General features: G+C 46.9%; 5 protein-coding genes, 2 long non-coding RNA genes and 2 other non-coding genes across 9 annotated transcripts in view; 5 read left to right on the top strand and 4 right to left on the bottom strand.

Moving 5' to 3' along the window:
• Positions 1-11,648: 11,648 nt before the first annotated feature.
• On the top strand, positions 11,649-12,641 carry LOC135392655 (uncharacterized). Its single transcript, XM_064623374.1, has 5 exons — positions 11,649-11,738; positions 11,860-12,023; positions 12,094-12,223; positions 12,427-12,561; positions 12,636-12,641. The coding sequence occupies exons 1-5, from the start codon at positions 11,649-11,651 to the stop codon at positions 12,639-12,641; spliced, it is 525 nt and encodes a 174-aa protein (XP_064479444.1).
• On the top strand, positions 12,641-13,601 carry LOC135392644 (uncharacterized). The gene is made up of 2 exons (XM_064623363.1): positions 12,641-12,927; positions 13,214-13,601. The coding sequence occupies exons 1-2, from the start codon at positions 12,641-12,643 to the stop codon at positions 13,599-13,601; spliced, it is 675 nt and encodes a 224-aa protein (XP_064479433.1).
• Positions 13,602-13,619: 18 nt separating this feature from the next.
• On the bottom strand, positions 13,620-15,317 carry LOC135392634 (uncharacterized). Its single transcript, XM_064623351.1, has 3 exons — positions 15,152-15,317; positions 14,347-14,524; positions 13,620-14,112 (listed from the first exon to the last, which is right to left on the bottom strand). The coding sequence occupies exons 1-3, from the start codon at positions 15,315-15,317 to the stop codon at positions 13,620-13,622; spliced, it is 837 nt and encodes a 278-aa protein (XP_064479421.1).
• Positions 15,318-20,359: 5,042 nt separating this feature from the next.
• On the bottom strand, positions 20,360-42,960 carry LOC135374463 (sodium-dependent glucose transporter 1A-like). The gene is made up of 4 exons (XM_064607422.1): positions 42,885-42,960; positions 33,350-33,476; positions 31,314-31,472; positions 20,360-22,510 (listed from the first exon to the last, which is right to left on the bottom strand). The coding sequence occupies exons 1-4, from the start codon at positions 42,954-42,956 to the stop codon at positions 21,489-21,491; spliced, it is 1,380 nt and encodes a 459-aa protein (XP_064463492.1). The 5' UTR covers positions 42,957-42,960; the 3' UTR covers positions 20,360-21,488.
• Positions 42,961-62,880: 19,920 nt separating this feature from the next.
• LOC135374456 (uncharacterized) lies at positions 62,881-63,251 on the bottom strand. The gene is made up of 2 exons (XR_010416907.1): positions 63,065-63,251; positions 62,881-63,004 (listed from the first exon to the last, which is right to left on the bottom strand). It is a non-coding gene; the product is annotated as an uncharacterized LOC135374456 (long non-coding RNA).
• A 21,818-nt stretch (positions 63,252-85,069) lies between these two features.
• On the bottom strand, positions 85,070-85,142 carry Trnat-ggu (transfer RNA threonine (anticodon GGU)). Its single transcript has one exon. It is a non-coding gene; the product is annotated as a tRNA-Thr (tRNA).
• Positions 85,143-85,357: 215 nt separating this feature from the next.
• Positions 85,358-85,430, top strand: Trnat-ggu (transfer RNA threonine (anticodon GGU)). The gene has a single exon. It is a non-coding gene; the product is annotated as a tRNA-Thr (tRNA).
• Positions 85,431-99,616: 14,186 nt separating this feature from the next.
• On the top strand, positions 99,617-103,531 carry LOC135378893 (uncharacterized). The gene is made up of 3 exons (XR_010418609.1): positions 99,617-99,748; positions 103,020-103,125; positions 103,383-103,531. It is a non-coding gene; the product is annotated as an uncharacterized LOC135378893 (long non-coding RNA).
• Positions 103,532-120,739: 17,208 nt separating this feature from the next.
• The window catches only part of LOC135378892 (techylectin-5A-like), a 5,246-nt gene continuing 4,089 nt past the window's right edge, over positions 120,740-121,896 (top strand). The window contains exons 1-2 of the mRNA XM_064612054.1: positions 120,740-120,918; positions 121,145-121,281. Of these exons, the coding sequence (XP_064468124.1) occupies positions 120,801-120,918; positions 121,145-121,281 (255 nt within the window). The 5' untranslated portion in view covers positions 120,740-120,800. The remainder of the gene's footprint in view (positions 120,919-121,144; positions 121,282-121,896) is intronic.

The raw sequence follows: 121,896 nt of genomic DNA, 5'->3' as shown, positions 1-121,896 counted from the left end.
CAAAGCCATCTTGAGCCTTACGTTGATATTCATCGCGTTGCCCGAATGCACGATAAACGCAATGGTCAAGAGAGGAAACGTCTTGGCCTTACTGCTTTCGGTGCAATACTATGACTCACTCACGAATTCTGAAGACGGGGGTGTGCTTTGTACGACATTGTCCACATATGCGTCGCACGGGGCCACTGATATTCTTGGTGGATCACAAAAGCCGCAGGGTCAACAGTCCGTGGTCACAACTGGGACAGAACATCGGGGTTTTTCGCCGTTCGTTCTCGAAACTTTGTTCATGGTCGACGAGGTCAACAGTCGGCGGTCATAATAACGAGGGCAGAATACACGTGTTCTCATTGGTCCGTCCTCAAAATTTCGGTCACAGTCGGATTAACGAGTTGTCATAGTAACGAGGGTGAGTTACATGGTGTTTCTATGGGGAAAAAACTGTTCCCTAGAAAACCGGTCACAAAGTGAGGATGTCGTATTAACGAGTGTCATAATAACGAGTTTAGACTGCATTTAAATACTGCTTATCAATACTTTATGATGAAAGTAATTAAGTACAAAATATAAATGTATTAAGACAGTATTTAAATACTGTAACTACTTCCGTAGATACTTTGAGCCGTCCAGGCACATTATTCTTTTAAATTATATAATAAATGGAGCCAGCTGTGGATGCATCTCTGCTGCACACAATGCCCACATATTTCTTTATTTTTTCGTGATGCAGTGTGATGATTTCAGCATCTTGCGTGGACCGACTTTCCATTGAACGGAAACATCTCCTTGAGTATCAGGAGCAGCGAGGGGGGTATTAGACAGGACGGTAACGGGACAAGAATCGGCGACGACTCAAAACCAGCTAATGAACTCGTTATTGCTTCTTCCACTTTCTCTATGTTGAATAAAGTGTTCATTTGCTGGTTTTGAACCATCGTTGTCGGTTCTTGTCCCCTGTCCAGTCGTCCCGTTGCTCCTCGGACTCAAGGAGATGTTTCCGTTCAATCGTATACACCAGCTTGCTTGCCTCCTTCGACTTTCCATTTTCAGCGACAACATGGAACACTCCCCGTCAAAAATTGTCTGGTGTGCTGCAGCCATTGTCTTGAGGTCCCAGTGAATGACTGAGTAGAACTGCAGCTAACAGTTGCACTTTAAGGGTTCCGTTTAGACACCAGGCTTTGTCAAGTGAGGCAAGAGGGTTACGAATCACATCTTTCCCAAATTGGTGTCCTGATTCCTCTCTCCGCTTCCAAGACTGAAGGAATGGGGGTGGCGATGCCCTCATTCGCACATTGTGGTCTTTTCTAGAAGGACGGAAAACCCCAAACACACGAGAAGAGTGACCTGTAGCCTCTAACCAAGATACCCTTCATCGCTGGTGGCTAACAATGTGGAACTCGAGAGAAGCCCACAAATACGGGAGGATGAGATATGTGTATTTAAGTGTATTCTAAATATAAATATGCCTAAAACGGTATTTAAATATAAATATAAATACATTTTTCTTGCCTGTATTTAAATACGTATTTTAAATACATGTATTTATATTTTAAATACTATTTTAAATACAATGTATTTAAATACTGCCCACCCCTACAGCACATGTGTGAGGCAAGACACGTGATAGAACAGCTGGTCGTGTGTATGACTCGCGTCGGGGAAGGAGCCTCAGACATGGCAGGAATTCCGGAGGTTTCCGTGCGCGCTACAAGAGGGCGTTGGGTTTTGCATACCGTTAAAGGAGCAGTCTAGAGGCCCACAACTTTGTTTCTGTTTTTGGTCAGTATGGAATGTTAGGCGGCCGAGAACAGTTTTCCCACAATTAGTGCAACCGTAACGAAATTGGAACGCCTGCAATAGCTCCCCGAACCTCCCGTGCGCGAAACACCCTCCTTCGCCATCACGATAGGCACGTGATGAGCGCCACCACGCGTGTCACTATGTGACGCAAGTGGTGAGGACGCTCCTCATTGGACCTGGGATCACATGATCGAGGTGAGCAACATCGCGCAGGCCGGAGCGTCTGCTACCGCTTTGGAGACGCCTTGCGTTCTCCGGCTACGTGATGTCCGAAACGGAGGGTTTGAAGGCTGTCCACGACACAACCACGATTTTTTGGGACCGCAGACACCACGGGAAGAATGAGTGGTGCAGCCCGAAATTAACTGCGCTTGTACAGCGAAAACCCCGTGCTTCTCGACAGTGTGCAGCCTGTCCGACCGTTTTCACCGCGCAGTTGGTTCAGTGGCTAACAGGTGGCGCCACACTACCGCCGCCATCGCTTGCTTTCTGCTACTGTGAATTCTGAGACTGCACAGAAGCCACGGATATATTATTCTTGTGATCGTAATCTTATTTTCTCAGGCTGCATATATGCTTTGTTTTCTTTAGAAAACGTGATATAAATCATGTAAGGTGCCAACGACGAAGACGAGAGGGTGGGATCACAAACAAGAAAGAAGATGTCAGAGTTTTGGAGCATTGGATTCCTTCGTGAAGAAACATTACAAATCATATAAAAAATAGAAGACAACAAGAAACAGCTCGCAATGTTCGTAGCAGACGGTTTTTCCTACGAACGAATGAGGGGCTCTCTACCACCAACGTAACAGTAGAGTGGGTGTGGTCTGCAGTTGGAGCGCTCCGGCCTGTCACCGCGGCAGCGATTTTCCAAATTAATTGCACCGTGGTGAAACAGCTTTGGACAGAAATATTTTGTGGGAATGCTTTTCACATACTGCTTTACAAGATGACAGCAGTTTTTGGCCATGTTAAATACCACTTTAATGCTCGTTTAAAGCCTCTATACTTCGTAGAGGTAGCGCATACCTTTGAGGATTGCCGCTTTCCTCCTCGCTCACGAGGTGTACTGCGTCTCGCCTCTTTCATTGGGCTTTCGCTATCACGCGGTGCGGAGCCTCTCTGCGGGCCGCCACTCCTGCTGTAAAAAGCAGAAAGGCGTAGGGCGTACCAATGGCAACTATGCGACTGCGCTTGTTTCGGAGTCTCCCTGCCAGTGTTCTATGCAAAAATTAGTTGCTGTGCCTTCGGGTGCCATACCCGATATGGCGATGGCGAGAACTTTTTGTGTTGCCTTTCATTGCAAGAGTATTTATAAGGGAACGCCACCATCTCAGCTGTGCGAGGGAAAGGCTTTGCAGTCATTTCAGTTTTGTCAAGCACTTATTGCTTTTATCTTAGCTTACCCTTGCTGTCGCCGTGCAAAGCTTTCATCGTCACCGCGTAGCCACGTACGGAAGAGCGTACGAAGAGTGCGGAGTACTTGACCGTACAGTATACCGTTCTCCTGTTTCTAAATCAACGTACCTCGCAGAACAGCGTCGTTTGTTGAAATTTCTGTTGACGTTGATGCCATTTTGACAGTTACATTTTTGTCCCGAACCACTTCGCTTTATTGAACCAAGTTAAACTCGTTTGAGCCAAGCAAGTGTGCTGTGTGGATCGAGCGGCCTTTCAATACGCTAAAAATATGGCAGGCCGTACAAAATTTCGAGATAGTTCAAATTAACCCAAAGTATGGCTTATCCGAGCTTTAATCAAGCACAACCTAATTTACTTAAGCAATGTCCAATGACAGCTACTCCTACATCTATTCTTATGCCATCGATAGGTCCCTACTATGGGAAAGAGACGTTTTATGTTTCAGAGTATATGCTTTCTGAAACCACAAACTCAGAGGTAAAATAAAACATGCAAAGGGGAAAAGAGTGTCCAATCGATCATATTTTTCAATGAGAAGTTTGTTGTCTCGCGACGTAAACCCCCAGTTAGTATTACTACAATGAGAAGTTTGTAAAAATTGATAACTAATCCTCCAACGGTCATCACCTAGAACACGAGTGATGCCTCACTACTATGTATCTGTTCATTGCCACAGACAAGTGACAGCTTAATCTCATGCTTTTGTTAATTATTTTTCTCTTGACACTTTGGTTTTCATAGCGGGAGTAAATTTCACGAGGTCATTCGATGAAGACATATCCAGAACGAGGAAACAAAGCAAACAGTAATGTTCTGCTTGCCTGAACATTCCTATAACACGGTTGTCGTCTGCTACGGTCGCAGTTTTACAAATTTGCCCACGATTGCATGATATAGTTCTTTGTGTTGGTCACAAGATTATTGTCCACGTTATTATGAATAAAAGTCTACACAGTCTTGAAAGGTGAGTGCATCGCATAAATGCGTTTTGAAGCAGAAATCGGCCTGGATGCCTCTTTAGTCTTTACATTGTACGAAGAAATGTGTTACGCTGCCCGAAATATACCGAAGGTTCATTGCACCACGTACGTGCTCACGAAGCGCAGTGAGCTTGTTGTGACTTCACGGAGATTCTGCACATGATCCAGCGTTGCATTATTGGCATAACCTCGTCGACTTCAAGGCACTTTTCACAACAAACCCGCCGATATGTGAGAGGATATCGCACTCGGCACCAGTTACCTTTTCGATATATACCTCCTCCAGGTCGCTGTCTTCATCACTTTCGTCGGAGATTTGTTCCACTTGATTGCTCAGTAGATCTGCGAGGTAATCGCTGTCGTCGATGTTGTAGTTGCCAGTCCGCGGGGTGTGCAGGAACTGGCAGACAGAAATCAGTTTCAAGGCATTCTTGACGTCGTATGCGGTTGGTACAGGTTTTTTGAGCCTGACTACTGAAAAGAGGTTCTCCAGGCAGTCTTGGCTCAAACGTCCGATTAAAATGAATTCGTAGCCATGCACCTTCAGGGCCTCTTTGTGCAACTTCAGTACAACATCTGTCGACATAATAACACCGGCCTGAGCTGGCTCCCAGTGGAGTATCGCACCCATCTTCATGTCGCGAATGGTGTTACTGGTCAGCTTGAGGACATCGAGTGCCATTGCATACTTGTCAGGATTCGCGTAGCTCAAAGCCAGATCTCGGTACCTCGACGCCATAAACTTAAATCACTTTGCAAGTAGTTCCATGAACCACGCCGTTGTCTCAGCTGCCACAGGAAGGACATCTTTTTCAATCAAGTATCGGATGGCTGGCGGTGCCTCACGAGAGAGCCTCACGGCTATTCCGACCTTCATATTCGTGAAGTGGCCTTCACTGATGTGAACATCAGAAAGTGCAGGGGCAATCTTCAACTCATTGTTTCGGTCGTAGTCTAGGACAGCTTGGACGTGTTCCATGCACAGTCACAATGTTACTGGACAGGTTGTTTGTTTCTGTTGTTTCTTCTCCAAGTGTGAAATTGCGATGTGTCAGAAACTGGGCCTTGATATTTTTCAGCACATGAGACGGGTCCTGCATGAACAATAACTCCCGGTTGGCAAAATAAGGGTGAGGGACAGAATCGACAGTGTTTGAGTGTCGGTGGCTGGAAAATCCCAGATACCTCCACATGGATCTGTTTTCGCTGCCCATGTTACTAATCACCACAAGCACCTTGAAACCAATCTCTGAGCACAATCGAATAATTTCAAAAGTCTGATCTCTCAGCACCTGTCCATCACCCAAACGGAACAAAACTTCACGTTGTGTTCCTGGGGATATCCTTCCCCGGAAATACGGATCGCCCTGGGAGGCAGACATTTTTCCGGCGGACGTCCCCCACATCTCCGAGTGGCCACGGTTTGGACTTCCTACAAATATCCGTCGTTTGTCCTCACAGGATGTTATACGGAGATGCCCGGACGTTGCACGGACGTTTGCGTGCCTGCTCAGGGCCCTGCATTTTATCGTTATTATTGATACTGTTTTATTGAGTTGCTGCGTAAGTGGACATATTCGTACTAGGCCTGTAAGCGTTTGTTTTCGCCATTTTGTTTCAGGGTCGGCTATTGCATCTTTCTTTCTCTGTTGCTCGTTTTTGTTTTGTTCTGGTATTTCCGTTACGGACAACGAGCACAAATAAAAAAAATAAATAAAGACGTACATATACAAGCTCTTAGAACCGTGAAGATCACTTAGAAAGGTAATGGCATACCTTTCAAAGCGATAACTATATGTTGCTTGTCTCGCGAGCTTCCGCGAATTCGAGAATCAAGTCTGCCTGTGAGTCAAACAAGATGGTGAGGTGCTTAAGTTTAATGCGATTGCGTGTACTAGTAACAGTGGACTGAAGAACTGCTTGGCGTATTAACTCACTATGACGAAATATCTGTGTTTCTTACTGCTTTTGGCGTGAGCCATTCACTTGGTTCATCAAAAGTCGAACTCACGCCGCGACACACGTTGCCATGTTTCTCTCTCTCCTGCGATAATGGTCCATTTAACATCACATCAAGGACTTTATTCGACACAATTGTTCAAGCGGCCGTTACGACACATCCTGCGGATGTACTGTTAGGGACGTCCATCCATGTCGCTCCTAGGGATGTCCACTTCACATCCATTTCAGGACGTGGACGGTGGGATCTATTTTGGACGTCCGCAGGAGATAGTGTTCTGTGTGGGCAATTGACGCTCCGGTGAAGTGGTACGCTATAACTTGTTTCCATCTGCTATTCAGGCCTCCAAGCATGAATACCAACGCGTTCTCGGCAAGTTTCTCAGGCGGATGTGGCATGGTTACTGCTCCGAGCAAGACATCCTGGGAACGGTCGTGATTGATGCCCTCGGTTATCTTCATCGCGTCAAGAACAGGGACACAGTTTCTTTCAATATCGCTCATGCTCTTCACGTTACTTTCGAGAATCTTGACAACTTCGAGCGAAATTCCAGGCAAGAATGCGATATTCTGCAGTCGTCTGCGGTTCGATGGTAGAGGGTACCGAAGCGAGAGCAGCACTTCGTAACCTGCAGTTCCGCAGCCGAATTTGATTTGCAGAACCTGCTTAATTGTTCCCACTGACCATATGTTGCCCTTGTTATGTGGTCGAAGAGCCGCCTTCTTCTGATCTTCATTAAAGGGACTGTCGCATCCGGAACTGTGCTTACGAATCCGATACCAATGTGTTCGGTACACTACCACGAGCTATTTGCCAAATTTTCTCCTTCCAAAACTGTCGGGGTGATGAGGAATCGAATATAAAAGATCCGAAAGCGCCAGCGCCAACAACATCGCGTGGCGCAAGGTGGAATCTGGCTAATCCGCTGTGGAGGACGCTGTCGTCTGCCGCCAAGTCTGAGGCTGCTTTGTTTTTTCCTGCACGTCACCCGTATTCACATGTGACACTTTCTAGTGACGCGGATACTCTTTGCGAATCGGGAGAATCTCTACGCTTGCATCCTTCGCGTGAGATGTCGTTTGGAAACCGACGCAGCGTTCCTGACTCCAGGAAAACTTCCTTCGAAAACGTCGATGTTTGATTTCGCACGCCTAGGGTACAGCTACAGCCAGACCCCAGACGAAGCGAAAGTTGGAAGCAGCTACATCACTAGCGGGTATCCAGATGAAGCAAGGAGTGTTCATGCTGTCCGTGTATGCTCCTCGCATTTCACCGATAATGTGTACCTGTATGAGAACATCATGCAAGTGCAACTTGGATTGACACAAAAAAGGAACGAATTGAAACTTGACGCCGTTCCGACTGTGTTCCACGAACAAAACGAGCCAGCAACTTCGACAGTAAGCCACAATGTCTATGTAGTTTCCCAATCGGATCTGTCACTCTGGCGCGTGAGTAACTTAGCAGCAAAAGACGAAATCGGTACAACGTAAAGTGTCCCCTAACCTATGATTAATAACTAGATAAATAAAATACAATAAACAAGAAAAAGAACATGATGTCATTGATATGAACGTGATTGGTTTTTCTCGTTGTCGGACGCGTTATCATGAAACTTTCCCTGTTACTGAACCTGTGACTTTTGTGGAATGTGGTAGACATGATTGGTTTTCATGTGTATTACTGCTGCAGGCAGCTCGACAGGGTCAAGCGCAAGTGGTGCGTATATTACTTAAATACATATAATGTTGTTACAATTTTTGGACACAGAACAATACGCAAACTACGAACCCCGATCACTAAAAGGAAGAACTGACGCTGTTTGTGTGCTGGTGTTAGAAACAGGCACTATATACAAGCAGTACCTCTGTCCGTAACATAAGCGCCATAAACCACTTCCCAGTTTCCTTTTATCTCGCTGTTTTTGAACTGTGTGTGCTGGTAGGGCGGCGGTTTTTGCGGTTGTCGTAGCAAACTTGAGGTGCACTTTTGACGTTGTGTGTTATAGAAGGACCAGGTGCTGCTGATCCAAGTCCCATCCATCCATGTAACGGCATCAAACAATGTACGTGTGTGCACGGCAATTTTGCTGAGAGACCTGGTTTTTACACTAATGCCTTTACGACGCCTCTGACAAATTAGGATCTTCCAGAACCGTGCTTTCTTCATCCAAGTTCAAGAAGTAAAGAGAATGACTTCATGGCGTCTACTGACAAGCTACTGACAAGCTACTGACAAGCTACCTGCCAAGTCAAAATAACTTGAAAGAAGGAAATTAAAAAGAAAGGAAAAAAAGGTCATTTTCAGGTCCACCCAAATCTTTGTGCAGAGGCTCACAACAAGAACGTTATTCTGAGATGATGAATGATGCTGATGCAGCGTTGAGATTAAGCCCTTGTTTCCTTTTTTGCAATGCTGTACATTACTGCTGGTTAGATGTAAAATGATGCAACTACCTCCAGACATTAAAGGGGCTACCAGAGATGTAGTGTTAATTCAACAGAAAAGCTGCATGTTCTACGAAGCACTGTCACATAAGCATTGGCGAAATTTGCTGTCCTGTGAGCTTTGATAGAATATGCCACAGGTAGTAAGAGGCCTCTTACTGTAAAAGGGAGGTGCATTATTCGAGTAGTGGGGTCTGAGGCATGAGGGTTATTTCAGGATGTACTAACCCTTCCAAAATTTTACACTTGGTTGTGCCCAGAGATTGACCCAGATCCCCCCCTCCCCAACACCTCAAGTTTTTTTCCTGTGTACCACTGTTATAATGCAGCCGTCCAGACATGTAACGAACACAGAATTCTAGGTTTTCATTGCAATTGAAGTACTTACGAAACTGTTTTTGTGTGTGTGTGTGTGTTTTGTGATTCCCCGCTTCAGATCCCAAGGGACATTGCCAGTGTGGTGCACGCTGATAACTGTCTGTGCATAGCAAATAATAAATATCTGTGCATGAAGAGTTGGATGGGGACTTGTGCAATGGCTCTTGAATGGACAACACTCAGTAGACATAAAGATTTATTCACATATGCGTAACTTATTGCCTGTCATTATAATAATTATAATACACAGACAAGAGGTAATGCTCTGCCAAGAATCTCTGAAGTTACAGTCTTGAAAGCTGTTTTCAAAACAGTGGTGCTAAAAAAATTGGATCAATGGCAGGTATCAAAATTTGTTTTGCTGTATCAAGGCAGAACAATTTTCCGTGGGAATGACAAATTGTGGACATTCCAAGACAGATGTATCACTCTCTATGATAATGAGGTGTAACTGTACCATTAGTGAGTTATGAAACGTTACCTGAAATTATTTGACGTGTAATATCCCTCACATGCTATAATACAGCCAACGATAAGAAGCATTACACTACCATTAAAAGTATAACTGTCACTTATGGCCAGGTAGTTTATTGCTCCTGCCTATTTCTTTGCACTTCTTGGGATTACTGTGGTAACACAGGTTCTGTTTCACACTTCTCAATTGGAAACTACGCAAATCTATTATGGTGTAGGTGTGAACGGGAAATGAGGCACACTAAAGATGATAGTCCTGATAGGACCGGGATGGAAAAACGTTGGCGAATCATGCGGACAACACACCCAGGTATCTGTCGTCTGTTTCTTGGTCCAAGGAATCTCCAAACTCAGCTTGTAAACACACAATAAGCAGTGAACCTGACGTAGCTGTAAAAAGAAAGGACACTTTCCTAAACACGTAGCACAGTTAATTTCCTGACAATCATTCTAATTCTAACCCGGCCCTTGAGTCGCACAGTTGGTTAGAGCCTTCGTAACTTTCATGGGGCATTCGTCGTGTGTGCAAACAACGACGACAACTACGAAAATAAGGATTGCTCAACGTGCCTACCTATCGTGAGTACAGTAGGCGAAGACTGTGATCGTCGCTGCAGTACTGCGGTGGATACACCACCAGAAGTTCTGGCCGAAGACAGGGAGCTGGAACAAAGTGTGATGCGTGCTTACACTGTACTTCGCCCTCATTGCACAACTCTGCCACTTCATCAGCACTGCAGCATATAGGTACTCATCCGGTTCCTGGGGAGCACAGACGCCGCGTAAACACTTGGATTGTTTCCTGCGTCGTAGTGAATGTCACGGGATTAAGTATTGAGCACTCCGATCATGAACGTACCTAAAGCAGTGGTCCTGAGGCTCGTTCTGTTGCGCTAACGCAGCTGCGGCACGTACATCACCAGTTACTTGCAGAAGTAGCGGATCCGTCGAATATGGGCCGTCATCAAACATGTATATTCGTCGCGAGAGCTATTACTAAAGCCATTTGTACAGCACGATTCGCCACTTTCGCGTTCCGAGTCCGCCATCTCCGTATGTGCCTTTGCCTTCGTCTCCCTGACCTTGCTCATGCAAGCTGCAAGCCGCAGGGACTCCACTGGCTCGCCGCGTTCTTATTGGTCAGATTCTTTGTGACGTTGTTAAAGATTCTCAGCAGGGAGTTCCACTTGACGTCCGCATCTGTCGTCTGCTGTAGCGCCGCTTACACACGAATTATGCAAAAAGTGTTCCGTCGATCGGGATGGGACTTTCGGAGTCATGGTCAGTGAAGGACGGGGAACCTCATTTCACTGTGGTTTCGGAATCGATCTGTGGTCGATGCGACTGTCCCCTTAAGGAAGGGCATGTTCGGGAGTCGCTGCAACTGCTGTTCTAAAGCTGCTACCCTTCGAAGTTTCTTGACTGTGTTTTGAGAAGCCACGTGCATCGACTTCAGGTCTTCATTTTGCCTCAGGGCGTCATGGAGAAGTTTTCTTAGTTCCGCAGATTCGAAGTCGCCACCTTTGGCTGGGGCACAGGCTGGCGGTGGGACCACCTCCTGCTTTCATTGCTTGCATTATCCAGGCTCACTGTGATGTCCTGCTGCACAGGGCTTTCCTCGGCAAAATTGTTCCGGCTTGAAAGACCAATGGTAACGTCCGGAGACTGATCCATTGATGCCTGTTGGCTTCCTTTGAGGCATGTGCTGTCGCCAATTGCTGGTTTCGTTGTCTGTCTATTACGCGGTGGCTTAAGCGAGGCCCGCATGGAGCGCTTTTTGTCGTCGAAAACGCAGCGCGCGTCAAACCCCCGCACACCCGCGGCACACCCGCAAGGAGCGACTGTCTAGGCGCGGAATTCACGGCGGAGCTTTCACAGTGTTGCTTGGGGCTGGGCGCAGTCAGCACGCAGGTGGTTTCCATTGGGGCATAAATAAACATGTTGTACCTTTGGTTATCGAAGATAACAGTAGCATATGCTTTCTTTAGTCAAGAAGATCTTTCTCCTTCAGTTTTAGGTCCCCACTTTCCGCTGTCAATTCGGCAAACCGGTCTAGTGTACGAAACAGGCATGCTGAATGAGCCGCGTCTTGTTTGGCATTGTTTGGCCAGCGAGACTTTGTGGATGTTTCTTGTTGCTTGTCTGCGTAGTATTCGTATTCGTTCGTTTCCCTTGTCTATAAGTATGGAGCGGCGGCAAAAGGTGCTCTTATTAAGAGGCTTGCTTGTGCTCAAACAAGCACAGATGGTACAGATGCGAAGAAGAAAGGCCTGGGTACGTCGTGTGTGGCAAAATAGAAAAACGGAAAGCGAGTTCTACACATCGGTAGGTACCTGCTCTCTCTGCTGTAAGATGGTGAAACTGAATGTTGGAAAAAAATATCTCGTAACCGCAGATGCAGGTCATGCGGACTCAAGACCCGGACTTGTTTTTGAGATACTACCGGATGACACCTGACCTTTTTGACAAATTGCACGACATGGTCCGGGAGAAGCTGACGAAGGAGTTCGTCGTGTGCGAGCCAATAAGCTCCGGAGAGCGCTTAGCAATGACTCTCCGGTGAGATATTTGAAACTTTAATATTATTGTACGACCTTCTCAGTATCTTGGTTTTTGTGGAAATGTGCAGGTATCTCATCTCAGGAAGTTCGATCATGGATATCGCCAAAGAGTTCAGGGTTGGTCTGGAAACAGCCCGAGAAGCGGTACACCTCACATGCGAGGTTCTGTGGCAAGAGTTATCCCCACATTATATGAAGGTATGTTTGACGGCAAAGTAGAGGGTGACAACGAGGATATATACCCCACGCAAAAAATAATAGTTGAAGTGGTTGGTCTAGCCGCCCAAGCAAGCCACAATCAATTATGAGAAAAGCTATTGTTATGGCCTTAGTGGGAATAACATAAAGCACAGAACCAAGTCCCAAGAGATGTCTATTCCTGCATCTTTAGCCACCTACAGAGAAAGACTGGAAAGCCATCGCAGACGGATTTTGGAAGCGCTGGCAGTTTCAGAACTGCCTGGGGGGCAGTAGATGGAAAGCACATTCAGATAGATGCGCCACCTAAAACCGGTAGCCTCTACTACAATTACAAGGTAGGTACTGTTTGTGTGAAGTTCATGAAAAGTTTTGTCTCACATAATCTTTTTTCAGGGTACATTTTCCATAGTGCTGATGGCAGTTGCTGACAGCAGCTATTTATTTCGCCTCATCGATGTTGGTGCCCCAGGACGCATGAGTGATGGCGGTGTGTTCAAGAGGTCCCCCATTGGTCAGCGCCTACATTCTGGTCTTCTTGGATTGCCATCTTCTCAGCAGTTACCAGGCTCTGAGGCATCGTTGCCGTATGTTCTTATTGGGGACGAAGCATTCCAGCTTCGAGAGGATTTTTTGAGGCCTTACCCTGGGTCCAGGGAGAGTCCAGCTGAACGCATTTTCAATTATCGACTGAGTCGAGCAAGGTGGGTTTTAATGCAACGTGTCACTTTACAAGGGTGACGTTTCTGCAGGTGGTAGACGGGCATAGTGCAAAAAACACTACCCACGCAAAGACATGACAAAATACGAAACAAACACAGAGCACAGACCACCTGCGCTCGGTGTAGTCCTTTGTCGTGTCTTTGTCTAGACTTGTGCTAGTGCTCTTATGTCGCTTCACACTTGTCTTTGTTTAAACACAGCCTTGCCTGAAGGCTATTTTTTGTTGTGTGCACTCACTGCAACGTTTCTCGGTTCTTTGTTTCTCAGGAGATGCGTGGAAAATGCGTTAGGGATTCTGACAGCACGGTTCAGAATTTTCAGAGGACCAATCAAGCTCAAGCCGGATAATGCAGAGCGAGTAGTCAAGGCCGCCTGCGTTCTGCACAATTTCCTGTGTGTCGAGTGCCGCAACAGTTCTGCCTACTGCCCTGTTGGATATGCGGACCACGAGGACTCCTTCGGCAACATCATCGCTGGGTCGTGGCGCAGTGAGACTGCTGCGGACACATCAACTTTTGCATTGCAAGCTGCACATGCAAGAAAAAGCCAGAGTTCTGCTCAAGGAGTGCGAGATCTGTATGCGCAGTTCGTTGCAAATGAAGGACAAGTTCCATGGCAATGGAACTTGCTGGATATTACAGAGCCAGACACCTAACAACCTTGTTGTGTTCATTTATTGGTGTACCTCATATTTTGCAGCAACTTGTAATATTTCGATTTCCATCTGAGAACGTAACTCCTTGGGACAGTTCCGCACCTTTTCTGCAACCAGCGGACCGAAATGCTCAGCGGAGTCTACAGTTCTCACATCCATTTTCTCCAAAAGGTCGATCTCTTTTTGTAAAGGCAGTTCAGCTCGTTTCTTTTTGGCAGGTAAAGATGTAGTAGAGGTTCTGCATCCTGTGAGTGGTGAGCTGGACGAGCTGCTGAAATTTTGCGTGCGGCCTGGTAGAGGGCTGGGTAGAGAGCTGAGTGATGCAGCATCACTTGTGACTGAAGGCCTGATTTCTGTCAAATGCGCCACGTCAATGTCCCCTATCGAATCATCGTACATGCTGTTAAACACATTCTCTGCTGGAGGGCGTTCGCTGCATACAGCTTGCGATGATACTGGTGCATCCCCTGGCATTTCTTCAGAGTCCACAGGTGGTAGGTTGCCACTGGTCCTGAAAGAGGAAATCACATGCATGAATATGATTAACGCAGATAGTAACTTGTCCACTCGTGATGCTATTAGGCCAAACAAATGACAAACCACTCCCACTCCTCAAAATTTGGAGTTCACATTCCTTAGTGCACGTGTGGTAAATATTTGTTCAGAACGACAACCATCTTCTACTTGGCCTCTGTTTTCTATGTTAGAACTGCACAGAATAGCCCGAACAGTGAATACGACATACTCTGGGTACTCCAAGGTGTCACGGAGAAACAGCATCTGCTTGAAATGTGGCCAGCGGACTGCCACAACTTCATGTGCACCAGCTCCACTTCGTGGAATGCAGGATTCTTTCTTCTTCCGCACAAAAGTGTCTCGAAGTGACTTCCATCGCTTTGCCACCTTCGCTGCTGTAAGGCAAGCTGAAAGTTAGCACAAAATGACAACCACAAAGTATATGATTGAGAAAGCCTGAGTTTGGGCAAGGAAGGACAAAAAGTTTACAACACGAAGACTCAGAGAACCACAAATGTTAAGCGGATTCTGCTGCAGATTTGCAGATTTCATGAGCAACAGCCTTTCATGGAGGGCCCACATACAATCATGATAGAGTTATGGGTGTGCATTGCTCCATATTAATTTTCATGCCCTTCATTATTAGAAGTGAGTTAGAAACAAGCGCTGCTTGTTACATAGCACCTGGCATAGCAAGTGGCATAAATGTAGCGCTCTTTTTGCTTTTATTCGTGAAGCGCTGTGTTTCCAACAAAAAAAAGACACTCTGTATGGCATCACCAGCATAACAAGAAAACGGGGAACTGATGATGATCATGCCGAACAGAAACATGTTTAGAAATATTGATATGAAATAAAATCGTTCAATCGTTTGCGCGTTCCTAAGGCTATGGCGCGTCCCCATGTGCGAAGACAACAACGCACTTTTATTACCACGGTCGCAAGACTGAGCTACAATCGTGTCATGCAAGATAAATAATAATAAAGCGTGACGATCCATGAAAACGGCACACATTGAGAAAATATATACCAACCGTCTTCTCCGACGGCAGCCCCTACTGCTCTCCACGCCTGGTCTTTCTTGTACACATTTTTGTACTCATTTGATCGCACGTCCCACAGGATCCTGCGCTTCTCCACTTCTGAGATGAGTTTTTCGTTGAAGGCAACTCTGTCATTCATGTTGACAAAGGCAGTCATCACGTCAAAACTGTAGACAGCCAAAGCGTGAAACCCAACACACAACACAACACAATTCGAGTATGGCGGCGACGGGGAAGGAGCTTCCGTCACGTGATGACAACGCCGGCCCCGACTGGCGGAGAGCTGGCATCACCTCCGGCGCTGTCGCGACGCCGGGCGCATTTTTCTAGTCTGCCCAGAAACCTCCCAATCGCTGGAAAATGACGCGCGCGCGTCAAAATAGACGTCGCGCCGACGCCGACGCGAGCTAGTCGCGAGGAAAAACGCTGCATGCGGGCCTCGCTTTACACCGCAGCGGCATAGCTGAAATGGAACGACAGCTGTATGTGAGATCATGCCTATAACCAACAACAGTCAGTCAAAAAGCATGCAACCGGTCACACACAGATACTCACGCCGAAAGCCAACCAATGTTGGCACAGCATCCTGTCTCAGGTTCCTCCTCCCGTCTAGCCTATTCTGCTCAAAGGCGTGGGGCTCGAAATGTTTCTGAAATTTAACGTAAATAACCACTGAGCTACCGGAATACACGGTACACAATGCACGCTGCAAAGGTGCTTGCTTACCTCACAAACGTACGAGCTCCTTGTTGGTTCCCATTCTGCTGTCTTTACTTGCGCGAGCCAAACATCTTTCCGCTTTTTCGATGCTGGGAAGCGATACAAACGCGCACCTTTCCGAGAGTGATTGGCACACTTGGGCACAGCATTTTGCTGCACGACGTATCATGCGAGCAACGCGCCCTGCAGATCTCCACGCACGCTGGTCTTCGTCCACCAACCGAATGTATTTGCTCAATCAAGTAGGAACTGCTCAAACAAGAGCGAACGCTGGTTCACGACCTCTTTAGCCGACAAATCAATGACCTCATACCAACAATACGAAGATTATCTGAGCCCTAGCAGTGGTTCTCAAATAAGTAGAGAGAAGAAAGAAGGAGCACTTTCATGCGTAAAGTCCGATGCAAAAGAACTGTGACCCGAACGTGGTACACGCACAAATGGGACGGAACACTGCCATTACCCGAGGTTTGTAAAGAGTGCAATAATTTTTTTCAAGACACAATCACACATGGACTCGTGGAACGACCGGCTTCAGCAGTAATAGAGGCAAGTCGTGACTCTCTTGATGCACGCTGGATTTAAAATTCCGGAGAGATGAGTTGCGATATTTGTTCCCAGAACATACAATGACGCTAAGATACAGAAGAAATGCAATCACTTGCGTGTACACGTGACGGATGGCCGCTCGAACGCGCAAAATGCACAGCGGCCAATCGGCAACGCATAGCAAGGTGGGAGTCAAAATGCGCGCTCCGCGCGGAGGTGAGGAGGAAAGGCGGCGTTGCCCCGGTTAAAAGGTGTCTCCTCCCTGAAAAGCGGAGAAGCCGCAGTAGCCCATGGGAGCTGCCTACATACCGCCTATTGCGTATATGGGAGCTTCCGGCAGATGGCATTTTCCTGCCTTGTCGGCTAGATGGTGCGGGAGAACCTTTTCGGAGGCTGTCTTGGTAAAGGAGGAGGAGCGAGATGATCACGTGGTTCACTGACGTCGCCCACTCCTCGGAAGACAGTCACGTGACTTCGGTGCGCTAGTTTTGAACGCTTCCCACACGATCCGGAGGAGCTCTCATGCTGTAATCCCTGGAGAATAATACTCGCAGTAAAACGTAAAACAATTTGAATAGTGGAAAACCTTACATGTTTTGCGGCGCTTGCTACTTGTGGAACCCATTTCGGGAAACTGAAAAACAACAGCCTTCAGACTGCGGATTTCTGGGTTACAAAAAAGGTCTCAGTTTTCCGGATGAATGACAATATGGGGAGCTCAGCCCAACATTACGAATGCCCCATACTGCAAAAGCCCAAGTTTGCAGAGCAGGACGGGACGACAGTGACCCAAACTGCCCAAACTCAGGCTTTTATATGGACATCAGGAATTGATGTTCTGAGGCTGGAACACAAGGGACAAATACATACACAGCCTCAAAGTGCCTAAGAAATTAATGGTGAAAGATGGAAGTAACTGAAAAGGTTAGTCAGCTGTAGGACTCGAACCCACATCTTCTGGATTAGCGGTAATCCAGAAGATTTGGGTTCGAGTCCTACAGCTGGCTAACCTTTTCAGTGACTTCCATCTTTCATCATTTCATATGGAGTTTCTCCTCGAACTATAGCTTGCTTTCGTGCCATTTCATCACTTATTAGTTCTTACTAATGCCCGCACTGAACGCCCAGTAGCCGTTCCGTGTGGTGTAAGCCAGTGTAGGCATCGCTTGTAGAAGATCAGAAGATATGCCTGCTGGCGGCATGAGATAAACGAAGAGGAGACGCCTCTAAGGTGAGTAATCGAATTTGAGCACGCTTAACTGTTAGCAACAGGTCCAAACACTGCTGACCGGTATACATGATAAATTGTGGACCTCTAAATAGAATTGATCGCTTTGCCCCTAATATGCCCAATAATCGGTGTATATGCTACAGAATTCAGACGTAGTGCACAACAGATCAATACAAGCAATAAATAATAGGTTGGACAGTGCACATTCACCTGCATCCCAGGTGAAATATGCTAGCAGTTACAAGTGACTTATGAAACAATTGCTACTGGAAACCACTTTGAAGCACTTAATTTGTAGGTAAATGGTTTAAGGTGGAAATTGTTTCATAAATAATTGAAACTGCAGACATTTTTCACCTGGGATGCAAGCACAATCAAACAGAGTAAAATACAGTGCCAGACTACACCGAACACCGCCGGGGTGGGGTGTGGGGGGGATTGTCACGCACTCCATCTCGCTATAATGTATTATGGTGCGCTGCAAGGAGCGAAATAAGATGCTCATTACGAAGTAATATACTAATATACGCGTTCGTTTTGCAACTTAACTTTCGATTTTGATACAGTTTGGTAGGAAGCGCAATGCAGTGGGCTTTCTATAGGTGGGGTGCGATAGGGTGCGCCGGTTCACCAGAAAGAGGGAAAAGAAGCACGCGTATGGGCGGGGTTCGCAGGTTCACCAAACAGAGGGAAAAAGGACGGGTAAAGCTATGGTGTGACGTCACATGCACGCCACCTATAGCACTTTGAATCAATACGATCTATGAAATATATTTTAACCAAAAATTGCTTTACTTATTTCAGGCCACAAATAAGTGGGCGTTATGCAGAAAACAAGTAGTAGTCGATGGTAGCGCCAAGGCACGCCGAAATGCGATACAAGCATTTGCATTGTGCCCAGTACTGTGTGAGCTTTCTAACACTATGGGTTCTATGAGAACTATTACTGTCAGGCTCCGCCACGTCTCCCACCATTTTTTCCCGTGTCTTGGATTGGATGATCTAGATTGTTAGGGACTGTATCAAATTATTGAGACTTGAATGCTGAGCGCTGGGTACGCTGGGTCCTAATTATTATGAGAGGTTGTCTACAGTATCCTAATGTGGCTCTACGTAGCTTTGATTGCTTATTTTAGCTCAATCTTTGGCAGCGATGACGCAAACTAAAAACTAATGTCGAGAGGTGTTTACTGCGACTTGGCCAATTTTTGGAACATTTCATGTCCAGATTACATCTTCACCCGGACACCGAACTCAAGCCTTGAATTTCGAACTGTTTGGGTGAAATCCGGACAGGTAGCAACCCTAAGTGCGACGATAACGAAACGAAGACTGAGGGGAACTCCTTCGGATCGGGTCCGAAGCATTCAAAACTCGCTAGCCAAAGTCACGTGACCCTCTTCCGTGGAGCGACGTCAGCGAACCACGTGACCCTTTATCCCCTCCTCCTGTACCAAGGCAGCCTCCGAAAAGGTTCTCCCAGATGGGGCGTAACGGGAAATTCTTTTGGTATGTAATAAACTGTTGCTTGCATTGTATTCCTTGTGTTGCACCGCTTTGGCCGGGAAACCGGCTGTGGTCCTGGTGAGTGGGTCTTGCCTGCTCTTGGAGGGCAGTAGGACCGAATGTACTGAAAGTCGAGTGCAATAGGGGTGGACGGTATGTGTCTTATCAATGTTCGTTAGCTTCATGAGTGCGTTCAAGGCCTTCCACCTACCCGTCCACCCCTATTGCACTCGACTTTCAGTGCATTGTGCTGCCTGGAAAAATGAACTTCACCGCGTAGCACGCTTCAAAGCCAACCATCGTCTCGAATGATATCGTTATCTGCCCTGATTTGTTGAACTCCCTCACCATCACGTGATGTTGAATTTGTTGGAAGCCCTCAATGATAGTTGCACTGCCAACCCCCACGGTGGCGTATATGACGTCCTCGGCTATGGCGGGAAACTAGGGAAGTTGAAAAGGAAAAAGAGTACCCCAAAACACTACAGCAGATACTACTACCAAAACCAGAACGCTTAAAATGCCCGCAGCACGCGCCTAACCTAAAACCGCACGACTCTTTAGCCAACTGGCGGTTGGCCCCACGTTGGGCGCCAGTTTGTGGGAATCCTACTGCCCTCCGAGGGCAGGCGAGATCCACTCACCAGGACCACCGCCGGTTTCCGGGTCAAAAAGGCGCAACTCAAGAAATGCGAGTACAATGCAAACAACCGTTTATTACATACCAGAAGAATTCCCGGTGCCGCACCGTCTAGTCGACAAACCGGAAAAAGATCCCTTTCTCACAGCAGCGTCCCTTTTTAAGCACTTCGAGGGCGCTCGCTTCGCGCCACAAAACAAGGCCAGACAACGAGACACGCTCCTTACGGCGCCGGTGGCGAACGTACCGAGATAACGATAAGTTATCACAACGTTACCCCACAGAGTATGGAACGATTTTTTCCCGTTAGCAGTTGACAGAAGAGATGCTTCGGAACGCACGAAAGAATATAAACGTAGAAGGCAGCTCTTCTTCTGTGCGGTGGGCGTATGCTGTGGCAATAGGTGGAAGTAACTGAGTGCGGGTCACATGCACGCACCTGGGATACCTGCAAGGGTCACACACCCGCGTGTTTGAGAACCGTGCTCTGCAAGAGGACATGTTCCCAGCAAAGAGTTTATGGGCTGCTCGGAAAAATTCAAAGTCCCTTAGAGTAATAATTGAGTACCTAATACTTTACAACAGGCGTTACGAATGAAATGAGAAAAGAATGAAGGAAATGAAGCCGTCGGGACCCCAGTAAACCAAATATGTCCCAAGGATATCCTGGGGAAGAACTGAATTTGACATTTGGATATCCCAGGGATGTTCGCGAAAGTCCCGTTTACGCCTGTGCGACGTCCCTGGTAACAAACTTTCTTCTCATTTTGCAGTCCGGGGAACGTCCTATGAACGTCTCCGTTGGATATCTGTATGTGAATGGGACGTTTACCCTTTCATATCAAATTAGCTTGTTTGCTGAGCATTATAATTCAGTTTTTGCATATACTGAAATGAGAGCCGTAGGTAATAAATAATGGTGATATGATAACTGATAATATAATAATAACTGTGATGTTACACGTAAGGTTTGTCCGCGCAGTGTGGCGACATGTTGCACTTGCCGCAGGGTAGAACTGCAGATAATTGGGACCACTTGGGGTTCTTTTGACGTGCGACGGAAATCTCCGACACACGGTGCTGAAAACAATGCCTAACTCCCCCACATTGCTACCGCCCTCGGCCGGAATCGAACCCGCGATCTTGAGCTCAGCAAGACAGTACGTTCAGTAAGTGTACTGCGGCGCGAACTACGCTTGTAACGGCGAAGACGTCTTGGGAATTAATAAGTTTGTGTGCCAACAACGTCGAAGCATAACCGTTGATACTCTTGGCGTCCCTTTCTCACAAATATTGTGTTTTTAGTTCAAACTATCTTCCATGATGTGATTATTCTGCAAATTAAGGTCTAAAACTAAAATGTTTCTCGCTTTGCTTCCGTCACTCCAGTAAGCATCACGTGTCGGAGATATGTGCCCAAAATGCCACGCGCAGGGGCAATTCCTTTTACATCCTGCAGATGTCCCTGGGAGATACAATGTCCGACGATTTTCAACGTCACATTGTGGACGTCCAAATAACGCCTGGTGTACCTCCTGGACATAGGTCACGTGTGCAACTTTGCTGGGACGTCCCTGGGATATTTCTGGTTTACTGGGTACGTTTTCCACTAATCCAGATTCCAAAAGCTGGGGGTCCTCCATCCTACACGTTACAGACTGGGTACTCATCCAGGCTAGTCTTCACGATTTCATTTCAACAGCGCCATCTCCGTTTTCCGCCTCTGGACTACCCTTAAGCTTGTTCCGTTTCCTAGTGAGCAGGTGCAGCACAATGAAGATGACACTCATCGCTATCACCAACGCCAAGCACAAGTACATCAACACCATCGGGAAAAGTTCTATGAACGGTCCGACTAGTACCGGTGCGAGCATGGCGCCAAAGCCGTCCATAAATATAATAACGGACATCATCTTGTTAGTCAGCTCCATGTAGTCGGCACAGAAGGAGACCACACCACCGTAGATGGCCGCCTGTCCCAGGCCAGATAGGGCCGTTCCAACCCACAGTACCGTGCTGGACTTTGCGCCCCACACCGACAGCGCACAGAAGGCAAAGCCTAATGTCACTTTCGAAGCAAGCAGCAATCCAAAGGGAGACACTTTCATGGCAACCACTGCTGCAAGCGCTTTCGCCGCCGTGGACGTTGCGAAGAAGAATTGCGTTAGGTACACAGCAGAAGACTTCGGCATGTGCAGGTCGCTCATCATACCAAAGGTCGTCAACATGTGTCCATAGGCGCATTCCATGGCTACGCAGGCAGCTATGTAGACTCCCGCTAGGCTTATAAGAATTCTTGAGAATCGGACGTCGCTGGTAACGGATGATTGGTCAGCGTCTGTGGCCTTCATTTGAGGAACCGCTGTGTCCTCTTTCTTGCTATTATCAACGAGGTAGAGGACAGTACGAAAAACGACAATCGCCGCAAGGTAGATGGTGACGGTCAGGAAGCCATACTGAATTCTAGATTCCGGTGTAGTTGCTGGAGAACGGCTGCTGATTGGAACGTCGTCCATAGTTGACGTCGTGCTGAATAGCGAAGGGTTGGAGGTGGCATTTGATTCACTGTCATCGGCGTCGCTAGAAAGGGAAGGATGGGAGAGTGACGGAGCCAATAGAGACCCGACGCCGAAGGAGAATTGGTAGATATGCTGTGCCGGTCCAGGGTTGGCTGGCCACAATTTGATGAGGAGGACCTGGGCACCTGTAATACGAAAATGAGAACTAAGAGGTCGGGCTTTGGGAAGAAATTACAATATCGCTGTTAAGGTCAATCAGTATTCAGAGTGAGGTCCCTCTGCCATCCGATTGGCTTAGTAGGGGAAGCGTATGCCATTTTCGTGACACTTTGCTTGCCCGTAAAGTGTTGAATCAGAAAGCTTCTTCCGCCGGTTTTGAACGCTAATACCCTAGCCACGAACGACATCGTAGCGTCCCCTGATTTGTTGACGTACGCCTTTTCCATTACAATTATGTTCGGCATAATCGTCACGAAGAAGGCGTACGCCTCATGTTTTCAACAAGTCAGGGAAGAGAATGATGTCATTCGAGATTTTCAATATTTTTTTTTCAATTTTCAATTTTTTTATTAGTATTTGCCATACAGAGTACACAGTGGGGCCCCGTAGCATAGCTAGTAGCATAGCATCGTAGAAGAGCTGAGATGATGGTTGGCTAGGAGGTGCAGTTACCGCCATTCCGTTTATGTAACGCATTAATGCATTGCCGTGTGGCTACACTCTTAAAAATGAACTTCATCACATAGCACGCTTCTAGCTAACCATCAGCTCAAGTGACATCGCTCTCCCCCTTGATGTGTTGAAAACGGAAGGCGTACGCCTCTGTGTGACACTTGTACAGAAATGTTAATTGTCACAAAAAGGCGTACGCCCTGCGTTTCCACAAATCAAGAGTGACACAGGTACCATTCCGTACAGTGGTTGGCCTTCAGCGTGCTATAGTAGTGAAGCCTTATTTTAAGAGCGTAGGGTATAAGAAGACGACATTATTCAGAATTTCGTCATAGGTGCGTTACTCGGTAAAGCCGGACTGGTGCCTTATGTCCGGTGCTTACCAAGCAACAGTGGCAGGCGGTGGAGAAAGCAAATACTCCTGGAATGCTCCTGAAAAGGGACAGAGAGGAGGCGTATACGTGGGACAGGAAGAGAGAGAGAGGGAGAGATTGACACGGATAGAGAGGGGGTTGTGTCACTGGTTTCCGTGTTCGTCATGTAGGGCATAGTCTGCGCCTTTTCCATTTTCTAGACTGAGACAATGCCTCGCAGTAAAAAAAATAAGCGATAAAAGTTCTTTCGAGTAGCCAATAACCTGGTGTTTGTGTTCCCTCTGGATGCGGCAGTGGTCAAGAGAGGCCGGCTTGGGAATGCTGGTGGGATTCCTGGAAGGAAATTCATACTGGTCCCGTTTCTAAAGTGCAGTCACTCCCTCAACTGCACTGCCTAGCCTGAGGGACTACTGCAGATTAGAAAGACTGTCCCGTGTCATTGAAATTCTAGAGTCATCGTGGGACTGCCGGCGGTGGTGGTGCTGATGAAAGGGCTCGCCGTTGTTGGCCTCACAGAGGTGGGCAACGTCACGACTAACGCCCTGGGGAATGTGCGTCCTGGGCCGACTTCTAAGGGAGCTGTGCCGACATATGTCTGAAAGCATCTGAGGAAAACTGAGGAAAATCCCCAGATTGAACAGCCGGCACCGTGATTCGAACCCGGGTACCTCCAAGTCTCAACGTGATATGGCCAGCACGCTAACCACTGAGCCACTGGAGCTAGCGTAGGAATGCCGGCGCGGCTGAGCGAATACCGCATACCTTGTTCGTAGGAGCTCCAATGGCACGCTGAACACCGGGATGCCGAGACAGCGAATTCACGGCCACCATCTGTGCGATTTTCTACAGGCTATGCGTCATACTTTCCAGACCGATGGTCACAGTTCCTCCTGAAGTCGGCCAGGACCCATATCAACGCAAACACATCAAGTAAACACCCACACTCTTAAAACTGAACTTCACCACATAGCACGCTCTGCGTCAACCATTGCCACGAATGGTAGGGCTATCCCTTCTGATTCGAGAAGAGAGGGAGCCGTACACGTTTTTGTGTCAATTATCATATATCCAAACTGACACAAAAAGGCGTACGCCCCTCTCTCTCTTTCGAACGAGGAGGGATAAACCTATCATTCGTTGCAATGCTTGGTTCAGAGCGTGCTATGCGGCGTGCATCTCGTCAACATACCAATCTTGACGACGTTAATATTTCTTTGAGCTTCAAGGAAAACACAGGACGAGAAGAACCTGGGGGTAATGGGTTTAAGGAGAGGGACCGACACTTCTTGGAGAAAAACGCTTGGTTGGGTCACGCGCATCCTTCTGTTTTTGCTATCAGGGAGGATAGCAAATACATTCCGCCCTAGGAGCACGCTTTCTTTCTCCTGCGTCTCCCTTGCACACAGTGTATTAAAAGCTTCATTGCTGGTTCGTGAATTTGTTGTGTGTTTTCCCTCAAACTCAAGGCAGTGCTAACGTCGCCAAGCCAACACCGGCTGTCCTGCCTACTGCCATTGTCGTGATCGTGCACTCCAAGCCTCCCGCAGATGGACACGCTCTCTCCCCCTTTACACGTCTTCTCTTTACTTTCCTCATCATTTACATTACACTTCTTCAGTCCCTATCACATTGACGCGGACGAACTAATGTAATTGGCCACAAGTTCAGTGACGTCACAGCTGATAGCATGCATGTCCATGAAGAACCTCATGTAGTGCGTGCGTTCTTGCAGTTCGGACCCACAGCCTTCGTAGCGTGTGTATGGGTCATGTTCTTTCTCTGGGAAAATCCGATAGTAGAATCTCGGTGAAACAGGGGAAGTCCAATATGAAATGTAGCACAATACAAAAAAGCAACACTGAAGCTTCCTTAGTTTAATATGTACAAGCTTTCGCGTGGGGGACCACGCTTCATCAGGTACAAGGTGTAAAGCTCGCGTATGCAAATATATACACCCTGTTCCGAATTATTATGCAAGTCATATTTTTATCTGATTTTCCTAAATGGTCTATGCAGATGACGGTAATTATAATGTCCAAATCGTCAATATTTGTGGTATAAATCAAATTTTATTAGACAAGCCTCCCAACGCTAACAGTTTTCTTCTTGTCTTTTCAGCAGAGGAAACAATCAAATTCTTGTGTTCCAAATTATTATGCACAACAAACGTTTTGTATGTTGTAGTGAACTGAAAATGGTAATTTATTGCATTTGCAACGTTAGGAAGTCGAAAGAAGATGAATGGGATGTTTCAGTCAAAGACATCGTGGCCACAGCCCTCGAAGTGGAAGAAGAAAAACATCGTAACAGGCCAAGTTACATGTTAATATAGGACCCTTTCTTTGATATCACCTTCAGAACTCTTGCATCCATCGAACTTGTGAGTTTTTCCACTGTTTCTGCAGGAATTTCCTTGCTGGATGTCAAAATAGCCTCCCAGAGCTGCTTTTTGGACTTGAACTGCCTCCGACACTCATTTATCTTTTGCTTGAGGATGCTCCAAAGGTTCTCAATAGGGTTGAGGTCGGGCGAACATGGCGGCCCCACCATGAGTTTCTCTCCTTTTATACCCGTGGCAGCCAATGACTCGGAGGTATTCTTTGCAGAATGAGATGGTGCATTGTCATGCACGAAGATCATTTTGCTACGGAAGGCACGGTTCTTCTTTCTGTGCAATGGTAGGAAGTGTTGAGTCAGGAACTCTACATACTTTGCAGAGGTCATTTTCACTCCTTCAGGGACCCTAAAAGGACCTACCAGATCTCTTCCAATGATTCCGGCCCAAAACATGACTCCGCCACCTCCTTGCTGTCGTCGCAGCCTTGTTGAGGCGCGGTGGCCGTCCGCCAACCATCCACTACTCCATCCGTCTAGGCCATCGAGGGGTGCGCGGCATTCATCAGTAAACAAGACTACTTCAAAATTAAGTCTTCATGCATGTCTGTGCCCACTGCACACGTTTCTGCTTGTGAACACTGGAGAGAGGTGGCCGAGTAGTAGGCTTATGCAAAGCTGCAATCCTCTGGAGGATTCTGCACCTTGAAGTTCGCGGGACTCCAGAGGCACCAGCAGCTTCAAATATCTGTTTGCTGCTTTGTAAGGGTACTTTAACTGCCTCTCGCTTGATCCGATGCATTTGTCTGGCAGAAACCTTCCTGATTGTGCCTTTATCTGCGCGGACCCTTCTGTGCTCGGAGTCAGCCACAAATGTCTTCACAGTCCGATGGTCACGCTTAAGTTGTCTTGAAATATCCAATGTTTTCATACCTTGTGCCAGGCATTGTACTATTTGACTGTTTTCAGCAGCGGAGAGGTCCTTTTTCCTTCCCATCTTGCTTGAAGCTAGTTGCTTGCATAAGAATGTGGAACGCCTTTCCCCCCTAGTTTTTCTTTATCTGGGCTGACTGGGCAAACGCGTTATCACTGGCGTCTGAGATTGATATCAGTGATCCAGGACTCACCGAAACACGATACCACCTATGAGTTTAATTTAGAAAACAAAAAAATACATCGTTATGATACGTAAATCGGATTTGCATAATAACTTGGAACAGGGGTATATAGAGTTCACAATACAGACACGACAAAAAGTGTGTGTGGGTGGGTGGGCAGGATACACATTAAAAAAGAATAGGAGAAAAAGAAACACTAGGAATGCCGGAAAGCTAGCAGTTTTATCACTATTTGACTGTTGGGGGTCAACGCAGTGGGAAGGGAGAAAGGCAGAACCTCTCATAATTGACATCAAGGTCGTGGTGACACATCTTGACACATCGCTGACACATCCACGGGCTGTCTGGATGAAAGGGTAGACTACGTGTGCGTGAAAGGAACCTTTTTCACGTACGCGTTGTATCCTAGCGACGCTCCAACGAACCATGCTCGGCGCGCGTCAAAACAGATCCATGTGCATAGCACAAAGGACCAAAACCGGTCCGGAGTGGGGCCGACAGGGTCTCCCCACTGGTCCCCACCTCTGTCGTCTTCATGGTACGCCATCTAGTGAAGACGGAGATAATCCTCTCCGGCGCCTCAAGGTCATACGCATGCGCATAGGCCATTGTGAAAGAGGTCCATTGAAAGATGTTTTGAGCAGCTAAACGAAGGCGTACGTACCAGGAATTAAATCAATTGATACACGGATCCAGGGCTGAGATTTAGACCATGGGGTTGAAGGGATTTGAATTTGGATATTAGATAGGATTCCTTATATTTAGGTTTAATATCGGTGCTGAATCGAGATTCTAAAATAATAATTTTTAGGTCGTTTTCAAAGTTGCGGTAAGTAAGGTTGAAATGATGGATATTGGAGATTGGCGATTGTTACGAATATCGAATTTATGGCCGTAGAATCTCTCTCTCGTGGTTTTAGAGGTATCTCCAATATGTATTGGACATTGCATTTGTAACAGAATATTAAATAACATACATTGGATGAATTACAATGGAGGGATTGGTGTATTTTGAAAATAAAATCAGAAACTGTGCTTCGTGCAATAGCACATAGTTGAATATATTTACAAGTCTGGCAGCGCGTACCACCGCATGTATAACAACCGGGCTTGTTCTGAGTCATACAAGAAGCAGTGAGATTACCAAGGTACTAGAACGTAAGGTACTAGATAGATACGTAAGGTACTGGATCTGCGGAAAGCAACTTTTGGAGGGGATGGGGATATTTCTTTCAACTTATCGTCACCATGAAGAACATTAAGGTGTCGTTTAAGAATGGAATTCGTATTAACGAGTGCCTTATGGTATCTGGTGGCGAGAATTACTTTAGCTTTGTCATTTTTTGGGTTTAGCAGTGAATAAAGACGCCCTGTCTACTGCGGAAGATTTAATGAAAGAGGCATGAACGAGTTGAGCGGGATAATTTCTTGTTTGAAAGCCAGAGGACATTTGTTGAGCGTGTTTAATAAAATCGTCATTTTCTGAACAGATTCGCTTAAGGCGTAGAAACTGGCCATATTGTATATTTGTCTTTTGGTTGTTGGGGTGGCAGCTGTCATAGTGAAGATATTGTCGCTTATCAGTAGGTTTCTTGTAGAGGTTTGTGGTAAGCTGACCAGACTTGAAGGAAACTGTCACATCAAGAAAGTTGATTGATGTTGTAGAATAATCACATGGGAATTTGATCTTGTCATGGATAGAATTGAAATGACCAAATAATGATTGCAAAGTTTATTCACCACCAGACCAGAGAATAAAGATGTCATCAATGAATCGAAGGCAAAGGAGCGGTTTAAAGGGGAATGAATCCATCGCTAAAGATTCAAATATGCGATGTGTGCAGCCAAAGAGCTCCGGCTATTTTCCCCCTAATATATATTGCATATATATTGCAATATAAAGGGTGTCTTTTTTTTTCGATACAGATTTTTCCTAAAAAACTATAAGGGCTATAGACATCCTGTTTTCACTTCTATCATCTCTGGCACGGCGGACGTTCTTGGCCATCTGTCGCTCAACCGTCGAATAACTAATTACCTAACAATCGTTAATTAACTTGTTAATTATAAAAGCTACGAAGTAGTCCCAATGACAACATCTGTTCCCTTCGGTCACGTGATATCATTGCCGTTTTCGGAACGAAAATCCGTTCGATAGACTGTCCGCAAAAAAGTTCGTGAAGTTACCCCATTTTTTTTTTATTTTGTTCATTGCGCATTTTCGGAGACGCGTCTTTCCTTCACTCCCAATGTGAGAAGGTGAAGAAGCACAGTGCCTCCTCATGCGTCGAAGATGAGCTTTAACTTGCAGAAGCAAAAGATAAACAATTGTAACGGGTGACGCTGTGGGAACTGCCCTTATCTTGGGTTGCATCTTCTGTTTTCTTTTAATCATTTTCCAGGACGCAAGAGGCGACAGTGTGCTCTTTCACCCTCTCACATTGGGAGTGAACGAAAGACGCGTCTTCGAAGATGAGCAATGAGCAAAAAAAAAAAAAGGTGTAACTTCACAAATTTTTTGCGGACGATCTATCGAACGGATTTTTGTTCTGAAAACGGCTACGATATCAGATGACTGAAGTGAACAGATGGTTGGATGGTTGGAGTGAACAGATCTCATTGGAACAACTTCGTAGCTTTTATAATTAAAAAGTTATTTAACGATTTGTAGGTAATTAGTCATTCGACGGTTGAGCAACAGGTGTCCAAGGACGTCCGCCGGCCCAGAGATGATAGAAGTGAAAAGAGGATGTCTATAGCCCTTATGGTTTTTTCATGAAAAATCTGTATCGAAAACAAAAAAAGAAGACACCCTCTATATATTGCATTCGTACTTCATAACGACAAGCATTCGAGCGCACGGGGGTTTTATATCTGTCTATATTGACATCGTGTTCCCTCGTGGCTGCACCTTTCTTCACTTCAGCGTCCGTATGGGTCAAATTTAACAAAATTAGAGTACTTATCATTCCAGCATGTATCCATTAATACGATAAACACCGTCTAAATGCCGGAAATACCGATAGCTAATTAATAAAATACGCTGTCGGCTTACATATAACGGTGCCAGCTCCCGTGGCATAGTGGTTACGAGTACACTGTCCCCTACTCCTTCCTGCCATTCTCTGTCCGTCTGGCCATGTCCGCATGTATGCGGTTCATATAGCCACAGTTGCTTCGCGGTGCTAACACGGAATTAAAAACAATACATTGCAGTGTAAAAACGACAAAAATGACAAATAATTATGCAAGTAGAAACATTCACAGACGTTGCGTGCTATCCATGTATACTTCACTGCACAATTTCTCCTGTCGACAAACTGGTGTACACATACGATTAATTTCTGCTTCTGAGCTAAGCCAACATCACCTAGATGGAGAAAGCCTGCGTACTCGTCGGTGTGACGTAACAACTAAGGGTCAGCCAATGAGGATCGTGTTTTCAACCACCGTGGCCAGTCATGAACGTGTTTTCAGCGGTCGTAGCCATGGATACGAGCCACCGTGAGCCGCATGGGCGGTCACTGTCGTCTGCGAGTAGTGAACGTCCCCGCGTACTAAATAGGAAAACAAAATAAAGCCCATATTTATCTCAAGGCTGACTTTCTGGAAATCGCGTTGCACTTTTAGTCTACAGTCCAGGCCATGGACCTGGTCGCATCCAGCTCACCAACGCTCTGCCCTCAAGGCTCTCTTCGCCTTTTTGGACGCCACAGGACTTCGATCCTCATTGTAACCGGACCCATTCCTTCATTCTCTGCTTCACCTCCACCAATGGGGTAGAGTATCGCCCCCGGCGATGAAACTTCCCACCCATTATCCTGAAATTCACTGCTGGGGGGGGGGGGGGGGGTTGCTTGGTGAAAGTTCCACTTACAGAATTTTTCTTAGACACGGAAATAATCGTGGTACAGTGGTTACATATCTGCACAGCTTTCCGGTTTTATTTGTACATGTTATTACGTTAGAACACAGTGCATTAGAATATAGATTCATTATGAACGGCATTTCAACATTAAGATGCATAATCGCACGACCGACAAAGAAAAAAGACTAGCACCTTGTCTCACGAAGCTCAATGAATACCCAGCAACCAACGGTGAAAACCTTAGACGAAAAAAACAGAATACCTTGCTAGACTGAGTTGGGCGCAAATGGTTCATGATTATCCGCATTGAGTTTGCGTGCCCGCACGCGTTTTTGCTCCTATATGCGCGCAATATATGCATTGAACAGTCACTTTCAAATGATTTTGAACAAACGCATGGTACGATCATCTGCGTGACTGTGGTCCTACAGCCCAAGTTTGACAGTACAGGATGTAGTTCGCTGCGCCGGACTCACTACCAGAGTGTTTGGTGGCGAAAGAGGGAGAGGAGGATTTCAGCAGACCTTCTGTATCTAGGTGGCGCTGGCTAACCCCCTTGTCACGCCGCCCTCTAGAGGCGTCTTCAATGTACGCAGACATTTTGATCCCAACTGAAGCTTACCTGTGTCAAAGGCACCTAGTGCGACGCCGTTCGAGAAGCTCGCAAGATAAGCGAAGCACAGGTTCGAGCTTAACGGCAGGAACACGAAGGTGAGAGACATCAACGCCAGTGTGAAGATTATCAGCAGTTGTTTGTTGCAGGTGTCGAAGAGGTAACCTCCTGGACGGATGAGCATGTTCATCGTATTGTTTCCGTTATCTCAAAGACATTAAAAAAAAATATTTCACGCGTGATATCAGTGTGCCAAACTTTCTTAAAAGCGTTGGCATGTGTTGGCTTTCTTTGGGTTATGAGGAACACGTCAGCTGAGTTAAGCATTAATGCACTAATTCGTATTATTGAAGCAAACTCCAAGTTTTACTGAACGCCTTCATGTTTTGTGAAATATAAATGTTACAATGGTGGTTATACAATTTCAGTATACAAGCGTACGCATTTGGAGCAGCGTACGGGGAGATAGCACGTGACATGTCACGTGACCATACAAAGCCAGGAATGATATGCACGTTGGATAACTCTTGAAAGCACCCGCTTTGAGAATATAGAGTGGTCGCAGGGAAATAAAGTTAAACGGCATGGAAGGACGAATGTTCAATACCTTCATTACTACAGATCAGGATTAGTACGGAATATTTAGGCAAGATGCACGTTGTCCCATCCGTGTGTCAATGTCAAGGAGGTATCCGTGACATTCAGGGAGGAATCATGAACTAGTAGACAGTTTCAAAAGTGCGTGTATTTTACCTGCAATTGCCTATTTTGACATTGGTGTCTACATAATGGCTTGTGGTTGCTAAAATGTCCTTAGTATATGCAGGCTAGCAGGTGTCTGCTTGACGACGTTAAGATTGCCTTCAGTTTGAGTTCGTCCTGTGTTTTCCTCAAACCCAGGTGACTGTTAACGTCTTTCTTTTCGCGTCGAGACTGGGAGGTACCCGGGCTCGAATCCCGGGGCCGGCTGTGCTGTCTGGTGGATTTTCCTGGGTTTTTCTCAGACTCTTTCAGACACATGTTGACACAGTTCCCTTAGAAGTCGGCCCAGGACGCACATTCCCCAAGAGAGTTAGTCGGGACGTTGCCCACCTCTGTGAACCGACAACGGCGAGCCCTTTTTCGTGTTTACTTTCGTTTCGCCTCTTTGCATGCATCTCCCCAAGCTGCCGTCGCTTCCTAATACTGATTCAAGTACAGTTTTTTACGCGGCTAACACGACGTGGCCGTGCTGGTGTACTGAATGGCGTGAAAGGCGTTCAAGAACAGGACGCCTAAAATCACGCTGGCCCGACAATGGACCCGTAACCCGCAGTGAGCTCTGTTCACGGGCAGCTTTCAAAGACGACACGACTGCAAAGCTTTCAGCTCAGAAAAATGTGATGTGATGAGATGAAAATATGACGCCAGCGCAGGGGCGTCCTCCAATGCATTTCATCATAGACAAAAGCACGCCGGGCGCACGCAATGCATTCTGGGCAGGTCCCCGTCACACGTCATAACAAACGACAAATAAACACATGACCTTAAAGAGGGTGGCGTCCGTGATCGGCAGCGAAGCCATTTGACAACAAACGCGTTTGTTGTTTCTATGCGCCGTTTTGGACGTCTTTCCAGGGTAGTTATTTTTATCCGATGCTCCCGCAGTAAAGTGTGCAGTGTTGTTCATGACGCCTCGTACTGTTGACCACTTCCAAAGATGTGATGACGACCCCGCTAAGACGAATTGAACGGGTGCGATGCACTTAAACTAAGGAGAGATAGGTTACCATGCCGCGTTAGAAGCACCGTACAGTTTACGCTGTCAAAATACGTTCTCCTCTTGCTTTTCTTGGAAACATGTCGGCAAACGCAAAAACGACATGTGAACAAAGTTACACAACCTCGAGATGACGTTTTCTGTTAAGTATGACCTGGACAAGATGGCGGTTTCGCGAAAAAATTCCTGCTTGAAGGTAGTCATAAAAATGGTGGGTTTATGTCACCCCTGTCAGTATTGTATTCTTTTTTCGCCCTTTCTGTGAGCTTCTTATGCGGTCACTTACCAACAATAGATCCTACGAGGGTTCCGACAGACCGGCTGGTCATCAGGTGGGACACCAATCCGATGCTGGTGTCGTACAGTTCCTGCAGGTCTAGCAGGGCAACGCCCGTCAGTGACAGGATGAAACCCTAAAATGACGGCAGAGAAAAATAAAAATATACGACGGCTGAAATATACGCATAAATTGCACATAAGCAACAAAATAACACTAACAATTGCAACAAAATAACGTGTGACACGTAAAAACATTATTAACATGAAACAAATATGCAATGTAAAAATATTAATCGTGAGTGTATTTTGTAAATATTTAGGCGCACGTTCTATGACCTCGCTCTCTGGCGACGAAACACCTCGACCAAATCATGAAAATAAAGACGTTGTTGTTGATCCTCGAAGCACTGAGGGACATTCTTTGCGCGCACGACAGATGACGATATTAGGCTGAGATACCAGTGTGTGGAAGGGCCGCTAGGCTACGACAAGCGCTGCACAAAGGTCCAATTTTTGCACGGAAGGAGGAATAATCTGTGTATTGACACGGGCAATCCTCCAAAATACTCCAGCGGAAGATGTGCAAAGCCTCCTACGTGAGCGCGGTATCTTATGCCTTTTAGAGACCCTCTGATCACGAAGATGTTCCATAGCAGACGACAGGGCCGATGGTTCCGTCTGCTATATGTGCGCAGTACTAAAGTTCCGATATTAAGGCGCTGCGCGGTGCGGGAACTTCTGCTCCATGAGCAGTTCTGTTCCCTTCCAACTAGGACATTCCATAGGGATGTTGATCGTGTGAAAAGGAGGCACTCTGATCTTGTTCATGAGAAGAAAAAAAAACCGTTGGGCAGGTGACGTGTGAACAGGGAATGAGAAATGAGAAAAAGAGGGAAAGAACAGGTCAGACAAGAGGTAAGACAGAGGCTCTGCACACGACACTGCAGGCAAATGTAAAACCGGAACTGGAAAGGTATCGGTGACGTCATGTGGGTGCTCCGCAATTCCAGCTACACTCTTTGCTGCAATAACACTCCTCTTCTCATAAAACATAAATCACGATGATTATCCGAGACAAACAAAATCCTCTTCTTATGCATTGCTCCGTGATTTTTGGGGGCTATGCAACGAGCAATGCTTCGGACCGACATTTGCGCGCATAGTTTTGTAACCTATTCTCATTATATTATTAATATTATTGTGATCACGACATTTGCATAGTGACGTACATTAACTATGCCACACGCAACGACTATGACACAGACGTTGGATTACAAAACGGCCTAGCCGAGCAACGTAATAGGCATCTTCCTGTTTGTAAACAAACGACGTCATAATCTTCGACAGTGCGACCAGTTTGGCAGAGTTGAACTAGAGTCACTGTATACTGGGTGAGTACCGCGGCCCTTTTCCTTTCGCCGCTCCTATACATGGATTCGTCGAACGACGTCACGTGGCCAACGGACAGAGGTAAGGAGAGAGGTGGGATCTATCGGAAGGCACGGGGCTGCCATATTTCACCTTCCCAGTTTTGTTCGTCTCTGTTGAAACCACATGTGGAATCGGGAGTGTCTTCGTCCGCTGAGGCGTACAGGGGTACACTGAGGGGTACCGCTGAGGGGTACACAAGCACTGCGGATGTTGATAATTAGCGTAATGCCTATGTGTTGTGCGGATCAATGCACGAACAGGAATGAGAAGGGGAAAAGCGTCTTTTCAATTCCCACCGGAAAAAACGACACTGAAAGACTACAGGTTTGGCTGCATAGGATCAACAGGAAAAACTTTATTCCTACAATACGTTCTTTCCTTTGTGAGGTGAGTAGCTATATTATCATTATTTTGGGATCCATTCAAATTGGTTTCCATATCTGCGCTGCCTCAGTGTTTCGTGGAACATGTGGTGTCAGTACGTCGTCGGTTGCACCCAACAAAACGGAGATAGACGTGATAAAGAAGTCACTGAGCGGAACCGGTAAAAAGGGGTTTTTAGAAGAAAAAAAAAAAAGGTGTGTGTACATGTCTCTGTTGACAGGTCGATGTTTTTCTAATATCGTAGCAGCACTCAGCATAAGAAATTTGGAGTGAACATCAGAACTAACGAAGGACGAAAAGCTTTGTGGTCTGGGATAATCTTGGCATACATCTGGGATATTGCCTTCAAAAGCAAACCTGTGAATCATTAAGTCTCACTTAAAGTGACATAAACTAAATCTAACATGAACTATCATTATCAGGATAATTTTGAAGCTGACCAATTTGAAGACCACCGTCCTGATGGGAAAAGAACGCTGAAACCAAATGCAGTGCCAAGTATCTTCTTTCTTCGACAACCCGCAAACAAGAGGAAGGCAGCACACCCTCGGTCAGCTGAGCCTTTGAGCAAGTTGCAACGGACCAACGCCTTGCCACAGTCTAAGAACAACATTCTTCATACCGTGGAAGCCTACACTTGCAATTGCCAACAAACAGGTTAGTGCACATGTTATGGTATATGCTCATTACCACATCTGCTAGCTTCTTTTCATATCTGATATTTTGATGGAGGGCACATTCAGGAGGCATAATGGATATTTCAACAAGAGGAACAGAGAAGCCCCAGAGCACGCAACCGCCGGACTGCTCGGAAGCTGAGGATCCCGGTCTCTCGGATGACGTCCTGAATATCCCCGAGGGAGGCATGGAACCTGTTACAGCCATGAGAAGTAGCATAGCTGACACTGCGCATATTCAGCCTCCAGGTGCATCCATTGACAGCACAGCTGGCCGAGAGGAGGTTTTGGTACCTGCAGCTGAAGGTGCAGGCTGTGCAGTTGATACAGAGTGACGTTGTCTTCTGAAAATGTCACTGAGTGCAAAGCATATTGATGTCCCGAAGTCCACAACATCATCTGCCATAGCAGTACAAGGGCTCGAACCCAAACAAGACATGAACATGCATCACCTTCTTAACCAGCGGATTCTGGAATTGGAAAGACAATTGAACCTTGAACAGAAAAAGAGAAGAGCTGCGGAGAGAGAAAGGAACAATCTGAAGACTTCTTTCTCCCACTTGTTTGCGCCAGACCAAATTCGAGCCCTTGAAAAATCCACAATGTGCGAGAGCACGTGGTCACTTGCAACGATACAAAAAGGTCTCAAGCTAAGAGTGCCATGGGGGTCCAGGGGCTACAACAGCCTAAGGGATGAAGATTATCCTGTACCTGCTGAACGGGCGCTTCGAACACATATAGAAAGCATAAAGCTTCGTCCAGGTATAGTCGTATGTCTGATGTGAGTGTAACGTGCGTAGATTATACTTTCCACTGTAGGTGTCCTGAATGAGATGTTTGCTACTCTTGCACCTAGGGTGGCTACCCTTCGTAGTGCAGAGCGTCACGCAGTGTTAATGCTTGGGGAAATGGAATTTAGCCCAGGTCTGGACTATGGCAATACCACCAAACCAATAATAGGTAATCCGACTGCAAACAGTTGGAAACAATAGTGACAGTTGAACCACATGGCATGACCACTTTCATTATGCAGGCAGACCCACAATACCACCATCAAACCCTACAGCAGAAAGCGATCTGGCCACACATGCCTTAGTTTTTATGTTGGGAGGTGTCACTTCCCGTTGGAAGCAAACTGTCTCATACCACCTGTGATGTGAGCATTGTCCCTGCTTTTATACCAGTATTGCTAGTTTTATCATCCCACAGGACAGCACAGGGGTAGAGTATCGCCTGTTGCGATGAAACTCCCCACTCTCCAAGACCGAAAATAAAGTTGTTGTTGTTGTTTATCATACTAATCTGCTTATATCTCCAATTTCTGTAATTTTCAGCCGACTAAGTTGATGCTTCAGTCGTTAAAGAAGTAATCTTTCATATCGCGAAGAGGAGTCAATTGCTTGGAATATCTGTGGGTGCGGTAGTTAGCGTCATGGAGCCTGGGGAGCAAGCTCTTTGGAGGCTCTGCGGAATTACAGCAACGAAGTGCGAAAAGCCGACTGTTTCGTGACCTCATCCATGTGACAGCGACCGAAAGCTGTATTTCCTGCAGATACACCACACCTTCTAAAAAAACTGAGGGGACATCTTGTCCGTAAGCAGCTTTGCAAATGAAGCACTTGAGCCCAAACCACTATTCCAAAATGAATGTTGGACCAGCTTATGCAATATTTAGCCATGCTGCGGCTGCTGGCATAAGACACCTTGTCGAACAGAACAAAATGGGCACCAACGCTATAACGACAGCGTGGTTCATTGAGCAGGTGTTCCACTGGTTTTCCTTGATGACCCCGAGAACTCCAACTATGGCATTGAGTGACTTATCCCCAAGAAAGGCAGAAGCAGTCAAGATATTTATTCAGGAGTTCCGCGAGCTCTTCACAAGCATACTAATTCAAAATCAATGTAGTGCGACGGCATACTGGAAACCTGTCCAGTGTGGGGTGGTCATCGCAACTAACAACAATACTTGAGTTAAGGAACTACTGCATTAATTGTAGGATTGATTTCGGAGGATGTACTGGAGAGCATGTTTAGTGTTGTACGGTATAAGTCGCCTATTCCGCGTGCTAGCCCTTCGAGTAATCATTCTTGCTCAGTTTTTCTGCATCCGCGTTTCCGTAGCGCCACCTTTTGTGCCCTTCTCTCGTTAGCATTTTCTGGTAAGGGGTTTGCTGATATTCCGTAGTTCTGAAGTTCTTTGACGGCGCTACAGAAAGCGGTTACACAGCCAATAGAAAAAGAAAAAAAAAATCGTGGTGTCCAATATCGTTTCTTACTCTTTATGATTCTCGGTGTAACCGCTTTCTACAGGGCCCTCAGGTGACTTCAAGGAATTATTGTGCTAACCGTGTGGAACCGCTATTACCTACGCTGTTAAAATAGAACTTCACCACTTAGCACGCTCCTGGCCAACCACCATACCGTATGATATCATTCTGTGTCATGATTCGTTCAAATCGGGGGAGGAACCTATCTGGAAAAAGCATAATGTGTCCCAGATAGGCGCCTCCTCCATTTTCTGCAAATGACACAGAATGATATCATTCGGAATGACGGTTGGCTAGCAGCGTGCTATGTGGTGAAGTACTATTTTAACAGCGGCACAGTTCCCCTAGAAGTCGGCCCAGGACGCACATTTCCCCAGGGCATCAGTCGTGACGTTGCCCATATACGTGAGGCCGACAACGGCAAGCCCTTTCACCATCACCACCACCTGTTTTAACAGTGTAGATTACCACAACCGACGGAAAGAAGTAGCGATAAGTGTAGCTACAGACGGTCTACAGTTGATTGGGAAGTAGAATAAACAGGTATTAAAAGGGGTTGGAACTTTTTTCTGAACACTCCCTAACGGTTCAACGGTGTGATGAAAATTTCGGTTCGTGTTCGAGTTCGGTTCCGGCAAAAATAACGGTTCAGGTATAGTTTTCGGTTCGGATACGTTTCGACACCCTGGTTTCAATGGGCTAGGGTAGGAGGCTTCTTTCTGCGGATAGGATCGGGTCATACAGGATGGGACTGGGCCGGTCTTATGCTGTCTGTACAGGGCCATGCTCTTTTTTTTTGTCATTGCTGCCAGCCCATCTCTTCACGATATTTATCTCCTTGTTGACAATTTTAGACCAGCCCTGCTCTGGCACGTTCTTGTGCCAATATATCGAAGGTATCGAAACAGTAGGATCCTATAGGCTCCGTCTGCTCCGTGGACCAGTCTTCCAAGGTAGCGCATCCTTAATTGATCCTGCTTCTCGAAACGAGAAGGTGGACCAACCTGGTTCACCCTGTATGGCAAGATTGGGACTCGCGAATGATGCTTGGGGAAGCCGTCTTCCAACTTGTCGTTGCTGGACCTTGAGTTGTTCTGTACTACGAGGGTGGTTCCATAAGTTTCCGGCCCGACCAACTTTTAATAGTCATGGGCCGAAACAAGTGTATCACTTTTCGACACCCTTTAACTTCCCCTTTAGTCACCCTTTAACTTCGATGCACTTTTGACACCTTTCAACCAGCATTCTTATACCCTCGAAAAAATAGTCCGAAGTTTTGTCCACAAAATGCTGGAAAACTGCCTCTTGCACCTCACTATCGTTTTGAAATCTCCGTCCTCTCAGATCCCTCTTCAAGTTTGAGAACAGGAAGTAGTCACTCGGTGCCAAGTCTGGACTGTAGGGTGGGTGGTGGATTTCTTCCAAGCCGCACTCTTTCAGTGCAGCCTTGGCAACAGAAACCGTGTGGACAGGGGCATTGTCCTGGAGCAACCGGACATCTCGACTCAACCTGCCGCGCCTCTTTTCCTTGATGGCGTCTTGCAGTCGGTGCAGGAGTGAAGCATAATAAGTCGCATTCACTGTGGTGTTCCTCTCTTTGAAGTCGATGAGGAGGATCCCGTGACAATCCCAAAATATTGTTGCCATGATCTTCTTTGTGGATTGTGTGACCGTGGCTTTTCTTGAGGGTGCTTCTCCTGGTTTGCGCCATTCCACCGACTCCTTTTTCGAAAGGGGATCATAGTAGAGCACCATAGTCTCATCCCCTGTGACAATTGACTTCAATATTTCTTCTTCGTTCTCTTGACAGAGCTCCAAAAACTCTTTGGCACAGACGACGCGCTGTTGCTTTTGAACTGATGAGGGAAGTCGTGGCACCCATCTCGCACTGACCTTTTTCATGTGAAGGCCCTCGCCGATGATGCGAAAAACGGTTCTTTTGGAAAGCCCCAGTCTTTCTGAGAATTCCTTCACCTTCAGACGCCTGTCGTCAGCACTTCCTCCTCGACAAGAGACAAATTTTCTTGTGTCACCACTTCCACTGGACGACCATCGCGTGGATTATCTTCAATGGACTCTCGCCCCAGTCGAAACTGCTTAGTCCAGTCTTTTACCGTTGTGTACGACGGAGAGGCTTCCCTGTACACGTCCTTCCTTGTCCAGTCGCGCTTTAATTTCCTTAGGCGGAAGTTCCTCTTTTGTCAAGAATTTTATCACAGCGGGGTACTCGATTTTTTCCATTTTAACTGAAGAGTGCACCCTGGCTGTTTGAAATGCCGCTCTCCAACCGACAAAAGCATGGAGAGGGTTGAGGGTGGTGCTCCGGCCCTCCAACAGATGGCGCAACGCGTCCTTAATCGTATTTTCAAATTTGCGCGCATTTTCTACCTCGGACCGGAAACTTATGGAACCACCCTCGTATGTGTGCTGAGACACACCTCATTAGCGTATGTGCCTGGCGGGACTGCCGTGGCTTTACAGTGAGGTCTTCGTACGTGGTCGGGTTGATAAGAATGTCGAGTTAAGTGCCAAATGCTGGTTTAGCTTCTTGAGGAATCGTTCTTCATATTTTTGGAGGTAATCTTTTTTTGTTTTCAACTAGTACCCCTATGTACAGACAGGCTATCGTATAGACCACTGATGTGTTCTGTAAGATGAAAGCGGGCAGGTTTGTGTCATTGCCAAACTTGCTTCTGTTAGATTTCTCCTGGCTAAATTGCATGTGATTTGATATTCCTTGGCGGTACAGGTGTCCTAGAGTCTACACCCCGGCATCGACGCAAGGTGGTGCTGGCATGGCATGAGGTCACCCGCTCCCACGTTACTTCGCGACGCCTGTACACTTGGGGTATGTCAGCATGCGATTCTGGGTTCTAAGCAGTCTGTCATTCACACAGAGATAACTAGAAGACCAAACACCCACATAACCTTCAGCTGCCCGCACGAAAGCTGTAAAAACAGTGTTTCGTGTCTGTTGACATAAGAGACGAGCAATCAAGCGTGTATTGTCGCGGTTGCACGAGCGTACGACACAAATAGATTTTACTTCTTTTTAGCGAATATTAACAGTCGTAGCATCCTTCATTTATGCCATCTTATCATATCTGTGCACAAACGTATCATCCGTGACGGCCATTTTGTCGTGCTGATCGCCAGAGCCGTAGGAAAGCTATTTTGGCGAGCTTTCCCATCGGCGCAGGAGTTGAAAGGAACAGGGAAGGTTTCTTTCCTGGAAGTGTGAACGCCAGATGCGAAAGTGGACCACGGGGCAAAGACACCACGTGCTCTATAAGCGGACTCCCAACAAAAGACGGCATCTTCTGAATCCTCCTGTAAGACAGTCCGCAAGGCTCTGCGCCGGAAGACTGCCACCCCCATCGCCCTCCATCGACTCGCGCGCCAGCTCCCAGGATTTGACGTTCTCCTGCCGTGTGTAGCCATCCTACACGAACGCTTCTGCCCCTGTCCCTTGATCCAGGGTACCATCTTCGTCGCCAGTATACGCTTCAAGGCGCTGAGCTCTCATTAGCTGTGTGCCGAAATTCTGTGGCCTGACGCGTGTAAATTGTACCTCATTCCCCCTCTCTAAATACCTGTTATATATAGTCTAGGACATTAAACCCATATTTATTTGCACTGTTGCTGTTCGGAGTTTTCTCTTATCTCATGCTGATTTCGCTTGATTTGGTTTTGCTCGTGTACCGTCAGCCCCGTTAACCGGGCTACGTCACACATCATCGTACAGCTTTCGTAGGCGCACATCTTCACGAAAGACCCAAGAACAGCGGTGAGACTTAGTTAGCGATAAAACTGGGAAACGGATGACGTTGTATCACATCGTTATCTCCAGTGTTATCCGAAGAAGATAACGTCCGTTTGGGAGATATAATATGCGGTAGAGGACGCATAATACACTAAATGTTGCGCAGAACTTTACGGCCCATACCGCTTGTTAAACACCGTGTACACGCGTGGATTCGCGGTCGTATTGTTGCTATAGTTGCTGCGCTGCTTCAGAAACCGCACAATATCCGCGACTTAAGTATGGCAGTCGCGGAAAAAAAAACCCAAAGAGCAGGCAGGTTACCTCCCCCCAGAGCAGGTAGGAAGTGAAGCACCCATCTCTTACTAACTACTAGGAAAGTACGTTAATCCCTACCCTACATAGGGCACGGCTTACCGGCGACTTGTCAATAGGCCTCAGTTTCTTTACATTCCCTCAGGTTGTCTTTTATACAACTGCATACATACGCACACACATGCATACATTAATACCCGCACCACATACATATATATACTCGTGCACACAAAGATACCTCTCTGTGTGTATATACATGTGTATATGCAACAAAGGAGTTCCACAACATAAATCTACTCCCAATTTGAATTTCGCGTTCCATAACGTGCACTTTCGTTCTGCTGCTTTCAGTAAATACGCCATGTAGAGTTAATTGCAAAGCGACAACGATACTCCAACTGCTTTCAACGATACAATGCACCAACGATACCCCAACTGGAGTAGGATGGAACAGCTGGGATTGGACGGTTTTGAATTGTTCGTAATTCACTTAACAGACTTAACAAACCTGGAGTCTGACAATTGCTGGCACGGTTGTCTAGCAGTTCATATATCCACTGACGAGAGCCCCGGCGTCTGCTGTGCCACTGGCGTTTCTCTCTCTCTCTCTCTTTTGCATAGCAGAAGAAACACGGTAGAATAGCATAGATGGCTCTGTGTAACCACTAGTTCACCGAAAAGCATGTAAGTCAAACGACATACCAGTCCTCCGCATCCCAAGTTGAGGGCAGCCGTCTGCACTATAGCATGCACCAGTGGCTTCTTTGTAGACATGATCCTTCCCGGCCGCAGAGAGCAAGTCGCTGTGAGCGCCGCCGTTATCGTGGCTTAATAGGGTTCGCTCTTGTTACATGTACTCAGAACATACACTCGGCGAGCCTTGATCTTCATCAGGCCTCTTTATTTCTTGATTAGATTGCGTCCAGCCGGCGATAATGAGGGGAGCACATGTTACCGAGAGAACACGGACGACTGCTGTGTCACAGTAGGAGTTTTAGGCAAGGGTAATCAGCAGTGATTAAAAAAAAGCGGTAGGGGGTGTTGAAAAAAAATGCGGATATCGATAGATTGATTGATCACATAACGATAAATGTGGAGATGTGAGTGCAGACAAAGTCGCGTCAGGACACTTCATTATTGTAGTGATAACAGCTGTATATGTCATTGCCGACACGCGCCTGAAGCTCAGATAACAAAGGCCTCTCTGTAGGGGTTGCACGGGAACGAAAGGGAAGAGGGTACTGACAAATGCCTTTGGGGGGTGCAGGGAGTGCGAGGTACCGTAAATCACTGAGCGGAAGTCGGGTGAGTGGATAAAAGCATTCAACAGCATCACGTATATCAACCACATCATCACGAATGGTAGCCGCTAACTTCCGATGGAGCCTCCGGCCGGCTTGCTGTCCCCTGGCGTTGGCTACACCACATTCGCGCGGCAAAAACTATAAAACGCCAGTTGCATTTGGGAGTTAAAAGGCGAATTCACATGCAAGAGCTGGATTCCGGGTTACCCCCTCTGAAATCCGGCTTGACCTGATAGCAAAGGACAACGCAAGGAAGCTAAGGAAGCAGGGTGGTGCGTGAGCTAGCTACTCGGGGAGGAACAGATTTAGGCAGGGAGAGGAGGACATATCTGAGGTGAACAACTCTCCTCTCGCGCCGCAACCTGATAACAACATCGATAACTAGAGCGGGAACTTTCCCCGCAAGTTAAATAAGACGTGGTGCGTAACTGTGGGAACCAGCATGATACTTTCGAGATATCATGAGATTGCCGGATGAAATTGGCAGCTTGGCGCCTGTGATTGCCTTCTGGACGACAAATTGATGAAATGCGAGTTCTAATGCTGCAGCTAGGAAAAAAGCTACGTTCCGCACGATATAGGCCTGTTGCGCTGGAGTTTCTCGCAGAGCCAGCTGGCGACAGACATGCAAACTAGTGCCTAGTTCAGCGGCCTCCCATGTGTACATTTTTGCGTAACTTTCTTGCGAATGGGAAGAAGCGCGCGAGAGCGAAAACATCGCAATATTAAAATTTAGTTGTTAGTCTTGTTAGGTTGTAGACACAGGTACGGCAATTCAGAAGATAAACATGTCTCTACAGCCTTACAAACAAACCATGCGAAAGGTGTCGCAGCCACCATTGGATTAGTGCTGTTCGCCGTGTGCACACGGCGAACAGCGAGCAACATGATATCAATGTTTACAAGATTCTCAATGGAATGACTCCAGCTACCTTTATCTAGGACTCAGACAAGACGTTTCACATGTCATCTGGTACACAGCAGGTGTGATTAAGTTCTGCAACAAATATGTGAAAGAACGTGATTCTAGCTTTGGAATAACACACGACGGAAACGAGTTTCCACGTTTTACAGTGACACATACGTTGTGAATCTTTGAACAGACAAAAAGCACAGCAGCTTATTAAGATGATTTCACCAAGGGACCTCGTACTGATTGATAAAGGGCTTTCTGGAATTCAAGGCCTTAGTGAGAACAAAGATCCAATTCTGCTGATGCCTCCAATTTCATGTCTAGTGCGCAGTTTTGAGAGTAGGAGATGCAAGATAATGACTACATTGCTCACGTTCGCAACCATGCCAAACGTGCCATTCAGTGCGTAAAAGTTTACGTCTCCTGAACGGAAAAAATACCTGCAACTTTAATCTGACGTGTGAATAGGACACATAATTGCTGTCGTGTTCTAGCTAACTTACACTTCACATCAGCAAACAAATGTCTGTTGATTAACATGTGATTTATTTTGTACAGTACTGCACATCAGTAAAAATGCCAAAAAAGGTCCTACACGGAGAAACCACATAAGGCCCAGCACGGCATACCGCCGGAGAACTAGGAAGTTATTCGTGTCTGGGCGCCCGTGGCGCATGTGTCGGGAAATCGCAGCGCCGCCTGTTTAGTGCAGCAGGCCTATACAAACTACGTAATTACATGATGATACCGTCGATACCAAGTTGGTATCAAGAGTTGTTACGAGATAAAATAGAGGAAATTGACAATTTGGCGCCAGTGAGTGCCACTTGGGCGACGATATTACAAAATGTTTGAAGTATATAGATTGGGCTGGTTGGCGTAAATCCACACGCGACCAAAGGAAAAAACACGAAAAAAAAAAAAAAACACAGCGCCTTTTGTGTGGGCTTGTCTCCCGTTTGCTCTTTGGTCGCTTGAAACTGAACGATTTGACCAAACGCTACTTCGCAGGCTGTAGCAAGGGAAACAGTTATGGGCCTTCGCAATTAAATGATGACATATTCGATATCACGTTTATATCGAGAGCTATCACGAAATAAAACGGAAGATATGGAAAATTTGGCGTCTGCGAGTGCTATCTGGGCAATGATTCTATCAAACGCGACTTCGTTGGAGCAGAAATTTTGGTGCGGAACTAAATATACGTATTCAAAATCGAAGTCGTGTATATACCCAAATCCCAGCAATGGCTAGGAATACAGAAGGTCACCGACACACGAGGCGGTAAAGAAGTAGAGAACACTGAGTGAATTTTATTTTAGTGTATTTACAATACTTGAGTTTGAGTTTGATTATAGGAAAAAAAACACAGAAGACATGGAATTCGTCGCTGCCGAACTCTGCTACTCCCACAAAGGAAATGAAATGAATGAAAGGAGAAAGAAAAGATGAAAAGGTAAAAACAGAAACATCACGCCTCCACCGTGACCACCGAACTGTCCACCGAACTGTACGTGCATATGCGTAGCTACATCCCCTAGAAGTGAACTGAAGGGCAAGACACTAACAGGAACGGGAAACTCGACGACACATGCCCAGAATACTGGTAGAGCCCTGGACCGGTATTTACAATACTGTTTACCCATAGTTGGGTGTTGCGGTTTCTAACTCAAAGCTCCATATGTCAGATTTTGGCTTCCGGAGGTAGGGAAAATTTGATCAGCGAAACCAAAATATCACGATAATGATCTTTTTCGTGGGGTTTATTTTGAAGCGCGTCCGGCGGTGTGTTATCGCTATCTCTGAATGACACGACACGTCTGCCGCCCCACGCCTGGAATGGAAACATTTCCGTGATGTGATCCAGCTGGTGAAAGTATTTCCACCGGGGCGATATTCGTCCCTTACAAGTTACAACTACAAATCTAGAGTGCGTCGGATGCGTCGTATTTTTTTAAATTCCGTGTTAGCGCCGCGAAGCAACTGCGGCTATGAACGGCGTACAGATGTGGACAGATGGAGAGAGGACAACAGGAAGGAGTGGGGGACAGGGGGTTACTATGCGTCCTGGGCCGACTTCTGGGGGAACTATGCCGACATTCGTCTGGAAAGTCTTCGGAAAAACCAGGGAAAACCTCAGACAGCACAGCCGGTGACATTTCTTGATTAAGATGAAACAATGCTTAGATCATGGTAATCGGGGACTCGCAAACGTGCGTCGCATGTGCATGGCTTGCAAAGCACCCCCCCCCCTCCCACCAATAATCAAGCATTCTGCATGAAACCAGGTTTTCCGGCATTGTTTTTACCCTTGCTCGATGTATGCAGTATTCTCCTGTCGATGTTAGGAAGTACAATCACATTCGAGCAGATCTTGTGACTCATGAACCTCAACAACTAGTTATAGCGACCTGGTCTGCACGTGCATTTTGATAAGCTACACTGTAAGTGATATGATAGTTAAGCTGTAATAGTGAAGAGAAGTGAAGAGAATGGCATCATCTTAATTATTACACTAAGTTTACGGACTTGCAGCATAGCAGCAGCCCCTCCGGATGTCAACCGCGAAAAACTATACGGTGCAGGGAGGCGCAGAGAAAAGAAAAAAAAAGAAAGGAAAAAAAAGATAGAGATGGATCAGTACAAGAATCATTGTGTGGATTTTTTTAATTATTTCTCCTTTCCCCAATTTTTCTTTTCTCTTTCACGTTGAAAACGTAAGCAGAATCAACAATACAGTGTGTAAGCCGACAATTTCAGTGCTCCTGAACGTTGGGATAATCGTTTGTGAAGAACTATGTACGAAGAACTACAACAACAGAAACAACAGATCATCTTTCATCAGACTTTCATCTTTCATCGTTGATTTCTTAGGCAATTTGAGGCTTTGTTTGTATCTGTCCCTTCTATGTGTTCCAGCCTTAGAACATCAGTTTCTATCTTGTTGAACAGGTGCCGCTTGCGTCGATTTCCGTCGTATGAATGTGCATATGAGTGAGCAAAAATGTAAGAGTGAAAGGAGGGTGAGTGAGAGTGAGTGGCTGGTTTGTCGTCCCTTCAGATGACGCACCCCGAAGGTCGCTGGAGAGGCGTGTTAGGTTAGCTCAATTGGTAGAGCCTTGGACCGGTAATCCAGAAGATGTGGGTTCGATCCCTACAGCTGGCTAACCTTTTCAGTGACTTTCATCTTTCATCGTAGATTTTCAATGTCTCATTTGGAAAAGTGCTCCTTTGTTTCTGTTGGTGTGTCAGGTGAAGTTTTTTATTGATGAACTGTACATGCGAATGCGTAATAACTATACGGCTCAGCTGTTTTTATCCCATATTTTTTATGCTAAGGTACTTTGCTATAATTGCGGTGATTTCCAGGGATTTGATTACAGCCCCCCCACCCACCCCCAGAGAGGTGTACACTCCCCTGATTTTTTCCAACACCCCCGTGAAATTCCTGAGATTGCTTAATACAGCTTGGCCACCAACGCATATACCCATAGATATGTAATCATAAATATATACCCCCTATGGTTCGCTCCACTCGAAATCACGCAGTCATCTTATCACGCCCTCTCCCGTATCTTGGCTTCTATGTGCATTTGTGATAGTGCGGCGCCAGCCCCTTGTATCATTGTGCCAAAGGCACATTCGTGACGGCTTATACTATTGCCCTTCCCACTGTGATTGTGACGTAGGTGACCACAAAATCCGTAAAATACCGCAGCAGAGCCCCTTGCCACCAGCTGCGGTGGCGCAGCGGTAACGCGTGCGCTTGGAGACTGGGAGGTCCACGGTTCGAATCCGCGGGCCGGCTGTGCCGTCTGGGGTTTTTCCTGGGTTTCCCTCAGATGTGTACAGTGGCACAGTTCCCCTGAAGTCGGCCCATGGACGCAGCTATCCTCCCCCCGAGCGGATTCCGCTCGGTCTTCCACTTCACCCTTTCCTCTCTTCCTCTCCGCCACCTTTCCCTTCCCGAGAAACATACCGCCTAATCGGGCAGGCAGACCTCTCGGGATCCTCCCAACGACACTCCTCCTCGAGCCCCTTACCTCTTTAAACATGCGGGCGAAACCTCTTTAAACATGGTTCCAAACAGATATTATCAACGACTTATGATGCTCTTCTAGGGGGATTGCAACAGAAGCGACCACAAAACTCAGAAAAGGCAGCAGCAGAGTCCTTTAAAATGTGCGAATCCCCTTGTATCATGGTACCAAAGGCATATGACGGCGTGTGCTATGCCTTTCTACTGGGATTGCGAAAGAGGAGACCGCAAAATTCGGATAGGGTGGCAGCAAGGCTTTTTAAAACGGGCGACACTCCCTGCATCATGGACCGAGAGACCTGTTATCAGTGGGTTGTGGAATGCTATTCTGTTGGGGTTATAACGCAGGCGATCGCCAAATTCGGAAAACGGGGCAGCAGAACTCTCCTAAACGAGCAAAACCCCTTGTGTCATGCTGCCAAAGACAACAACTTAGACTATGCCATTCTACCGGGATCATGACACACGCGACTGCAAATATCGGAAAAGGATGCAGCATAGTCATTCAAAACGAGCGAGACCCCCTGCATCATGCTGCCAAAGACATGTCATCAATGGCTTGTGCTATGCCCTTGTACCAGGCCTTGGACAACGACGAAGATGGCCACGCCGCCTGGAGCACCGGCCTCAGTTCCACCGGCGTGGCCATGGAGATAGGCCACCGTCATCGCCTCTCCGTGGCATATACCATCATCGCCGGTCGGGACTCATGTAGGGGAACACCACCTCCTCTACATTTGGTGACCCGAACGATGAACACAAAGTTCGGAGCAATTCGGCCCTTCGCCACCCGAAATTTTTGACAAAATCGACGAGCACTACCAAGGCAAGATATCCCTGGAAGCCACCACCGTTACCCGACGCATCACTACCGACACGCCGACCGCATCCGTCCCGCTTCCGTCCACGCTACCGTTCCGACCGACCACGCAACGTCCGGACTCATCATCCCATGCGCCCACCGACCCGCTTCACGGCTTCCAGGGACCGACCTGCGCTATCCACGGCCTCCGGCACACTCACGACCCACCGCTTCATTTCATGCATCCTGCATCTCGACGCGCATTTGCTGCCGGCCGCGACACCTGAGTAACGTGCTCGCCTGCCATTTTCGGCAGTCGCGGCAGCAGACGCCACGGCACGCATCAGCCGGCGTCTCGGCAGCAGAGGTCGGCACTTTGGACCGCCGCCCACTCATGCTCACTCACCAGCAACTCGACTCATTGCCCGCTCACTCATGCTCACTCACCGGCAGCTCAGCTCACTGCCCGCTCACTCATGCTCACTCACCGGCAGCTCAGCTCATCGCCCGCTCACTCATGCTCACTCACCGGCAGATCAGCTCATCGCCCGCTCACTCATGCTCACTCACCGGCAGCTCAGCTCATCGCCCGCTCACTCATGCTCACTCACCGGCAGCTCAGCTCATCGCCCGCTCACTCATGCTCACTCACCGGCAGATCAGCTCATCGCCCGCTCACTCATGCTCACTCACCGGCAGCTCAGCTCATCGCCCGCTCACTCATGCTCACTCACTGGAAGCTCAGCTCATTGCTCGCTCACTCATGCTCAATCAACGGTAGCTCAGCTCATCGCTCGCTCACTCATGCTCACTCAACGGCAGCTGAGCTCATCCCTCGCCCACTCATGCTCACTCACTGGCAGCTGAGCTCATTGCCCACTCACTCATGCACACTCACATGTTCATCGCTCGCTCACTCATGCTCACCTTCTTCAGGATGCTCACTCATGCTCACCTGCACAGGAAAACTTGTATTACATGTACGTACGAGGGCCGTGGTCGGAACTCGGGAGATATCGCTCCTGTTGGGGCGGTGGTAATCTTGCGGGATACAGGTTATAGAGCAATGCAGGACAGAGGAGTAGCGACAAAGGGGGGGGGGGGGCTGAAGCCTTCTCTCGAAACCGCACCTTTGGTAGTACATTTCGGAGAGGTAAGAGAGAGAGAGAGAAACCCCTCCCCTCCCATATAAACCTTCCTGTTTTTTTTTCTGGCTACGCCCCTGATGCAGTACACTTATCACCAAAAATGTAATGGGCTACACGCTTATGAAAAAGAGAGTCAAAAGGTAGTAAAATGGTGCTCGGGCTCTGACACCATCGCCTACGGAGAGGGCGTTGCAGCGACTTCCATGATTGTATTTAATTAAGGGGGTTGCGTGCACTTCCGTCATGGAGGGGTGTTAGCCTCACTCCCCAATGTTTATGACGAGGTTTTCTAGACTATGCAACAGTGAAGTCCCGTACTCTTATTCATTTGTTAAAATTATCGAGAGACACCTGCAACTAATGATAGAAGAGATGAATGAAGCGATGTCATCTCAGTTCAGGCAAGTCGGTCCCCTTTGGTCCTCCGATTTCGTTGATTCTTTTTTATGCTAAAGCCACGCCTCTATGATGCACAGTGCCACTGGTCCGAAACTTGAGATCGCAGCAGTTGCCGGGAAAAAAATTGACGAGCGTGCCTGGGTGGCGTCGTGCGCTTCACAGAATCTTCCTCGGGTGGTAATTTGAGGCCGTCTTGTCCGCACCACGAACGCGCTAGAGGAGCGCGAATTTTTTTGCGCGTTCTACAGATGCCGGACTACCACATCATTTTAAAAAACGGACATTTCCTCTCACGAACTGTTCTATAGAAAATCGCGAAAACGCTCGTGAGCGCGATTTTGCGCACATTTTAAACTTTTATTACGGAAGAAGTACGCATGGTAGAATTACGAACTCTGCACCAAATGAAAAATAATTAATTGCTCTTTCCAACGACGTATTACGCATAAATGCGAGTGTTACTGTAGAATAGGTAGAATGAGACGAACCATGCTCCCTCCGTGAAAATACGCGAAGTTCGTAGGTCAATTCCTCAAAAACCCCACCTTTAATTTTGTCAAAAAAAAAAGTGCATGGAATCCTGATTATATTACCTTTCCAATGGTGTAAAACTTGTGTATTCTAAAAGTTTAGAACCGAAATGCCAGCGCGCATAAAGAGAGCATGTACAACGCGGCCATGCGGTTCCAACTACGGCCACCCTTCGGCGTTTGTACTGATCGTCGACTGAGGGAACCTGGCTTCCACGTATCTATGCTACACTCCATTTCATCACCTGTCGTGCCTATGATGGAGATTTAATGCCATATCGTATTTCGACTACGGACAGGCTGCAAAGAAGAAACTTTGGTATCAGGTTGCGTGACGCGGAGGCTATATTCTCTTTCACCCAAACTTTGTGCCCGCGTCCCATCGCCTTTGCCGGATGTACATACGGATTATAAGTAATAAACAAACCCGCACTGGGGACAGCAGACGCCAGACTTCCTAACAAAAATGACCTTGCTGCGGTGTGGACAGGTTCATTTGGTCGCCGCGTGTGGCCAATAATGCACGGACCTGCCGTCGACGATGCAGCGGATGAGTGAGGTGTCTGAATAACTTTGGGTTCGTCAGCGTTGGAAGTCATCTCCATGGCTCGGAACATTTATAGTGAGGAACGTGCGTTTTGTGCCGATTATGCACGTCGACATCGGAAAAGGATTCTTCGCCAGAGTGGATTCACAACTGTGTCAAGCCTTGACATCGGCGCGCTGAAGGCGCTTCTCGACCCTGAGCGACGTGATGAAGTCAGCGGTGAGGACCAACTATGTAAGAATTGTGCTGCGCGCTTTCGTTCAGCAATTAGTGACCTATCGCAGTCCTCGCCCGTTGCTCTATCTGTTGCACAGACTATGTTCAGAGCGAGGACATTATTCAAGAAATTAATAAGAGTATTTCGACGGCAAATATAGACGTAACTCCGCTGCGGCAGCCGGGATCTCTCAAAAGGGTCGTATGCGTCACGGAAACGGAGAGAAGTTGGCGATGCATTGGGCAGGTCAATAAGCCTAAGAATACGTGATGCATATGACGTAGACGAACCGACCACATCCGGAACAGACTGCACGAGATGTTCTATCCTTTTGCGCAACATCAGGACCGCTTATCAGAAGTGCACCTCCAATCAAGAAAGATGCCAGATTCTTACGCTTCTTCCTGAAAACATGACGAAAAAAAATAGTAGGACTGATCCCGGATGCAACGAAATATGTGATAGAAAAATCAAAAAGTCTGAGAGGGAAGCAGGGAGTGTGGGCGATGCCGGACAATTATGGGGGCATCCTGTCAGCGAGAACGACGTACAGGTTGCACTCCGGTACTATCTTGAAGACGAAAAGGACTGTTCTGTCCAAAGTCCCAACAAAAAAGAGGGAAGAAAGTCGCTGTTGCAAAGCGCTTTATGACTCGTTCAAAACGGGAAACGTTTAGCCTGCTCAAGAGCGCTCATCCGGACATCAATATAGGACTGACGAAGTTGTACACACTTCGGCCTAAGTGGGTTCGCACAGACCCACGTCCGGAACAGAGCGTGTGTTTGTACTGCGCAAACTTTGATTTGATCATCGCCGCCATAAACAGTGCGTCATCCATCCAGCTAAGCAGAGAACAACTGTATGCGATGTCTGTATGTCCCGAGCCACAAAGGACATGCTTTTTGCAAGAGTGTCGCAGTTGTCAAGGGGCCAAAAGGAACAACCTACAGAAGCTAAGGATGGACCGTGCCGACGACGTTGATATGGCTCTCTGGGAATCTGGTGACCTCTTTAGGAAGACGCTAAAGGCATCGGTATTCCTGAAGGCGGTCAGGAAATGTGCTGCTCTGTACACCAAGCATGAATATATATACAACAAAGAAGCGCCATTTGGAACGAGAAGGCCTTCGTGGATCCAAGACATGTCGTCATGCACTTCGATTTTGCAGAAAACTGGAGAGTCAACTTCTCAAGTGAGGTCCAAGGGCGCTATTGGAAGGCGGATCAAATATCCTTATTCACCTGTGTTGTAACCACCATGTCTTCGACAAAAAGTTTTGCAACAGTGAGTGACGACCTATCTCACGATACTACACATGCCCTTCTTGCCCTCCAAAACATAACCAAGGCTATACGAGACATCCTGCCCGTGTTTTTCCATGTGGTATACGTGTCCGACAGTGCAGCAGCGCACTTTAAGAACAGGTACCAGCTCTATGAAATGGGAAAAAACAACTTATTACTGCGATGGATTTTCTCTGCCAGTGGCCATGGAAAAAATGTGTGCGATGGGGTCGAGGGCTCTTTGAAACATATAGCAAGCTTGGATAACTTGCGATGTCCACCCGCTGAAGCTATTCAAACCGCTGAAGACTTTGTGTGCGCTCTCAAAAAGAAGGAACACGCCACGGAACTGCTGCACATTCCGTCGGCTCAGGTTGCAGCTTTCGAAATTCGAAAAAGGATGAATGGGAGCTGGTTCGGCCAGTGACAGGGATCCGTTCATGCCATGTGTGGTACAAAGCATCTGAAAGTCATGCAGTATCTGGAGTTCAGCTAGCAAGAACCGCCGAGGACATGTTTGAACCTCGGTCATAGCTGCGTTGTTTTCAGCACGTCGAACGATCCACACACTACGTCTGGCTGGTGATGTTTTCGAGAATGTGCATACAAATCTATGTTTTCCAACAGAATCAGTTTGTGATGCCGCTCACACATAGGTGACATTTGTTCCCGATTCCGCTTTCAGAGCTGTGTTTTGTATTTAAAATGTATGTATGGCTCTTCCATGCACCGCAACTATATTTTACTCTTGTTTTAGTGTCTTTCGTAAATTCTCTCTAAAGGTGAGCAATAGCAAAGCCAGTCACCAAATAAACCACTCTACCGGCTTGCAATGTTGTATTATTCCTGTACTTCTGTGCGTATCAATGTATTAGGCCAGCTGCCCTGCTTCAAGGTAGTTAAATACGGACCACATCTCAAGCGCCTGTCAACAGAAAACAAAAGATTAGAACGAAAGATGGAACCGTAGGGCCGCGTTGTACCTGCTCTCCTCATGCACTTAACATGACAGCAACGTTTGTTCTTTGCACCCTGTCCTTAGTCGAAATACGATATGGCACGAAATGCCTGTTGGTATTTCTGCGTGTAATGTACCGCCACCAGTGGGCGAAAGCGCAATGTTTCGTTTTCTTTGTTATGTTTGGTAGGTTTGGTATATATTGCACTGCTCGCGCCCAGCGCATTCATTAAAAAAGGGAAAGCGTTGAAGTTGGATCAGCCACGTCTCGGTTCCTCTTCCTGTCTCCGTTCCAGAACACCTAGGTTGCCCTGCGTTGCACTCCTAACAGGTTATGGGCCCAGGCCAGCGCATCGGGAATCTTTTTCTGGACCGGCATCTAAGACGCCAGTTGTGACTGCGGACGGCATCACGGGATCTGAGCTCGGTATCCTTGACATCGCTTTTGGTTTCCGCTGACGTACGCCGGAATCCGTTGAGGAGCAAGAGGCTTGGACGGGGCACGGCTGCTGCGAAAGACGAGTCAAGAAGACGACGTTAAGCAGTGAGTTCTCGAGGAACATGTCCGCGACGGATGAGTTTAAGCTTACCAAGCTGTCCTCGGACAACTACCATTCATGGTCAATACGGGTTCGGGCTGCCTTGGTCCAGAAGGGATGCTGGGAAGCCATCGATCCCGGATACGCCGAAGAAATGACCGACCAAGAGAAGAAGAATGATAGCAAAGCCCTCACATTCCTATTTCTCGTCGTTGAAGATAATTATCTAGACGACATTGGCACCAGTTCAAGAGCTAAGGAGGCTTGGGATACGCTGCATGAAATGCACTCCAAGTTTGGGCTCCTACACATCCTTCAATTAATGCGGGATTTCTTCAACGTGAAGATGAAGCGAGAAGAAGAAATGAGGGACTACTTGGGCAGACTCATGGAACTGCACAGGAAGCTGACTTCTGCTGGTCATGGTTTCACGGACACGGAGGTAGCATTGGTAATGCTCATGGGTCTCCCAGATACGTACGAGCCACTCATCCTAAACCTCGAACAGGACGAGGAAGCTTTAACTACGAAGACTGTGAAGACAAGGCTTCTCGTCGAAGAGAAAAGAAAGTCCCGTCGTCAGGATGGGCACGCTGTGGAAGAAGACGGACAGACCGCAGCTCTCATCACCCAAGCTTATGGGAGACGGGATGACAGACAAGGGAACCAAAATCTATTTTCAAGGCCTGAGGAAAAGAGGAGAGTACGCTGTTTTGCCTGTGGCAAGATAGGGCATATTGCCAAAGACTGTGACCAGTTCCCCAGAGAAGAGAAGAGTGGGCCACAGAGAAGACGAATGAGCTCTGAGAAGAGGATAGTTGGGCACAAGGCACTCTGCATTATGAATAGCGTGTCGCAGGACTCCTACGTCTGGCACCTCGATAGCGGCGCCACGGATCATATGACGTCACATAGGGCCAAGCTGACAGACTTTCAGCCCTGCGATTCAAATGTCCAGACAGCAAGTAAGGAATCCATGCGCGTCATCGGCAAAGGGCGCGTCCAAATACAGCTGGCTGAAGAGCATGGAGGGACAAACCTCACTCTCGAAGACGTACTTTACGTGCCCGACTTGAACTGCAATCTTCTTTCTGTAGGAAAAATTGAAGAGCGCGGATTGCGTGTCACCTTTGCTGAAGGCTCAGCTGAAGTTACCGAAAACACTGGTGCGATAATCCTCACTGCAACTCGTGAAGGACGGCTGTACCAAATCAGCGAATCTCAAACGGAATCGAAAGGTCCGCGGTTGAGGGATCTGTCCTTGTGGCATAGACGGCTGGGACATCTCCATCAAGAAGCGGTACGGCAGCTGTGTGGAATAAACGAAGAGGAGCGTACAGGGGACGTCTGCGGAACCTGTTGCTTGGGAAAGATGAGAAGACGAAGCTTTCCAAAAGCCGAAGCCACTCGAGCAAAGGCACCACTTGAACTGGTACACTCTGATGTAGCGGGAAGGATCACTCCGACGTCGCAGGGAGGATCGAGTTACTTTGTCACATTCATCGACGATTACTCGAGATACACAGTAGTATATCCGATCAAGACAAAGGATGAAGTCATCCAAAAGTTTGACGAGTACAGACGCATGGCAGAGAACCTGCACAACAGGACGATCAAGACACTCCGCAGCGACAATGGAGGCGAGTATACCAGCAGAGAGTTCAACGAGTACTTGATAAGGCACGGAATTCGACGGCAACTATCGATACCTGGAACGCCTGAACAGAATGGAGTTGCGGAACGAATGAATCAAACACTGCTGGACACGACCAGATGTCTACTCATTGAGTCTGGAGTGACCAAAGAGCTCTGGGCGGATGCATTAGTTACTGCATGTCACATCAGGAACAAGTGCTCATCGAAGGCAATTGGAGGACAGTCCCCAGAAGCTTTCTGGTCAGGGAGCGATGTGGTACTAAATCATCTACGGGTGTTCGGGTGCCGTGCATGGAGTGCGCGGAGCCGGAGGAAGCACAGAGGAAAGCTGGACCCGAAAGCAGAAGAGTGTGTCTTCGTCGGGTATCCACAAGGAGTAAAAGGCTATAAGCTACTGAGTCTGAAAGACGGATCCTTCTTCGTGAGTCGCGATGTTGTCTTTAATGAGGAGTTCTTTCCGTGCAAGCACGCCCACTCCAAAGACACCGACATTGAAGTGTCCGACGACGGTCACATCGCAATTACCTTTGACGCAGAAGAAGGTTATAAAGAAACTGGGAGAACAGCCGAACACTTCGACACCAGCGATCAGAGAGACCCTGGAGGAAGTGCAAGGGCAGAAGTCCACGCAGAGACTCCCCCGGTGGACATCCAAGTGGAAGTCTCCACGCTGAGGCGCTCAGAAAGGCTAGCAAACAAGAGACTGCAAGCAGGGGCCAGTCACGTGACGTGCGTTGCCAAACAAGCCGATAGCAAAGATCCGAAGACCTTTGATGAAGCGCTAGCAGCACCTGATAGAGAAGAGTGGGAATCTGCTATTAACTGCGAGTTAGACAATCTAAAAACCTTCGGAACGTGGGAAATTGTGCCTCGACCAAAGAACAGACAAGTCACAAAATGCAAGTGGGTGTTCCGCAAAAAGTACAACGCAAACGGCGAGCTGGAGCGCTATAAGGCACGCCTAGTGGCATGTGGCTATTCGCAAGTGGAGGGAGTGGATTTCAGTGAAACCTTTTCGCCCGTTGTAAAGCTGAAGAGCGTGAGGACACTGCTGGCCTTAGCCGTAGAAAGAGGGTGGAAGATTCACCAGGTGGACGTCACAGCAGCCTACCTAAACGGGACATTAAGGGAGACAATATACATGGAGCAGCCTCAGTCCTTTGAGCCACAGGACCAAGACGAAGTCTGCCTTCTACGGAAAAGTCTCTATGGGTTACGACAATCCGGGAGAGAATGGAATTACACCTTGGACAAATTCTTGAAGTCCGATGGCATGAAGAGAGCCAAGTCAGACCCTTGTGTCTACGTCTCTCCACACAAGCAGTTGATTATAGGGGTCTACGTGGACGACTTGCTCATCATATCTAAAGACGATGAAGAAATTGCAAAGTTCAAGCGACGGCTTGGCGAAAAATTTGAGATAAAGGACTTGGGAGAGGCTAGTCACATTCTCTCAATACGCTTGAAGCGAAATGCGAACGGGGATCTATCTCTCGACCAGGCAGTCTACGCTGAAGAGATCCTGGAGGCTTTCGGTATGTCGAACGTAAAAGGGACATCCTCACCCCTGGATCCCGGAAGCAAGTACCAAAGGGCGGAGAGCGGTAGCTCAAGTGGAGAGCTTGGACGAAAGTACAGACAAGCGGTTGGAGCACTACTGTACCTCTCGGGCGGAACAAGGCCGGATCTAGCGTTCGCAACTGCCTACATGAGCCAATTTAGCGACAACCCGAGCGAGGAGCACTGGAATGGAATAAAACATATCCTTCGCTACGTGAAGCAAACAATCAATCATGGGCTCGTTTACCGCCGAAGCGGAAACTGCGTACAGGCCTTTTGCGACGCGGACTGGGCTGGAGACAAGACGGACCGAAAGTCGTTCAGCGGATACGCGGTCACTTTGGCAGGTTCTGTTATCTCATGGAGCAGTAAAAAGCAGCGAACTATCGCGCTGTCAACAGTCGAAGCAGAATACATGGCAATGTGTCATGCAGCAAGGGAGGTGCTATGGCTTCAGCACTTCGCAGAAGAAATCGGGGCCCAAGAGTTCACACGGAAACCACAAGTGTTGTTTGCTGACAACCAGGCAGCAATCTCTCTTAGCAAAAACCAGATAACATCAGAACGGAGCAAGCACATTGACATCAAGTACTACTTTCTTCGAGAGAAGATCGAAGAGGAAAAATTGGACCTGCAGCACATTGAGTCTTCCAGAAATCCTGCCGACATCTTCACAAAGGCCCTGTCAGGAACGAAAACTGCAGAACACCGTAATAACCTTGGCATCAAGACATGTGTATAGATTATGGTGTCAGTACATTAGGGGGCGTGTTGGTATTTCTGCGTGTAATGTACCGCCACCAGTGGGCGAAAGCGCAATGTTTCGTTTTCTTTGTTATGTTTGGTAGGTTTGGTATATATTGCACTGCTCGCGCCCAGCGCATTCATTAAAAAAGGGAAAGCGTTGAAGTTGGATCAGCCACGTCTCGGTTCCTCTTCCTGTCTCCGTTCCAGAACACCTAGGTTGCCCTGCGTTGCACTGCTAACAATGCCCATCTCAGGCACAGGAGGTAATGAAAGCCAGGTCCCCTTCGTCGACGATCAGTACAAACGCCGGAGGGTGGCCGGAGTTGGAACCGCATGGCCGCGTTGTACATGCTATCCTTATGCGCGCTGGCATTTCGGTTCTAAACTTTTAGAATACACAAATTTTACACCATTGGAAAGGTAATATAATCAGGATTCCATGCAATTTTTTTTGCCAAAATTAAAGGTGGGGTTTTTGAGGAATTGACCTACGAACTTCGCGTATTTTCACGGAGGGAGCATGGTCCGTCTCATTCTACCTATGCTCCAGTAACAGTCACATTTATGCGTAATACGTCGTTGGAGAGAGCAATTAATTATCTTTCATTTGGTGTGGAGTTCGTAATTCTACCATGCGTACTTCTTCCGTAATAAAAGTTTAAAATGTGCGCAAAATCGCGCTCACGAGCGTTTTCGCGAGTTTTTATAGAACAGTTCGTGAGAGGAAATGCCCGTTTTTTAAAATTATGTGGTAGTACGGCATCTGTAGAACGTGCAAAAAAATTCGCGCTCCTCTAGCGCGTTCGTGGTGCGGACGAGACGGCCTCAAAGTACCACCCGAGGAAGATTCTGTGAAGCGCACGACGCCACCCAGGCACGCTCGTCAATTTTTTTCTCGGCAACTGCTGCGATCTCAAGTTTCGGACCAGTGGCACTGTTCATCATAGAGCTGTGGCTTTAGCATAAAAAAGAATCAATGAAATCGGAGGACCAAAGGGGACCGGCTTGCCGGAACTGAGATGAAATCAAGTACATAGTTGTATTCCTGAAGATCTTGCTCACTCATGCTCACTCAACTCGCTGTTTGCTCACTCATGCTCACTCAACTCGCCACTTGCTCACTCACTCACTCAACTCGCCGCTTGCTCACTCATGCTCACTCATCATCCGCTCAAATCTGTGTTTGCTCACTCATCCTCTGCTCAATTCTCTGCTTGCTCATTCATGCTCACTCATCCTCTGCTCAAATTTCCGTTCGCTCACTCATGCTCCGCTCATTTGCCAAAATGAGCATGAGTGAGCATGGGTGAGCATGCTCATGAGTGAGCTTTGCCGAGGTATGCTCGGCAGTCCTATGCTCGGCAGTCCTCATGGCTACGCAGCCTCACTTCATGGGACCCTACGAGCTCTCGCTCCCGTGCCGGTTGCGGCACCCCAACGACTCCAACGCCCGACCACGACTTCGACAACGTCAACTATAATCTCTGGCAAACCTCATCTCGGCCGCTCCCGCCCCACCCATCGACCTCCGCCTGCAACGTGTGCTGTGCCGCCCGTGGACATGTCCAGCAGTGCGCGTCATCCACGGTCACTCTTGCTCCCTCCCTCCCGGTATCGACGTAGATCACCGTTCTTCTTTTTCGCCGCTCCGCGTCTGAGGGGGGAGCACTGTAGCAGGCCGTGGACAACGATGAAGATGGCCACGCGTCCGGAGCACCGGCCTCAGTTCGACCGGCGCGGCCATGGAGATAGGCCACCGTCACCGCCTCTCCGTGGCATTCCATCATCGCCGGTCGGGACTCATGTAGGGGAACACCACCACCTCTACACCCTTCTTGTAACAGAGGCTACCGCAAAATCGGGAAAACTCGGCAGCAGAGCCCTTTAAAACGGTCGATACCCCTTTAATCATCCCTTACCCCTTAATCATGGTGGCAAGGTCATATTACATTTACATAAAAAGACGCGACGGCTTATGTCATGCACCTCTCCTGTGATTGTACCGGAGACTACCGCAAAATATGGAGAAGGCGGCAGCAGGGCCCTTTACAATGACTCAAACGACTTGTATCATGGTGCCAAAAAGATACTATGAACGGCTTATGCTATGCCCTTACACTTGGATTGTAACAGAGGCTACCGCAACGTTCGGAAGCAAATGGAGCCCTTTAAAACGTGCGAAATCCCTTTATTCGTAGTGCCAGGGCACACCGTACACACTGTACATGGAGAGGTCGAGTTCGAGGAAACTGCTTACAAAACGGCACTAGCGAAGGCAAAAAAAGAAAAACATAAAAAGAGAAGGTGAAATGCTATCAAATTTTGGGCTTAATGTGTTCTGATATTAAAATAAAATCAAAAGTGTCCTAATCTAGTTTTACGAGATGTATACGTGAAATACAGATTTCGGTGTTTAAGCCCCGTACCATTTTCCCCTTTTGCGCTCTGAGAGGTCGCTTTTGACAAAATAATTTCCAAAAGTGCACCTGTGATGCCAAATGGCCAATTTCATCAACTCCGGCGCTTACTATCATTTTATATAAATAATATATATAATAATATACTAATTTTATATAATAATAAAAATAATATTAAACATGTCCTTAACTGATTTTCTAATAGGTATATGTGAAAGTAAGTTCACGGGGCTTGAACCCCGTACCTTGTTCCCCAGTTGCACCCTGAGAGGTCGCGTTTGAAAAAATCGCTTCAAAACCGGCACTGGAAATGTCCGCACGGCCAATTTCATCAACTGCGGCGCTTAATATCAACTGATATAAAAATGCTATTAAAGATGCCCTAAGCTGATTTTGTAATATGTACAGGGTGTCTCGGAAAACGTGTCATTGAATTATAATAAAAAACTACGCCACCTAGAATAATGCGGTCAACGGCATTTGCTCTTGGTAGGTTTTTGTCACCTCCTGATGTGCATGTCATGTAACCTAAGTTTAATTATGCAAATTTTTGCGAAGTGAACTCGGAAATTCGCCAAGCAGAGGTCACTTTTTACCCCACCAACATGAAGATCGAGCGTGCCGAATTTACTCAAATTCATGATAATTTACAGTAATATTCAGGATCTATCCTATCGGGAAAAATAACCTAACATCATGGTTCTCGGGGCACTTGAGTATAACGCGCGATGACTTTCTGAGCGGAATCGCTCTCAGTCCGACGAAAGGAGGTTCAAAAGCCAGCCCACAGAGTGATAGTAGAAAAAGTAACAGTTCCTAAAATTGGGAGAGGGAAAATATTATCCCAGGGAAAGTCAAACGCGATAAGCCATGCCTGTGTTATCTCTACAAAACCTGTAGGAAATACACAGAAAAAGCGGTGCTTCTTGAAAAGAGCGAACAACTCGAGACCGTGTATTTGAAAGTGCCGCGTCGTCTGCTAAACTACCGAGTGTTGCATAATTAGGGGCGCTGACGTTGCTGCTCAGTCGCGCCACCTGGCTCAGAGAAACAGGCCCCATGCGGACAGATGAAGAGAGGACAGCAGGAAGGAATGCGGACAGGGGGATTAGTATGAGTCGTGGGCCGACTTCATGTGGAACTGTGCCTACATTCGTGCAGAAAATCTTCGAAAAACTTCGGACAGCACAGCCGGTGGTAGGATTCGAACCCGCCACCTCCGAGTCTTCAGCCAACCAATGAGCGGGAAGTCCTAACCCGCTAGGCCATACCGTTGGTGTGTCCTTCTACATGTGTCACCCTACAGTGTCTTCTACTACCCTACAGTTCCCCCCTATGCAGTGCGCCCTTAGTATAGCATGTCGATCGCAAAAAAGTAAGATGATAATACCCTACTGAAAAATCCTATATGTAGATCCTCATATGATGTTATTGGATATAGGACCTATAAGTGGTGTAGGTACCACAGGAGTTATAGGTTTTATAGGAGCAATATAGGTATTATAGGAGATGTAGGACCTGCGTCTCCTATATGATCTGTACACTGCGTGTATGGGGTCACGGTATGAAATTTGGCTGTGGCGATACATGCATACACATGCAATGAACAAAAATAATAAGAGAGGAGTACAATAAAATACTGTCTACTTCCCTTTATTTATTAATACCATTCACAATTTTTACATTCAAAGACACAGCTGTAAAGGCTTGCACTGCCGTGGAGCAGATGACGGAGTTGCATGGGTGAGGCGTATGCCTCATCTGTTTCACAGTAAACAGAAATCAGTGAAGAGCTCTGCAACGTACTTTGACGCGACTTACTTGATGTCTTTCAACATTTCCGTGACGTATCTGTTCATTTTCCCACGTCGTGTGTGTGCTGGCTCATCTGCGTTGTTCACGAAAATCGATCCGTGAAAAGCATCTGAAATTCACAAATTCGCCGTAAGTAGCAGGGCCGCTGGGGCATCACATGTGACATCTTCACCCTGATAAGCGTTGGAGGTTTACCAATAGGGACACTGAGCTAACAGATAGAGATAAGGCAATAGGAATCACAAGGGTAATATTCACACTGAGAGCATAAAGTAGGAGGAACCCACATGCTGGAAACGATACTGAACAAAAAGCACGAAACATGACACTACTGGCACGCAACTAACCTTTGCTTCACCACATCTAAGGGCTTCGGGACGTATCTTCCAACATGCACACAAGAAAGCACGTCCAGGCATCACCTGTAGAGCAGAATAACACATTCACAGCAGTTCGGTGCACCAGAGGAGCCCAGAGCCAGGGGAATGAACGTGTAGTATATTTCTATTGTCGGGAAAAACTCACGTGACCTCAGACGTCGGGCCAATCGTTGGGCCTCGGTAGAGTAGTTTTTTGCTTTGTTTTATTTTGTCTCCATGGGTGACGCGTGACGTAAAGCGACGCTGCCGAGGGGTTCTCTTTCCCTTTCCCCTCTGTTCTCTCCCCCGCTTTGGCGGTTCTGGATTTTCGTTCGCATCTGGTGAAATAAATAAAACGCGGAAGCGTTGGCTCTTTCTGTTGCACAAGGTGCTTTATTTTTCAGGATTGGTATTTCCAAATCACACATATGCAGTCTTCTGTATCTGCGCCAAACACGAACTTGACATGAACATTGTTTCTGAAGTTCGAGTAATATGCCGAAGCAACTTCACATTCACTGTTAGCTGATGTCTCTAGTGGAAGACTTCACAGTAGATCAGTAAATTCACTGCACAGGCACACACATTCACAAATCCAGCATGACAGGAAACATGTCCATATCCCTTTGCTGCTTGTATAGTGTCACATGTCAAGGCTGACCCGTCACAAAGGAACCTGTGCAGCTGCTAAGCCAAAAGATGATGTTCCAACCACTCAGAGTGGCATATCCATTCTATTGCGTCCATGACGATGCTTTTCTGAAGCAGATATGAGTTGAGCAGTACCTAGTTGATACCTGAGCAAGAAAGACCAGAACAGGATCAGAAAACGTGAAAACTAAAAATTCTACCGGCCGAAATGCTGAGTATGTATATATGCTACAGGTGCGGTACTATGCTATGCTACGCTAAGCGGCAGAATGGAATAGGAACTGACTTACCTGCCATCGAGTGGAAAAACACAGTATTGATCTTTCTTGAATCGTTGTCGCGCCAAGCAAGCGAAGCAGACCTGCGCCTTCCATTTATCTATCACTGAATTTACTTGCAGAAGTATCCAAGAGGATTAGAGTTTTGCAGAATCGGTATCGACGGGCACTAAAAGCCATCCAAAGCGGTACCGGCAAAGATGCTTTGCGTGCGTCCCTGCTGCACCATATTTCGAAACTTTACGGCGAACTGCTCCGGCACCCCAGACACGGCGGTGCCCGCTTTCCCGCGCCACGAAAAGGTTATAATTTCAAACCGACCAATGAGCGCTCGCATACCAGGGGAGCGGCCGCAGGAGCCAATGGAATGCTCTCGGTAGAGAACTCGCGCTTCGACGTAAAAATTTTGACGTTTCATGACGTTTGATGACGCGAAAGGCTCGCAGCGCCTCACTTTAGTCCGCAAAGGAACTCGCGAGTTTCATCCCCTTGCCAGAGCCACAACGAAACGCGAAAATCCGGATGCGAGAACAAACGCGTCCGACCTCAACGAACTTTGCAAGCGAAATGGACGCCAGAGCGCAAGAGCTCCGCCTGGTGGCGGCGGTGGAAGGGAAGAAAGATGCATGCTGTTCAGGCGCTCCTCGCACTATGGCAAGAGAACGGAAAGTCGCGCGAAGACGAGACTAATACTATCGGAAAGAGGGCGCTTTCCCCGTCAAAAAGAGACCTCAATCGCCTTTCTACGCCTACAAAAACCCATTATCGAGAAAAATGCCCCCGGTCCTATGTATAAGAGGGCCGCCGTTGCCACGGTGTCCTAACTCGGGAACGGAGAGGGATAGAAAGGTGCCGCAAGTTTCTACGCGTTGCCTACGTCGAGTGCGTTTATCCATTAACAGGAAATTCGCATCCGCCGCGGGCTTGGAACCTGAAAACGGGGACAAAGTCAGGAAATGGTGGTCAGTGTCAGGAATTTCGAGAATGACGCCTTAACCGCTGGAAATGGACGGGTGGTTTGAATGAGAAAGTTGTAGAGCAGAGAACAGAGCACATGCACACACAATTTTGACTGAATCGGACGTCGGGTATGCGAGTTGAGACTCGGAACAGTGGGAAGCGTTTCAGAGTTGCGCTAGCCAGACTGGTCGCCTCGTCATACTCTTAAGCCGATATCGCGAGAACGGAACGTCGCGCGTCTGCGGGATCAACGCTGTTCGAAAGAGCACATCGAGACTGTCACAACGAAGGGAAACACGACCATGTCGCAGCAAGGGGAACATTTTGGGGGGGGGGAAGCCGTCGGTCCCATGTACGGCCAGTAAACGCAGAAACCTGTAACTCGAGAACCGCTAAAGTTGGAAAAGTGTGGTAAATTTTACCACGTGCACCGCGTCGATAACATTATGCTCTCCAAAGATACATCATGTCCGACGCGAGCTTATTTCCGAAAAAGGGCCCCGAAGTTCGAAAAAACGGCGTTTCTAACGCGTCTCCTCGTACAACTTCTAAACCACTAGAGATCAGCTGCTAGTGTGATTTGAGCGATCGTAGAGCTATTCCAGACCTGCTCGGACCTAAGTTTTGGTCTCGATCCGACAAACGGGGCGAGAGGTACGGGACTTTGGAGGTGTCGGAAGTACCGGCGGGGGCCTTGAATTTCGAAATATCTCGGCTACTGTCAGGATTTCTCACAAGCCACGAGCATGCAGGCGAAGGGGGAAGAAACGGGAATTCGGGTGGGGTTCAACAACCACTGGACGGTTGAAAAACGCCAAGTACTGTAATATGCCAAATCTGTGCATGGAACTCACGCATCATTTTATGTTTGATGTTTGGTCGATCAATAATGGACTTGCATGTATGTTCCAAAAATGAATCGAACATCAGTTATTTTAAGCTGCAGCTTAAAATAACTGATGAACTCCCCCCCCATATCAGCCCTCCTAAAATCAATATAAAATTTTGACATGTAAAAATTGTATATTGATTTTAGGAGGGCTGATATGGGGGGGGGTTCCTGCACGTTCTTGCTTGTTTCAGGGTTTCAGTGACTTATAACTGGTCGACAAAGGATGACTCCTATGTGGCCGTATGTGACCCTGTATGACTCCTGCATGGCCTACACATACGACCCGTGTAACTCCTACATCCTCAATGCAGGAACTTATGGGTCCTGCGTGGTCCTACATGACTCCTGCATGGGCTCATTTAGGATCCCATAATGGCCTACACAGGAGTTATATAGGACCTTATGGCCCCTACATGACTCCTGCATGGACTCGTATAGGATCCCATAATGACCTACACAGGAGTTATATAGGTTCCTAAATAACCCATAAGTATCCTGTAGCATCCTATATAATTTTACACAGGACCTATATGAATTACTTATGGGTTTTTCAATAGGGTAATAATAAATATTTTCTTGCGCTAATGAGAGATTACCTTATATATTTGCATTTTTATTTCAAACCTCGTCCTAATCTCTCCATACCATTTGACTGTTTTCTGCCGACCACTTCAGTTACTCAACTGGCCGAGCAAAACGTCCAGCTCTCACAAAAGCGTCTCGCTTAGCATTTCATGCAGAAAAATCTACCGGGCAGACACCATTCAAGACACACTTTTTTTGTTGTACGAGTTGTTGTCACTAAGCACGGACTTTTCTTGCTTGCCACCTTGTATAAAATGTAGCGTTGAAAAGAAACTCGTGCATGTAAGAAGTTGCGGGGCAACGAGAGCCATTTTGATGGGTGAAAAATAAGAACTAGAGAAGGAAATGACTTCTGGCACTTAGCCTGGAACAAATGATTGTGGCGGATCTGATTACTCCTGAATGAATGCGTCCTGAATGCCGCAACGAATAGCTTGCGACAGAGCCTCTGGTGACATATCAGTGTGCACAGATGTTCTGAGGCCTTTACCAATGTCTCTGCGTCTTTGTCTAGAACCTTTGAGTAACTGGCGTTTAGTTTCCCTCCGTGCGAAGCTTTCCTTTCAGATTGAACTGGTGACATTCCGTCCGCCAACTGCACAGGGGGAACTCTAGGAAATTTAGAATTATTCGTAGCAGCAGGTGTTCGTTAGTGACGTACTTAAAGTAATACCTTATCAACTTGTGTCTATGTCGTGCTTTTTAGTTCTCAATAACAAATTAAAAAGACAGGCACACGAACGCGATAAAAATCACGACGCATGAATGTAGAAGAATGTGAACGTGTCAATGAGAGTCTGTCACACATTTTTCGATTAATTATAGAAATGCTCGAATGTCTGCACTGATTTTTTTCACAAACCAGCGCGCAGGGAGACCCTTATGCAATACATAGATACGTCTCATTAGGATCTTAATTTATTTGGAATCACTTTCGAGCTTGCATTGTAATGCAGAACACACAGTTTTTTCGTACCTTCATATTTTGCCGGCTTAACGGATGCCTACTTAACTTCTTGCCATCCTAAGTGTGTAGATGCTTTGATAAATGTACTCTTATTTTAGTTCTCTTGATCATAGTGTACAAAGAGATATCATATTCACTGAAGCACACGAGGGTGCTTTTATAATGGTGACCCTGGTCCCTTCAGTTCAATTGAAGAAGTTCTATGTTGAAGTGCCTCATCCAGTACAGTGTCCTTCGAGTTAATCAGAAATTGGTACTCCTGGTATAGAAACGTTACCTGTTCTAAAACTCCGTTGTTGTATCAGTAAGGGAACGTCATGTTTAGACACTGAATTGCTGAGTTTCACGTCTGTTGCTGTTGTATCCAATTTGTCATCTTGGCAATGCATTACGACTGAAGCATAAGAAGTGGAACAATGTTCTTCCGCATTGCATACGTGTTTACCAAGAACCGCACACGCGTTGCTCTAATATAGTTCTGTTGTGAAAAACAACTTGTCTGGTCAGAAATAGACCTCATGACCTCATGGGTGCCAAAGTATTTGTGCAAACAGAATTGATGCTGTAAATGGTCGTTTCGTGTTTTGTGCCAATAAAGATGCACCGAATTTGCTTTCAACGCAGGTATGCGAAGTGTGGTGATTGGAGACATAGCGTATAGCTCAAGTAGCGTATACTGGTTGAAGCGAATAAAGCGTGAAGCACATAATGCTGTGGCTTATAGTAGCCGCAGCGCATACAGCACGCGGTGTGTAACGTGGGGGCGTGTAGAAGCCGTGGCGGATAAATCCGCCACTGGGTTTAGAGTGTAGTGGTCGGCGTAAGGACATGGAGGGACTCGCTGTACTGTGGCCACTGGCTCTGCCGTAATTTTAGGCGATATCATCTGTGGGTGGCCGAGACACGCTTGTAAGAGATCCAGTCAACGCGAAGACCTGTCATTACCGTCCTCCTTTGTGCCGGTCGGCGTGCTGTGCGAAGATAATGAAGATCAGGGTCAGACCTACGGGCCGGGTTGCACATTCCTTTTGAGTTGTTCGCCAGGGATTTCTGGACACCATCGAAGAAGTTGTCTGCGGTGACTGCAATCAGTCCCTGCCTAAATATCACCAAGTTTGTGAGAGTTTTCGTTCTCCTGGCACCCTTACTCCGACGTGGCGGGGAAAGCGGAATAGAAAGGTGGTCCGAGGCCCATGTGTCCGCCTTGGCTTCCCACTTTCAGGTGATACCAGGAGTAACCAAAGTAAAAATGAACTTTACCACATAGCAGGCTCCCAGCCAACCATCGTCCCGAGTGATGGTGGTGATGGTGATGTCATAAAGAAGAAATGGGGATGTGAGTTACGACGTCCCGAGCGACAGCGTTCTTCTGAAAACGGGGGGAGTACGCAATTTTTGTGGCATTATGCAGTTCATAATTTCTCCAAAAATGGCGTACGCCCCCCGTTTTCATGAACTGAAGATAGAGAACGTTGTCATTCGGGATGATGGTTGGCTAAGAGCGTGCTATGCGATGCCTTCCCATTGGCAGTGACTGCCCCACATCTTAATTTTCGGCCGTCATCATTCCTTCATCTGCTATCACATAATCTCATCTCGCCCTGGCTATAGTCGTGACGCAGCATACATTCGTGAGGCCAACAACGGCAAGCCGGTTTTCGTCACCACCACCACCTCCCATTTTTGTGCCTCACACATTAAAATTTGAATGCTCTAACCATCTTCTTTCTGTTGTGAATTTCTATCACCGCATACTTGCACACTGCTCTTCTAAGTACTGCGAATTAAAATTGCACAGAAGTTATTTTAAACACCCAGTTTTCTTCCTATAAGATAAGTAGGTCAGTAAGATGCAGCATGCGAAGTAATTCACACCACAGAATCATGATTACCGCAGAAATTGAATTTAAAAAACGCCGCAAAAAAGTGACCGTGCGCAACAGCGGTGGAGAGCAGTACCAGCCTGTGATCTGCCTGTAACTTCGCGCTGACGCTATAAGGAGAACGCTCGCTGATTGTTCTAGAGAAATGTTGTCTGCTACTCCTCTGTCGTCTGCTGCTCGGCTGTTCGAGGTTCTGAAAAAGCCTTTCTCGTCGCTCGGTAATGATTCGGCCACTCGAGCAGGCAAAACTGGTTTACGGCGACAAAGGGACAAGGCGCTGACCTTCACTGACCGGCGAACCACAACGAGTTCTCCTTGTAACGTCAGCGGTGACGTGCATCATACCTTCTCCTCTTCGTAATACCTGAAGTGGCGAGTAAAGGGTGAAGGCGCGAACCCGTGTTTATGTGAGCTTTTTTTTCTGGGAAACAAGTTGCACACATCAAAACATTTAGCGCGATTCGGTAAAATGACACACACACTTTCATCAGACGTCTTAACCTGAAAATTTTTTTGGACGGCCCTTTGTACTCCTTTAAAGCTTGTCGGATCCTGAATGCATGGCGGTCTATTGGCGCGGTGAAAAAAAAAAAAAAAAAAAGAAAGACAACATTGACGATCACGGCCTCTACATGCGTACCAAAATGATGTCACACGCTTAAGGTTTATTTAAAGAATCTAATTAAAAAATGAAATTGGTGTGGGTCGGTTTAGTTGTTAAATCGTGTATGCTTTAAAAACAGCAGTTTTCTCGTGTGCTAGCATATTCTGCACTGTGGCGCCATCACCGTTCTCTGTGAGTAGGAGGGGCCTGTCTTTCGCCTACAATTTTTTCCGTGTTCTTTCTTTCACTTTTTCGTCACGCTGCAGTCGCTCATGTGCTTCGGACATGTGTAACTGGTAGGCTGTGGGCGAGCGATAGGGGTCACCCCTCGCTATGGTCGTTTTTTTTTTTTTTTTTTGTACCTCCCGTTCGTTGAAGGTTTCTTACTGTTGTAACATTTACATTATTTAAGAATGAATACGCGGGGAGCGCTCTGGTGCTCTCGTGTCCATGTTTTTCGCCCTGATTTTTGTAACAGCTTGAGGAAACTGGTTCAGCTTCCGAAGATAAACACAATACTTAAGCGTATAGTACAGCGTGAGTCTCCTTTGAGTTACTCTTATTTTTGTTCGTCTTCGTAGTAAGCAGGATCAGAATGGAATCAAAAGCAAACACACATGTTTGGGAGAATCGGTTGCCTCCGGTGGTAGATGACGTACATATGAAATGTTTTCGCGATCTCTGTCGGGATCTCAGTTCAAGTCACTGTTGAATTTATTTGGGGTATTTCAAAGGGAAAGTCACGGAAGCAGGTGTATCTCCGAACAGAAACCAGGCGTGTCCATGCATTCGACCTAATCGTCTAGGGCTCTCCAGAGAAATGCAGTGGAGGTGTGAGATGATACGTTAGAAGGTGAAGAGGTAATACGTTCGATGTTTGTTGCTGCTAGTTAATTTTTAGGTCAGAACGGACAAACTGAGTAATCGCAACACTAAAGCATGACCTGTACGGTGTGTGAGTCTAAAACCGGTGTCATGATAGAATTAGGATCTGCTCCTGGAATAATAATGAGCATAGACCACAAGTTAGAGGACTCAAAGTCTTTAATGCTGCTCCGTCCGGCTTCAGTCGTCGTCTGACCACAATGTTTCTTGGCCGCGTGTCTGCCGTTCCCGTCGTTGTAGTCGACCATAACACTTCCCCCCTCTAAAGAACGTCACCGCCACCAGAGGAACCGAACCCTAACAGTTCGGTACATACATTAGGCAACAGTTCAGCATGCATACAAGATATCCACTATACACGGCTGATCGGCACGCTCACCTACCGTACTTTCCTGCGGCATCATGGCCGGGACGCTGACCCCCTATAACCATTTCCCCCCACCCAGAACAAAGACTCACTCCAAAAGCCAAATCATCGCGAAATTTCCCTTGCACCCAGAACTTCCTTCCCTGAGGGTCTTGCAAGACCGTGAAAATGCCTGCCAGTCAACGCGGCAGGGCGTCAGTAACTAAACTCTCAGTCCCGCGGCGACTCCATACACAACTAATATTTTTGTAACCCAAGGACCCATCGAGTAAGGCTGGCGCTCATCAGCATCCAGCCAGAAACACCAGCGGGCCGATCATGGTCAGTTTCAACGTAATTCCCACATGTCCGGCTTCCCACAAGGCCCAAAGAGTGGCGTACGCCTGGAATTGGATCACTGCCCACTTCGCCTGTGCTGGGATGAGCCGAACACGAACCAAAAATAGCGCTCACCGATGTCCCCTCGCCGTCGGCGGTTGCAACGTTACTATCTCAAACGGTGTCCTCGGCCGATTTGACGGTGTGGTCGGTATTCTGTCCTTGACGCATGGTCATGCTAATAGCTGACACATCCTAGAGCCCTGACAGAACTTCCGGATGTCTGCTGTCATCGTGATCCAGAAAAAGGCGCTCCTAATCCGGAACTTGGTCTATTTATCCGACAGGTGCTCGCCAGCAGGCGTGTCATGCGGTAACCGAATCGCTTCCTCTCTGCGTGTAGTTGGCAAGACAAGCTCTTTAACCTGCTTTCCATTAATGTTAGTCACTTGGAACTGAATGCCATTCTCAACCAGCATCCCGTGCGACCCCTGTTATGCTGCCGCCCACGCGTCCCCTTGGCGTTGAGTCGCCTCTTTGATCCGGCCTAAAAGACTTACACTAATCAGACTCCCTCCAACATCCAGGACCATCCACAACCGCAGTACCCGCCTTCGTCGCACCAAATTCCTCTGGCTCAGTTTCCTCAAAACGGAGTGTAGATCTCAGTGAGTCAGCGAACCCAACTATACGAACGTCTACAGCGTCGACCTCTTTCTCTACAATGCAGTATTCGGGGTGCCCCTCAAAGTATTCGGGGTGCCCCAACACCATCACGCAGCTGGTCAGTAAAAGTGCATAGTAGTTAAATTAGCCGCCTCAACTCCCCACTAACACGCTGTATCGCAATAGGCGCGTTTCGTAACTCGGCTTTAACAATAGCACGAAACGCGCATGCCCAGAGCGTGGGGTCTATACGCCCTTCAGGCGTATAGACCCCACGCTCTGGGCATGTCCCGCCAATCCTAGATCACTACGCCGTACCACGATTATAATCGTCCTCGAATCAACCCGTCCACCGGAATGTCGCTCCAGTGGCCTTCTTCACTGCTACTAACTTCGCGATCAATCGTCGCCACCCGTGCCACTAATCTATTGAACCCTGGCGCGCCATGCTGTATACCCCCCACCTCCACCCCCGTCCACGTCACGGTAGCGCCCAGGCGGGCAATTCCTCTGCATATGTCCGACATGCCCGCACTCAAAACGACGGTCTCCTCGACAGGGAATCCTAGCTGTGTCTCTACCCCCTTGTCTACGATCCGCGTCACCAGGAGCCGTGCTCTAAACTCCAGTCCCTGAGGTGCGATATACGCGGTATTCCTTCCACGCGCACTGACTTTCTCGGAAGGTTTCAGCCAATTTAGCGATATCGAGAAACTTCAGCCAGCGTCCGGTCTGATTCTGTAAAACATATCCTCGGATCTCCTCTGAGATTTCGCGCTTCAGCCTGTAGGTAACCATCGATTGCTTAAGCTCCTCAAAGGTGCCCACTTGGCGACTTGCCGTATCGTACTTCGGCAACGTCTCAATCGGCGTCGGAAAGTAACTCCAGGATTCACCATCCGCTTTCCACAACATCGTGAACAACCTTTGATGCTCATTCGGGGTCCGTACAGGGCACGCGAGAATTTCTCCACGCATCCCACTAGCCACAAAGCCGTTCATTTTAAAAAGGGACCGCTCCTCGCACGCCCGACGGGACTTCAAACGACGAGAATGTATCCACGTTCTCGAACCAACCCGACATCATAGCATCAAATTCTGGTATAGGTGCCAGAATAGAAATCGACTCACCTGCGATCCCAGTAATCCAACAACGAGCCTCCCATGCCTCTGCCTCAGCGCTACCACCAGATACGCATTGTTGTACTCTTAACTGTTACAACTCAACTTGGCAATGACAACGCCTGCTCCCTCATGATTACATTACTATCTTCCCTCTCAAGTCCCTGTTTTTTATTTATGCGTATACGCTACACCGCCTTACGGCATTACAGTAGCGGGGTACAATAACCAACATCAAGAAAATAACAATATTGACATCGGTAAGCACAAACACCTGTACAGCACTATGCGAACACAGAAAACCGACCTCTCCGGTCAGCACTCAAGACGATTCTACTCTCCTATCGTTTTCGGGAAAAACGAGTAAAGAAAAGCATCCGTCCTGCACCTATGCGGCTGGATTTTCTTGTAATGATCGGATCTTGGAGAAATATACAGAGGGGGTTTCAGATATCTTTCCTTCCTTATGCCCGTCTTATCATTTACGATATTTCCTAAAAATTCCAATCTAAGTTTCCTTCTTCGGTTTGTTAAGTCTTCCCACCCTGGCCTTGACTTTAAATCACTTACACTAACAATAGATTCCATACAAGTAAACACCAGGCGAGCCGCAATATTTTGAACCCTCTCAAGCCTTTGAATTAGTAACACTTCGTGCAGGTCCCAAACCGTACACCCATATTTCAAGATTGGCCGGATCATAGTAATATATGCATCACTTTTAGCTTTTAAACCAGCCTGTCTAATGTTGCGAAAAATCGCTGCTAAAGAAAACACCAAGATATTTGTATCAGAAACTGTATCCAAATATAAAGAATGAAGCTTATAAGAAAACTTGATTACAGTAGATTTTCTGTTATTCAATGTTCCTGTTCCGTTTTCCCTGGGAAGCCTAGCATGTTCAGCGGCTGTCATATCCCCCTGTAAGCCTCGTCGCTATGTATGATCCCGTAGAAGAAAACCGGGGGCAACACGAGTAGTCACCTCTCGTCGTTGCTGTCAGTAGGCCTAATTCCACGCCGAACGAACACACTTGGCACTGGTCCCTTCGCAGTGTAGTTGCACAGATATCCTGAGGTGGCGCCGTCGTACATGTGGTCCCGTCTGTAAGGAGGACCAATGCCAAACGCCGTGGCATGTCTTCAGGAAGTCCCACGCCACTGTGAGCTAATGATTTAGCACCGCTCATCAAAACGTAGGATCCTGGGTTGCTGGATCCTGCGTTGTCAAGTCCTGCTACCCAAATGCTGCTCCGTCCGGCTCTATAGTCGACGACTGACCAGAATGTTCCTTCTTCTTCTCGGCGTGTCTTCCAGCACGGCGGATGTTCTCCTTCTTTTCTCTTTCTCCTCGTCCAGTGGCCTTGATCCGCAAAGAAAGATTGGGTAGGGCTCGTGATATACAAAAACACTAGCGTTCTAGGTTCCCAATACTCCGCGCAAAGATGTGAAGCGTGCTTCACCTGATACGCCTAGACGTTAGGTGAAGCCTACCCTTACCATCCCGTAGGCGCCATGCATGTCGAAATTTAGTGAGCCTATAACTTAGTTAGTGTCCCGTGTCCATCCTGTCTAGTCCTCCCCTTCGCTGCTCCTCAGACTCAAGGAGATGTTTTCATTCAATCGTATACACCAACTTGCATGCCTCCTCTACTTATGTTCTCCGATCAAGTGATTACAATGTTCTCTGTGAATTGGAATACGCAATAGAATTTAAAAAAAGTTCAACAAATTAGAAGGGCATACGAATAATTGCCTCGGTTCCACGGGATTACACGAGAAACGCACGTGGCCTATGGGAACATTGAGACAAATGCGCCTGCACAGGGAACCTAGAGATATGATGGTAGACATGTGTAACTTCCCAGTAATACTTCTACAAATCTCAAACCAACTATGACTTATAGCGTTTTAAACTGGCCCGCTCAGAGCAGAAATAGTGCAAACGCGCCCACGGAGGGAACCTAGAGACACCCGCATAGAAAGTTGTAACTTTTCACGGGCATGCTTCTACGTATGCGCTGAACATGCTGTTCGCTTGCTGATTCAACGAAGCAGTTTTAGAGCAGCTAACAATACTGTAGGAGGAGCACCAATTTCTGATTAATTCGAAGGACACAGTAGTGAACGAGGCAGCTGAAACATACAAGGGCTTATTCAATTGAGCATGAGGAACGACGGTCACCATGATAAAAGGAATCTGAGTTATGATGCCTGTCCATTCTCAGACCTTTCCCTCTAATAAAAGTATATCCCCCCCCCGCCCATTCTCACTTTCGTGGACTGCAGTGAATATTATATCTCTCAGTACATCATAATCAAGAGAACTAAAATAAGAGTGAAGTTATCAACCTACACACTATCTACAGTTATCTGCACACTCAGGATGCCAAGAAACTGAGCGGGCGTTCGTTAAGTCGCCAAAACATGAAGGTAAGAAAAAACTGTGTGTCCTGCATTACAATGCAAGTTCGCAGGTGACTCCACATTAATGAAGATACCAATAAGATGTATCAATGTATTGCATAAGACTCTCTCCGCACCCAGGCTTGTGAAAAAATGAGTGCAGACATTCGAGCATTTCTAGAATTATTAGAAAAATTCGTGACTCATTCACATGGTCACACTCTTGTACATTAAAGCGTCGTGATTTTTATCATGTTCGTGTGCCTCTCTTTGTAATTTTTTATTGAGAATTAAACAGTGCGGCATAGACACGAGCTGATAAGGTCATATTTTCAAGCGGTCACATAAGAATACCACCTGCTACGAATAATTCGAAACTTCCTTCCCCGAAACATTGAGATCACAGTGTTCCCCTTCTGTAGTTGGAGGACAAAGTGTTACCAGTTAAGACTGAAAGAAAGAAAAGTTTCACACGGAGGAACACTAAATGCAAGTGCAACATGACGCACAAACGCAATCACGGAAAGCTAAATTAACGGTATAGACGCGCAGAGCTTCACTTTCTTTGTCTGAGGCAACTTCCAGGGCTGGTTGTGCTACAAGCAGAGTTCGAGGTAACTCGTTACTGTAACTAAGTCCCCTTTTTTGGTAACTGGTAGCTCAACTCTGAGTTTTGCGCGCTGGTAACTTTCAGTGGAACTCGTCCCTTTTCAGGTAACTTTGCCAAAGTAACTTAAGTTACGTTCCAAGTTACTTTTAACGCGCTTTTCACTCACGATATGTCGACATCGTGACAGCCATTCCCGGGACAATTTTACCGGAAGCGGCGTTGGAGTGATCCCCCGCCGCTGTAAAGCAGGGTTCACACTATTGCGTTTCAATGCGTACGTACAACTGCGTGCGTACACGTACGTACAGACCATTCCGCTAGACTGTTCACATACATGCGGGCACAGAAAGCGTTGGCCAATGAGCGCCTTGCGTCACATCCGTTTGTGACAAGCAAAAATGGCGGAATGCTTGGGAGCCGCGTCTCAGTGCGATGCGACAGAAAGCGAGGACTCCAATGAAAGTCTATCAAACAAGGCTCTTGAATGTGTCACGGCATATTTAGAACACGCCGATGTAGTTGACTGGGCACTCGTTGCACAGTTTGCCTCGGCAGCATTGCTTTTGGAGCAGCGCGGACGAAGACGGGTCTGCGTCAGAGATCTGCTGGTGCCGCTGCATCAGTTTGGTGAATTTCACCATCTCGTGCGAGACATGCGCCGAGGTGACGGTCAAGACTTCTTTGACCACTTCCGGATGTCGAAAGAGAGGTATGGTTATTAGCTCGCACCCATTTCTTTTCGAACTTGCATTTCGTTGGATACGATACTTATATGCTGGTTTTCATTCGACGTTCGACCACTTGCTGTCACTCGTTGGTCCTCTGATCGAGAGACAGAATACATCGTTCCGGCAACCAATGTCGCCGGCTGAAAGACTCTGTTTAACACTGAGGTGAGCATGAGTTGTTCATATTATTCTACGTGCATCAGTATGTGTATTCATACGTATTTTGTCTTGTACACATTTCATTCCGCCTAATGTTTCGTTTCGTTTCGTTTCGTTTTATTACCTTAAGGGCCGTAAGGCATTACATAAGGGGGGACGGTTACACCAAAAGAGGGCAATTGCACAGTAACAAAGGTCACTAAGAGAACAAAAAACGAACATTCTTTCATACTTGCAACCTATTTCGAGAAACAACACAGCATACTTAATTATTTGTACGCACATGCGTAAATACATTAAAAGAGATACAGCTCCTCGCACATGTTAACAAATCGTGCTTGTCCGCCGCCTTGGAAAACGTCTGACGGAAGCATGTTCCAATCCCGTACACCTGACAACAGGGGCGAGTTTTTATGATACTCCGTCCGTGATAGGGGAACAAACAATGTATGGGGATGGCGTGTGCGTTCAGAATAGGACGGTGCCGCAGAAAGATAATCAGAATTTGTATCGTAAAGATTGTAAATTATTTGTAGACGATGAATCTTTCTCCTATTTGCTAGCAAGGGAATTTCTTTTTGTCGTTTAAACTCTGTTATACTGGATTCGCGATCGTATTTATTAAATATAAAGCGGACCGCCTTCGATTGCACAGATTCCAACTTTTGAACAAGATAATTTTGCCATGGGCTCCAAATCGACGAGGCATACTCTAATTTTGATCGTACAAATGAGGTATATGCCAAAAATTTGACTTCGGAAGATGCAAGATATAGTGTGGAACGGAAAAAACCAAGCGTCCTCAAGGCGGCACAACAAGTCTGTTCAATATGATATTTCCAAGAAAGATCATTACATATATGCACACCTAAGTATTTATACACAGTAACCCGATCTAGCTGTATACCGTCAACGGTATAATCACTTGCTATGATTCTTTTCGACCTTGTAAGGCTCATACATTTAGTTTTAGATACATTTATCTCCATTTGCCATCTGTTGCACCAATCGGACAAAGAAAACAAGTCATTTTGAAGAATAACAGAATCTTCTAAACAAGTGATTTGCCGATACAATACCATGTCGTCAGCATAAAGCCGCACAGTACTATGAATGTTTAAATGAATGAAGTGTGCCATTCCATTTAACACATTGTGTTCTATCAGTTAGAAAACATGAAAACCACTCTGTGATATTTTTGTCGATGCCCTGATGTCTTATCTTACTTAAAAGTCGTTTATGCGGGACTCTGTCAAACGCTTTTTTAAAATCGATAAAAACTGCGTCAACTTGTTTCCCGTTATTCATACATTCAAAGACATCAGTGACGAACTCGAACAACTGTGATTCACATGAACGATATTTTCTAAACCCGTGTTGATTTCTAAACAGAATTTCATTTATGTCTAAGAACTTTCTGACATGTGAGCATATAATATGCTCCATAACTTTGCAACAAATACACGTTAACGAAATGGGCCTATATTGAGAGATGTCAGTGGGTTTCTCAGTTTTCGGAATAGGAGTAACAATTGCATGCTTCCAGTCTGAGGGCAATTCTACATAGTCCAGTGATTGTTGAAATATTATCTGGAGTATCTTTGACGACGAGTTTTTAGTAATTTTTAATAGTTTAGAAGAAATGTGGTCACAACCAGGAGAACTAGATAGAGGCAAGAAATCTATTACTTTAGAGATGCCCTCAGCTGTAAAGACAATTGGTCCGTAGTCATTCACATGTGTAACATTTTCATCATTCAACATCAGTACACGTGGGAGAATGTCCGATTCTTGAACAAACACAGAGGAAAAATAATTATTCAAGGCAACAGAGCACTCCTCGTCGGACATAACTTCCCCATTATCGTGAAACAAGGGTCTATTTGCATTTTGCCCAGCTTGGCACCTAACTGTGTTCCAAAATCTTTTAGGGTTGTTTCGTAGCATTTCCGACAGGTCATCCCTGTAGAATTTCTTTTTTGAAAATTTTAATTTCTGTTTATACTCTGAAGCAAGAAAATGATAACGTTCCCACGCATCATGTGCGTTACTATTTCGGGCCTGCCGGTAAAGTCTTTTCTTTTTTCTTGACAAGCGTCTCAGCTCGCAACTGTACCAAGGACAATTATAACGAGCATTGATTGTGATACAAGGGACATACATGTCCGCGCAGCATAAGATCGTATTTTTAAACGACAACCAATTTGAATTTACAGATCGGTCACGCCATGAAGATGCAAACTCTGAAGCATAGTTTTGCATAAACGACTGAATGCCAGACAAGTCCGCATTTTTATAATCAAAAATACGTTTAGCTGTTTTACTCTGTGGTACATAATTAATGTCACATGGCATAATGTATAATGGCATAATATATAATGTGGCATAATGTCACATGTCATAAATAATGTCACATGGCATAATTAATGGCACATAATTAATGTTATATTGTACAATGATTGTTAAAGATACCTGGCACACGGATCGTCGCAAAGGTAATGTGCAACGAACTACCGTATCGGGAGTTCCACAGCCAGCATTGTCATCCGGGAGACCTGTGAAGCTATCATGACTGCCCTGCAACCTGTCTACCTGCCAGTATGTTACAATTACGCTACTATTATTTAAAATTGTACCCCATTTATCAGGAGCATTACACCAAGCACCTTCAATTACAGACACCATCCAAGGGCGTTCTCACCAAGATAACACAATATTTCTGGGCTTTGTGGAACTTTCCAAATTGTTTTGGCGCAATGGACGGCAAACATGTTGTAATGCAAGCCCCTGCAAAATGTGGCTCTGTGTACTATAACTACAAAGGCACACACAGCATTGTTCTTCTTGCAACTTGTGACGCAACATACAAATTCACTATGGTTGATGTGGGAGAGTGTGGGTCGAGAAGTGATGGAGGCATCTTCCGCAACAGCTATATATGTGATCTGTTGAACGACTGTAAGAAAGTGCCTGACCTTTCGGGAACATCTGTAAGCATGCCTTGTGTCCTACTAGGCGGTGATGCATTCCTGCTAATGAAGAACCTAATGCGGCCATACCCTGGGAGACACTTACCACTCACTTGCAAAGTGTTCAATTACAGACTTTCCAGAGCAAGAATGATGATTGAAAATGCTTTCGGGATTCTCTCGAGCCGCTGGAGAATTTACCGACAGCCCATCAATGCCTCCCTCGAGACAGTGAATCCTATTGTGTATGCCACTGTCTGTCTGCACAACTATCTAAGGACCTGTGACGAAACAGAAGGAAGGCATGTGTACTGCCCTCCAGGGTATTCAGACTATGAAGATGTGTCTGGCAGCGTGCACATGGGACAATGGCGACAGAGTGTGACTAGTGGGGATGCATTGAGGGACATGCAGAGAGTCGGGTCCAATATGCATTCGAGATCTGCAAAAGAGGTCCGCGACACACTTGCACAGTATTTCTGCTCTGCATCTGGTGAACTGTCATGGCAGTATAGAGTAGTGCTGAGGGGCTCACGTGTTGACTGAGACTGCAACTGGCTATGAACAAGTGAAGCAACATAAATGATTTAATTCGCTCATTCATCAAATTCAAGATTGAACAAGGCATTCTGCATTTGCATGTATGCTAGACGCTTTTTTTTCACTTCCAATGACCGTAGTCTGTTTCGAAGACTTAATAAAAATAAAGTTTCTTCGTCATCCATGTCCAAATGAGGTCTGGTGCACCGTCCCCCAAGTTGCATATTTTCCGTTGCCTGTGTCAATATCGAAGCAAGGCTTTCCTCACATGCTTTCCTTTTTCTTCGGTGCTGGTCTTGCGGCTGGGGGTGTCATCTCCAAGCTTTGCAGCTCTTGGCTGCGTAGCTGAGAAAACGTCTCAGATGGCAGAAAGGGGCCATCCATACTGTCCTGTGAGCAATAAGTGTGAAAACGTTAAATACAAAGCTACTTAGCTATGTAGTGCAGGCTTTAGTTCACCACACTTCACACTTCATTCCACCATCCCTCATTGTATTGTTGCTGCTGTAGTTAGGATCTGAGAATACAGTATTAATTTGCTGCAGTGTGGTACTACCAAAACATAGTAACGCAATACCGCTAGCCGCTACTCCACAAAAAGTAGGGCAACACTAGCGTCATTACAAACTTGAAGAAGTAACGGAATACCCCTACCAAATAAAATAAACGTAAATACTATGCCATCGCTACCATACCCCTCTCTAGGCAACACATTATGTCGTTGCGTGTCTAAAGACTGTGCAGTATTTATTCAACATACTGAAAGACAAGGCATATTATTTGACACTGAGCTTATAACTCTGTTTTGTTCAATGTATCCACGAATCCCAACTTCAGGCTTTTCCCTATGCTTATTACCGATAGATTGAGCAGTTCTCCTTGTGGTCAACTGGTACAACTGCCATCATAAGTGAACTCTCACCGAGTCACCAGTATCTAGCCACCATGTGGTAAAAATACCAAATGAAAGGCATAATGTTTGCTCATGCTTTCCACAAGTTAATTACATTTGACTGGTACGATTAAATGTACGCAAAGCCTGGCTGGTCCAGACAGCTCATTTTCTTGTTCTCTTGGTTTTGTCACTGGTTCGCCTTTCCCAATCTTTTTGTACGTTACCTGATAACCCCATGATAACCTGATAACGCAGGCCTGATACCTTTCGTCTGGTAATCAAAGGAGTAAGAGAGATTTGGGCTTTAATGGCTGAGACCATAATAACACATGTGCAGTGAGGTAAATGAAAACACTTTACACAGCATGCATTGAGCAATTCTTGTCTCCGTAATACAGCAAGCCAATAACTCAACAGAAAGGAAAGGAAAACGGTAGCTGTATAAGATCACTTTGCCCGTTTGCAGTTTTAACCACCGCACAAATATGTTGCCCACTTCTGTTTTCGAAATCTTTTCACGATGTACACGCAACGCATGTGATATACACGATACATACCGTACATATGCAACATTGCCCAGCTTAACAATATATTAATTGATTCCTTACCTGCGCGGTCTGATAAATTCTTTTAAAAATTCGAGGCTCCTAAACAGTGGCCAACTCGATTGGTAGACCTCCTCTGCGCCAATCCCGCTCCGCTTGGCTTCCGAGGCTCTCAGTTCCCGGGCGTACCGGTCACGGATCCCTCTCCATAATTTATGACAGTCGCACGCTGCAAGGAATAACAAGCGAAATTGTATTGTATAAACACACACGCACACACAAAACAAAGCAGAAGCCTACTTACCTGGCATTGACAGCGCACGACCGATGGACTCCCAAGAGTTATAGCGCTTGATTGTATCTTTATAATCACTCCGTGAGTTGTCATAGAGCCACGGGCGCTTCTCCTCCTCGATGCATATGAGCTCGTGTGTCCGAAACGTTGTGTCGCGCAAGCCATGCGTATCTTTTTTAGAAAATCTCCACTCGCTCTACACAAACATCCATGTTTACGGCAGCCATGTTGAAACAGAGAACATCAGCAGGATAGAAGTGCGCATGTCCAGAACGCGGCTTCGTGATTGGTTCTCTCCTTGCGGGTTGAAGCGTGCGTTGGAAAAAGTTGAGCTCAGACGAACTCCTTGCGTTCGACTGCGTAAGGTCTCATTCGCACCTGTTGCCACGGTAACCACCGTACGCAGCCGTACGCACGCATGAAAACGCACTAGTGTGAACCATGCTTAAGATTTTGCTCCGAAACGTTCGTGCACCGAAATGTCCGTGCACCGAAATGTCCGTGCACCGAAATGTCCTGCACCAAAATGTCATAGACCCATTAATAAGCAGTCTATATTGCGACGGAAATTTCGAACAGTGTTTTGCACCAACGCCTTGAAAATGAATTCAGATATTTGATAATACTTACTTACCAGAAATATACATACCAAAATGTCATTTTTGCATGAATAATAGAGGAATTATCAAGGTAAATTGCGTGTAAGCGAGTGCAGAAAAAAAAGGATACTGTTTCGAGCACTAGATTTTCCACACTGGCATTGTAAGCGCTGTGTGCAGGCAATGTTTATAGCCTAATTTACAGCACCTGGTGCATCCAGTTGAGAGCCTCCGAGACATCGGCATCTCAGGCAAGCTTTGATTACACATGAAGTAACGTTTCCGTGTCCATTTCCTGATTTCTTCATTGGCAATCGACTAGTGCTCAAATTCAGTGATGGCAGCATTCGTTTATAATACCATCTGTGCGTGTATTGCCCATATTACCATCCGTATTATCCGATCACACTTGTACGTCGGCATACAGTAAGTATGCACTAGTACAACGATACGAAGCGCAACTAAAATTTCACAATCAGTCAGTACGGACGCCAGTGACTTGTGAAAACCATAATTAGAGCAAAAATATATAACAATAAAATAAAAATAACAAAGTACTCATATATCAATAGGAGACAAGCAAAAAGTTGTGAATGTCTCGAATCGCACTGCGGACCTTTTGTATCGAACCCCGACAGTAGTAGCTCATAAACACCAAATGCTCATAACCTCCAAACGCTCATATGCACCACCAGCTCCGGTGGCGCAGCGGTAACGCGTGCGCTTGGAGAGTGGGAGGTCCGCGGTTCGAATCCGCGGGCCGGCTGTGCCGTCTGGGGTTTTCCTGGGTTTCCCTCAGATGTGTAATAGGCGTATGCCGGCACAGGTCCCCTGAAGTCGGCCCATGGACGCAGCTATCCTCCCCCCGAGCGGATTCCGCTCGGTCTTCCACTTCACCCTTTCCTCTCCTCCTCTCCACCACCTTTCCCTTCCCGAGAAACATGCCGCCTAATCAGGCAGCCAGACCTCTCGGGTTCCTCCCAACGACACTCCTCCTCCTCCTCATGTGCACCGAAAAAAAGTTGATGGTTTTGAGCGTTTGGTAGAAATGAGCAGGAGGGGAGAAGCACCAAACGTCCAGAACATCCGAATGCTCATATGCACCGAAAGGCCGGGTCTTCCTCTCCCGCATTTGGAACAAGGTCATAGGGTGAGAAAGGTGGAATGAATGGCGACTACCGAGGCCGCTTAATGTGTCATTTTGAAGTTTATGTAACAGCTTGGTCTTGAACATGAGTAGGGTTGCCACCTTTTGTAGTGAAAAATACCGGCTGAGGGACAGGAGGTGGAATAAAGGAAAAGGGGGAAATGTTCGCGGGAAAGGAGTATACAGAGAGAGAGAGAGAGAAAGAACGAGCGTACTGGCTCAAGACAACAATGATAATAATAATGAATAGCTAAGAAAACAACTGGTGACTACGGAATTTGGTCTGTGTTCCCGATTTATTCAAGCTGTAGTGGAATGTTGAAAGGAAAACCCCGTAGAAGCCCCCATGAATAGTGTTGAGCCACAAATACCGGCAAAAGGCTGCCGGTATCACCTTCCTACCGGCAACCGGCAGAGCGAGCAAATAACCGGCCGTGCCGGTATAATACCGGCCTGGTAGCAACCCTAAACACGAGAGAACTGATGTTATGAGGCTAAAACAACATAGAAGGGACAATCACATACAAGGCCTCATGTTGCCTAAGAAATTAACGATGAAAAATGAAAGTCACTGAAAAGGTTAGCCAGCTGCAGGACTCGAACCCACATCTTCTGGATTACCGGTCCAGGGCTCTACCAATTGAGCTAAGCTAGCACGCCTTCTCAGCGACTTCCAGGGTGCGTCATCTGAAGGGACAAACCAGTCACTCTCTCTCACTCATCCTCCTTTCACTCTTCATTTTTGTACACTCATACACACATTCATACGACAGGGTATGAATGTGTCGTATGTCGTGTGTCGTATGTCGTCCTGTCGTATGAATGTGTGTCCTGTCGTATGACGCACCCTGGAAGTCGCTGAGAAGGCGTGCTAGCTTAGCTCAATTGGTAGAGCCCTGGACCGGTAATCCAGATGATGTGGGTTCGAGTCCTACAGCTGGCTAACCTTTTCAGTGACTTTCATCGTTAGCTTGGTCTTGCTTGTATGTAGTCAGAATGAATTTTTATGGAAGTTTATTTTTATCTATCGTGAGTCAATGGGTGTTTGAACGCCGTAGTGTCCGCCCATTTGGTCGAACGCCGTTTGGTCAAATGACGTTTGACCGAAGGCGTTTGATCGAACGCCGCTTGGTCGAAAATCGTTTGATCGAAAGACGTTTGTTCGAAGGGAGTTCAAAACTGCTTGCACTGTGTCATCCGCACCTCTTTTTCTGTAACTTTTGACTCGTGCATACCGTGCTGGCAATCAGGGTAGTCTGCTTTTTTTTCATTTTTATTAATATTATTTTTTCTTTTTTTTTTGCAGGGAGACGCAGGTTACTTGCAGGTTACTTGCAGACGTTTGTAATTTACGAACCAGTCGGACACATGTTGAAGAAAGTTGCCCCAGGTTGGGAGCAGCCGATAGTCTGTGTTTCTTTTGAGCACCCTTCTCATTGCTGGTGACATATTTAAAGGGAACGGTCTGAAACGGGATAGCCATATGTACACGAAAGCCACTCGAAGTCTGTGGATGCTAAGAAGGAAATTTCGCCATGGCACAACGAAAGATATTAAATTAACAGCATATAAAACCGTAGTTCAACCTGGTTTAGTGTATGCATCTGCAATCTGGGTCACTACACATGCACGCTATCCGAAAAAAATAGAGAAAGTACAAAGATCTGCTGCCCTGCTTATCTTGTCTAGGTTTCGAAGGACTTCTTCGGTTACATGTCTGTTGCAAGAACTAAATTTAGATTCACCTGCACATAGGCGAAAAGTAAATAAACTAAAACTGTTCTTTCTCCTATACAATGGTCAGTTGATTGTCAGAAACAATAATACATTGTTAAAATTTATCCACATTCAACAGGAATAAATAATCGAAAAATGTCATTAATTTATTTTTTATTTATTTGCCAAGAATGTTTAATACTTCAAATCAATTATTATTTGACAAAGTGGGTTAGCATGAGGAATGTGTTTACGAGCAAACGGGTTACACGCAGTTAAATGTTGCTTAGTATAACGGCATCTAGAACTCCGGCGTTCAACACTCCAAGTGATCCAATAAAAAATCGATCGAACGACCGCTGCCGTTTCGATCTTCGATGAAATGTCTTTCGACCAAATCATATGTCGGCACAGTTCCTATAGAAGTCGACCAGGATGCACATTCCCCCAGGCCGTCAGTCGTGACGTTGCCCACCTCTGTGAGGCCAACAACGGCGAGACCTTTCATCGTCACCACAGTGAATTAAATTCGCCTACCTGAGGTAGAGTGTGGTTGACAAAACGTGTAAGAGAAAATGTGGCCGATGAACGGATATCAACATGGAACGCCGTCCACTCCATAGCGCCTTAAGCTACATAAACGAGTAAACGCAAGAGAAAACAAGTAGTAAAAATAAACTGAAGAAATAACATTAAACTGAATATATGTTAGAGGTTCAACGATAACTCCCAGTGAGCTTGAACTAGCGGTGCAGGAAGGAGGATTGACGCTGCACAGCGTCGCTGTCAGGCACTGGCGTCATCGAATGGTTCTGTAGCATTCGCTACAGTTCTACAGTATAAAGTCTGCGTCGTGAAGCGTACATTAGAAGTAGTTTTGGCATGTACTACAACGTGTCTGTTTGCATGTTCTTGCCTGGTTAGGTATTTTTTGGGTCTAAATATTCGGTCTATTTTCATGGTTTTGGCACGTAAATTTCCGAGTCTACTTATAAGAGGAAGTAATGTTGTTCTTGAATGCCTAAAACTGTGGGCAAACAGAAATGAGTTGAAAACCAATCATCCAAAGAACCAAGCCAGTCATCTTCCAGACCGAAGGTAGAATAACTATAGGAGCGATAATGTGTAGAGCATGTTGGATGGAGTTTCGAAAAAAAATAGTCCCGGAAAAGTTCGTCCCGGAAAAATTGGTCCCTGGTTGCGTGGCGGAAGAAATGGTGAAAGGCCTTGTATGTGATTGTCCTTTCTATGTTGCTCCAGCCTCAGAACATCAGTTCTCTCATGTTCAGGAAGAAATGGTCCCGCGCGGTTCCGTGCGCCCAAAAATACAGGAGCGTCTTTGTGGACATCTGATAAGCCGAATCATAGCCAATCAAGTGCTATCATTCGCACTCCTCATTTGTTCGAAATTGGAAGACATGCTTTTTTAAATTAACATTAATCTTAATGAACAATAAATGCTGCACGCCATCTAATGAGGAACATAAAAGCGGTTCCATTTGCTGCACCGCTTGTATTGTACAAATTGCGTCTGTTCTTTCTGTTCCTCTCTTTATTTTGCGGAGTACAGACAACGCGACAAGATCATGAAGCAGTTCTGCAATGTCTGCTACCTTCTCCTAAAAGTGAAAAAAAAAAAAGGAAGAGTCGTCTTTCTGCAGAACGAAAATTCAAATCTCAGTTCTTTCTTATTCTCACTGATCAGGCCATATCTTCTGTTTTGTCGACCAACTCGTGGAGTGGTAAAAGTTGTTTGGATTTCTGTAAAACGCTAACAACTTGGGGCAGTGTCAATGGGAACTTGAACTGGAGAATCGCAGCAAAAATTTTGAAGTAAAAATGGTAGACATCGATGCCAGCGAACTTATAATGGCATATCTTTTGTGTCATTGAGAAAAAGAGAGGACGCCAAACAAAGAGACGCCAAACAATTTTTAACGTACACATACAAGAAAGCCTCCAGGAGATATATCTGAATCCTTGCATTTGCGTCAGCATTCTATTTTCTGACCAAACCAGCTACTGTCGGTGATGCTGAAAGAAGTCTCAGCACAATGAAACTGACCGATCAAGAATATCCTGCGCTCAATTAACCAGGCTTTCTGAGTTCGTAGTCAACCGAAAACATGATTATCATATCTCTGGACTATGACGCATTGATTAACCAACTTACGAAGAACAAAACTCGAAAGAAGGGTTTTGCGCAAATGTTCACTGCAGGCCTATGTACGCATAATATAAGCCCTATATAAATATCGTATTCCAGCTTCTGCACTGTAAGTGAACCCGGACATATGTTCGGAGGGGACCACGCTCTTTGTTGCTACAGCCCTGGGAGCCCAGTGCCTTTCGAGCTAGAGTCAAGTCTTTTGTCCTAGGCTGCCTCCATGTCTATGAAAATAAAGCTCAAATTGAAATCCATAAACGAGAAGGCGCTATTCGTTCTGGCTACATACTAGCAGGACCAAGCTGTTACATAAACTTCAAACTGACACATTAAGCGGCCTTGGTAATCGCCATTCATTCCACCCTTCTCACCCTATGACCTTGTTCCAAATGCGGGAGAGGAAGACCCGGCCTTTGTGGTCGCCCGCCTTTCGGTGCATATGAGCATTCGGATGTTCTGGACGTTCGGTGCTTATGAGCAGGTTCTCCCCTCCTGCTCATTTCCACCAAACGCTCAAAACCGCCAACTTTTTTTCGGTGCATATGAGCGTTTGGAGGTTTTGAGCGTTTGGAGGTTTTGAGCGTTTGGAGGTTATGAGCATTTGGTGCATATGAGGCACAACCGCTGACGCCATTGCCGATTTCACACAAAGAACGGAACCAACGTAGCAAAACAAAATGGTACCCAAAAAATTAAAAAAATAAAAGAATAAGAATAATAAGAAGAAACGGCACATTTGTAGGTCATTTTTGTCGTTCCACCAGTAAAGCGCTTCTCGCTTGCCGTTATACGCGCAGGGAAGGGAAAGGGCTACTTTTTCTGCCCCGCATTTAAGGGCAAGAGAGGAGGCACGTTTCAAATCTACCATTTTTGAGGGCCATGGACGCACCACTTTGGCTAAACGAGAACAACTTGCATAACTAGTCTGTACTGTATTCGTTTCGGTACTGGGGCTTATCGATGCCAGTACCGGGACAACATCTAGCTCGCGAGAGCTCCTCCTTTAAGGACACTTTTTCTTGTTTTCCTTCCCTATAAGATATTTCTTCTTCTGGAGATTTCCACTTCCAGTCCCTCGTTCACGTGCTGATTTCAGCATCGATGGACGCAAGATGTTGCTAGTTTCCAGTGGCTGATTTGGTACATTGGTACATACTGATTTGGTGATTTGTACATCCGAACACAGACCAGAGTATGCTTGAACCAGCTCGTGTTCCAACTGCGGCAGGGTGGCAAGCATTCAGCACATCCTCATCGACGGCCCTCTGTACAGTTCGGATATAGTAATGCTCTAGTCTCAACTCAGCCGTATAAGCAACCAGCCGCTCAGCCTTGCCTGAATCTTGGGTCCTTGTTCTAACACTGTGCAGCTCCGGCAATGGCTGCACTAATTCTATCTGTTCTTGACGTCTACTAGCCTGCTTGAACTCCTCTCACCCCAGAGCTTTTGCCATGAACGCGGAGATGTGATCTTCGCAGCCAGAGCCGTCGCGAGGCGAATATGCGCCCGGGGCAGGGCAAATCTGAAGCGTCCCCTCCCCCTCCCCCGTTGCCACAAGAAGCTTTATAAACAAAGAAAATAAAAAAAGAAAAGAAAAAGCTTGTTTGCACTGCCGAAATCGTGAATTCGAATTCCCCTCATTCCCGGTTTATGCTGTCCAACTAACCCGCCATGGCCTGCGTTTCGGCGCCCACTCTGGCGGGGGGGGGGCACCCGGAGCGGCTGCCCCTCTCGCACCCCCGTCGCTACGGCTCCGTTCGCAGCACTACATCTCCGGTGACCGACCGGATGAACTACTATCCCCATCAGTTACGACGCACCCGCGTGTGTGATATCTCATTTGCGTGTATCCTGTGTGCGTGCGAGTGTGTATGTCTCATCTTTTTCATCGTCATCCCACTCGTATGCTAACCCACATACACTGAGGTATGGTACCGCAATTGTTTCGATGAATCACCTTGAAGGAAACAGGCGGGACAACCTTCATGTTGCGTGATATTCAAGAAGCGATTTTATTCCAGCGGAGATCGCGCCGGCAACGGCTCGGCACGAGAGGATAGCGATGCCGCTGTATGGCGATGGCGCTGGAACCGATACAGCTGCCCCCCTCCTAGTGAATGGGCGAAGTCCATGAATGGTGCGTGCAGAGTACCGGAGCCCAGAGTGCCGGCTGTGCTGTCTGGGGTTTTTCCTGGGTTTTCCTCAGACGCTTTCAGACATATGTCGGCACAGTTCCCTTAGAAGTCGGCCCAGGACGCACATTCCCCCAGGGTGTCAGTCGTGACGTTGCCCACCTACGTGAGGCCGACAACGGCAAGCCCTTTCACCACCCACCGCCACCACCACCGGCGCCCAGGACACCATGCGGCGCAGCGGGAGCTGGCGAGCGGAGGCTGTAGGGCAGGGACTTGCAGGCGCTTGGGGCTGAGAAATGGTGTAGCCTAGCTGCGGGAAGGCTTCCGTGTAAGCCGGCTTGAGCCGGTCAACAGAAACTTGGTCGTCCTTCGCGTTGATGCGCAGCGTGAAGTGCTTCGGTGTACGGCTGATGACGGGGTAGGGTCCGTTGTATTGCGGTCGAAGGTGCTTGCGTACAGCGTCGATACGCACAAAAACGTGCGTGCACGTGAGCAGGTCCCGATGAATGTAGACCTTAGCGCCAGAGGTGCGAGCGGGGGCGTCGGACGCAGATCGGCGAAAACGGCTCGCAGCCGAGAAACATAGTCTGTGGGGTCGGACGCAGGCGCGAAGAACTCGCCAGGAAGGCGAAGGGTCGTGCCGTACACCAGTTCCGCGGTAGTGCCTCCCAAATCAGACTTGAAAACCGGCCGCAGGCCGAGAAGGATAACTGGTATGGTCCAGGCTGAGGGGTTGGAGTGGGCTCGCAAGGCGGCTTTAAGGTGACGATGAAACCGCTCCACCAGGCCGTTTCATGAGGGATGGTATGGTGTTGTGCGAATGCGTGTCGTACCCAAAAGGTCTAGAAAGGCGGCCAAAAGTCTGGCCTCAAATTGAGGGCCCCGGTCAGCGGTGACACGTGAGGGCACTCCAAACCGTGCGACCCAGGTGGAGAAGAAGGCGTCTGCCACAGTGGGTGCTGTGGAATCAGGGATTGGTACGGCTTCCGGCCAGCGGGTAAAACGGTCGACGGCCGTCAAAATGTACCGGTGGCCGAAAGATGGCGGTAATGGGCCTACAAGGTCGAGGTGGACGTGATCTAAACGTGCGTCAGGAAGAGCAAAGCGGCCAAGAGGGGCGGACGTATGGTGGGAGATCTTGTAACGCTGGCAGGACGAACAGGAACCAACCCAAGCGCGAATATCAGCGTTCATCTTGGGCCATAACAAGCGGGATCCAATAAGACGTTGTGTGCCTCGTACTCCTGGATGCGAAAGTTCGTGGTGAAGGTCAAAAACCGCTCGACGGTAAGGCTGAGGGGCATAGGGCATGGAAGGAACTGTGGTTGTGTCACAGCAAAGGCGGAGGTCGGAGCCGGGAACGGGAAGGTTTTCAAGATGAAGGGAGGTTGGCGATCGGCGTAAGGCTTCAAGGTCGGGATCGCTGAGCTTAGCACGCGCTAGAGCTTCAGGAGAGAGGGGTTCGACTGCAGCAATGCGACTAAGGGCGTCGGCAGGGCAGTTCGCCGATGCGGAGACATGCTCAACGCGGGTAGTGAATTCTGCTAGGAAAGCTAAATGCCGAATCTCACGAGGGGAGTACTTGTTGTTGGCCGAGCGAAAAGCGTATGTTAAGGGCTTGTGATCGGTGAGTATGGTGAATTCTCTGCCGTCCAAAAAGTAGCGGAAATGCATGACGGAGAGGTACGCAGCTTGGAGTTCTCGGCCAAAGGTGCTATAGCGTGCTTCCGTTGGCTTGAGTGCCTTGGAAAAGAACGCCAGAGGATGCCAAGTGTCACTGGACATCTGCTGTAGCACTGCTCCGACTGCGGTGGAGGAGGCATCGACAATCAGAACTGTTGGCGCATTTGGGCTCGGGTGGTGCAACAGAGTGACTGAAGAAAGCAGCGACTTGATGGCACTGAAGGCGTCGGAAGCGGCATCCGACCAAACCAGGGAATATGCGCGACTGGCAGGACCGCAGCCGGTGACATGTTGGTTGCTGCCTCGACGTGATGTTTCAGATTGGTGCAGGAGCTCTTCGAGCGGACGTAGAGTGTGGGCACAGTGGGGTAGAAACCAACATGTCACCGGCTCCGGTCCTGCCAGTCGCGCATATTCCCTGGTTTCGTCGGATGCCGCTTCCGGCGCCTTCAGTGCCACTCTGTTGTGATTTCATCACTCAGAAGTGATTTTATTCCAGCGGAGATTGCGCCCCGGCAACGGCTCGGCACAAGAGGATGGCGATGGCGCTGTATTGTGATGGCGCTGGAACCGCTACAACCTCATCCCATCGTTATTCATGTACTACTAGTAGTTGTTGTTCCTGTACATTGTTTCAGAGGCGCAAAGGGGGTCAGAGGAGCTACGACAGATAGAGGGGTCAACAAGAACACGTAAAAATTTTACGATCAGGGATTTTATTTATTAATATGAGCATTATATAAACGAGCCGCTCCCTACTCTGTTCTTGGCCGATGTCCCAAGGACCTTTATCAAAAAGTAAGTCCTTCAATAGCTCCACCTGTTTACGAATAATTCAGCCGTCGAGGAAGCCCTGACCAACGTAACATAAATTCCGAACGACACAGTAGATGAATCTGTTCCTTTTTCCCTGGTTTCAAAGTAGCATAATCTTTCGTTCCCGAAGGAGAAATTCGTACACTTTGGTGTCCCTTTAATGACGACGTCACGTTGTTTAAGCGATCACGCTTTGTTTACTCTATAAGTGGCGCTGGCTTGGTACCATTCCTTAGCAACTAATAATTGAATGCAGAGTAGTCTATTTTTTTTTTTACCAACATTTCCGCATAATGTTTGTTACACGTTTTCCTTATCCCATACCATAATGGCGTGAACAAAAGGGTTGAACCCGACTCTTGCAATTCTGCGGAGACGCTCTTCTCACCGTGCTGTAGAAAACGCACACCACAGTGGCTTGATTTTAAAAGTGTGATCGGATTTTAGTTGTTGTATCCAATGCATGTTGGGAATGCCTGCAAGTTCGTAACACAGGGGTGACACAAACCCGCCATTGTTGTAACTACCCTCAAGCGGGTGTCCGTGGCAAGACTGACATCTTGCCCTGGTCGCACGAAATAGAAAACGTCATTTTGAGGTAATGTGACTTTGTTTATATGTCGTTCTGCCGCCTACCGACATACCTCCGTCGTCATAAAGCCAAGAGATGAACATATATTGCCAGCGTAACCTAACGCAATGCTTCTTCCGCAACATGGTAGCTCAGAAGCATGGAGCCGTCCTGCAGCAACACATAGGCGGTCATTGGCAACCGTTAGCCTTCTTCTCCAAGAAGCTCTCACCCACCGAATAGAAGTACAGCACCTTCGGTCGCGAGCTCCTCGCCGCTTTCATGGCCGTCAGGACCTTCCGTTATTTCCTCGAGGACAAGCAGTTTGTCATTTTTACTGACCACAAACCCCTGGTGCACGCATACCAATCCGGCAGCAGCCGCTACTCCTCCCGTGAAATTAGGCAACTCGCTTTCCTAGCGGAGTTCCAGGCGACATTCGAGCACGTGAAGGGGGCCGACAACGTTCCGGCTGACACCCTCAGTCGCCTCTTTTCCGTTCAGCACAGACCAATCAGCCTTGCAGATCTCTCTCTCAGCAGCAGCAGAACGACCTGGAGTTGAAATACCTTCTATCAGGGCGTTCCTCGCTAAACCTGCAAGAGGTACGTTTTCCCGGACTCTCCGGACCCGTCGTCTGCGACATTTCTACAGGCATGCAGCGGCCTTTCGTTCCCCAAGGTCTCCGTCGTCAAATCTTCCACGGACTATCCCAGCCTGGAATCAAGGCGACACCGCGACTTCTCAGTGCTCGTTATGTGTGGCCATCTATGAACACTGACATTCGCGCATGGACGACTTCCTGCGCGCCATGCCAACGAGCCAAAGTCCACAGGCACACTGTTCCTCCATTGTCAACATACCCACTGCACAGGAGTCGTTTCGACGAAGTCCACATCGACATAGTGAGCCCTTGCCCCCGTCGAACAACCATCGTTTTCTCTTGAGGTGCGTCGACCGGTACGCAAGGTGGGCAGAAGCCACCCCTATGCCGGACTCCACAGCAGAAACAGTCGCACGCACGTTCATTTCGACTTGGGTCTCCCGGTTTGGAGCCCCTTTCAAGATTATAACGGACAGAGGGAAACAGTTTGAGTCCCGCCTTTTGCTGCGCTCACCAATCTCCTTGGAACTCACCGCTGCCGCACAACAGCGTATCATCCCGCAGCTAACGGCCTCGTAGAACGATTCCATCGTCATCTCAAAGCTGCCATCATGGCATACGAAAACGCCTCTAAGTGGCACGAGTTTCTTCCGCTCATCCTCTTAGGAATTCGAGCGGCTTGGAAAGAGGATCTGGGTTGCACGCCGTCAGAGCTCGTTTATGGCACTACTCTTCGCCTCCCCGGGCACTTTTTCGACACCCCTACCCCAATCGCCACTGATCCGTCGGACTACCGGCATCGCCTCCGAGAGCACTTTTCCCGCATCCGACCAAGTGCCACCCGGGCTCCGCAGCCGGCAACGCCCTTCGTTTCCCCCCACCTGAGTACCGCATCCCAGGTTTTCTTACGAACGGATGCCTTACGCAGGTCCCTCCAGGCCCCTTACACTGGCCCCTACACTGTATTGGAACGCGCGACTAAATACTTCGTCATAGACTACAACGGCAGACCGGAAACAGTCTCCGTTGAGCGTCTCAAGCCTGCTTTCACGGAAGCCCCTGTTCCGACCCGACACTGGTCCTTCAACCGATTACCACCGTTATTATTACCGTTCTTCCCAGGCATTGTTGAAACACGTCCGCACGTTGATGCTATATGTGTGAGGCCTATGCAATCAGGAAGGCTGTTGGGCAGTTTTTGGAAGTGTTTTATTTGGTCAAACTTCATAAGGAGGGATACCCTTTTCGGGTTGTTATTTCGGAAAGAAACACATGGCAAGGGGTGGTCAGTACCTTTTTATTGAAAGGTCTCAATGAGCTGAAGTTTGAAGACCCGTATAGAATTACAAACTCCTGCGGTGTAATTGAAAAGTTAAGGTGTGTTGAAAGTAAGAAGGTTCGGTTTTTCTCTTTGGATGTTGTTGATCTGTTCTATAGTTTGCCTTTGCATATCATTTCTGCGTGTGTACAGGAAGCAATATCTGTTGGGTTAGTGTCCTTTCAAAATACTGTGGGTGTATCAGCTAGTGTTTTCATGGATATTCTAGAATTGTATTTAGATTCTAATGTTGTGCAGGTGTCGGGTGGGGTTTTCCGACAACGGGATGGTGTGTGTATAGGATCAGAAATTGCTCCGGTACTTAGTGATTTGGTTTTGGCTAAGGTAGATAGGGCTGTTTCTGAGAACTTGGGGGGTGGGAGATTTGGGGTTGAATTTATTACTAGGTATGTTGATGACTTTCTGGTATGTGTGGGTATGGAAGGAGATGAATCGGGTATACAGGGTTTGTTTGTTGGAGAGAGTTTAGGTTTAAAGTTTACTGTGGAAAGGGAAGAAAATGGTCAAATTCAGTACTTGGATCTTCGGATTTCCTCTGATGGGATTGGAGTTTGTTGGGAATATTGCCAGCGATGTAAAAAACCGTTAACGCCTTTTGACTCCAATAGCTCAAAAACTGTAAAAGCTGGAGTTGCAAAATCTTTGATAAAAAACGCTTTGGTGAGGTCGTGTGTTCATAAGGTGGGGTCGAGCTGCATGGAGCAGGTGACTAGGCTTGAGGACGCTGGATATCCAAGGAATCTAATCAGTGATGTCGTAAATAGGTTGGTAAAGGAACCTTGTGATTCTCACATGCGTTGTGAACAGAGAGATTGGAGGGGGGTTGGGGTGATCCCGTATGTTCATCAGGCCTCCCATCGCCTAAAAAAGGTAGCCTGTAGGCATGGTGGTGATGTAGTTTTCAAAAGGAGTTATTGGCTCAGGTCTCTGATGGCTAGGGTTAACCGGACAAAAACTGGGGGCTGTCATGTAAAACACGTAGATCCTTTTGTGACTTGCACTGTTGGTGTTGTTTATTCAATTCCCTTGTCTTGTCGGTGCCAATATATTGGTCAAACTAAACGTTGTGTTAACGTACGTCTGATGGAACATAGAGCTTCGAGAGGAAAGGGGTATTGTATGCTGGCGGAACACTTAAGAACATGTTCCGGGTGCGAGCCGCTGTTCAAAAACACAAAAGTGTTGTTTAAAAGTCATAAGTTAGGTGTTCTTCTTTATAAGGAAGCCTTGTTGATAAAACAGGATGGAGATAGTTGCATTGGCGTACCTTCCGTGTTGGTAACGGATACAATCCAGCAATTCATTGATAACTAACGCAAATTCTGTTCCGTGGGGGGGGGGGGGGCGTTTACTTAGTGCCTTGTTTGCGTGATAGCTTTTTGACAACTTTGTGATAATTTTGTGATTACAGCATGACGGCCTTGGCTTGCTATTAGGGGTCGGGTGTGCAGTTGGTATATTTAAGATGTGTCCCTGCCATTAAAGTTGTTTGTCAGTCAGTGCTTCGTCTGTGCTGTCTCTTTGTGTCCCCTGCACCGGGGTTTTATCGCTTTTAGATCTGGCTGACATCTCCTAATTCCTATGTAGAAGAAGAACCGAGACCCGACACAAACATTCAGCTGTCGAGTCTCATCAAGTCTGTTGACGTACATGCCGCACCATGGTATGTGTTGTCGAGTCCGAACCTGGCACGGGCACGTGCGAAAAACGTAGAGCCCGGCCCGACAAGGCCCGCGCAATGCTCTAAAGGGGAGTGCGAAACCCTATCGAAATATGCTAGCAGTCCTGTGCGAGCGCATCGGCCTTGAGTTCTACTATGAAATAATGCGAGCCGATTGAGGGAGCACTTTCACGACACCAATCGACAGCAACGAAGGTCATGGTTCAACAGCGTAAATGTCACTGGCAAGAAAAGCAGGGATGTTTTACAACGGGATGTTGCAGTGTCATATGACCGTCGACAACCCCGCGTCCTTTCTGGATACTGTTGCCTCTGACAAAAATCGCTATTCAGCTCAACTGGAGTCCCCCAATACTGTCAGGGACACGTGATCCTGTGACACCACGAAAACTGAAAAGTACGATCACCATATCACGAATTGACACCTCCACGGACAATCTCTGCGTCTCGGGTGAAAAGCTTTAGCCCGCTGCTACCGATCAGAGCAATCTTCATCCACGAGAAAGCGAGGTGGTAACGGCGGTACGCGACAGTCACACAGCATGTTCGAGAAATGCCAGTAAAACGTACACACCAAACAGCAAACGCGAGACAACCAAATCCACCGTGCAAAAGCAAATCGGGGAAAGGAGGAAATCTAAAAATAAAGGAAACACAACGCAGCTCATAGGTCTCCGCCTGTCACGTGGGCTTGTCGTGTCCTCCAATCAAAGACGCGATGGACTTCTTACAAAGTCGGAGGAGTGAGAAGGGCGCGTGTGGCGCCATCTATAGCAGAAAAAAGTTCATTTTTGAGTTGAGACCTATGTGATATGTCCTCTTAACGAGTTGGACTTTCAACCCCCTCTCTCTCCCAAAATTGCTTGGTCCCGGGCCACATCCAGCCCACCAATGCTCTGTCCTCAAAGCTCTCTTCATCTATCAGGATGCCATAGGACTTTGCTCCTGACTGTGAAGGGGCACATTACTTCATTCCCGGCAACACCACCAGCAATGGCATAGAGTATCGCCCCCTTGCGATGAAACTCACCATCCATCATCTCACAATAAAGTTGTCATTGTTGCTGTCGGCCCGTGATTCGCCAAGAGCTCTTGCGCGAGCCTACCACAGCGGCCTTGTAGCGCACGAACTTCAAATATAAGGATAACGATATATCTGTGAAAGTTGAAGATTGAGGCCGTCGAGTTTACAACGAGACCACTGACTCCAGATATTCCGCCACGCCGCATTGGCGGCTCCGTTTGAGACGCGTGCTTTCCTGTTGCTGTCAGAGTTAAGGGCGAAACGCATTGGACGTTTTCTCAGCGTCAAAACGTCGGGCGTACGCCATGGCCTTGCACACGCGGCCAAGAAACGCAAGCGAGGCGACCACCCGAAACGCATGGGACGCGTACGGAGCGAGTGACGCGGTTGCTATATTCGACGACCACAAATGTCTGCTAGAACGTGCAGATGCTGTTCTTTCCTGTGGTTCCTGCGTTCCTTCATTCCAGATACCATTAAAATGTTCACGTAAATTTAGTGTGATGGATAATGCCCCCAAAATTTATGCGAGCTGCTCATACGCCACCTTGTCTGCCGCACGACGGCCACGGTTCTGTCTACTTCTCGGAAAGCGCGCCCAGACGCGAGCGAATATCTGTAGTCGACAGATTCCGACGTACGCCCTCCGCGCGCGTTGAAAAACTGGTTTTTACGAGGTCACACGCACGCCGAGCGCGCGCGCGTCCTGAGAACGTTGGAAAAACGCTCCATGCGTTTAGCCCTTAAAAGGAAGAACGCCAATGTACACGTGATTTCAAACAACTTCCTCGTCTGACAGGCAGACACATTGTTCTCCCATGATTCGCAACGGAACCACACTCACTCTAATATCCGGGAAGCCACCCATACAGGTTACACCGCCTTTTAAAAACCTTTCTTAGCCGAGCGAACCTAGAACACGGTGTGACATCCTCGACCTTAACACTTCCTCCCAAACTAGACTCTGAAAGAATACAGGCACAGTTAAAAGCGCACTTTCACTCACTGTGGGCTACGTGTTGCTATTCCATACAGCCAAGAAAATGCTGGGCGTGACTCCCGCGCTGATACTGTTCGTCGTTGCCGGAACATCTCAATGTGCACCAGCCTTCAACGAAGCCCTGACCGACTTTGAAGAGGAACTGAAGGGGAGGCTCCAGGGTAAGGCATCGTGAAATGCAAACAGATTTCCCTGCGCGCAGTTATGAGTATAGATTGGTACGAGGCAGAGTGCATGGCATGTATGCTTGTGATCAATAGACAACAAGTTACTTCTAGCAGCCTTGTGCTCCGAGGTTTTTAAATCTGAAGGGGCAGTTGTTAATTCGTCGGTCTATTGAAGGATAGCTATATACTGCACATTGCAAAAGCTCGTATAATCCATTAGGCCGCCCGAGAGACTGCGGCGATATCTACCTGTCTGGGCAAAACCACAGCGGTGTCTACAACATTTACCCTTACGAAGATTCATCAGTAGCTGTCTCAGCATACTGCGATATGGAGTCAGACGGCGGAGGATGGACTGTGATTTGTTGAAATTGATCAAGTGCACGAGAGGGAGGGAGAGAGAGAGAGAGAAAAGGAATGCGTCGTTTCACTCTTTTTCATAACAGAAATCGTACCATCCATACAACGAAAACAATGAGACTGTCTCTCAACGTCGAAAACACCTGTTTCTGAATTTTTTTTTCGTGCGTGTCAGTGCCGTATGTGCACGTAATGTTGCAAAACAACACTGGTTCACATTGACGGGACTAATGAAAAAATAAACGTTCATGAACCACGTATCTGCGGATTGCCGATACGCACTACGTAAGGGGCAGACCCCGTATGGTTATCGATACACCTCGAGTCCCATTCGCGGTACATTCTTCTCCGTGACGGTCCGAACCTGTATATTTCAATGCAGACATCCCGCATTTTACTGTTTTGCGGTGTTAACATAGCATACATCTCCGCATGTCGGCGTATAGACCTCTACCCGAGAAACGTCATCATGACGGTAAACGGACTGAATCCGAAACAGATCGGAAGTGGAGGGTTGGGTTTCACGAATGGGCACTTGTTCGCTGCCTCGTATTGAAAGTAAAGTAGGACCGCATCCCTTTCAGGGACCATCGTAATCCCCTCAGTACCGTGGCTTTCGGGCGCGACCTTGTTCGCCCCTAGCTTTGAGCGTAGTTCAACTCTACCGAATTGGTGGCGCTGTCGAACACGATGACATCATTTGTTTACGAACAGGGAGGGGTCTATTGGTTCCCCTCCGAGTAGTGTGCGTAAGCTGTGTCGCGAAAGTGTCAATTAGTGATATGTCACAAAAAATGCGATCGTCATTGGCCGGGTTCGAACCCGTATTCCGGTCTCAGGATCACAAGGCGGGCACGTGACCAGGGCTGGTGGTTTCCCATTTTGACACCAGGCATGTGTAGGTGTCACTAACCACTGTTAATTTTTTTAGACCTGCTTAGGTGTAATTATGGAGTAAGTATAGGGCGTATTCCCTTCGATACACCCCTATTAGCAGACCGCGGAATTATACGCACTAAAAAGCCACTAAATATGCATGCAATCATGTAGAAAAAAACGGCGAAACATGCATAAACATGCAGCTAAAGTGGCAAAGCAAGCATTAAACACGCAGCAAATGCGGCAAAAAGTGCAGAAATATGCAATATGCGCAATGTTTATTTTCATGCGCGTTGAAGAGAACTTCAGGGTACAGTCTAGATTTACAACATCAACAGTGACTACAAGGCCGCATGTTACACCACGATCACCTACTTGTAGTTCTGGTGACAATAGACCACGATATACTGCTCCAACCTGGTCACACCAGTGCGACCTACGTTTCCATTTTTTTACTTTCTATTTCTATTCTATTCCATGCTATATCGTTGCAAGATTTCGTGGCTGAAACTTTGGCATCTATCTGTAAGCATAAGCTTGTATGTTGAAAAGCTCCTGTCAACAACATTGCTTTGGTGACCAAGGAGATAAATGCTGGAATTCTCTGTACCGAATCCCCTGGGGATTCACCTTGCAGTATGAAAAGGAATCGTTTTCTGACGAAGGGGTCGGGCTATTGACAAGCAAGGCGAAGCGTGGGACCAGCCTATTGTACCAGATGACCAGATGCGCGAATTCCCCCAAAAATAAAGAAAAAAGGGGGTTAAGTTCCACTGAGCTGAAAATCTGGACACGACGGGGAAGTGTGCTGGATACAGCTTGGCGAGGAAGAAAAGTATTTTGAGTACTGAGTAGCAAATACTGAAAAAAAAAAGTATTTTAAATTCTTTAAAAATACTTGTCGCAAAAAGTATTGAGTAGACTACCAAAATATCGGAATAAAGTAGTTAAAATACTGTATTTGGAGTACGTACTCACGATACCTACAAGTCTGAGTCGACTCCAATGCTGGTTTCGCATGCGTCTGTAGCGAACGCAGTCTTCCTCGCGTCTTCACGTGCCCGGCGTTCGAGAAGGTCGCTGCAGCGCGACGCGCCCAGTTGAACAACACATTGATGCACAAACATGGAGTATTCTTACAAACATGCACTTTCATGCATTTTAAAACCTTGACTAATTCATTCATATGGCCTCAAAACATGCAAACATATTGCGTTCGAAGCTTTGCATGCCATGGAAAGAAACATGCAAAACATGGAAATCCGTGGTCTGCCTATGAGGAACCCTCCCTCCCCCTAAAAAAAAGGGGGAAAAAATATCGCATGCGGGATGTTAATTGAGTGTCAAAGTAACAGAAGCCCCACACCAGTCTTTTTGGATGTTTGTATAGTAAGGATGTAAGCATCTGCCGCACTCAGCCATTTTTGATAGATATGTATTCACAAGTTTACAGCAAAGGCAGCCCATAGTGGGCTAGTAGACGTCCAGTACCTTGACGTACCTGTCCAGACGTGTACAGTATTGAGATCTTTATTACATATTAGCTACAAGATCCCGGATAAACATATTTTGTTGATGTCTGTTGCCATCTTTAATAGATATCTAAAGTTCTCAAAATCGCACCCAGAAAATGGTGGCGTTGTTATTGCCGGTGTAATGCCTATACAAGATTCTGACAGCGTATAGGTTACCTACATACACTCCAAAGGTAGTCAAGTTACAGTTCCAATTACGTAATATCAAAAGTAATCCTGTGAGTAATTAATCACCTAGAACGTAATACAGTACTTGTGCAATCGGCTCCACTGTTAGGACACCAGCATTATAGGACTCCCTTTTGGAAGGGCGTACTCTTATCTGAGAGTGTCCATAAAAAGGAGACAGTGAGAGCACTCCTGAATTATGTCCTGAAGCTGTTAAAATTTTACAGGAAACAACCTTTCGGGATGATGTCAGGGTATTGATGTACCCCTAAAGTGTAGTGTTAGGTTAGCACTGAACTACACCGAAAAAGGTATAACGCTGTTTAACATTGTGGGATAGCTGAGCTGTTCTTGGGCACGACCCTATAGGACATTGGTGGGACAGATGGACGATTTGCCATTCTGTAGGCGTTAGGACGACACATAGCGTTCTACGGTGGATTCTAAATGAAAAGCGGGCCCGACGGGAGGTTATCATTATCACACAGCGGATGTCTTCACACCGTTTCCATTATATTGATTTTTTATGCTTTCCTTCACTTCGTCTGTTATACATGATTTGAACCTCAGTATATGAACCTTGCTCAGCCTTGGGAACCTTGGAACAATGTCTTCCGAACTCAAGAGGGCTCACCCATTTTCGTGCAAAGGCTTTCACGTAAATGTTTTTTTTTTTTTTTCTTCAGGTCTTTCAGAAGCGGGGACAGTTTGGAAATCCCGTATACTACTTTCACAGAAAATGGGATGAATACGCCCGTGGTTTCGGAAACCCTGCTGAGGAGTACTGGTTAGGTAAGTGTCACGAAGTGGATATTTGAAACACGGGAGCAAGACGGGGTAGTTGGTGCTGGTTCATAATAATCGTGTTGCAGACGAGAGAAGTTAGGATAAGGGCTAGGAACGAACATAATCAGAAAAGGGCTGCGAGTATGCACTATCCTTGTTCTGATTTCCGTTTATTTCTAACCGTTGTCCGTGTGTTTCGTTTTCCATACGATTGTTATGAATGTGTGAACACTGAAAGAGTATGGGATTTAAATTTTTGGCAGGTAACAACGTCCTTCACGCCCTGACCTCAAGCAAAGCAATGAGGCTACGAATCCAACTCAAGAACCACACGGGTGAAACACTCACAGCCGACTATTCAGTTTTCAAAGTTTCTGATGAAAAAGAACACTTCAAGATTAGAGTGTGCGGATACACAGGGGAAGAAGGTAATTTTGACTTTTCAAACACCAGTCCATTCCCTTAAATGTTTGCGTTACATTATTCCCAAAAGCTATGCTTCGTTACTTTCATTGATCCTTCTTATCGTGCCAAGATTTCGAGGACTAATGCTAGTCGTCGTAACTTTCAGGGTCAGATTGTTTCGGTAGCATAGATGAGGCCAAGTTCAGCACAGAGGACCAAGACCACGACAATTACTCGGACAACTGCGCCGTTCTGTATAAAGGAGGCTGGTGGTACACTAACTGCCACCATTCAAACCTTAATGGTCTCAACCTCAACGGCGAACATGCCTCGTATGCGGACGGTATAGAATGGTCATACAGGAAACACCCCATTCTCTTCTACCACTATTCTTATCCACAAGTTGAAATGAAAATGAGAGACGTGAACTTTAACAAATGAGCAGCTGACGGTAGGATGCAGTGGAAGAAGTCTTGTATCCCACATGTGCCCCCGTAAACGTCACTCTCTTACATTATTTCGAAAAGGTGGAGGTTGTTTAGACGAAAAAAAAATGACATCCTTCTAACGTGGTAGACAAGTGAATAAGGTGTAAAAAAAAGATGTAACTCGATGTAACTCGTATGAGAAGATTGGTAAGTTGGCGTTTCTTAATGAGGCTGTCATGTGTGACACTGTGTCTTCATTTCTCTCCTACATTTCAGTTCAATGAATCACGTCTACTTTTTTTTCGGCAGTGTCGGTTATGTGTTCTTAACGTGCTGATGATATTCATTGCGCGTGGCGTGATTTGATTTTGTGCGAGTTTGTCTGATTTGTTTTTTGCTATGTACTGCCCCCCCCCCCGCACACTTCTACGGGGGTGTACCCTGTCACCCACTCTTAATAATAAAACTTTTGAAATCCACGCTAAGAAATCCACCATTCAAAATCCAACCCTTTGAAATTCACGCTGTCAAAATAAATCACAATGGGTCTTCGTAGTCCAGTGTTAAGCATGGTTTTACGTGAGAAAATCAGTGTTTTAAGAAGGTTTAAGAAGCTCACACTCCAGAATAACGAGTCTTTATGCAGTTCTGTGTCGTATTTAGCATGTATCTCTCAATTATTCATTAATTTAATTAAGTTACAGGCGTAAATAACTAAGCTTATGAATACTAGGAAAATAACGCTTCAGCGGTTCGGCTACCATTGGGGACGAGGCTATTTGAGAAAATGGAGTGTCGACGGAGCCGTATGGTGTTGCGGGATGTGCTGCATAAAAAGGATAATCACGACAAGCTATAATAAAGCATATGTTTCTTCTGCCGATTTCGTCAGGTATTTTTCAGACGTGTAACGACTTGGTGTGCTAACACGCACGTGTATCTGATGAAGGAATTCATGGATGAAGTGACATTGATGCAGTCGTAGCTGTTTTGGACAGGAAATCGGGTTGTGGCAAGGAGCTGAAAAGCGGTTTCGATTTCTGCCCTCAACTCGTGCGATCAGCGCAAAACTCTAGCTATTATGTAGTGGTTTTCCCATGTGTATGACGTCAAACGCCCGCGACGTTTATTGGTGGAAAGCCCACATTGGAAGTTCGGTTGGTTTCCGCAACTTCCGTATTGCTGGGTGCTTTTTCAATATGGACGTGGAAGCACAGCGGAGTCAACAAGTCAGCTTTTCAGCTACCTTTCAGCAGCTGAGAGGGACTTACTACGTGCAGCAGTGTTTCGAGGCCTTGCTTTTGAAATGGTGAGCCGCGAATCGACTTCAGCATGAAGAGGAAGTTCCAACGACAGACTGTTAGATCAGCATCTATCATGATGGAGCACATGAACAGTTTGTGTGAATATCGTGTTTGACGGCGCCATGTAAAGGGGCCGGAGTGTGGGACATGCATAGTAATGCCGAATGAAGTCGAGTGCTTATGCTGCAAGGAGCTGCCCTTAAAGTAGCATATTTAGAACTTCGAACCTAGCGCTCATATTCATAAGTAAGAAGCGTGTTTCATGCACAATCATGCTGGTTGGTTTCAATACAGAAAAAAATATTCTGAACTTTTCGTTATTGTTCGTCACTTATTCAGACAGAGTGCAGCTGAATTAATACTCGGCGTCCTACTAGCTTTAGCTTTGTTCAAAGCTTGCGTGTCTCATACAGGAAATAGATATACTACATACCAACAGTTTGTGAGATGGGTGTTGCACAAACTTGAAAAAACAAAACAAAAAACCACCAACAACAAGAGAATCGTTATACCAGTCTGCGCGGTGAACAGGATACGCAAAGCCTTTCACAGGCCCCTACAGAGGGTGCCCTTGCATTTTCAGCTGTAGACACATGTCGGTAATGATGTAACTATAATAATGACCCCCCTCCCCTCGAACTTTTTTCAGCACCCCTCCATGCTTGGGATTCTGGATAAACCACTGTGCTCATCCCTGGCACAAAGCACCATCTCATCAGCCTGCTCCGCCTGGTAAGAATTACATTGGGCTCTCAATTCCACCGCCGACACAAATCCAATCCTGTTCTGACGCAACCTTTTGTCCACCCATTTAGTCAGTATGTCGTAAGTGTTGTTCGAATTCTGTCTGATAGCACCCAAATAGTATTGTTTAAGTATCTCAAGTATTTTAATGTAGACGGGTAGAAATACCACAAGACACACCACACCTCCTCAGAATAATCAGATATAAACAACACGCGTACGCTTGGTAGGGACACAATACTCGCCACGCTAGATGTGACATCACTGTATACTAATATCCTACACAACCACGGAATCACGGCCCTCTGCCAATACCCTTTCTACAACAAACACCAAAAAAGATACGGAAACCATCCTCACTCTAATGGACTTGGTCTTTAAACTAAAGTACTTCGAGTTCAATAGGGAATACTACCTGCAAGTACACGGTACAATTATGGACACACCAGTTGCACCCACGTACGCAAATATCTTCATGGGGTTCCTAGAGAACAAACTTCTTAGTGCCCACTATTAAAACCCACTATGTACCTTCGATACATGGATGATATACTTATAATATGGGAACACGGGGAACATGAATTTGAAAAATTTGTAGATCTACTGAGCACCGCGCATAGCACTATATCCCAACACTCAACTCACCTGTGGAGGCCGCAGTGCAAGCTAGCAAGTACATATACAAAGGGTAAATAGCCGAAGCTCTGTAGCTGCGCTTTGAGCGTATGTTTACAATTTGATCGTGTACTTCCAGCCAAGTACAGCTGTTTCGTCCTACTTGGGACTCGTCAGCCTGGCGTAGGGAAGTGACACGATCTTGGGTCGGCGCCAGCAGTGCGTCTCGGCGAGACGTCAATGTTCCACGGTGATGGCGCCACCTGTGGAGGCCGCAGTGCAAGCCAGCAAGTACATATACAAAGGGTAAATAGCCCAAGCTATGTAGCTGCACGTTGAGCGTATGTTTACAATTTGATCGTGCACTCCCAACCAAGTACAGCTGTTTCGTCCTACTTGGGACTCCTCAGCCTGGCGTAGGGAAGTGACACGATCTTGGCTCGGCGCCAGCAGTGCGTCTCGGCGAGACGTCAATGTTCCACGGTGAGGGCGCCAACTGTGGAGGCCGCAGTGCAAGCTAGCAAGTACATATACAAAGGGTAAATAGCCGAAGCTCTGTAGCTGCGCGTTGAGCATATGTTTACAATTTGATCGTGCACTTCCAGCCAAGTACAGCTGTTTCGTCCTACTTGGGACTCGTCAGCCTGGCGTAGGGAAGTGACACGATCTTAAGTCGGCCCTAACAGTGCGTCTCGGCGAGACGTCAATGTTCCACGGTGACGGCGCCACCTGTGGAGGCCGCAGTGCAAGCTAGCAAGTACATATACAGAGGGTAAATAGCCGAAGCTCTGCAGCTGCACGTTGAGCATATGTTTACAATTTGATCGTGCACTCCCAGCCAAGTACAGCTCTTTCGTCCTACTTGGGACTCGTCAGCCTGGTGTAGGGAAGTGACACGATCTTAAGTCGGCGCTAACAGTGCGTCTCGGCGAGACGTCAATGTTCCACGGTGACGGCGCCACCTGTGGAGGCCGCAGTGCAAGCTAGCAAGTACATATACAAAGGGTAAATAGCCGAAGCTCTGTAGCTGCACGTTGAGCATATGTTTACAATTTGATTGTGCGCTCCCAGCCAAGTACAGCTGTTTCTTCATACTTGGGACTCGTCAGCCTGGCGTAGGGAAGTGACACGATCTTGGCTCGGCGCTAACAGTGCGTCTCGGCGAGACATCGATGTTCCACGGTGACGGCGCCACCTGTGGAGGCCACAGTGCAAGCTAGCAAGTACATATACAAAGGGTAAATAGCAGAAGCTCTGTAGCTGCACGTTGAGCATACGTTTACAATTTGATCGTGCACTCCCAACCAAGTACAGCTGTTTCGTCCTCCTTGGGACTCGTCAGCCTGGCGTAGGGAAGTGACACGATCTTGGGTTGGCACTGACAGTGCGTCTCGGCGAGACGTCAATGTTCCACGGTGACGGCGCCACCTGTGGAGGCCGCTGTGCAAGCTATCAAGTACATACACAAAGGGTAAATTGCCGAAGCTCTGTAGCTGCACGTTGAGCATATGTTTACAATTTGATCGTGCACTCCCAACCAAGTACAGCTGTTTCGTCCACTTGGGACTCGTCAGCCTGCGTAGGGAAGTAACACGATCTTGGGTCGGCACTAACAGTGCGTCTCGGCGAGACGTCAATGTTCCACGGTGACGGCGCCACCTGTGGAGGCCGCTGTGCAAGCTAGCAAGTACATATACAAAGGGTAAATAGCCGAAGCTCTGCAGCTGCACGTTGAGCATATGTTTACAATTTGATCGTGCACTCCCAGCCAAGTACAGCTGTTTCGTCCTACTTGGGACTCGTCAGCCTGGCGTAGGGAAGTGACACGATCTTAAGTCGGCGCTAACAGTGCGTCTCGGCGAGACGTCAATGTTCCACGGTGACGGCGCCACCTGTGGAGGCCGCAGTGCAAGCTAGCAAGTACATATACAAAGGGTAAATAGCCGAAGCTCTGCAGCTGCACGTTGAGCATATGTTTACAATTTGATCGTGCACTACAGCTGTTTCGTCCTACTTGGGACTCGTCAGCCTGGCGTAGGGAAATAACACGATCTTGGGTCGGCACTAACAGTGCGTCTCGGCGAGACGTCAATGTTCCACGGTGACAGCGCCACCTGTGGAGGCCGCAGTGCAAGATAGCAAGTACGTATACAAAGGGTAAATAGGCAACTCTCTATAGCTGCACGTTGACAGTATGTTTACAATTTGATCGTGCAGTCCCAACCAAGTACAGCTGTTTCGTCCTACTTGGGACTCGTCAGCCTGGCGTAGGGAAGTGACACGATCTTGGGTCGGCACTAACAGTGCGTCTCGGCGAGACGTCAATGTTCCACGGTGACGGCGCCACCTGTGGAGGCCGCAGTGCAAGCTAGCAAGTACATATACAAAGGGTAAATAGCCGAAGCTCTGTAGCTGCGCTTTGAGCGTATGTTTACAATTTGATCGTGCACTTCCAGCCAAGTACAGCTGTTTCGTCCTACTTGGGACTCGTCAGCCTGGCGTAGGGAAGTGACACGATCTTGGGTCGGCGCCAGCAGTGCGTCTCGGCGAGACGTCAATGTTCCACGGTGATGGCGCCACCTGTGGAGGCCGCAGTGCAAGCCAGCAAGTACATATACAAAGGGTAAATAGCCCAAGCTATGTAGCTGCACGTTGAGCGTATGTTTACAATTTGATCGTGCACTCCCAACCAAGTACAGCTGTTTCGTCCTACTTGGGACTCCTCAGCCTGGCGTAGGGAAGTGACACGATCTTGGCTCGGCGCCAGCAGTGCGTCTCGGCGAGACGTCAATGTTCCACGGTGAGGGCGCCAACTGTGGAGGCCGCAGTGCAAGCTAGCAAGTACATATACAAAGGGTAAATAGCCGAAGCTCTGTAGCTGCACGTTGAGCATATGTTTACAATTTGATCGTGCACTTCCAGCCAAGTACAGCTGTTTCGTCCTACTTGGGACTCGTCAGCCTGGCGTAGGGAAGTGACACGATCTTAAGTCGGCCCTAACAGTGCGTCTCGGCGAGACGTCAATGTTCCACGGTGACGGCGCCACCTGTGGAGGCCGCAGTGCAAGCTAGCAAGTACATATACAGAGGGTAAATAGCCGAAGCTCTGCAGCTGCACGTTGAGCATATGTTTACAATTTGATCGTGCACTCCCAGCCAAGTACAGCTCTTTCGTCCTACTTGGGACTCGTCAGCCTGGTGTAGGGAAGTGACACGATCTTAAGTCGGCGCTAACAGTGCGTCTCGGCGAGACGTCAATGTTCCACGGTGACGGCGCCACCTGTGGAGGCCGCAGTGCAAGCTAGCAAGTACATATACAAAGGGTTAATAGCCATATTATACATATACAGGGTGTCCCAGAAAACGTGTCATTGAATTATAATAAAAAAACTATACCACCTACAGTCATGCGGTCAATGGCATTTGTTCTTACTGGGTTTTTGCCACCTCCTCATGTTAATCTCGTGTAACGTAAGTTTAATTATGTAAATTTTTGCGAGCTTAAGTCGGAAATTTGCCTAGTAAAAGTCACTTTTTTACCCCACCAATGTGAAGAGCGTGTCTAATTTAGTCAAATTAATGATAATTGACAGGGATATTCAGGAGCTATATCCCATCGGAAAAAATAGCCGAACATCATGGTCTACGGCGGTCGCACAGAATAGCGCATGATGAATTTTTCAGCGCAATCTTTGTCAGTCCGACGAAAGGAGGTTGGAAACCCAGCCCTCCCCGACATCGCAGAAAGAGATAAAACAGGCACGGCTTATCACGTCTGACTTTCGCTGGGCTAATGCTTTCCCTGTCCCAATTTTAGGAACTGTTACTTTTTCTACTATCACTCTGTGGGCTGGCTTCGGAACCTCCTTTCGTCGCTCTGAGAGCGATTGCGCTGAAAAAGTCATCGCGCGCTATGGTCCGGTGCTCCGAAAAGCATTATATTCGGCTATTTTTTTCTGATGCGATAGCTCGTGAATATCACTTTGAATTAACATGAATATTAGTGAATTCGGCATGCTCTTCATATTGGTGGGGTAAAAAAGTGCCCATTACTTAGCAAATTTCCGAGCTCAGCTCGCAAATATTTACATAATTAAACTTGGACTACATGACATTCACATTAGGAGGTGGCAAAAACCTAATAAGAACAAATGCTGTTGACCGCATGATTCTAGGTGGCGTAGCTTTTTTATTATAATTCAATGACACGTTTTCTGGGACACCCTGTATATTACATATTCTTATTATTATATATTCTGATATAATATCTTCATAATATGTCTGCAGAGATTGTTCCAAAATAGCATATGTGATGCAGCGTCATACATTATTGGGCTTCTGGGGAAAATCCGATCCACCTGATACAGACGGCAGCCTTTGTAATGGTGTCTGACACATTTTTAGCAGCCACTGTTGTAAAATATACATTAAAAATGCTCCTGTGAAAGTATCACGAAGTTCTTCATTTCATTTGTTTACTTTAAAAACCCTTGTGAAGGGATTTACATAAAGGGGGAAGTTTGTATCCGAAAAAGACATACCAAAATGATGTACACAAAAATGCAAAAAATTCGTTCACTCACCGCAAAAGTTCATTCGATCTGAAAATAATCATAGCACTTGGAAATAAATGACGATATATTTTGTTCTGATGCCATGTGGGCAGGAAGGTCATTCCAGTTTGACACCATCAGCTGGTGCGCAGAGTAGAGGAATTTTTTTGTTTGTGTAGGGTGGAGCAAGTACTTTGTGCGGGTCATCAAGTCTTGGAAGTAACTTGTGAGGGGATTGACAGTAAGTGGGGTGGGGAGGAGGGTGACCGTAATATAACTTATGAAAGAATGTCGAGCTTGATACCTTTCATCTGGTAATCAAAGGAGTAAGAAAGAGTTGGGCTTTAATGGCTGAGACGCTGAAAAAAGGATGATAATCACGAGCAACAAACCGTGTTCTCTACAAATTCGACTTTGTCGATTAATAGATGTTGGGATGGGTTCCTGATTGCAGAGGCATATTCCAGTTCTTTTGAACATGGCAGTTGATGGCCTGTGACTGGAACACATAGAAAGGACAAATACATACAAAGCATCAAGTGCCTAAGAAATGAATGATGAAAGAAGGCAGTCAGTGGAACGGTTAGCCAGTACTAGGACTTGAACCCACAACTTCTGTATTACCGATCCAGCGCTCTTACCAATTCAGCTAAGCTAACACGCCTCTCCAGTGACTTCCAAGGGTGCGGATGTACCCTAGGAATAGGTTTATGAGCAGGAGAAGATTAGTCACTGTTATTATACGGGCATAGCTCTCTGTCCAGTATGATCACCGCAGAGCACATTTGCAGGAACTCACAGGCACAAAACTTGCATAATAAATATGTAATAGCCTCAAACAGCTATTACATATAATAACTAGGACATGGAACTCCAATAGCAGATGGTTTGGCAGTACAACACAGGTAACCTTGCCATCACTATATACTTCCCAAAATGCTGAAAATAAATTGATAGAATTACTGTAATGAACTGCTCAATTTTTCACCTCAGATATATTTTTAGCACTCTGTCTTTCATGTTTCAAAATATACATGCATCGAACCTGCAGAAGCTTGTGTGTGTAAGTAGAGTCACACATCTATTGTGCAACAGGCAGGTTTAAGTTGTGTTGAGATATGTCAAGTCCTTACGCGTGCTCACCACCTGTAGATTCCTTTAAAGGGAACAAAAACTTCATGCTACATACCACATTTATAAAAGAAATTGGTCCCGTACCTGACGGACAACTGTCATGACCATTGCCAGATCTCTTCCTCTCTTGTTCCTTCCACTTCCATGAAGTCATCACCCTAAAATTGTTAAAATACAATTGCACCGAGCTGTGTACATTTTCACACACAAATACATAACAGAGTGGCCTGTCTCTAATAAGACTTCAACAAGTTTGTGTAACTCTGTTTTGAAACTGGACACAGGAAGGCCATTTCCAATCAGCTGAAAAAATTTGATCGGAAGAGGAACGGTTTCTGCTGATTTCCATAGTTGGTCCGTAGCAGTGCAACCTTGTAAGGTGGTACAGTGATGGATTTCATACCATAATGGCAAGTGCTTGGGATGGCGCTAAAAGATCCTGAATTTGCAAGACAATTTTGTGTAAGTGTCTGATTTCCAAGTGAACACTTTGTCTACTGTATTTTGCATGTCTTGAAGGAGCTGATTGGCTGGATGGATGGATGGATTGTAGTGGCACCCCTGGTGGGCCTCTTTGCAACGAGGGTCCAGCACATTGCACCTGTAGACATGGTTGTCGTACACCAGGCTTTCTCTCTTTCTTTCTTTTTTTTTGTGCACTGCAATTTTCTCGTAGTTCCCATCTGTGGCGGTTCCCCAGATTAGACAACAATAGTACAGCTTGAGGTAAACTAAGGATTTCAACTGCGTTGGTTTAGAATCCAGAGCCCTTCTTTACTATGGGCAGTATCCTGCATATTATAAGGAAAACAAACAGAAGAAAACGTGTGCCTGATCCCTCCCTCCGTATTTCCAACATTTGGTTCGATATCTTGTCCAAGGAATTCACGAACTACATTGGTGCACATTGCTGTAACAATTAAAATGTTACACCTATAGATGCGGAATACACAGCTTCATTTTACGTACTGTGGATGTTACTGACTGCATTGGCATGGCTGCATTCTGAACAACACTCGGAATGTACAGTGTATCTTTTGATTTAGTGCGTAAACGTCAATTTTCTTTAATCTTTATTGTTCTTTGTTGCGTAAATGCTCTCCTAACATCTGCGTGCCACAACGTAATTCTCACAAGGAGAGTAAACACTGTATAAATTATACAGAAGACACTAACCTCGTCACGTCCAGATGCAACAGTCTTGGAAGATCGATTCAAGGAAAGCACTGCGGACTGCTGTAGGCAGAGGCTTTTGTACACAAAATGAGGGGTCCGTCTCATAGTCTGCATTCTTCAAACACGATTGGCAAAATCCGCTGCCAACCATAGCTGCCGCTGCGGTTGAACGCGCAGTATCGTACGGAACTGAATGCCCGCCGAGAAATCTCGCTTTGACGACACAACCGAGGCATGTCAATGAAGTCTGTGTACCTCGATAAATTGGTCGTTGTCCCAAAAGATATAAATAAAGAAAACTTGGAAATACACACACTACACTAACGCTGTGAAACAGCGCGCCGGATCCCGACAGTCGTCGTAGCTCGTATCCTCGTAGCCAGTTCCTCTTTCCACGGAAGTCGCTAATTGGATTATCGCAGTTATAAAACAGGTCGCAGATTTCGAAGTATATACATACTTTTTATTTCCACACATTGTGACAACAGTATATCGGCGTAAAAATGTTGGTTCTTGCTGAAAGTTGTTGTTGTAGTGCTCGATCACGTGACGGCATTCTGCGCGCTGATTGCATGGGCGATTGACGTCATCCCAATGGGATGAGCAGATGAGTTTTCTATATATGCGTACGTTTTCTTGGTTTGACGCTAGGTGTGCCAGCGTCGGCGTGAACCGCGATATTCAAAATTCGAGTTCACAAAAACTGCGAGGTGTTGAGGCATGCATTTTCGTATGTGAAGTTACTTTTGTGTATTCTATTGGTAGCCACTGCGGAAAAGTCTCTCCAGGTCAGAGACCCTTTAAGAAAAAACCGTGAACCCTGCAAGCTATACCGAGGATTTCGCACCCGTCTCTCCTGCTGCCATTTCCCGTACTGCCAAAATTCTCCCACCGCGAAAATCTTATAATTTCTTATCTTTTCATTACAGCTGGTGTGAAACAAGCCCTGCGATGTAACTTTGTCTCAGGCCCCGCACACCCCTAGCACTGGCCCTGCCTCCAGTCTCAACTGACACGTATAAACATCCAGCCCCTCAGCCTTGCCACAATCTTGGGTCCTTCTTCTAACCCTGTGCAGTAAAGTATCTGCCTGCATGTATTCTATCTGTTCTTGACCTCTACTAGCCTGCTTGCACTCCTCTGACCTCAGAGCTTTTGCAGTGAATACGGAGATGTGATCTTCAAGGCACTACATCTCCGGTGGCTTACCGGATGAACTACTATACCCATCAGTTACGACGCACTCGCGTGTGTGATATCTCATTTACGTGTATCATGTGTGTGTGCGAGTGTGTATGACTCATCTTTTTCATCCTAATCCCACTCGTATATTAACCCACATGCACTGAGGTATGGTACCGCAATTGTTGCGGTGAATTACCTCATCCCATCGTAATTCATGAAATAGTAGTAGTTGTTCTTGTTCCTGTACATTGTTCCTGTAACTTGTTTCAGAGGCGCAAAGCGGGTAAGAGGAGCTACGACAGATAGAGGGCTCAACAAGAACATGTAAAAATTGTACGATCAGAGATTTTACTTAATTAATATGAGCATTGTCGTAATTTCACGCGTATAAGCCGCACCGCAGACCCGTTTTTAGGAACGTTCTGAAAATTTTCGGGCAGATAAGCCGCGGGCAATACGACACAACTGATTTGTGCGACAAAGCACACCATAGAGAAGGCCATAAACCCTGTGGTCCATATTCGGGTGTCGGCATGGTGTACAACTAATGTTCTACCAATGTCGGATTGTACCCTTGTTGCCTGTTTTTCGTGGATCGACTGGTCAGTGGCCTTCCAGAAGACACGAATCACTGTCATCACTGTCACCACTTTCGTTGAGGCTGTTTGGGGATGACACGAGGAAAGTAAGTCTACTTGAATGTGGACGCGCCCCTGTTACGCATTGTTTGTGCACTGGCAGGGTGTTGTTGTTCCAAGCCCACTGTCGGCCCTTTCGTTAAAACCGGCGTATGGGGAAAATACCAGGGCAAGATAGTCACGAGATAAGCCGCACCGGTGAATAAGCCGCAGAGCGCCCGAGAGAAGAATAAATCGCTCATAAGCCGCGGCTAATACGCGTGAAATTACGGTATATAAACGAGACGCTCACTACTGAGTTCTGGGCTGATGTCCGAATGATCTTTATCAAAATTCTCAATCTTTCTCAAAAGTTCTTCAGTACCTCTACCTGTTTACGAATTATTCAGCCGAGGGACCTTCGTGAAACACAGGGTATAGGATTCACATTTCGCAGGCCTTTTTCAGCATTCGTAGAATACTCTATAGCGATTCCGAGCTTTCTGCACTTGTGTTTCCTACAATTTCCTCGTCTGACAGGCAAACACATGGTTGTCCCATGATGCGCAACGGAACGACAGTCACTCTAGTATCCGGGAAGTCGCCTACATGTTACCCCGCCTTTTGAAACCTTGTTTAGCCGAGTGAACCTAGAAGACGGTGTAACGTCATAGGCTTTAGCACTTCCTCACGTTCCAGGCTCAGAACGAATACAGGGACAGTTGAGACCGCACTCTCACTCACTCTGGGCTGCGCGTTGTTATGCAATACGGTAAAGAATATGATCGACGTGACTCCCGCACTGGTACTGCTCATCGTTACCGGAACATCTCAATGTGCATCCACTGTCGAGGAATCCCTGACCAACGTAACATAAATTCCGAACGGCACAGTAGATGAATCTGTTCCTTTTCCCCTGGTTTCAAAGTAGCATAATCTTTCGTTCCCGAAGGAGAAATTTGTACACTTTGGTGTTCCTTTAATGACGACGTCACGTTGTTTACGGAGACGCTCTTCTCAATTCTACGGAGACGCTCTTCTCACCGTGCTGTAGAAAACGCACACCACAGTGGCTTTATTTTAAAAGTGTGATCCGATTTTAGTTGTTTTATCCACTGCATGTTGGGAATGCCTGCAGGTTCGTAACACAGGGGTGACACAAACCCGCCATTGTTGTAAGTATCCTCAAGCGGGTGCCCTTGACAAGACTGACATCTTGCCCTGGTCGCACGAAATAGAAAACGTCATTTTGAGGTCATGTGACTTTGTTTATATGTCGTTCTGCCGCCTACCGACATACCTCCGTCGTCATAAAGCCAAGGGATGAACATATATTGCCAGCGTAAACTACGCGGTACATCTTCCGTAACTAGCTCATTTCTCGTTAGGTTAAGTACATCGCACGGGCTCAGTGAGTCTTAATGCGCGGTCGTCATTACATCTTTGTCAACAGTACGAGGCCAAAACTGTACGTTTTACTGCGAGACTATCGGATATAAATAATTACCGTGATCGGAAGACATCCAAAACGTCGTGCAGAAACAGCAACCGCATTGTTTACAAACGGTTTGGTCGCCTATAACGGGCGCCGCTATGTTTAAGGTCACATGTGCCTTGACGTTTTCTCTGACGTGCGGCCAGCACCTGTTCAGGATGCATTGTGTTCGCCCAGCACGCTTTCGTCTACAGAGCAATGCACTGAGTGCCTCCCCTGTGGTTCGTAACATGATTGCTTCTGCGTTAACTAGGCTTATTGTTGCCTCGCCGATTCAATGTTTCAATGTGCACTACCTCCCTGGCGGACACTGGGAAGTATTGAGGAATGTATCGCGACACTGAGAGAACTCATCTCAACGGGTAAGCAATGTTGCACGACCCACGAACTTATACAAAGTGCTAGCTTTTATTTTCGAGCATACCAAGCTCGTGCTAAATAGTTGAAACGGTGATGAATCTTCCAGCTAACGTGTGCGTTAAATTCTTCAAAGACGCACTTTTGCTTTGGGCCATTAGGACGGCCGAGTGATTGCACGGACATGTTCGCCACTGGCAAGTATACCGCAGTGGTATCTACGACATCTTCCCTGACAAGAACTCACGAATAACTTTCTGAGCTTACAGTGATATGAAAACAGAAGGGTCGGCCCAGGACGCATACTACCCCCCTGTCACCCACTCCTTCTTGCTGTCATAGGCCGCTCATAGCCGCAGTTGCTTCGCGGCGCTAACAGGCAATTAAAAAAGAAAGAAAAAGAACACAAGGCGGAGGATGGAGGGTACCTCTCTGTTAGAGCGTCGTATGTATCCCAAAACGCTAACCAGCTTACAGCTATATAATTGTTTTACCAAAGTCTGTTAATTTTAGTGGCCCAAATTTAAAGCTTCAGCAGTGATGGTAATAGTATCCATCACGGCGGCTTCTGAATTTAGCAGCTCTAGAAAATGTTCTTCTTACAATTATTTCCTTACCCTCATTTCTCTCTCTATCTCTGTTTACACTAGCCTCTCCCCGTGCGGCTTGTACATGACTTACAGGGAAGCTAACGAGGTCCTTCACAATCTCAGAGGAGTACTGGTTACGTATACTTTAAGACAAGGACATTGTCATGATCGCCTGCCATCTCACTCCAAAAATAGGGCAACATACCGTGGTCTGACTCCCCCGAAGTGTTTGGCGAAAAATGTATGTGTGTGTGTGGGGGGGGGGGGGGGGACTCTGTTTATAGAGGTCATTGTACAAGTGATCTGGAGTCTTGGGCTTGCGGTTGTTTGAACCATTAACTCAGGCTGACTTCGGCCGACGGTGGGATTGTTTAAGGGAAAAGCACGTTGTACCTGTGTGCATCATACATATATCTTCCCGAGGTGTGTAACGGGAAACGTATCTTCGCGCACAATGTCTTCCTCCCCCGAGGAACGTAATAAGAAGCCTGTAGACGCTAAGGCGCCACAAATGGAACAAGTGTCAAAAAGAAAGAGGGAGAAAGAAATGAAAAGACCTCTGGGAGCGTAGTGGGGTTAAGAGGGTAGTTGGCAAGGTGTGGCCGCGAAGTGAGGACGGCTGAGGCCGTGGTGCCAACTCCGGGCTTTGTGTGTGAGGACTCTGCGATGCAATGGACTGAGTGAGAACATCGCACGGGGGCCGTGTGCTGTGGACTTTACATACATCAAGGAACCACCAGCGCAAGAATGTCGTGAACCGTCCTCGTCGACTGTTCCACTGGACGCACCCAGCACCCGACTTCGCAAGAGTCCGACAGATATGTACCATACCAGTACTGTTGCACTGATGTCGTTTTTCTTTTAGTTTTTGTTGCGTTGCTCAGTAAAATGTTGCAAATGTCAACACTTCGTTAGCCTCCTCATTTCCTTCTTGCAGAGGTCCAAATTACATGCGCGATGTGGCGTGATTGCCCGGGGAACTTAAACTAAGAGCGGACTCAACTGTCCCTACTAGGCCATCCCCTCGGAGTTGGTGACGAACCCGACCACATTCGTGACAGACATTTCAAATGGGCTTCGGCAGGCATCATCGCCAGCGTGGCAGCCACGGGAGTGGTCACGTGTTCACGAGAACCAATATGAATGGCCGATGCTATCGCTCCTCTGACGTCGCGCGCCGAAGCTTCTTCTAGGGTTTGTGTTTTGCGAACAATGACACGTAGGAATATCTTCCCCTCTATACTCTTACGTGCAGCGCAATGCATGAAGGATACAACTGAACCAAGGAATTAAATTCTCACAACCTTTTATTGGCAAGAGGCACTCCCTTTATTAGGAATGACATAATTGTTGAAGAGAAAAGAAACCAGATACACTGAAAGAAGGAAGTCACTGAACAGGTTAACCAGCTGTAGGACTCGAACCGACGCCTTCTGGATTGCCGGTCCATTGTTCCTAGGCACTTGAGGCTTGTGTGTTGTCCCTTCTTCTGTGTTCCAGCCTCAGAAATTCAATTTCCCCCGGAAAACCAGATACACCATAGACGATCCGTCAGCTGAGGATGCCAACTTCGTTCATTCCCAAAACCGAAAGAAGAAACAGAACGGGCGCCTCTCATAAGAGCTACCTCGTCGTCATATACTTCCAACAATTGTTTCCTTCTTGCGGCCTTCCGAATTTTACGCGTAATTACCTGTAGTACTAACGTACAGCAACGACCTGGGGCCCGATCTTCAACTTGTCGTTATTCCATAACGGGCTTTAAATGCATCACTTCTGCCCGTTGCCCCATTGCCCATACTACCAACCTTCCCGAACCGCGTACTCTCCCTTAACGAGCTGAACTCTCAACCCCCTCTCTCTCCCAAAATTGCTTGGTCCCTGGCCACATGCAGCCCACCAACTCTCTGTCCTCAAAGCTCTCTTCATCTATCAGGATGCCATAGGACTTTGATCCTGACTGTGAAGGGGCACATTTTCTTCATTCCCGGCAACACCACCAGCAATGGCATAGAGTATCGTCCCCTTGCGATGAAACTCACCATCCATCATCTCACAATAAAGTTGTCATTGTTGCTGTCGGCCCGTGATTCGCCAAGAGCTCTTGCGCAAGCCTACCACAGCGACCTTGTAGCGCACGAACTTCAAATATAAGGATAACGATATATGTGTGAAAGTTGAAGATTGAGGCCGTGGAGTTTACAACGAGACCACTGACTCCAGATATTCGGCCACGCCGCATTGGCGGCTCCGTTTGAGACGCGTGCTTTCCTGTTGCTGTCAGAGTTAAGGGCGAAACGCATTGGACGTTTTCTCAGCGTCAAAACGTCGGGCGTACGTCATGGCCTTGCACACGCGGCCAAGAAACGCAAGCGAGGCGACCACCCAAAACACATGGGACGCGTACGGAGCGAGTGACGCGGTTGCTATATTCGTCGACCACAAATGTCTGTTAGAACGTGCAGATGCTCTTCTTTCCTGTGGTTCCTGCGTTCCTTCATTTCAGATACCATTAAAATGTTCACGTAAATTTAGTGTGATGGATAATGCCCCCAAAATTTATGCGAGCTGCTCATACGCCACCTTGTCTGCCGCACGACGGCCACGGTTCTGTCTACTTCTCGGAAAGCGCGCCCAGACGCGAGCGAATATCTGTAGTCGACAGATTCCGACGTACGCCCTCCGCGCGCGTTGAAAAACTGGTTTTTACGAGGTCACACGCACGCCGAGCGCGCGCGCGTCCTGAAAACGTTGGAAAAACGCTCCATGCGTTTAGCCCTTAAAAGGAAGAACGCCAATGTACACGTGATTTCAAACAACTTCCTCGTCTGACAGGCAGACACATTGTTCTCCCACGATTCGCAGCGGAACCATACTCACTCTAATATCCGGGAAGCCACCCACACAGGTTACACCGCCTTTTAAAAACCTTTCGTAGCCGAGCGAACCTAGAACACGGTGTGGCATCCTCGACCTTAACACTTCCTCTCAAACTAGACTCTGAACGAATACAGGCACAGTTAAAAGCGCACTTTCACTGACTGTGGGCTACGTGTTGCTATTCAATACAGCCAAGAAAATGCTGGGCGTGACTCCCGCGCTGATACTGTTCGTCGTTGCCGGAACATCTCGATGTGCACCAACCTACAACGAAGCCCTGATCGACTTTGAACGGGAACTGAAGGGGAGGCCCCTGGGTAAGGTATCGTGAAATGCAAACAGATTTCCCTGCGTGCAGTTATGAGTATAGATTGGTACGAGGCAGAGTGCATGGCATGTATGCTTGTGGTCAATAGACAACAAGTTGCTTCTAGCAGCCTTGTGCTCCGAGGTTTTTAAATCTGAAGGGGCAGTTGTTAATTCGTCGGTCTATTGAAGGATTGCTATATACTGCACATTGCAAAAGCTCGTATTATCCATTAGGCCGCCCGAGAGACTGCGGCGACCTCTACCTGTCTGGGCAAAACCACAGCGGTGTCTACAACATTTACCCTTACGAAGATTCATCAGCAGCCGTCCCAGCATACTGCGATATGGAGTCAGACGGTGGAGGATGGACTGTGAGTTGTTGAAATTGGTCATGTACACGAGAGAGAAAGAGAGAGGAAAGGAATGCGTCGTTTTACTCTTTCTCATAACAGAAAGTATACCATCCATACAACGAAAACAATGATAACACACACCGTAAGGTGCGCGTTGATTTTAAGTGATGATTAAGTGAACACTGTTTCTCAACGTCGGAACATCTGTTTTCTGAAATTTTTTGCCCACGTGTCAGTGCCGTATGTGCACGTAATGTTGCAAAACGACAGTGGTTCACATTGATGGGACTAATTAAAAAATAAACGTTCATGAACCACGTATCTGCTGATTGCCGATACGCACTACGTAAGGGGCAGACCCCGTATGGTTATCGATACACCTCGAGTCCCATTCGCGATACATTCTTTTCCGTGATGGTCCGAACCTGTATATTTCAATGCAGCCATCCCGCACGTCACTGTTTTGCGGTGTTAACACGGGATACACCTCCGCATGTCGGTGTATAGACCTCTACCCGAGGAATGTCATCATGAAGGTAAACGGACTGAATCCGAAACAGATCGGAAGTGGAGGGTTGGGTTTCACGAATGGGCACTTGTTCGCTGCCTCCTATTGAAAGTAAAGTAGGACCG

This window comes from Ornithodoros turicata, chromosome 1 (genome assembly GCF_037126465.1).
Source record: "Ornithodoros turicata isolate Travis chromosome 1, ASM3712646v1, whole genome shotgun sequence".
In the NCBI taxonomy this organism is placed as follows: domain Eukaryota; kingdom Metazoa; phylum Arthropoda; class Arachnida; order Ixodida; family Argasidae; genus Ornithodoros; species Ornithodoros turicata.
This window is presented reverse-complemented; position numbering and strand designations above follow the sequence as displayed.

Bases quoted from the DNA above. Each gene is read 5' to 3' on its own strand.
- LOC135392655 (XM_064623374.1), top strand. From the start codon at position 11,649: ATGGAGCGGCGGCAAAAGGTGCTCTTATTAAGAGGCTTGCTTGTGCTC. The intron at 11,739-11,859 runs GTACGTCGTGTG...TCGTAACCGCAG, and splicing joins TGCGAAGAAGAAAGGCCTGG to ATGCAGGTCATGCGGACTCA. The intron at 12,024-12,093 runs GTGAGATATTTG...GGAAATGTGCAG, and splicing joins CGCTTAGCAATGACTCTCCG to GTATCTCATCTCAGGAAGTT.
- LOC135392644 (XM_064623363.1), top strand. From the start codon at position 12,641: ATGGCAGTTGCTGACAGCAGCTATTTATTTCGCCTCATCGATGTTGGT. The intron at 12,928-13,213 runs GTGGGTTTTAAT...TTTGTTTCTCAG, and splicing joins TATCGACTGAGTCGAGCAAG to GAGATGCGTGGAAAATGCGT.
- LOC135392634 (XM_064623351.1), bottom strand. From the start codon at position 15,317: ATGACTGCCTTTGTCAACATGAATGACAGAGTTGCCTTCAACGAAAAA. The intron at 14,525-15,151 runs GTTGGTATATAT...GCTAACTTTCAG, and splicing joins GGCTGCCGTCGGAGAAGACG to CTTGCCTTACAGCAGCGAAG. The intron at 14,113-14,346 runs GTATGTCGTATT...TTCCTCTTTCAG, and splicing joins GACACCTTGGAGTACCCAGA to GACCAGTGGCAACCTACCAC.
- LOC135374463 (XM_064607422.1), bottom strand. From the start codon at position 42,956: ATGTCTACAAAGAAGCCACTGGTGCATGCTATAGTGCAGACGGCTGCC. The intron at 33,477-42,884 runs GTATGTCGTTTG...CCGTCATTTTAG, and splicing joins ACTTGGGATGCGGAGGACTG to GGTTTCATCCTGTCACTGAC. The intron at 22,511-31,313 runs GTAAGCTTCAGT...TTCGTATTACAG, and splicing joins ACTAGGTGCCTTTGACACAG to GTGCCCAGGTCCTCCTCATC.